This window comes from Musca autumnalis, unplaced genomic scaffold (assembly GCF_047663935.1).
Source record: "Musca autumnalis isolate F117 unplaced genomic scaffold, ASM4766393v1 scaffold_5, whole genome shotgun sequence".
Taxonomy (NCBI): Eukaryota; Metazoa; Arthropoda; class Insecta; order Diptera; family Muscidae; genus Musca; species Musca autumnalis.
In genome coordinates, this window is record NW_027412088.1 from 116,900,932 (window position 1) to 117,045,110 (window position 144,179).

Genomic DNA, 144,179 nt, shown 5'->3' on the forward strand with positions numbered 1-144,179 from the left:
TCGATCAGAGTTTTTGCGTTCCGGTTAAAATAATATTAAAAGGGATCATTCAATTTCAAAGAGAAATTTCTTGGCATTAACTTATAATGTGAAAATTATGTTTTTAATGTCTTCAAATTAGTTTATTTTGCGTTTTCAAATACATCCAAAAGTAAAAGAAAACTTATAATAATGACCCTATGAGTTGTTCAGTGTTGTTTATTGCTTACAAGGTACATGGTACTTTTTTCATCGATTGGATAATAAATGTGGTCTATAGAGTGATTTTGTGAAAATTCGCCTTTGGCCCTATAAAATGGGCACCAATTTTAATTTTAATTTGTATTGGAGAATTTTCACAAAATCACTTTACAGATCACATTTATTGTCCAATCGATGAAAACAGTTTACAAGTTGCTAAACAAGTACAGTATTTTTTGCTTACCTGCACAATCAAAAATTGCACGACTTCTTGTGCAGCTTACCTGTCCAAGAAGGCCGATATCTTCAATATTACTTACGTGCATATGATGTGCAGCTATAAGCAATGTTGAACGTTACAATTTTTTACAATTCATTATCTTTTCTTGTATTGTATTTGTTTTGCACACTACCTATCAATACAAAATCAGAGTGGTTGAATATTATACTTGTTTTGAGTTCGCAAAAAATTTAAAATTTTTTCTTGTGCAGATATATGTAAATTTTACAACCAAATTGAAGTAAAATCGCCAAAATTTTGATACAGCTATGCCGAAAATGCAGCTATGGAATGTGCACTAAAACATAATATCTTGAACGGTATCTAGAGAATAGTTGCCTATAAACAGATTTTTGGTCAAGTAACGCTAAAATGCAGCTATTAATGATGCAGGTAACCAGAAATTACTGTAATCCCACAAACATTTTTGAAAATCGGGTCAGGTTTTAATTTTGGCTATATAAAGGGTCCATGGAAACTTTGAGGTCCCAGTGGCACGTGTTAACATACTCCGATGGAGCTCAAACTCTGACAATCTTAATTTTTAACAAAACAGGCGAAACCGAATGAATCACGAAACTCTAGAAGACATATTAGGTGTGTCTTTGTACATACTAAATGTTGCTGAAACATTTTTCAGCAACTTTTCCTTTATACAACTGTCAAAATCTGCAACATTAGTAATAATTATTACAAATTATCACGTAAAAAGCCACAGCTATTATTAGTAAAGCTATATTCAGCCTTTATAAACGAAGCTATAAACAAATTGTCCCTTTTTGAAGACCAGAATCAAGAAGATTAGTCCAATTTTTTTTTTAATTAGCCATCGTTATGCATTTTTCTAATTTCCGTTAAACATTCTAAATGTTAAAATAAAAATATATTTATTTGTGTATCTAAGCACCAAGACAAATACATTTTTATAGTTGAGCAGCAGTTGAATATTCCCACCAATTTGCTGTTTGTTATATAACTGCCCAGCAAACACAATGTCTGACGTCCGACGCGTCTGCTCAAAGTCGGAAGTTTTTTCCGACGCGTCTGACCGACTTCGGTCCGAACTCTGTCCGACTATTCTGACGAACTTTTTTCCAGCCTCTCTCTCTCTCTGAATGGAATTTTTCTATTTTCCGTTGTGCTGTTTTGGCAAAATTAAGTGTAAATAAGCAGAGAGAAAAGAATTGTACATGTTTAATTTCTGTATCGGAGAACAAATTTGGTTTATTTTTGTTATGCGTGTTGATGCATGATAATGTTTAAATATTATTCATAGTGATCGGTTCCATACATATTTCTTTATTTTTATGAAGTTAATGAAAGTAAAGATTTTCTTCGTCAAACTTCAACATTATTCCGTGGAAAGTCATATGTTTTATATTTGTATATGGCCAAAGTTAAGTTTCTTAACACTTTTATGTGTATCAAAATTGTTTGCATGTGAAGACATGTGTTTTTTCATATATTAATAACAATTGTTTTACATATTTCACAGATCGTGCTGACGAATTTGTTGTTCTACACGTTTTGTTTTTCCACCATGTCGCGCATTTAACACAGCATAATATGATATTAAAACCTTTAATATGTTTATAGTAGATAAACTTTTATAGGATTTGGATATTTCATGAATTAACTGTGTATTTTCAACATCTTTTAATAACGAAACCAAATTCTAAATAAATCAGAAGTTCATACGATAGTTCATCTGGCAAACACTTTCGATTTTCATAAGATGTTACTTTCGAATTCGGACCGATATCTGTCCGAAAGTTGGTAAATAAATCAGAAATTTATACGATAGTTCATGAGAGTTCGGACCGAATTCGGTCCGAAAGTCGGCTAAAACATCCGATTTTCATCCGAATTTCGGTCAGAGAACCCGTCAACCACGCCATATGACTTTCGGTCCGAACTCTGATGTTTCTTCCGATTTTGGTTTGCTGGGTGGCTATTTGGTAAGTAGTCTATAAAATATCCATAGGTTAGAAAGATATGCTCTGTTCCAGAACCTAAAGTATCTACTATTTTTGGTTTTTTTGACAAATTTATAAAGAAAAAGTGTCAACATTTCAAAAATAGTAGACTGTTGCAGGTTCTGAACAGAGCAATAGTTGCGGTCAAAATAATAGTAGTGTGTTAAAAATATCGAAATGTGCAATTAGTCATGGTTTCACAGCTCAATAGCAAATTCTGTTATATTTCAAATACATATTTCTTTGCCATCAAACATTTTTCTGGGTTATGTTTGAAGCTATGCTGTTGATTTTGTTCATAGCACAGTACAGCAATAACTTTCGTTTTTGTTTTCTTGACTGCGGCTGTTTTCTATGCTGTTAAAATGTCTGCAGCACAGCATAGCGGTAGCATTTGTTTTTGATTTTGATGACTATGCTATACTATGTGCTTCGCAGATTTCAGAAGCACAGCATAGACCATGTGCTATGCTACTTTTATGTTCGCAGCATAGCACAGCAACAGTTATCGTTTTTATTTTAGGGGTCGATCATCGATAACAATTATCGTTGAGTGGCGTTGCCAGTTGTCAAAATTGATCCACGTATGGCAACTCTCAACTGAAGTTGCGAATCTCAGTTGACGAAGCGGCTGTTTTTCAGCAACCACCAATTTTCAGTTGCAGTGAACATTTTTGAAGAAACAAGAAGTAAAATAAAAGGAAAAATAAACATTTTGTTAACAATTATTGATTCTTTGCATCATTAATTAATTTTGTGTATCAATATGGTAAAAATAACGACAAAGCAACAGTTCGAAATATTAATTGATAAACTGAGTGAAAATCCAAACTTAGCCCAATGAGTTCGGGTTTTTGGTGAAACCAAAGCCACAGCGGATGAAGCGTGGAGGTCCATTTCGGACAGTTTAAACAGCCAAGGACCTCCAACACGAACACCTGAAGAGTGGCAGAGAGTCTGGATTCACTTTAAAGCAAAATTGAAAAAGAAAATGGCTCAAAATAAAAGAAACTTCAACGACACTGGTGGTGGTCCATCACAATAAGTGAATTTATCGCCTTTGGGGCGGACAGCAGCAAATCTTTTGCAAATGAATTTGGTGAAAAATACAGTAGGTTCAGTTTAAGTACAAATGACGAACATCCTCCTTTGGACCCATAATGTGCACATGTACTCCATCTATATAGCCAGCTACACCAGGGAATTTCGTTTTTGAATAAAAATGGTTTTAATTTTGCCTTTTTTCTTCCTCTGTCAACTTCGAAACACATAATTTGTCCTCTATCAAGTGGACAATTTCCTTCAATACTCTCGACAATGTAGATTGAGCCATGCAATTGTTGAAATCATTGCCATGGGACTTTTGGAAACTTCCGTCCTCAAAGAATCCCAACGCTGCGCACACTTTTAAAAGTGGGGGTATTGCTGTTGATCTGTAACTTACTTTGAAGTCATCCTTCAACGTTTCCACAACGTAAACTACGGCATCCTTTGGCAATCGAAAATAAGCCTTAAACCTGAAATTATTTACTGATTATACAGATCTTTCCGAAGATTCAATGGGCAGGTTATATTCCAATCTTGGGTTGTTTTCCAAATTTGCTCGAAAACTCAGCCAAAATATTAAAATATTGTCCAGAATACACAAAAGAGTTATCCAAAGCTCAATTCTTTTTAAAATGTTTTTTTTTTGTTTTTTGTCGAATAGAGGTCACAAGTTTGAAAAAACACTGATCGATAACATGTTTATCGACCACCCAGTTGAGTTGACATTAATGGTACAACAATTCGTCTCAGTCGCGCAGACAACTGACAACGCAACTCAAGTTTAGTGGCAATACAAGATAGACCCATTAGATGACTATGCTATGTGCTATGAAGATTTCAAAAGCACAGCATAGACCACAGACGTAGCCACGGCCCCCCGGGCCCCCCCCGAAATGAATTTCGTTCCAATAGGATATTAGCGTATGTTACACATTTTTTAATTTTTGAGTAAAATTTAAACTGTTTTAAATTTTTCAAGAAATGTGTAAAGTATTTGGAGGAACTATTACAGAGAATTTGAAAGTATAAAAATAATGAACACCTTTTTTAGAGCAATTTTCTGCATAGTTGTTGTTAAGTTTTAAGGCATTGTTTAAGCGTTTAATCGTAATTTTAGACTGACTGTAAGTGTTACTGAGTTCAGAACAAGGCTTTTGTTTGTATTTATTGGACGTTTGTAGCATATTACGTCCAATACTTTGGCTTATAAACAACATCTAGAAAAAACATTCTTGCGATCTTTTGTTTTTGAAAGTTTTGATAAGAGTAATACGTCTCTAACACGTTTTCGTAATGAACTATTTTGAACATCATAACAATTACAAATTCTTTATTATGTTTGAAATTTGCAACAAAAAAACTATATCAACCATTTTTTTATGATTAAGATTATTTGGAACTCGTCTCTTCCAATAAATTAGTAATTTTCGGGTTTTTAAAGAAAAAATATTGACTTGCCCATGAAAAACCTAATACCGCTCTAAACACAAAGAATACCGACCTTACTGCAGTAAACAAATATTTTGAAGGGAAGTGACGTTAGGATGTGTCAATTTTCGAGCTAAAACTAAGTTTGGAGAAAATATTGCTAAAACCAAACAAATATGTTGCTCCGTTCATGAAAAATCGCACATACCACTGTAGCTAAAATTCTTAAATGTTGGGGTGGGTTAATACCAGAAACAGTAGACCGAAAATCAGCATCTACGAACTTTATATAAGGCTCGCAGAAATATTGCTATAAACAATGTTTGAACCAATGCAGTATCCGGTTCAAAAGTTGTCGTGTGCACCAGCTACTAGGTGTTCCGTACAGCTTTCGGGACATTTTCTCTGGAAGTATGGGCATGTCCCTGAAAAAACTGGTATTGTAGTAATCGGGGCGCCGAGAACAATTGTTGCAAAAAAGCAAACCTTTTCCAGAGAGGTCTTTTTATTAGCATAAAGGAAGTGAAGCCATGATTACTGAGTTCTTAAGCTTACACAGGTATATTTACTATTTAAACTGTACTTCTCTGAAAATTTTTCAAATACTCTGTGGAAGGTTATCGAAAGGGTGGATCGAATCGGTTGATCTGTTCGAGAATTATCGTGTTCTCCAGGTAGCCGCCCAGACGGACGAACATAGCTTAGTCGACTCCAAATTTTCTGAAATAGATTTCTTCCAAACACACTTTGGCCCTAAAACCATTATTTCGATGAGGCACATTTTAACTAAAGGCTGAGTATAAAAAATTTATATTGGAAAAAATTGTGTTCATGGATTTTTGCTAAAATTCTGGGTGCCAGAATTTCATTTTAAAAGTATTCAAGACTGACAAGACAAGAGTTTTCTTGGTTCCTGATCAATTTATGAGAAAATCCACGATAGGAAACAAAAATTTCTATAAGAGAAATCCGACGATTTGACGCCAAAATCGTCTATTGACAGATGCACGATTGGGTGCTAGAATTTCATCATGGATAGACTCACTATTGCTCAGCATTAGTTCTCTATCAAGAAAACCACTAACGGCCTTCAGAAATTCTTTGTGATAAGATCTACGATTGAACACCAAAATATATTTAGGGATTATCTAGAATTTTTTATGTTCTAAAAAGTTGTTTATTGAAATCGTAGGTTCATTTTTGTAATTGACTGTATCCTTAATTTTTGGGCGATTCGGTATCTGTGGACCGGAATCGGAGAAAAAAGTGTAAAAATCGAATATTTTTAAAATTTTTTGGCTATTTTCACATTTAAGAACCGGTCACATTATTGTGATCCATTGTTTTCTTGAATTTTGAACAGTTTAGTATCTATTGAGCTGGTACCAAGAAAAAAGGATAAAAATCGCATTTAATTTGCTATTTTGACCATTAAGAACCGTTTCTACATAGTTCGTATGTTCTACAAAGTTGTTTACTAAGATCTAAGGTACATTTTTCTAGTTGGTTGTTTGCTTCAATTTTGATCGGTTTGATATCTGTAGACTAAAATCCGAGAAAAAATTAAAAGGGAAATTTAACCTTGACGATTTTGACCTTGAAGGTAAGGTTGAATTGATTTTATGTGTTCACAATTATTATTCTTTAAGATGAGAGCTACAACTTTTCTTCTACCAGTAAACCCAAATTCTTAGTGGTTTAGAAGATATGTGCCTGACAAAATGGTCCCTTTTGACATCAAGGCCTCAGGTCTTTAGGGGCCGCCGGGACACGTGTCTTCTTATTTTTGATCTTCTATCCCGCTGCGGTATCAGAATATGGTTAATAATTTTCGTGTTGCACAGTGTAATATAAGTATAAAATAAGGTTTACATCATTGCTAAATAAGAAATTTTCGCTAACATGAACTTTCAAAATTTTGGTCAGGTGGGCCCCCCCCGAAATGAAATCCTGGCTACGTCCCTGGCATAGACCATGTGCTGTGCTACTTTTATGTTCGCAGCATAGCACAGCAACAGTTTTCGATTTTGTTTTTGAAAACAGCACAGATTAGCAATAGAATATTTTTAGTGATTTCAGTGCTGTGCTGGTAGCAAATTCAAACACTGGGCCTTTCCATGTACTGTTGCAGTTTCGCCTGTGTCCGTCCGCAATTTTACTCCATTTAACGGTAATACCTTCCCTTTTACCAAATCCGGTCTAACAATGGACTTTGTCCAATGTCAAGGTGCGCAATACACCATTGATGAAGCCTTTAACCGTTAAGTTGTGATTCTTCTGCTGGACTATGGCTATAGAGATTGTGGGACCATCGTTTTCATCCTCTGCCAGCGGCGCCTCGTGATTGACGGAATTCACTTTATTTGATTCACCTGATGTCTCTCTTTCCAGATTCTTGGTCACCGGTTGGTCGTCGCTTTTTGAAGGCGGTGAGGCTGATCTGGGCCTTGCTTGTCGCAATCTGCATTCTCGGGCCATGTGTCCAATTTTCCGACAATTATAATAAGTCATTTTCGTTCTAGCAGCCCCTCGTTTCACACGCATTAGTGCATCTTTCAGCATGTCGACAGCGGTCTGGGAATTGTTGTCCTTAATTTCCAGCCTCCGCACGTTGTAAGCTTTAGGTTTCACCAGCATCTTCGCGGTTTCTTGGGCCAGCGCAAATGACACGGTTTCTGCAAATGTTCCCATCAGTGCCGCATACGTAGCAAATTTTATCTCTAGATCACGAATACCACTAGCAAATGTCTCAATCTTTATTCGGTCCACCAATGGATGTGTCTCTCCTGGATATGCCAACTGCGCCAACCGCTCTACTTCAGCCACAAAGTCTTGTAAGGTCTCGTTTGGCTTCTGGACTCTTCCCCTCAGTTCCATTCGGTAGATCTCTTGCTTGTGTTCACTACCGTACTTACGTTCAAGAGCAGCCATTATATCTCTATAGTTGTTCCTAGAAGCGGCGGGAATACTCTGTAATACGTCAGCAGCATACGTTACAATTCAAATTTTTAAATTAACGGAAATTGAACTAAATTAACTTATGCTAAGTTTACATTTACGAAATCCACTCGATTTCAACTGTCAAATCCATAGGTTAAACGTCAAATGAAATCCAGATGAGATGGATTTCGTAAATGTAAACCAAGCATTAAACTTATCAGTTACATTCGTAACAGTACTATACACAATTAATAAGATGTATAGATAATTTTACGATAATTTTCGAAATAAAGTTGTAAAGTTCTACATTGTCGTATATTTTGATGACTAATTCAATTTACAACAACTTGTTTTGAAAATTCATGTTCGACCAGCTGCGCATATGTATCTACCTTGATTATTGTGATATGTTTGAAATCAACAAAAAAAATAAGTGTAAACACCGGGATGTATTTCAGGATTTCGTGAAATCCAGTGGATTTTGGAGCGCAAGTGTAAACTTTTTTTTAAAACCAAATTTACAAAAAGGTAAAAATACAGCTGACTGTCACTTCCACCCATGGTGGAATAAGGTGTTACATCGATAACAATAATCGGGCCATTTACCACACCAAACGTCAAAATAACGCATTACTGTGAATTGCTTGTTTACCTTTTGTATGTAATTTTATTCACAATAATGCATTTAGACAACTAATGTGATAATCAGCTGTTATTGCCGATGTACCTGTATTATTGTGCCATGCATCAACTCATTCCAAACGTCAAATTTAGTCACAATAATGTATTCTTGTGAATTGTTTGCTTACATATTGTATGTGTTTTTATTCACAATAATGCATTTTGACAAATAGTGTGATAACCAGCTGTTTTTGCCGCTGTACCTGTATTATTGTGCCATGCAGCTCATGGTGGGTAGGAAAGGGTATTGAGGAGCTCTTTCCTCTCCGCTCTCTCCCAAAAAACTCAATTTACTTTCCCGAGAAATTTGTGTGTCTAAACACAGGCTAAGAAGGTGTTACATCAAATCATGCAAAACGTCAAATTTGCTCACAATAATGCATCACTGTGAATTGCTTGTTTACATTTTGTATTAGATTTTATTCACAATAATGCATTTTGACAACTAATGTGATAATTATTGTTGTGCCATCTTACGGCTATACCTAACTCTCAGCGCGACAAACATGCCGAGATAGAGTTGCTGAATGTATACATCCCGCCGAGAAATAGCTGTATCCCTGATTATAGGCCTGACATTAGCCCGCTCTTGCAAGGTCATAATCGTCTGGTCCTGGGGGATTTTTATGCGCATCATGAGATGTAGCATTCGGCCCTCGGAAACGACCAGAGAGGTACAGCGCTGGCTGACCAGATTGATAGCTCTACGTTTTGCACGGTCAATGAGGACGCCCCTACCAGAATTAGAGGAGAGTGTCACAGTTCGCCTGACATAACCATCGTGTCACCTGGCAACCCGTCATTTCCCTTGGATCAGACCATCTCCCCATAATTGTCTCCATTAACAGACCACCCGACTTCATCACCACTGAACGCCGCACGTTCGTCAATCATAAAAAAGCTGATTGGCCGAGTTTCAGAGAGTTCACCAATCACCGCTTCAGAGAATTGCCCAATCCTTCTGATGTTCGGGTAGCGGAAAGGACGTTCCGGGACATCATCACTGCTGCAGCCGCTCGCCATATCCCTGCTGGTCGAATACCCGAAGTAAGACCAAATTTCCCAGCAGAGGCGACGGGATTAGCAAATGAGCGTGATGATCTTCGTCGTATCAACCCCAATGACCCCAGAGTCAGGGAGCTGACACTGAAAGTTAACAGGCTGGTCGGCGAGCATAAGCGGAACAAATGGTTAAATCATCTGAAGAGCTGCAACATTGGAGCCGGTATAGGTGAATTGTGGGCAACGGTTAAGTCACTCTCGAACCCTGGAAGAAGGGAAGATAGGACCTCAGTCACGTTTGGCGACGTTACGACAGAGCATCCCGAGAGTGACAGGGCGAAGAGAAGAGTATTACGTCGCATCAGATCTCTTCCTGCCGAGGATGAACCACCACAATTTACAATGGATGATGTTGCCAATGCCATCAGGAACGCTAAATCGGCCAAAGCGTTGGGCCCTGATGGAATCCATGGTAATGTTGAAGCAGCTGGATGAGCCGGGAGTCGAGTATTGTAACGAAACCGCTGTCCTAAACTCCGTTCCGGCCTTGCTCAGGGAAAATGGGAGGGTTTTTTGGACTGCCGGTTACATAATTTATTTTAAAGAAGACGGTGAATTTAGATAGAGGAAGGCAAAGAAAGTAGGAGCGTAAGGACGTCGAGATATTAAGTGATCATGTTTACCCTGATTACCTTATATTTCATCAATAATAATGCGGTATTTATTTAAAATTCATCATTAATATTAACATATTTGTTATTTTAAAAAAAAAATAATTCTATGAGTATGCACAAAACAATAAAAATGACAAAATGGATATGATTATGAATATTTCGATGCCACAGATGGTGGTCTTTTGAATTAATGTATTTTTAAGATTAAGGATATATGGAAATGTTTGTTATTTTAGTGTATAATATAAAAATAGTTGTATTTAAGTATGTTATTAGATATGAGATTAACTTACGTATTTTCTTCTGCCATGAAGCGATCGCTGCATCGTAGATATCAGAGTAAAATATTGATTAATATAGTAACATAAGTGATTTTGTGTGATAAGGACTTCGTGTTTTCTTGAAACTAGGATTTGCTGAGTTCTAATTCTAACAACGAATTGGCGTTGTACAATATGTTTCTTCAATAAGTTCATATAAAAATTTAATTTCCATGCTAAAGTGATGTTTGTGATTAAAGTCTCCGGAATATTTCGGCTCAATGACGTAATGATTGCATATGCTTAATTAAATACCCATTAGCTCAAAAATCGAATATTGTATCAAATTGCTAGCTTCAGAGATTTACAAATTTGAGAGATATTGATCCATTGGCATTCGTACATTGGATAGGCTTACAGCGGAATATGCACAGACAATCTCCTTTGAATAAAACAATCTTCACCAAACGCCAATAAAGGAATATGCACGGGACAAAACTTCTTTTAAATAATTCGCCAGATTATTGATGATGAAGGACAACGGAAATTTAAGTAGAAGCTTATTCGGTCAAATGGAAAATTTATATTAATTTTCACAAAAAAAAAAAAAAACTTTTTAAAATTGCCGACCTTCCGTTTCAATAATATTTTCAGAATTGAATTTTCAATTTTTTCCATGTGAAAACTTTTGAAAACTCAATTTTATATTTTCAAACGAACTATGGTTTTTTCACATTTTCGGAACTTGTTACCTTTTACAAAGTGTAAGGAGGTACAGTGCCACAAATTTCAATTTTTCCCATGTGAAAACTTTTGAAAACTCAATTTTTATATTTTCAAACGAACTATGGTTTTTTCACATTTTCGGAACTTGTTACCTTTTACAAAGTGTAAGGAGGTACAGTGCCACAAATTACATCAACCATTACAAAAAATAAAAAGAAAAAAAGATTATTATGTGTACCTCACCAAATATCTTTGGCATGAAATACACTTATATTTTTGGTTTCACAGTCTTCTAATTTGTAGTTACAGTTTCCAATTTTATCTAAAACGCGTGCTTTTATTCCAACTGGTGCTAATTTCGCATTAAAATGATTTATCATACTACTCTGTGGAAAATTTCTTCTTGTAACTATCTGTCCTAACTGAAATGTTCTATTCTTACTGCGCAAGTTATACGATTTTGCATTTCTATCATATGCTACTTTCATTTTTTCCAGTACCATATCTCTAAGATAAGAAAATCTGTCCGATCTATTCAATTCCGGAGGCCCGTCTGACAAATTGTCCAATTTCCGCATTAATTTGTAGTCATCTCCGTGATTGACCATGTTTTGACCAAATACCACGTAGTAAGGGGAAATACCTATAGACTGATGAATGCTATTTCTGAGTGAGCAGTTAATACTGCTAAGGTATTCATCCCACTCGCGTTGGTCTTTCCGAATATAGGATCTGAGTGCCTCATTAATGCATCTATTTACTCTCTCGCTAGCATTAGCCTGAGGAGCATGGACGGCCGTAAATACATGACTAACGCCATGGCTTGTTGTAAAGTTATGGAATTCTTTACATTTGAATTGACTGCCATTGTCCGAAACTATAGTTTCTGGCACGCCAAAACAGTGAAAAATGTCCTCCTTTATAAATTTTATTATGTCCTTAGTGCTGAATTTTCTCAGCGGTTTCAAGAAGGTAAACTTCGAGAAATGGTCCAATACTATGCATATGCCGATATTGCCCTTTTTGCTGCGGGGAAATGGACCGATTAAATCGACATAAAAATTATGTAACGAAACCGCTGTCCTAAACTCCGATCCGGACTTGCTCAGGGAAAATGGGAGGGTTTTTCGGACTGCCAGTTACATAACTTATTTTAAAGAAGATAGATAATTTAGATAGAGGAAGTCAAAGAAAGTAGGAGCGTAAGGACGTCGAGATATTAAGTGATCATGTTTACCCAGATTACCCTATATTTCATCAATAATAATGCGGTATTTATTTAAAATTCATCATTAACATTAACATATTTGTTATTATCAAAAAAATTAATTCTATGAGTATGTACAAAACAATAAAAATGACAAAATGGATATGATTATGAATATTTCGATGCCACAGATGGTGGTCTTTAGAATTAATATATTTTTAAGATTAAGGATATATGGAAATGTTTGTTATTTTAGTGTATAATATAAAAATAGTTGTATTTAAGTATGTTATTAGATATAAGATTAACTTACGTATTTTCTTCTGCCATGAAGCGATCGCTGCATCAGAGTAAAATATTGATTAATGTAGTAACATAAGTGATTTTGTGTGATAAGGACTTCGTGTTTTCTTGAAACTAGGATTTGCTGAGTTCTAATTCTAACAACGAATTGGCGCTGTACAAAATGTTTCTTCAATAAGTTCATATAAAAATTTAATTCCCATGCTAAAGTGATGTTTGTGGTTAAAGTCTCCGGAATATTTCGGCTCAATGACGTAATGATTGCATATGCTTAACTAAATACCCATTAGCTCAAAAATCGAATATTGTATCAAATTGCTAGCTTCAGAGATTTACAAATTTGAGAGATATTGATCCATTGGCATGCGTAAATTGGATAGGCTTACAGCGGAATATGCACAGACAATCTCCTTTGAATAAAACAATCTTCACCAAACGCCAATAAAGGAATATGCACGGGGCAAAACTTCTTTTAAATAATTCGCCAGATTATTGATGATGAAGGACAACGGAAATTTAAGTAGAAGCTTATTCGGTCAAATGGAAAATTTTATATTAATTTTCACAAAAAAACTTTTTTAAATCTTATTTTAAAATTGTCGACCTTCCGTTTCAATAATATTTTCAGAATAGAATTTTTCAATTTTCATGTGAAAACTTTTGAAAACTCAATTTTTATATTTTCAAACGAACTATGGTTTTTTTACATTTTCGGAACTTGTTACCTTTTACAAAGTGTAAGGAGGTACAGTGCCACAAATTACATCAAGGAAAATGGGCAGGGTGGTCCCACTACGGAAGCCAGGCAAGGACGCCAGCAAAAGTGAATCGTACAGACCGATTTCGCTTTTGTCGCCCGTAGCAAAGACACTTGAGGCCTTGCTTCTCCCCAGTATCAGAAATAGCTATCAAGTTGTCGATCATCAGCATGGATTCCGTAAGCAGCACGACAACAGCGCTGCACGCCATTACCACATATATCTGTAAAGGACTCAACCAGAGACGGCCGTGCGATAGAACAGTGATGGTGGCGCTTGACTTATCGAAAGCCTTTGATACAGGCAGGCACTCCACGCTGTTTGAGGACATTGAGCAGACAACCCTCCGGCCAAGCTTGAAACGTTGGATAGTCAACTATATGTGTGGACGCCAGTCGTACGTGGAATTCAGGAATAAGAAGTCCAAACCCCGTAGAGTGAAACAGGGAGTTCCCCAAGGTGGGGTGATATCTCCGGAACTGTTTAACCTCTACCTCTCCTGTATTCCACCCCCTCCAGACGGCATTGAGATCGTGACGTATGCGGATGATTGCACGAAGTTGACAAGTAGGAACAAGGTCCTCAAGTCCCTTGCCGGCATCACTTGGGGTGCAGATAAAGAAACCTTGTTGGTCACGTATAACGCGATAGGTCGGTCTGTGGTAAGCTATGCGGCTCCAGTCTGGTCCCCGAGATTGTGTGATACGAACTGGAAAAAGATTCAAACTTGCCAGAATGCCGCCCTGAGAACAGCGACAGGGTGCCTCCTCAAATCTTCAGTGGACCATCTACATGAGGAGGCAAAATTTCTTCCTGTAAAGCAACACAATGAGATGCTTTCGTTGCAGTACCTGCTTGGATGTTATCGTGTGAGCCATCCCAATCACCATCTTGTGGGTAGGCCCATTCAGGGAGATCAGGAAGGATATCCATGCTCTAGAGGGAGAGGTCCAACGATACAGGAGAGAACCCCTAGATCAACAAGCATATCAAGCAGGATTGAATAGCATTCACACAGACGCAGTTGCCAAGGCCTTAAGCAATTATGGTGTGAATAAAGTAATCAGAGTACATCCTCCATCTATCGCAGCTGAGGAGGGCCAGCTGCTACGACAAACCAGAGTAGTTTTGGCTCAACTACGCTCGGGATATTGCTGTCGCCTAAATTCTTATTGGGCGGAAATCGATCGCACCGTGCAAGACATATGCCCAGTATGCGGCATGGGCCCGCACGACACACAACACCTTTTTAACTGCCCCGCCAAACCTACCCATCTAACTCCAGTGGATCTGTGGCTACATCCCATCGAAGCAGCCATTTTTCTGGAACTGGAGATAGACCCAGAGCCAGATTGAACAGAGGAACGAACATACATATAAACATAATAAAAACACTGTCACAACAACAACAACTCAGCGCGACGTACAAAAATTATTCACCAACTACCACAACAACGCTCTCTGAGCGTCCGTATTACCCAAATACGTTGAGTTTAAAATCACATTTGAAACACAAAATCCGCATGATTTCTCAAATGTTTTTATTCGTAAAACAAATAATTTTCAATTAATTCTCTTTCGAGTTGAGCTGTAAGGCCTTTAGAGATACATTGAAAATTAGGAGTCTACCGAAGTCCCACGCATCCAACCATTACACTACGTTTCACGGGTGGTAAAGCCGATCTTCAGGTGTATTAGGATGTTGTTGTTGTGGCAGACGAAGGCAAAGCTTGGAAACTAGTATATATATCGCACTTAATTAGATAAATGTATATGCGAAATTATGTCAGTTAATTGAAACTCCAAACTTTTCCTATAGTCCTGCTTGGTAAAAAAAAAATAATTTCAGCATGAGCCAGGCTGGGATTCGAACCTGGGTCTCCGACAACTGAGTGTCAAGGTTGCCGGCGTCTTAGCGTTCTAAGCCACCATCAACTTGTCAACACTTTAGTAGACAAACTGCTCAACAAAATTGAAAAAGTTGAATGTTTCAACCGTAACCTAAAAACCCATAACCTAAAAATCGTCATGAAGACTGCCATTGAAAAGTAAATGGCATATTTGGTAATGATATCACAGGTAAATGATTTCCCTTTAGCAGTCTTCATGACGATTTTTAGGTTATGGGCGAATCATGGGCGCTATGAACTTTATATTATATATTTGAATACAGGACTATATAGTAGACACCCTGAGCATATCCGGAATGCCATATGAAGTTCCTATGACTTCCCCCGATGACGTAATTACAGCTTAAAGTACTCAAAATATGCAATTTTTACAAAATTCATCGTATGTTTTCTATATTTTTTGATATATATTTGCCATAGTTATTTCAAAAAACGTTTTGTATCGAACGTATAACATCTTCTTAATATATTAGTGTCGAAAAACCGGCAAAAAATATTTGTTTGTATCCGAAAATAACGAAATTCTGAGTAAAACTAGTAAAAACCGATTTTGAGCTATATCTCAAGAACAAGAGCTGATGGAGAAAAACCGTGACCAGATTTGAAAATAGCTCGCCGATTTCATTTAGAAACAACAACAACTTCGGTTGAAACAAAAGTCGTGTTGACCAGTGTAATTGATGATCAAATCAAAAAAATAAAATCTTCTGATATAGAAGAGCAATTACTAATGATGTAGGAATAAAACTTACCATAGTATTTGTGAACATTGAAAAATGGGATTACCAAGCAGGACTATAGGAAAAGTTTCGAGTTTCAATTAACTGACATAATTTCGCATATACATTTATCTAATTAAGTGCGATATATATACTAGTTTCCAAGTTTTGCCTTCGTCTGCCACAACAACAACATCCTAATACACCTGAAGATCGGCTTTACCACGTAGTGTAATGGTTGGATGCGTGGGACTTCGGTAGACTCCTAATTTTTCAATGTATCTCTAAAGGCCTTACAGCTCAACTCGAAAGAGAATTAATTAAATATCACTATAAATGGCCTTCGCCTTAACAAGGCAAAAATAAAAAATAATTTTCCTTTGCAATGAATTGTATTTCATGTTTTGTTGGGCTTTTATTTTTAAATACAAAACACACACATACAAACAATAACGTTCTGTCAAAGTTACAAAAATTATACGCTCGACGTATTTCGGTAGTTCTCATAAGAATACATGTGTTCTACTTTTTTCACCACACACGCCCTGGCTATACGGACGTATATAGGTAAGGGCCTTAGGCCCAAGTTGAAAAAGTATAACTTTGACAGAAAGTTGTACCCCGTTTATATATAACCGGATTTAACAAACCGACTGGGTTTTAAATGTCAATTCCATTGCTTATATTTCAAACAAATCCTTATAAAGAAGATTAACCCTGCAAAAAAGCTCTAATATTAACAGCATATTATCGTTTGTATGTGTGTGTCTTTTGTATTTTACCCCCCGTTTACATATGCAAGTGGCAGTTCGAAAAATACCACAGTTCGAAAAAAATTGAAGTTTCGACTATAATATGTATACACAACTGTCTGCAAGTTACTTGCATGTGTAATCCTTTGGTAAAAAAACAAAAGCCCAACAAAACATGAAATACAATTCATTGCAAAGGAAAATTTGTTTTACGAATGAAAACATTTAAGTAAGTTTCGGTCGCGGATTTTGTGTTTTAAATGTGATTTGGGACTCAACCTATTTGGGTAATACGGACGATCAGAGAGCGTTGTTTTGGTAGGTTGGTGAAATATTTGTGTAGAACACATGTATTCTTATGAGAACTACCGAAATACGTCGAGCGTATACTTTTTAGCTGTGTTCCTTTACTTACCTGAGGTTACCATTTTTACCATTTGTTACCATTTTTAACCTGCAAAGCGTTCCTTAACCCCGAAAAGTGGCAAAACTGGAAGCAATTTTTAAGAGAGTGAGAGTGGAGAGAGTGAAATGGCTTTCTCTTCTACCACAGGCTACCAGCAAAAATTCTGCAGGTAAAAAATGGCAGAACTGATTTTTCGACTTTTGTTTGACGATTATTTCACAATGAAAAAGAAACTGGACGAAAAACAGAAGAAAAAGTCCAACGCTGACAAAACTAAATTAAAAACTGTGAAATAAAAGTAGAAAATTGATTTTTTATGTTTCATTTTGACACTGCTGCCAGATCAACCATTTTTCCGTTCCTTTACTTTTCTGGTAAAAATGTTCATGAGAGAGCAATTTTGACACTTTTTTCTTTTACCACCCTTACCACCACCCTTAAAGGAACAAAGCTTTTGTAAGTTGATAAAGTTTAACTTTGACAGAACGTTATTGTTTGTATGTTTGTGTGTTTTGTATTTTAAAAACAAAAGCCCAACAAAACATGAAACAAAATACATTGCAAAAGAAAATTATTTGTTTTACGAATGAAAACATTTAAGTAAGTTTCTGTCGCGGATTTTGTGTTTTAAATGTGATTTGGGACTCAACGTATTTGGGTAATACGGACGCTCAGAGAGCGTTGTTGTAGTAGGTTGGTGAATAATTTTTGTACGTCGCGCTAAGAGTTACCCTGCGTTTACAAATGACAGGACAGTTGACTTCATGTATTGATTGTCAAAATCCCAAAACTTGCCTACATATGTGACGTTGGCGTCCAGACAACTGCAAAAACAGTTGTAAAATTTTGAATGAAAATCATCGATTTGTTTTTGTTTTCCGTTCACATACTTTCTTTTTGTTCATGTTCTTTTGTTTTCAACACTTTTCAATTATCTCACATACTTTTACAAAAAATGTCAAAATTTGTTAACCCTGCTGTCTGTGAAAAACTGATGGACAGCTGGAAGACAGCCGACAAATGTACAGTGGTGTGAAATATAATAAGGACACTTCAATCCTAACCAAGATTACATTGAAAACTGACTAAAAAAGTGAAAATTACATTAGTTTATAAAATTTATTGTTTTCTTAAAATGCTAAGAAAAGTGTTATAAAAATATTTTGATTGCTTGTAACCATATTTTATTTATCTTTTATATTTTATGCGAATTGTCGTAATTTGGTGTGTGAAAAATAATAAGGACACTTCATGACATCTTTTAATAAGGACCAAACTTGAGAGAAATTAATTCAGGTTTTTACTAAATAATGATAGATAAAGTGTTTCAGTGTCATTAATACTTTGTAGACGATCCTTTGTTTTCTTAAACGGAAGCGCATCGTCTGGGCATCGAGTCGACTAAATTTTAGCACTTCTCTACTGGTATCGCGTCCTACGCAACCTGTATAAGTTGCCAAAGGTCGCCATAATTTGATGGACACTTTCCCCTGCTTGATTCTAACAACTTAACTTAATTATCCTGGAACACCTTTCTTCATTTTGCCGTCATTTTTTAGGTCATCAACCTTGCTGAAGTCTCATTTGAGAGGCACACCCCCTACAGCATACGAAAGAATTATATTTTTCAAAATGTCAATGTAATCTGGAGATTGCAAAAACACTTTGAATACTGTATAGAGACCCCACAGCATAGTAAGAAAATGAGCCCCACACCATGCTGTTACCTCTGCCATATTTAGCCGCCTTCAGAGTATATTTTGGGTTATATTATTGATTTTTAGGTCTTCAAACCTGATAAACTCCTCTATCGGAACAAAAAAATATATTTGGTTTCATCAGACCAAAGAATGGTACGCAATTTTTCTTAGACCAAGCGATGTGATTTCTAGCAACCTGTATTATTTGCTGAATATTTTTATACCCTACACCACTACGTGGGAAGTGTATAATTTTTCGATTAAAATTATACTTTTCTGACACTGTGAGCTCTAATGTGGCGACCACAGAGTGTTTTAGGAGTTGTTGATGCGTCAAAATTAAAATTTAAGTAGTATTTTATTTGTAAAGATGTGGTAAAAGGATCATTTTTAATCACCGAATAACGCATTTATTATTACAGGTGCAATTTTTGGATTTCTGCTACGACTTTTATCTTTGAAGTTCACTTAGCTGCATCCTCCACCATTGTTTTTAAAGATTCTAGCTTTTTCTGTAATTTTTCTGTATGAATTTCCTTCCTTATGTAAACATTTAATGATTTCTCGAGAAGCGTGATAACAATGCGTATTTTTACCCATATTTGAAAGGAAAAACTAAAAAATACCGGTAGATTTAACATTTAATGAATATAAATTAATTCATTTTAAACTTTTACTTACAGGAAAGGATCACAAAAAAATAATGTTAATTTATTTTTACTAAAACGAAAAACTGTCCTTGTTATTTTTCACAGCAGAAATCACGGATTTTACGAAAAATATTTGTTTTGTATAAAAACTAAACAGAAAGAAAACAACATCGTAACGGGATTTCTTATTGCAATACATGTACATTTTCAAAAACAAATTTCCATCGCAAAGTCTTCCATTTTACACATTTTAGTAGCGACCGAAAGTTGTGAATGTCACTGTCATTATTTTTCACACCACTGTATGAATTGCTCTGTTCCAGAACCTACAAGAAGCTACTATTTTTTACTACGATAACATTTTTTCCTTTATTTTATCGAAAAAAATAGTATAAATTAGTAGATTCTTGCAGTACTGAAACAGACCATATGTGTTAGTAAATCAGAGTTGTATTTGAAGACAAACTGTCTGGTGTAAACGTCTAATATCTAATATCTGATTTACTAACACATGCATAGATTTGTCGTTTGTCTCTCAGCTGTCCATCAGTTTTTCACAGACAGCCGGGTTGACCAATTTTTGACATTTTTGTGAAAAAGAAGTGAGATGATAATTCAAATGTGCTGAAAACAAAAGAATATGTACAAAACAAAATATGTGAACGGAAAACAAAAAGAAATCGGTGATTTTCATTCATAATTTTACAACTGTTTTCGCAGTTGTCTGGACGCCTACCTCACACAGGCAAGTTGTGGAATTTTGACAATCAATACATGAAGTCAACTGTCCTGTCATTTGTAAACGCAGGGTTAGGTATAGCTGTTAGGGCGATAATCAGCTATTTGTGGTGTATTATTGTGCCATGGTTCCAACCGTTCTCTTGTGGGAATAGTTCATTTGAACACAACTCTAACAACTAATTGATAATAAACATTTGCATTTTTGGACAAAGGCAAAAAAGAATTAAATCATTTTTATACTTACTTTCTGAGTATACTTTAAGGGCCAAGATATGCTTAAACCGAAGGCCCTAACACAGGTGCTTAGTCAGGCGTGTTCAGGGGGCGTCCAAAATACCTTGTAAGTACATTAATAATTAAAATGGGACACACTATGGACAAGTTGAATGCTTTCATTAGGTACTCAGAGACCATTCCATATCTCGGGAAGTATAGACTTCCTCAATAAATGTTATAAGGGTTATCATGAATGAAATTTCCCCGTGAGTTTCGTCTTTCCGCCGTTGCAACTTAAGGGAGAAAGTGAAAAAATTAACGGGGAATTGCCGTTCATGATAACCCCAATATATACAGAACCTCCATTATCCGTGATAAAAAAATGTTGGACTTTTTTCCATTTCTTCTATTTTTCGTTATAAACGTCATTACCCGGGAGTAAAAACACACTTTACAATTAATTTGATTAAGCAAACAAAGGGTAAACGAAAACTGGAAATTGTCCCGTATTATATTTATATCACAAAAACCATGGGACAAATCAAATTCAGATGAATCTGATGAGGGTATTATGTATCCTTCTGTATTATCCATAAAAATCGATTATCCGTAACGGCTCCAGTCCCTACCATCACGGATAATCGAGGTCCGACTGTATTTGTGATCAGGGTGACGAGAGACCTACCTTCGAAAATATGGTCCCGATCCGAGCTTAATGAAAACATTCAACTTATGCCCACACAATTCCTTCTTTGTTTACACATAAATTTCTTTGTTTATTTTTGTATATGAATATCGTCGGAACAAGACGAATTTAGGGCCCGGTCCCGGATCTTGATGATATATATCGTCACCATAAATGCCGGAAGACGTAACCCACAAAAATAAAACTTTACAGGAGAAGCAAAAAACGTTATAAAATTAAAACGGTGTTATAAAAAATCGAAAATTTTTAGTATCGTGTTTTAAGACAGAGAAGAAACATATTTGTGGAAAAAAATTAAATTTTTTTCCAGAATGTTAGAAGCTGTGTGGGTTACGTCTTTTGGCATTGCATTTTTCTCAAAATGCCAAAAGACGTAACCTACAATTTATTGAGTATACAACAAGTATAAATGAAAAATTATAATCAAATTAGAACTGACTTATTGGCCTACGCGGTAAAACGTACTTTAAACTAGCAATCTGAAGGTGTTGGGTTCAATTCCCAGTCTTAACGGTGATATTTCAATGGACCGCAATTAGGTGAACTGTCTATTCCAACCAGTACTATAATTAGTTATAATTTCAAGTGTATTTGACGATATTTAAAACAGCAGATCCAGAATATTATATTTATTATGGTATTTAAGTCAATTTATCGACAAAATATAGTTAATATAAATTAAGTGATGTGAAACAAATAAAATATAACTTTTAATTCACATAAGGAATGTAGCCATAAACGTAATGACAATCACTTGGAATTAAGTGTTTTAAAACTAGTAGGTGCTGAAATTTATTTTTTAAAACTTTTAGCCTCTGTGCATACATCTACTGCTCCAAAATCCGGAAATTGTGTCTGGTAGATATCTTTTATACCAGTTTTAAAATAGATTATACCGCTAAGATCAAACGCCAATGTTTGCAGTTTATTGAATCTCCTGTCTATTCGAATAAGTAGACAGCACAGAAAAGTTGCGTTTTTCTCTGGACCTATTTGAATATCATTAAAATCAGTTGAATTTATCCAATCTCAAGCCATTATGTATGTTATACCACGGGTAGATAAGAACATTTTCGGCAAACTTACACTATAATCGTAGTTGTCTTTAAAAAAAAAAACATCTTTGTGTTAGGCCGACGAGAATTTTGATGTACGTGACAAGTCTTATGGCCCGAAAACGTGTATATGTTTTCGGGCCAATGTCTCATAAGACTTGTCACGTACATCAGTTTTTGTTGCCCTTTGTATTGCATTGCCTTCAAAATAACCACATACTTTTGTCCGTTTACTTTATATTGTTTTAATGTTTTTTGCTGTTCTTGGGAGGTTTATTTAAATCAGGGCATAGGTCGGTCTTCAGACATCATCTTCATTTAGACACCTCAAACACTTTTTTTATTAAAACTTTCGACATTTTACCAAACCTGGGTTTTGGTTATGACATACGTATAAGCGGAAATATCAAAAATTCCCACAAATCAGAATTTTGGTGCAAAAAGTTATTCGGGTTACAAAAACCGCCTAAAGTTGTTGTAGATTTAAAAATTAGCAACAAGATTGGTCTGTACAATTGTTAAAACGGAATCACCATTCATGAGATACCGTCACCTGGGAGTCAAATTAAACATATGGAGAAATAAGCCGCATATAAGGCGAACCGGTTAAAATAATCACGCCGTGTGATAGGTATTTCTATAAGCTTCCAAACGACACCAACTTTATAGTAATAGATTCAGTAGAACCGGGTCTAACCCGGTTTTTGAATCTGGACTTTCGGGTCAAATAACCGGATCCGCCCCAAAGGAAATTATACATTTCCGTAATCAGCTCAATATACCCCCTCTGGCATTATAATTGCTGCAAAAATCAAGGACTAAATTGTTTGTACCGCTGTTTAATTTTCAAATAATGTGGGTTACGCCTTTTGTGTTTTATGAAAATTACAGCAAGCTGTTACGTCTTTTGGCAGTTCTTGAATAGGATCGCTATTTTTAAACGTAGAATTTTAAAATTTTACCAGAGCATGTATTTTAGCTTAATGTATCAGATTCCACCAAAAAACGAATTCCGATTTTCATGTCGGTTACGTCTTCCGGCATTTATGGTGACGATATATTACATATAGCCCTTATGGCCTGAGTATAATGATATACATTTTGTCTTGCACAATGCAAGTGAAAAAGGGTTCGAATCGTCGGCTTTCCTTTTTCACTTGCAGTATTGATTGATCATCAAACTCGATTCCAACAAGAAATTAATTAAAAATTAATACTAAAAATGGTCTTCGCCTAAAAAAAGCAACATTTTTAAATTCGGTTTGAACCATCAAATTTGTGGTCAATAACTGCAGTATTTGTATGTAGTATGTTTGTGGATAGTTTAAGATCCAATATCTACATGAACCGCTGCAAAAGGCGTAATGGTCTTCTGGATATTGACAAAAATTTATAACAACACTATTTTGCCTCAAAAAAGTATTTTGCCTTTTACATATTTTTTGAGAAAGTTACATTCTTGTTACACACTAAAGTTTTTTATTCTACAACCGTTTTGGCACCAGTTCCACGGTCTTGCGACATGTTTTCGCGGTTATTTTCTCCAATTTTCTACATTAATTTCTTCGACAATATGTTACATTAATTTTGGTAATTATCGACATTAATCTCTAAGAAAACCAGCGAAAAGGGATTCGCCGCTACCTTCAAATCATAACAAATGCGTAAAAAAAATAAAAAGCTAAGATGCATCGCAGATAGTGAAAGAAATTACAGTTTGGAACTATGAAAATCAAGAAAATAGGCAAATAATAATTTAAAAGATCGCGAAGATCCTTCCTTGCCGCTTCCAAAAATAAATCGGGTCTTCAATATTAATCTCGGCACCAATGTCTTGGATGAAGTGCCCACACGGATTTATTGATTTTTTTTTTTCAAATTGCTTAATTGACTCACTGTATATGTATGCATATTAGGGTTTTGTTTTTATTTTTTTTTTTCATTTCATCTAAAACCTTTTGCCACAAGATATGAGAATTGTGGGACAAACATAAGTCTGCCACGGGCTGAACCATTCCTTATACATTCCTCTAAAGATTTTATAATGGAAATGTAAGTAAATACAAATGAATTAAATGTATATATTAATCGCAGTAATACGAATCTGAGTGTTCCAAATTATTCTATTCCTGTGGAAGAATATTCTGAAATGGATATTGATGATTATTATAAGAGTGTATTAATTTCAATTTAAAATATTTTTTACGCAGACCTTTTTCGCATGACGAAAGTGTAGTAATTGAAACAAAAACTTTCGCAGAGCATAATACACTGACAGAGTAAGTTGTATACTAATATATATTATCGCACAACACATATTTAATGCATATTAAAAGAAAATATATTGCAAAACCAACCCACCCACACTTTTTAATGCGTAAACAAACATCTACCCCAGTAAAAATTGAAAATCATACAGCCCTATTCTGAACATTCCCATGGGAGCGAAATTTCCCATTCCCACGTTTTCCATATTCTAAACGACGTGGGAAGAGCAAACCATGGGAGCTGAAATTTCGAAATTAGTTACACCAAATTATTATAGCATACTTTTGGGAGCTGTAATTTTGTTTTGTAATACAAAATGCCTATTTGCATTGAATTCGCGGTTTTTGAATTAGATTAGCAAAAGCACAACTCACTTAATTCAACAACCGTTTTTAAATCCATTGATTTATGGATTTTTAAGTGAATGGAGTCAGCGATGTGTGATGTTGTTCTAATAAGCACATTTTCTTCAGAATGTGCGAATTGATGTAAGCATTTTTTTAATTAGTAGGCAAAAATAATTTTTGTGTATAAAGTAATCGGAACTTTTTAAGTTTGTAACGAATTAAATACGGAGTAATTTTAGTTAGGGGTTTAACGAGTATATCGCTAGTTTTACTTATTCCTAATGATCGCTAGAACTCGTATTTTGCATATTTAAAAAAAATTCAAAATGATAAATTCGGATATTTTTCTCAATTATTACATATTTTTGCGTGTTATTACATATCGTCACCATAAATTTCCGAAGAGGTATATCAAAAAAAAAATAATAATAATAATAAATAAATAAAATACGTTTTTGATTGAATCTAAACCTTGAAAAATTTCAAGCTTCTACTTTCAAAAATAACGATCTTATTCAAGAAAAGGCATTTCGGAAAATGGAATAGCATTGCAATAATTTGGCATATATGTATGTACGTTTGTGTGATCGTTGTCGTGTCGTTGAGGAGACTAACACGTATTCAATAGAACGTTAGTCGTCTGATTTAAAAAACCCGAAGGTTATATTACGAAAACGAATAAAAGTTGTAAAGATTGTATATATTATGGTTATTTTCCAATATATTTTAATAATTATTGCCAAAAACTCTTTTGAAATTGATTTGTGCTGCGTTAACAGAATCAACCATGACTCTTTTTCTCGTATTTCAATACATATGGTCTGTTCCAGAACTGCAAAAATCTACTAATTTTTACTACTTTTTTTTGTTTTGTTCGATAACATAAAGGAAAATTTTTTTATCGGTGTAAAACAGTTAGATTCTTGCAGGTTTTTGTATCATATAAGAATATGCAAAATCCGAAGTGTTTTTTTTTTTTTTATTTTAGTTGATTTACTTACATACATACATGATAAACATATATAAGTCAATCACTCCGATTGGAGCTTCTAGCAACATCACTACAAAAACAATTTATTTACAAATTTTCGACAAAACTTCTGAAACTTCTCCTGTCTTGTGCTAGGTGTCTGAGCTGTTGCCATGTGAGTCCTTTACTTCTAAATTCTTCTTCAACTGATCTCCGCCAGGTAGTTTTTGGTCGTCCCCTGTTTCTATTTCCCTGTGGGTTCCATTGAAAGCTGACTTTGGCGATGTTCGTGTCATCTTGTCTGAGAATATGGCCTATCCATTTCCATTTCTTTCGTCTTATTTCAATATCTATGGGAAGCATGTTGCACCTTTGTATGAAGTCTTGGTTGCTGATGCGCATTGGCCAGAAGATTTTGTTGACTTTTCTCAGGCATTTATTTACAAAGACCTGCAGTTTATTGGTGATTGTGCGAGTTACTTTCCAAGTTTCGCATCCGTATAGCAGAACGGATTTGACACTCGTATTGAATACACGGATTTTGGTTTGTGTAGATATTTGTGACGATTGCCAGACTCTTCCGAGAGACGCAAATGCATGACGGGCCTTATTTATTCTGCTTGTCACATCAGCGTCTGCTCCACCATCTGTGCTTATGACACTGCCCAGATAGGTAAACTCTGTGACTTCTGCTAATGGATGGTTGTTAACAATTATTGGAGTGTAGTTGTTAGTACATATTCTCATCACTTTAGTTTTGAGGAAGTTGATTTTTAAACCAACGCTTAGGCCATTCTCGTATAATCTGTTGATTTTTTCTTGCGCTCCAGCTAGCGTATGCGACATTAGGCATAAGTCGTCCGCGTAATCAAGGTCATGCAATCGTTCGTACAATTTCCATTGTATACCTGCAGGTGCTTCGGCGTTTGTTTTTGACATCACCATATCTAACACCAACAGGAAGAGAGTGGGTGACAGTACACATCCTTGTCTAACTCCGTTGTTTATGTAGAACTCTTCACTGTCAATGCCTTTGAATCTAGCTCTACATGGTGCATCGTGATAAAGCAGTTGAATAATATTAATAAGTTTTTGGGGTATTCCAGTATTGTGCAAACACTTCCATATTGAATCTCTGAGTATATTATCGAAGGCGCGTTCAAAATCCACAAATATTAGGAACAAAGGGGAGTTCCATTCTACAGATTGCTCAACTATTATTCTCAACGTGTTTATGTGGTCCACGCAAGATCGGTTACGTCTAAAACCGGCTTGTTCCTTCCTTACGCATGTTTCGATAATTGGCGATATGCGGTCGAGGATGATGAAAGACATATTTTTTTGTATCGAGTTGAGGAGTGTTATTCCCCTCCAGTTTTTACATTCACTAAGGTCACCTTTCTTCGGTATTGTGACGATCACCCCTTCCTTCCAGGATAGGGGTATGTTCTCTGAAATCCAAGCTTCACGGATTATAGGCCATATAAATCGGTCCAGAGCTGGGGTATATTTAAATATTTCTGATGGGATGTTGTCTATTCCAGAAGCTTTGTTGTTCTTCAGTTTCGTGATTGCATCTCTGACTTCATTGAGAGTAGGAGGTGAAGTTGTTATGTCCCTTCTTGGATATCTTCTTTCCAAAGTCTCATCATGGGTATTGTTTGTTTCTGTTGATGGAGATTCAAAGAACTGTTTCCATCTTTGAAGCTGCTCCTTGATTCCATTTAAAGTGATACCATTATTGTCTTTTATATTGGGGATGGACCGTAGTTTCTCCCCGCTGAGCTGTCTGATTGCCTTGTAAACAGCCCGTGTGTTCCCTCGTCTCGCAGCGTCTTCAGCCTCGGCTGCGATGTCATTCAACCATTGCCGTCTGTCTCTTCGGACTAAATTTTTCACCATTTTTTCGGCATTGTTATAATTAGTTTTAGCAGAGTTGAATTCTGCGGGCGTCTGAGCCGAATGTAAAATATTATTTAATCTCCTCCTTTCTTCAATTGCCGCCCACGAGGCGTCACTAATCCACGGTTTAATATGGTGTTGACTGCAACCTAGGATATTTTTTGCACTTTTTCGACAAGATTCCACGATATTTTCCCAATTATTTGGTGAGTTTTGATTTAGCTGTCTGCATATGTCCTCAGAAAATGTGTTAGCTGTTTCAGGATCTTGGAGGCGGTGTATATTGTATCTTTCTTCAGTAACTTTCTTATGATACGAAGCTTTTGGTCGAAGCTTTAAGTCACCGATCAGGTGCTTGTGGTCTGTGTAAATGTCAGCTCCCCGGAAGGTTCTCACATCCATTAGGCAGCCTAGAAAACGCCTGCTAATCATAAAGTGGTCTATTTGGTTACGGGTAACATTGTCAGGCGATTGCCATGTGTATTTGTGTATGTCGCGATGTGGGAATTTTGTGCCTCCGATGAAAAGTTGCTGAGTAGCACATAAATCAATAAGTCGTTCGCCATTGTTGTTGCGGACAGATCCAAGTCCTTGGTTGCCCATGACGAATCTCAAGTTGGTGTTATCATTACCAACTTTGGCGTTCATGTCACCTAAAACAATTTTTATATCACTCTTTCTTGATTTTGATATTTCTGAATTTAATTGCTCGTAAAATATCTGCTTTGCTTCTTCGTCTTCGTTTTCAGTGGGGGCATAACATTGAAAGATGACGATGTTACGGTATTTCGTTTTAAATCTTGCTACAATCAGCATGTCAGATATATATTTATGTTCTAGCAAAGACTTTTTGATAGTTGGTGACATAAGAATTCCAACCCCCCGTGTATGACTTTCATCGTTGCCACAAAAAAGAAATTTGTATCCCGTATCTGTGACAAATTCTCCATGACCTTTCCATCTCACTTCAGCGAGACCTAAAATGTCCAGACGGTGAGTTTCCATTACCCGGCATATTTGTGGTAGTCGAGAAGTTTCTGCCAGAGTTCTTACATTCCATGTTCCGATTCTTGTCCTTATTCGATAGCGTATTGGTTGTGCCGTATGATTCGTTTCTCTTGTTATTTGTGTAGTTGTTTCGTTAATCATTTGCTTTAAGATTTGTGGCTGATTAGGCCACAGAATCCGATCCTAGTGATGGTAGTGCCAACAGCATCTAGGCATGCATATAGAATGTCAATTGAGTTTCAGCTGCGAGCCTACTTACCTGAGACGCTCCATTTAAAGCCATCAGGTTACTCAAAGGACCGCCTTCTCACATTAGCTGCCTCCAAACAGTTGTTTGAGCGACATTTCCAGGGGGTACGTGACTACAAAAGCCGGACGTAGTGAGCTGCTTGGATTGTCCGATAAAGGAATCACTTCTTACTATTCCAAGATGGATAGCATGTAGAGAGCTTTCCGCACCTAGGTGCACCTTTATGAACAACCCCACCCCCCAAAATCCGAAGTGTACTAATGACATATTTTACAGTACATTTTGTATGCTTTTATTAAGCAAACACAGGGCGATTGTAAATATTTGCAATAATTTTGTCGTGTAGATGTCTTAAAATATGAAATTTCATAAAAATATGAAATTTCTTGAAATTTTTTTTCAAACTCCCACACTGTTTGCTGGGGAGATTTTTCCCACAAAAAGACACAAAATTCTCCCACATTTCAAGATAGAGAATGTATACTTTTTTCCCATGGGAACAAATTCTCAATTCGAACTTCATTCAGAATGAGGGGAGATGGGAAATGGGAAAAAAACTCCCACAAAATTTTGTTCAGAATACGAAAATGTGGGAATGGGAAAAAATTCCCAACTCCCATGCGTTCAGAATAGGGCTGATAGTCTTTATACATGGCGTATTTGTAATTTTATCCACTATAATTTTATCTACTATGAAATTAATAATAGTAGCCAAAAAAGTGAAACGAATCATGACTAATCTTTTTAGTCCTGGTCCATACTAGCGTGAATTTCATTAAAAAATTTCAGGAAATTAGGCGTTCTTAGATCGAATTCCCCAATTTCATGATTTTACTCTACTATGGATCTCGATCTAGAAACGCATATTTTCATGAAATCAATATGGAACATACATTACAAATACCTTAGTGAAAATAACATATAAGCATATATGGTCCAAGTATAGGAAAAAGTTAAAAATGGTCTCGATTTAAGAACCCCTAGTTACATGCACGAATTACAAAGCAACTGACAATACGGAAGTCGGCCTTTTATTAATTTTCAGTGGTATATGAAATTACCCCCGGAGTCGGAATCGCGAAAAAAAACTGGCCAGGAGTTGGAGTCGAAGGAAAAATGGCTCGACTCCGCAGCCCTGCTAAAGACACCACATGTAGAGAAGTTTTACATGGCTGAAATACTCAGGAAATGTCGCCAACATTACTGAGGAGTATTTTGCACAATTGAAGATTGTTGATGTTGCTTGGCCGGGGAATCGAGCCCACGACCTTCAGCGTGCAAGGCGGGTGTGCATACCATTGCACCACGGTGGCATCGAATGAAGTAGTGCGAAAATAAGAAAATTATTTATGTTTACAAAACCTTTTTGACATTGTTGTAACAGATTGCTTATACATCTACCTTAATAGTTCTCTCTCAAAATAAATGAAAGAGAATTTGGTGGGTTTTTTGCTTAGCCTCTCTGAGAGAATCTTTCCTTTGGTAAACAAGGGCGGATGTATTCTATTAAATGTCGTTCACTTATAAAAAAGGCTATTAATAGGTCTGTCTGGTTACCCTAAATTTTGTAACAACTTGTACCAATTGTTGCTGGAAGTCGTCTGTTAACACAAAAACCAGCAAAAGAGAGCGATTCGAGAGAGACATTTTGACAGTTCTTTCACTGAGAGTTTGCAAATTCTTGCTGGACAAATTTCTTCTAGCAAGCACTAGCAATTCTCCTTCCTGAAAACAGTCAATCATCTGTTTTTAGTTTTTTGTTGATTTATGTTTGTGAAAATTAAAAACTATTTTATTGTATTGTTTTATGGAGAACAAATTTGTAAAGTGCAAAAATATTTTATTGTTTCATTTTCTTTTTATTTTTAATAAAATACAACGTGTTTGCTTCCTTTGTTGGCGGACAAATTGTTCTGTTTTGGCAAGTCAGCTGATTGCTTGCTGGTTTTTGCTGGGAAGTTGTCTGTTTACTTTTTACAATTTTCTAGCAAAAGATAATAAAAACCCCTTAGTTCTTGCTGGGAAAGTAAACAGACAGACTTAATATTAAATTTGTTTGCGGAAATGCTTACTTGTTTTAAATCATTTTTAAAGACTGCAAACAGTAAATTTTGGCTAATAATGCCCGTAATTTCTACGCGTAGTTATCTATGAGTTCATAGATATCCCCCGTGTAAGCAAAATTTCATAATTTCAACCCATAGGTAACGTTACCGGGTCGAAAACGGCCGTGTTACTTACACCAAGGATTTTGCCTGGTTGATCGTTGCCAATGTGTTAAAAAATGTAATGGAGGCAGCGAATGCAAGTTGCTTAAGCAAAAATCAAATTGATTCGAGAGTAGGTCTTAAAGTGAAATTGTCCGACATTTAGTGTAGGAGGTACCCGAAGGAGTGGACAAATGTAGTCCATATTCGAACCTGATCTATATCTGTTGCAACAAAACATATATTTATTATTAAAACATTTTTTTCATGTTAGTTTAATATAACATTTTAGAAATATTATTAAAACAAGTAAAAAAGTGTCAGTCGGCTTTGCCGATAGATATATACCCTCAGCCAATGTGAATTGAAACTTTCACCTACGGACAGATCGAATGTATTTAAGGTCTCTTCAGAATTTTGTGGCCCTTTTGAGACATTTGAACTTGCCGACAAAAATGTGGATTAGGAAGTAACTGCACTAAGAAACAAATGTTGAACTTTTTTGCGGGAGGTACCATTAGGGAGGACCGATATGGGCCATTTTAGAAGATAAACTAAATTTTAGCATTTTAGTGACATTTTTAAATATTGGGGAGAAGTCGAGAGTTATCGTGCTCTCCGACCGCCACATATGGTGACATATGGGTTATTTTACAACTTTCGGGCTGTTTTCCCAAGAAATATGGACTTGCCCCTGAAAAAACTTTTACCATCGTAGTGGAGGTAGCGAATGCAAATCGCTTCAACAAAAATCAAAGTGATTCCAGAGCATGTCTTAAAGTGAACTTATCCGAAATTTTGTGTGGGAGGTTTGGTTTGGTTTTAGGACGCGCAGCTACCGTTGTTGGCAGCTACTTCACTCGGAGACCTTGAGGTCCATTGTGATCATCCTTAAAGAAACTGTGTGTTGTGGTTGGGTTATATGTGATGATGATAGATGCTGGACTATTGCGGATTTGTCGTGAAGTTGAGTGTGTAGGTGATGCTGTGATGATGGATGTGAGTTTATAGGTTGTTGCTGAGGTTGTGATGGTGGATGTAAGTTTATAATCAATTTGTTGTGTGTGGTGACTGGTTTATAGTGCAGTGATGTGCGGTGGTTGGTCTATTATAGAGATTTTCGTGTTTTGTTGTTGAGGTTGCGATGATGATAGACGCCAGGTGACGGTTAATATTAAAGATGAAATGGTGATTGGTAAGCATCAGATTTGTTGATGTAGAGTGGTTTTGATGGGTTGGATGTGATGATGATGGATGCTGATGTATATGATGGGTGTTGAAAGTGGTGACTGGTGTGGGAGGTACCCGAAGGAGTGGACAAATATAATCCATATTCGAACCTGATCTATATATGGTGGATATATTAGGATGTGCTAAGTATGGATTACATCGGTCACTCGTCCGCACAATTTTTCCCAAAATTTTTTAACTTTTGTGGGGGAGGTACATGACGGAGTGGACCGATATGGCTTATCTTCGAATTTAAACTATGTTTGGACAAAATATTACGAAGTCCAAATTTTGGACAGAATCGGCAGATCCGTTCGAGAGTTATCTTGCGCTCCAACCACTACACACGGTGTCATAGGGGCTTTTTGCATCTTTAAGACTATTTTCTCAGGAAGTATGGACTTGCCGCCGATGAAACTTGTACCGGCGAATGGGGGGCAGTGAATACAAGTTGCTGCAACAAAAATCAAAGCGATTTGAGAGCAGGTCCTAATCTGTACTTATCCGAAATTTTGTGTGGGAGGTACCCGAAGGAGTGGACCGATTGAGTCCATATTGGAACCTCATCTAAGTCTGATAGAAATATCACGATGTGCAAAGTATGGATCAAATCGGTTACTTCCTTTAAGAGTTATCGTGCGAACAAATTTTCCGAACATTTTCGAACTTTTGTGGGGGAGGTACAGGAAGGAGTGGACCAATATAGCACATCTTCGAACTTAAACTAAGTTTGGACAAAATATTACGAAAGCCAAATTTTGGACCGAATCGGTTGATCCATTCGAGAGTTATCGTGTGCACCAGCCAGCCAGACAGACGGACGGACATGGCTAAATCAACTCCAAATTGTCTGAAACGGATTTCGTCCAAACATACTTGGGGTCTAAAACCATTATTTCGATGAGGTACATTTTGCCCGTATGAAAGTGTATATACCCTCGTTAGCATAAATGCTGAGGGTATAATTAATGCAATGTTTAAAAAATAATCCAAAAAATAACGGAATTCACTGCCAACAACATGTTTTGTACAAAGAAGGATCACTAATCCAAGTCTGAAATGATAATGACATACAGTTGAACCTCGATTATCCGGGAACCTCCATTATCCGTGATAGAAAAGAAATTTTGGACTTTTTTCCATTTCTTCTATTTTTCGTTATAAACTTCATTGTCCGGGAGTAAAAACACATTTCCAATTAATCTGATTAAGCAAACAACAGGTAAACAAACGAAAACTGGATATTCTCCCGTATTACACAATTTGTGTATTTATGGTATCACAAAAACCATGGGAAAAAGTCAATTCAGATGAATCTGATGATGATCATATTATGTATGCTTCTAAAATTTGGTGGATTACCGTAACAAATTTAATAAAAATTGCAGATTTTCATATTATTGTACAATATTATATCATTTTTACTTAAAAATATGTTCAAAAACTACATAAAAGCATTGCCTCCATTATCCGGGAAAATCGATTATCCGTAATGCCTCCGGTCCCGACCATCACGGATAATCGAGGTCCGACTATATATATATATATATATATATATATATATAATTTCTATAGCAAAAGAAGAGCAAGTAATGGACTTACACATTTAACCTGCTATTTTCGGTAGTTTTTTCAAGCCTTAATGCGGTTACTACCCAGCAAAAAAAGTAATCCCAAAATCATGGGTTTTGTAAGGGATTTTTGGCAGCCGTAACTACTCGCAAACCCCCTTTCTTCCCCATTATTTTTACAAGGGCATGTCGCACTCAGTTTGTAGTTATTTTATGACCACTAGAATAACTAGTTATTCTGTGGCCACTAGAAGTTGAAAAAAATTATATTTTTAGAACAGTTGATGTAGAGATTTTTTTTAATTTCATCACACTTCTTTGCTTTTATTTTATTTTATTTCGCTTGCTGTGCGAGTTGAACACGCGAACCCTCTGATTTCTAGCCAAAGACACTACATACTATGCCACGCACACGAACATTAAGGGTTGCTTAAGAACTTAAATGTGCAGTACACATGTGCACCACGAACTGTTATTTTTTAATAAAAAAAAACTCGCGTGCCGACAGTGAGCGTTGAACACACAACCCTAGGATTTATAGTCAGACACACACTCCCTGTGCCACCGTCCTCATTACTTAGTGAGGAGCAAAGTAAGTAGGTTTGCCTTGTAATTTTTTTAAGAAGTATCCCATTACTTTTCAGATTACTTGTAATGGGAAAAGAAGCTTGTTTACATTACTTTGTAATGGGTTACGTAATGACTACTGGATCCGAATTTTTGCTGGGTAGCTTATATAGTATGTAATTGATACCTTTGGAGACCTGATCAACTCAAGTGAATGTGCTAGAACAACTTTCATGGTTTCGAAGATTCAGCTTACGAATAATGTAGCCAGCCATGTATTCAAGAGCATCTTCTTGGAAGTTATCAATGTTCCTTAAATCATCACATTCAATATCGGAAAATTATTCATATTCCATTTCATAAAAGTTCAGAGGATCTATTTACTCTTCATCATTAAATCCATTAGCGAAACCATCATCAAACATTTGTTCCGGCTGAACCATTTCAACGGCGATACTCTTTCCACTCCCATGATTCGAATTAATCTATTCTGTTTGATCCACATTTTCATTTCCAGTGTTATTTAATAGTTCTGTGTTCCGAACTGCACATATGAGACCAATGAGGATACATTAGAAAGCAAAAATTACAGAATAGGGGATATTTATATAATCTTGATATGTATATGACCTTTAACATATAAAAAAGTGGATCAACTGATACCACTATTGGAAATTCGAATAACCTGAAAACACAAAGGGTTATTAGGCGACATAATATATTACATAAGACAACATCTGCGAAGTATCAAAAGTGATGTACGAGTATGATTCCTGATTTTACTGATTCTCCCTTTTCTTGTTAATTATATACGCATCCACGTACCCAATATATACTTCCTAATTCGGTATACAAATTGCTTAGGTGTTGAGTAATCATTAAGGCCGCCTTTAGCAAGTTTTCAACAATATCATGGTTAAGACGGCTTGTTATTACATATTCCATTTGGTATTTTGAGGTTATGTAATCGTATAACATACTTAGGGCATTGTTTGACATCATTACACTTCTTTGAAAATATTCTAGTGATTTTTTGTTCAGGATAATTGGACGAGACATATGCTTGGTGTACATTTACGAAATCCACTTAATTTCAACTGCCAATTCCTTTGTGTATACGTCAAATAAAATCTTATGGATAAAGTCCGGTGTTAGAGATGGGTTATATAATTCAACCCCCAATGATGAAGCCCGTCTAATTGCGTTCGCTTTGTATAGGAGAATAGCTGCGCCGCACAGTGGGAAAAATGCAGATCTAGCGTGCAGAAAATAAAAGTTGGTGTTTTATTGTATGTTTGTCTATAATTATTATTAATTTTGATCATTTTAGCCGCATTATCCAACCGAAATGGCCGAAATTTGGCATTTGGTCTTCGTTGGGCATAAAATTTTCCAACAGAGAATTGTAGGTACAGGTCCATTTTTTGATATGCCCCCATAGAACGGTACCGCCCGATTTTCGGTATTTTTAAAATTTCACCCACATCATCCAACCGAAGTGGCTCAAATCTGATTTGAATATACATAATTTATGGTGGGGGTGTAATATTAGTTCAAAATCACCCCATTTTGCACTTTTTGGTAATTAAAACTTGTATTTAACACTTTGTGTCGCGACGCATCACTTCATTAATTTTCCCACTTCCACCCGTATCGTTGGAATCGTAGGACGGACTTTTTCATTTTGTAAGTTCTTATTTGCTATGCCGTGAACAATTCCAAGTGATATCTGATCTTATTTATCAAAATATTTCCCATAATCGTAATTTTATTTGAACTACACTTAAAAACAGCTTAGTTTTCGCATTGGCATATTTCCTAAAAATGTATATAAAACCAAAAGTCGCAGGTAAAAATTTAAGACATTATTCTAGACAAGATACATAAAAAATTAAAAAAAACGAAAACTAATCTCGGCTAATTTCCATACTAAACCCCTATTTTAATTGAAGAATTTAGAAAAAACATGTTTCTTACATTTATTTACCCCTAAACCTCTAAATTGGAAAAGATTCCGCAATAATATATTCACAGAATTCACGCGTCTATCGCAATTTTACACCTAAAAATTGTCATCGTTAACATTGTAAAAAAAATAAATTTTAAATCAATGCCGTTCGTTGGTATTGTTGAGGTTACGAAGTTTTTCGGCAAATCACACACACACGACCCGAACGCAAAGAAAGAGCTTGCGTGAGAGAGCAAATGTTTTGATTTGTTTTTGTTTTGTAGCTAGAGTGCATACAAACTAACTAACACACTGTCATAAAATTCCAATGTTTTTAATACATACATTCGCATTTTTGTCTTCGCGTTATTCCGTTCTGACTAAAAGAGAGCGATTCGAGAGAGACATTTTGACAGTTCTTTAACTGAGAGTTTGCAAATTCTTGCTGGACAAATTTCTTCTAGCAAGCACTGGCAATTCTTCTTCTTCCTGAAAGATGTCAATCATCTGTTTTTAGTTTTTTGTTGATTTATGTTTGTGAAAATTAAAAACAATTTTAATGTGGAAATAACATAGCCTAATTGTATAGTTTTACGGAGACCAAATTTGTAAAGTGGAAAAATACTTTTTGTTTCATTTTCTTTTTTTTAATAAAATACGTGTTTGGTTCCTTCATTGGCGGACAAATTGTTCTGCTTTGGCAAGTCAGCTGATTGCTGGGAAGGTGTCTGTTTACTTTTTACAATTTTCTAGCAAAAGAGAATAAAAACCCCTTACTCTCTGAGAAAGTTCTTGCTGGACAATTCTTGTTGGGAAAGTAACCAGACAGACTTTATTCCTAATTATTAAATATGCCGTTGAGTACAGTCAACACTCTAGTTCAATACTGTACTAGCGTTTCATAGTTTCCTTCAAGTCCATTTTTTGATTTTCTGCGCGCTAGATCGGTATTTTTTCCCATTGTGCGCCGCCAACTTCCTATTGCCTTCCTAAATTGCATGCCTAAGTAACTTGAAATCTGTTGTTGAATGTTCTGAGCTTAATTTATGGGTTATTGACATGTCACTATTTGATGTATATTGCATCATTTCATGTAATGTACGCGTGATAATAAGTTGACCTTTGTATATTAGTTCTGAATCCAAAAAATAATTACGAATTAGTTTTAATACGTGGGGGCGCATCAGCAAAAACAAAAACTTTCCCCATTTCCTTATATGGATTTTGAAACCATGGATGGTCTGAAGAAAAGTAATTTACGCTCACTTTTTTCATCATAAAAACAATATGACTAGCAATAGTCCAAATGAATAACAATTTGGTTTGTGTTTTAACTTACCGAAAGTGACGATGAGCTCTTTCCATAAAGTGCGGTTTGTTCCGCCCATGTCGGAAACTATGGCAACAACTATGTATCCGACTTTCGACAAACGTTCAATTATGGGCATTTATGTTGACGATATAAAATTCATCAATGAAGATGGTAAAAAGATGACATGCCAGATCACTTGCACCCATGATTAAATGGCATCTAACATACTTTCTAATGACAGTTTGAATTTTCCTGATTTTAATGTATGTGGACTTGATCGAGTTATTCTAAGCATTGACATCTACGCTCATGGCGTTTTTGTAGTCCGTTTACTAAATTTACAGGTATTTTCTTTAATTATGAAGTTTTCAAGAATCGGATGTGGTATTCCATTTCCAACCATTAATGATTACCATTATATTGTATACCAATACGTCTAATAGTCTGTGCAATTTACCGTTTTACATATATTTTGACAGCTTGAGGAATTTTTTTGATGTTGTACTCTTTAGTTAACCTCTTAAATAGGCTTTGCTCACACGCGTGATGCAATAAATAGGGTGAATCAGTAACTACAGCAACAAGACTATTTTGATTGAAAATCATTCAGCTGTCAAAATTGTTGCTTACGATTACTACAATGATTGCAATAACATTGCATTTCACAGCTTGGGTGAAATCAGCTGGCCTTATCGCTCCACCTTATGTATAGTCTCGATTATACGGACAACACGTTTCTGCGAATTATCGAGATTTTTCTATTCGATAATCCGGACATCACTATTATTTACACTTAGAGCATTTTTTACTTCTATATATTATCTAAGTCGGTTTTAGGAAGTACAATTAAAGCAGTATTATTTTACGCTTAATACGAGTTACTGTTACTTATTCGTAGATAATGATTTATTATTAGTACTATTCGGTAATCCGGACAATACGATAATTCAGACACCGCCGAAACATGTGCCGGGATTATCGAGATTATACTGTATCATATGGTCTGCTTCAGAACTGCAAGAATCTACTATTTTTTACTATTTTCTTCGATAACATAAAGGAAAAATTGTTATTGTAGTAAAAAATAGTAGCTTCCTGCAGGTTCTGGAACAGGCATATACAGTACCCAAAAACATAGGATAACTTATTAACATAAACCATTCATATTTGTTTATTAAAAAAGGCTACTAAGTCAAGAAGGAGCATTACTTGCCTATTCTGGTTATGGCGATAAAGACAAGGATGCTAGAGTGACAGCCGCAATTGCAAGCAATATCTGGGCTGCATACGAAAAACATGGACGCAACGCATTTCGAGAGGATCGCCTACAATTTGTACTACTTGATTGTGAATGTGGACACGTTGCAATCACAAAGGTAAGTTGCTTCCTTGTTTTTATCTGTTAGATATGGAAATTTTTATAGGTACAATTACCATATATGTAAATAAAGAAAAATATGAAAAAATATATTGTATATATTGTATTTTTCAGGTTGCTAGCATCTTGTTATGCTTGTATGCAAAAGAACACGTAGGCCTGGGTTTACTAAAACAAAAAGCAATGGCGCTGGCCTCATATCTAGAGGGCCCCTTGAAGCAAATAGCAGCCGCGTCATAAGGCAATATTTTCCATTTAGACATAAAAAATAATATAATGTTTGTTCCATTATATGTAATATGAACCAAATAATGTTTTTTATTAAATTTGTATTTCTATGTTTAATTAATATGAAACTAAAATGTAAATCTTATAGTGAGTTTTTTTTTTGAAAAATAATATATGTTTAGAATACATATCGCTACTGTTCAACAAAAGGATGTAAAAAAATTGAAATGTTCACTTTTTGTTAAAAAACGATAAATAATGATCAACGCCATCAACTGTGGTTTAATTTGTCTGCTCTTTTGTCAAAAATATCGTTGTCACTCTTCATGTCCTTAGTGTCACTACTTGTGTATCAGCAGTGTTTTATCTCTACTGAAAAATACAACATTTTGAGTTACTACCATCTTGTTGAACAGGTGCGATATTTATTTCAAATTGGAGATGAAATTTATTACTTAATATAAAAAACTTTATTGAAATCCAAATCTATTCTATGGCATACAATTTTAACGTACGATCCATACTCGTCGATGCAATATACTGAGCATGTTTTCCAAAACGAACTCCAGTAGCGAGGGCTGTGTGATCGTTAAATATTTTTAAGTCCTGCCATTGTTTACACAAATATATTCTAGAAGAAAAAAAATATATATATATTAAAAACAGTGTATTTTAGTAAAACTTAAAACGATTACTACACATGTTAAAATGTAATTCAAAATTTGTTTATATATATATATATCAGGAATATTGTCAATTATTTCATATTCCATTTCAGAAAAAAAGGATAATTTTTTTTCGCGCTACATCAACGATTTTTGATATGTAGGTTAAGAAAAAAATTCCGAGTACGAATCTGGTCGCGAGCCAATTTTTGGTTGTTGCGGACAAAAGTTATGGCGCTTTTATTTCGCTTTTTAAGAAAGAAAATATTATAAAAACGCTAATTATTTTAATGAGCACAATTGTTACAAAAAAGTTCTCTCGAAGTTACTTCAGCGAGTAGATTACATAATACCTGCAAAATGTTGCACAGTAGGGATACGTAGAATCGATTTCGGTTAATCGATTAATCGATTATTAGCCGTAAAATTGCTAAAATCGTAGTCGACTATTGACTGTGCGAAAACCGTATAATCGATTATTCTTAATCGACTTTCAGAAGACGGAGTGAACTATTATTCGTAGTCAACCATCAGTCGTAGTCTTTCATTATTCGTAGTCGACTATTAGTCGTGATCGACTATTAGTCGCAGTTGACTATTGGGTGTGCTAAAACCGCGAAATCAACGGTACTTTTTTGTATACATATAACCATCACTGATCACATCAACGAAAATGGTCGATTATATTCGATTATAATCGGTTTTCGGCGGTTAACGATTAATCGAAAGTCGACTTTTAGGATACTCTCAAATAATCGACTAACCGAAAATCGAGTTTTAAGTTTTTCACGAAAACCGAATAATCGAAAAACCGATTATTGCATTTCACTGCGTATCCCTATTGCACAGAATTCGCGGAATGTACAAAAAATTGATAAATTATTGAATATAAGTCTACTTTTTTCAAAATTAAGGCCCATTTAGTGGTCATAAAATTACAAAAAAAAATGTTGTGGATCCAAACTTCACGGCAAATCAAATGAGACTACAATCATACAGATTGGTGTTATAGTTTGGATGTTACAGCCAAAATAAGCATATATTTCGGTCAAAAAAATAATTTTTTGTTTAAAAAAATATTTTTCACATGCATTATGTAGTAGAAAATATTGTAAAAATTTATAGGAATACTTCCTTCATTTTGCTTAAATCTCCCAACAAAATAGACGGATTTTGTTTTATTGACATTCATATTAAAGCTTTCCCATTAGGGAAGCTAATTGGGTTGATGGGGATATATGTCAAAGCTTCTGAAATGGAAATAGAGGTCAAATAACCCATTTTTATTTATATGCATTTTTAAATACGTGTAAATCGCGTAAATTTCAAAATCAGTTTGTCCGCATATGATTTTCATGTACAGTAATACCGTATCTTTTAATTTGAATATAGTTTTCGAAATTTAATTTGGAGGCTAAGATGTAGCATCGGCTGCATCTTAGTGCCTAAAAACGTATATAACGTCGCTAACATGCGCGGAGTGCGTATGCTTTTTGTCCGCATCCGATTTCAGTGTCCACCATAAAAATCTACATCGATATACAGTCAGAGTCAAAAGAAAGTTTACACCTCACAAAAAGTTGTCAATAGCATAATTACACCGGTATAGGGATATAATAAATATAAAATATAAATGCAGTTTTTTTTAAGTGTTTAGCGGTGAATTAAAATCCACAAAATATTAGGCCTTGCATAAGCTTAATTATGAAATAAATGAAGATTGATAAAATAACCCAAAACTTTAAGAGTCAAAAGAAAGTTTACACTCTTGCCAAAAGTAAGACATTTTTTAATCCTTTAGCTTGACATGCCTTTATTTAAGCTTTTTAACTTATTTTGATCCTATTCGAGTGTATAAATAGTAAATCCACCAGTATTTTAGGGAAAATCCGGTGGTAATACCCCATTGGACTCGTAGTACGCTTTTCGGGCAATTTTGACACAAAATAGGGCTTTATTTACCTTTCTTTCGATTTTTTTCGGTAAGTACTCAGTAGATTTGAGGTCTAGAGACTACAATGAGTGATCCCAGATGCATGGGAGTAAAATATAGCAATTTGTTATTCATGAATATGGGCTAAGCCTTCAAAGCCCTGCCCAAATGTCAGATCCCCCTTGGATATAGGCCCCATTTCAGTTCACTAGGATCAGTAATCTCGTGTCAATACGAGTATCTGATATTGTTCTTGTATCCTTGAACCCATACAAACTATTTCTTTGAACACCGCTTCTGTCAGGTACCCGATGAAGATATATAAGACACTCTGTCAAGTTTGATTCTGTATACCACATTTTCACCGTTATAAGCTTCGTTCGAAATTTTTTCACCAAATATAGTTAAATTTAATTTTAAATTTATTTTTCTATTTTCATAACCATTTTCACATATTTTGTCGCAAAATATGCCACAACTGTCGAAAAACATGAACGAAGCTTTTAACGGTGAAAATGTGGTATACAGAATCAAACTTGATAGAGTGTCTTATATATCTTCATCGGGTACCTGACAGAAGCGGGGTTCAAAGAAATAGTTTGTATGGGTTCAAGGATACAAGAACAATATCAGATACTCGTATTGACACGAGATTACTGATCCTAGTGAACTGAAATGGGGCCTATATCAAAGAGGGATCTGACATTTGGGCAGGGCTTTGAAGGCTTAGCCCATATTCATGAATAACAAATTGCTATATTTTACTCCCATGTATCTAGGATCACTCATTGTAGTCTCTAGACCTCAAATCCACTGAGTACTTACCGAAAAAATTCGAAAGAAAGGTAAATAAAGCCCTATTTTGTGTCAAAATTGCCCAAAAAGCGTACTACGGGTCCAATGGGGTATTACCACCGGATTTCCCTAAAATACGGGTGGATTTACTATTTATACACTCGAATAGGATCAAAATAAGTTAAAAAGCCTAAATAAAGGCATGTCAAGCTAAAGGATTAAAAAATGTCTTACTTTTGGCAAGAGTGTAAACTTTCTTTTGACTCTTAAAATTTTGGGTTCTTTTTATCAATCTTCATTTATTTCATAATTAAGCTTATGCAAGGCCTAATATTTTGTGGATTTTAATTCACCACTAAACACTTAAAAAAACTGCATTTATATTTCATATTTATTATATCCCTATACCGGTGTAATTATGCTATTAACAACTTTTTGTGAGGTGTAAACTTTCTTTTGACTCTGACTGTATATCTATTTCAAGGCGGTCAACGAAGAACCGTGGATGTAGCATCACACACTATTTTTTGGGATAAAATGAATGTAGCTCCCTTATCAGTGAAGTTTTCAAATCTCTGTTTCCGCTAAAACAAAGATGCTGTATTAGTTGTTTCATTGCAGTGGAAACGAACCGCAGAAAACGCGATAAAATACGCGATATTTCCAAAAACAATTTTAGGTGATTTTTCTACTTTGGATTTTCTTGTAACTCGCGTTTTAGTGGATGGATTTTCACGGAGAATGATTTATTAGATCCGGAACGTAAAAAACTAAAATGTGCAATCAAGTACGAGGAAATCGAATGACAATTGTAAAAATTAGGCCCGAATAATATGATTTTTAGAAAAATATTCACACAAAATTTCGTCATTTCGATACATATTTCTGTGAAGCTGTGGAGGCTACATTCACGATATACGTATCAAAAAGCTCAGAATCGCAAGTACTATAATCCTATTAAAGCCTTTTTGAAAAATCTGTTTGCGGAACGCGACTAGAAGAAAATGTCAAAAAATACTGTAAATTTGGCTTCAAAATGTCAGCGTCATTTATTGGTAGACGCTGATGAAATTTTGAAAAGTTATACATTAGTGAAATTATCCTTATTTAGTTGGCTTCTACTTTTACTTTGACAGGAAAATCGTGAGAAGTGTGGTTTATTCACAAATCGAGAGAAAACAAAAAAAGACACGTTGGCTTCAACCCATTTTTACCCATTTTCTAACATAAATATAGCCACAGCTTCCACGCAAATTAACTTTTGAGGCCAATATTTTTTGCCACGTCCAAAAACATTTCATTTTATCCATAAACATTTAATTTGTATAATATACAATCACAAGTCGCGTGTTCTAAAAGGGTAAACCTTGGCTTCAGCTATGTTAAATTTTCAAAAATATTGGTGATATACATTTTGAACAAAAACGTGGCGAAGGCGCCCCATGTTACCATATATATATATATATATATATATATATATATATATGGTAACATGGGGCGCCTTCGCCACGTTTTTGTTCAGAATGTTCTCATATCGACATCATTAAAGTTTTTCCAAATATTATTTTTGGTAAAAATATTAGCATATCTTGACTATAAGTTTTGATATATAAATGATTATATGCGTTTTTAAAATATTCAGGTATGTGATGAATTTCGAATCGATTTGGTATGAAAACGATTTGTCCAAAACGAGTGAATTATATTTAGATGTGATGGGAACCGCATCGAATTTCAATTCCACGTTGTTTCAATTTCATTAAATTCCCCCATACAAAAAACGGACTAGTGATCCCGAATCTCCAGCTGAAAGGTACATAAAATACTTTTTGGCAAAAGCCGAAATAAAATTTAATGGAAAATAAAATAAATGTGTGTTCTTATTTAAATTGGCCTAGTGAGGAAATTTTTGTGCTATTACATGATGAGAACTACAAACAGCGCATAACAACATATTAAGCGCGTATCTTCACCAATTTGCAATTTGGAGATGTTACAAGTAGATTTTTTGTTCTGTGCTTTTTTATCAAAATATCAAATATTTTGTTAACAAAATATTCCAAAAATAAGGTAAATAAATGTTAATTTATCTTTTTATTCCCGTTCTTACATTTCAAACTCTTTCTCATAAAAAATCTAACCAAATTTATTACATCGTTTTTCAATCGACCACAAAAATATGACCGTTTTCAAAACGAGAAAAATAAACGATTATCGGATTGCATCACACGTCTTTTTGATCAATTTTTCCATAGAACAAAATGGAATATGAAACCGATATCGAAAACAATTCGATGTCGGAAAATGTACATGCATCACACCTACAGTCGTTTTCGACTCGTTTTGAGATCGAAATCGATTTTCATCACATACCTGATTATTTTTGAGAATTTACAAAATGTCTAAAACGTGGCGAAGCCTCCCCACCCATGGGGTAGCTTCGCCATCGACATAGGACATATATCAACGGACTCTAAAACTGACATTTACCATACTTCCTCCTCAAATATCAACTTTATGCATAAAAGGAACAAGTTTTCTATTTAATAATCTAAAATGATTCTAAAATTTACAAAAATAAACATATTCTAGCCGTTAATTGAAGTAGGTACATTGAATTTAGGCATAAAAAGAAATTTTTGCCAAATTAGATATTTGATTTCAACTTCACATTCAATAGCACAAACAATTTAAGTTAAACCTGACATATTTCTCACATTAACCCACAACACCCCTATCATGGCGTAGCCGCCCCACCCCCTACATAGTTCATAATATGAATATATTGACACTTATAATTACTTTTATCATGCAAATTATTTGGATTTATATTCTTCAGTAGTTGTCTATTAACGGTATAAAATATAATTTTGATATCTCAAAAGGTATACAAGATATCACAAAATATACCTACCATGAATATTTTTCGCAATACCCCAAAACTATGAAACCGCGTTCATCAGCAATCATATATTTGATAGAAATTCCAATTTTTTGGAGATGAAAGATCTTAGTTAAACTCACAATTTTCCCTTTAACGGCATTTCTGTAGCAGTTATAATTATCAAGAAAATCGGCGCTGGCGAAGGCGCCCCAATGGCGAAGCCGCCCCAATTTATACTACAGACTGGTCATTCGTACGGTAAAATGAAGTTATTACCGCATTCTACTACCGTTTCCCGTAATATTGCCATTTTGTACCAAACCCAACATGTTATATTAAAGGAGGAATTGGTATCAATAAAAGATAATGGATTTGCTATAACATGTGATTTGTGGAAGAACGAATTTTTAAAGAGAACAAATATTGGCGCCACCGCTCAGGATGAATCGCTGTCACATAAAGTTTTGGCTATGAGAGGAATGGATAATCTTAAAAATACTGGTAAATATTTTATTTAACGTTTTTCTTTGTTTTTGTTGATATTTTTTAATTATGTCTTATTACTTATAATTAATTATATCAATTTAGGACATAACATCAGAATTAAAATGGAGAACATTTTAATACTTTGGATGCGAGCTGAACCATTTGGTGCGCGTCGTAACCGACAGAGGCTCAAACATGAAGACGGTTTTTTCAAATGAGCAGCACATTTTTTTGCATAAACCACCTTCTTAAAAACGTCATTGAAAAAGCAATTGCTGATGTGGAGGAGGTCAAAACAATGTCAAGTGAATGCGCAAAAGTGGTCAAATACTTTAAGAAAGTAGGTATAAACAGCAGCCTTCATTCAACTCTAAAAAGCTACACTCCAACACGATGGAATACCATTTACTATCTGCTGGAATCAATTAAACAGAATTGGACAGATATAACACGAATGCTTGAGGAGAAGGACGAATACAGAAGAATATCTCACCTCAACTTGGGAACCATCAACGACATCGTTGAGATTCTTAAACATTTTGAGGAGTTCCACGACTATTGGAAGCTGAGAATTATCCCACATTGCAACATGTCATTCCTCAAATTCACAAATTGAAAAGTATACATATGCAGACAAACAAGCTACTCGGAAATCACGCGGAAATTTAAAGAAAGGCTACTGCATTATCTAGAAACCTTGGTTGCCTCAAATATATTTGATGTGCATAGGGTGACACTCTTCTTGTTTCCACCAGCGAATAAACTTCATCATTTTGAGCAGAAGGATGTGGAACAAATTCACGATGAATGTATTAAAATGGCAAAGCATTATGAAAATTCTTCAAGTGATAGTTCATCAAATGATGTAGAAGATACAAATATTGAAGAAGATGCATTTTTCTTTTTTGTTCAAAGTTCAGCATTGCTAGGACAACGTGAGGGGTTGAGTAACGAAATAACCAGATACATTGCAAAAACCGTTTTGTATTATAAAGATTTCAATTTACTGCATTGGTGGGAGTTATATAAAAGTGAGTTCCCACTTCTTTATAAATTGAGTGTTTTTATAATTGCCACATCTGCAAGTTCTGCAGCGTCAGAAAGAATTTTCTCTAGACCACGTCATTTATTATCCGATAGAAGGTCAGTACTTGGTAAAAACACATCAAACGTTAACAATATTATGTTTTTAAATAGCAATTTAAATGTAAAAAGTATCATTTCAAATACTCTAAATATTGATTACTAATTTTACTTTTAACATATTTCTTTATTTTATTATATATGTGGGATGAGAAAATTTGGTATGCTCATACATCATACTTGAAGTTAGTTCTTACAACGACGCAGAAGAGTAAAGACGTGCTTCGGCAAACTCGCATTTTATTCATTTCATTTATTCATCTTTGATTTTCATTATCCATTTCATTTTATTAAAATGAGTTCGCTTTGTTAATAAACTTTAAATATGAATTTAACTAAATATAATTCCTTTAATTACTTTGTTTAAACATGAACTTACGACTTTTAATTGAGAAAGGAAGGAATTAGTGAACAAATTGTAAGACTCTCTCGGGATAGATATATTAAATCCCATAAATTTGGGATTTTACCGGGATAAAACTATTTAAAAACTATATATATTTATTTTATTTATTATTTATCTTATTTAATTTTTTCTTTTTAATTTTGATAACTTAGTTATTCTTAGTTGTTTTAAATTTTTATGATTTTAATTACTTGAATAGTTTTTTGTTGGTCTCATTTTAATACAAACAAATATTTCAAATTTAATAATCTACCATTTTTTCTCTAGGTTTCAGGGTTTTCAGGAAGGTTTTCTGCCTTTTATACAATAAAAAATAATTCAAAAACCTAACCGTGTTTTATTTATATAATAATCAAATATTCTGGAATGCGGGATTATTTGTATTAAAAATTACAGACATTTTTGTGAATATGTCAATGGATGTATGAGCTTACCACTAAGAGCAGAGATACTTACAGTAAGCCACACATCACATTACACGTGGGAAGTAGGTAACATCATTTCATTCATTTATTGCAGTATTTGCAGTGTTTATTTCGAACGCCTAATCATTTTGTTATGGCACAATAGTTTTAACGTTTACTTGATTATCGAGTTTCTTTTAAATCATTGACATTTTATGGTGTAATGTTATGAGAGGACATTCCTAAGGTAATAAACCACCTGAAAGTAAAAATCCTAATTTTCCAAAAAAAGTCGTTTATTGTATCATAATGTCATAAAATTTATGGGAATTTCTTTAAGGTTTTTCTTATTCATGTAACCTAATTCACACAGGACATTTCATCACTCCAACAGGTAGAACATTTCGAATTGTTCAAACATTTGCCGTTTACACATGTTTTATGACGCACCACTCAGCTGTTGTGTTGAGCGACTTTATCGTGGTGGTTGGTTTGGCTTGGATGGTCTTGAAAATTTCGTTGTGTAGCTTGGATGGTCTTGAAAATTTCGTTGTGTGGCTTGATTGACTCGAACATTTTGTTGTGTGAGTTGATTGACTCGAACATTTGGTTGTGTGGCTTGATTGACTAGAACATTTCGTTGAGTCGGCATAGCTTGATTGGTCTTGAAAATTTCGTTGAGTTGATTTACTTGACTCGTTTTTAGCGTTGACATACAACGACTTATCTTGTTTTTTGTTCCAAGGCTTGAATGGAGAAACAAGTGGCTTGTGCAGATGTTTAATATGTATATATGTTATGTTTGAAGGGAAATATATTCTTTTCTCAGTTAGATGTCCTCAAAAGCTCGAAATAAAACCAAAAATACATAACAGAGCATATTAACAGAGGATTGTTTAACCGTAATAATAGGGATCTGACTTTGCCGTTAGAGACTAAACCCTATACATGGCAACAAAACTTTGAAGAATTAACATGTTTTCGTTGAAATCCTAGAAAATATAACTCTATTTCATTTAGAAGATAAGTTGGCACTAGTTTGGACCTTCCAAAAGGATATGCACAGTAACAATCTGGAGAAAAGACAAAGAACTTGTGGTATAGAAGTTCTGTGGCCGTTCTCTAGGGTTGTACGTTTTTCCTAGACTATAACAAATAAAAAAAATGTGAACTAAGGTCAATAAGGCAACTACAGCATCAAACCCAACGACCAGAAAATCATATTGGGAGGTCCTTGAAGAAAAATCCTGCAACCAATACCAGAATCCGCTTGGTTCGATACCAAGCATATATCCAGGCGGTACTAACGCCATCAGCTGAAGAATAAATTACTAGACACTAGCTGCTATTGATATACTTTTATTCGCGAGTGTTAAAGTGTAGATACGGGGGCAGTTCGGAAACTTATTAGCCTAGCACAAAAAGCGCGGTATAAACAGAAAAAAGTTAAGTGTTTTGGAAACTTCCATCTCTGTTATGAACACATGTTAAATTTTGTTTCGATCTGGCAACTCCTTCATATAGAAACAGGTGTTCAAAAAAGACGCATCCGCAATTTTTTTACAATGGAAAAATTAGAAATGCATGCTGTCATTAAATATTTACATAAAAAAGGTTTATCGGGACAAGAAATTCATAGTGATATGGTGAATGTGTTAGGTGAAAGTGCTCCTTCATATGCAACAGTAAAAAATTGGGTTGCTGAATTTAAACGTGGTCGTACAAGCATTGAAGATGAACCACGTAGTGGACGTCGAAAAACAGCAACAACAACAGAAATTGTAGCCAAAATATGGTATTAAATGATCGACGAATAAAAGTGCGTGAAATTGCTAATATCATGGGCATCTCAAATGATCGAGTCCATTTAATTTGTCTGAAGAACTACAGATGAAAAAGCTTTCTGCAAGATGGGTGCCGCATTTGTTAACAGTCGATCAAAAACGCATAAGAATGAACATTTCTCAAGCTTGTTTGGATCGTTTTAAGCGAAATAAAATGGATTTTAAGCGTCGTTTCATAATTGTTGATGAGACATGGATCCACCACTATACACCAGAGACAAAAGAACAATCCAAACAATGGACTGAAGCTGGAGGAAGTGCCCCAAAGAAGGCAAAAACAATTCAATCGGCTGGTAAGGTTATGGCAACGGTTTTTTGGGACTTCAAAGATATTTTATTGATTGACTATCTGCAAAAGGGTAAAACAATAAATTCAGAGTACTATTGCAACATTTTGGATCAATTAAATGTACAAAACGTCCTGGCTTACAACACAAACAAATTATTTTTCATCAAGACAACGCACCAGCGCACATGAGTGTTTTAACAATGGCTAAAATCAACGAATTAAAGTACGAGTTGCTTGAGCACCCACCTTATTCTCCTGATTTAGCTCCCAGTGACTTTTACTTGTTCCCAAATCTAAAAATATTCCTTGCAATTACAGTTGTAAACCACTATTTTGAAGACCTTGAGGAAAACTATTTTAATCAAGGGATAGAATTGCTAGAAAAGCGTTGGACTAAGTGTATTGAAGTTTCAGGAGATTATATTGAAAAATAAAAATATTTTTGAAAAACTAACTATTCTCTTTCATTGCTATTATTTTTTTCGCCGAATTTTTGGAGTTTTTGTGAAAATTGGTTTTAAATTTTCGAATTAAACTAAAGTTTTGAAAATTTTAATCAATTGGAGTCTTCTTTTGATACGACTGCACGATTAAATAGCTAGAATATGAGCTCATTTTCTGATCATAAATGACTCCTTTGTCGGGAGGAAAACTTAACCTCAGGCGACTCTTCTAAAAGTTATGGTCGTAGGGTCCACGCTTTGGTACAGCCCCCATATAGCGGTACCCCCCGATTTCAGCTATTTTGAAGCTTTTAACTAAATTTTAACACCGAATTAGCTATAATTTGACATTTAGGGTTTCCAATGACCAATGGGCATATGTCCACGTTTTCTTGTAGCCCCCATATGACGGTATCGTCCGATTTCCGGTATTTTAAAGTTTTTAGCTACATGTTCTGGGCGAATTGTCTATAATTTGGCATTTAGGGTTTCTAGTGGTCAAGTGACTTCTTCAGCTAAAATTGTGCGCATAGGTACTTCCGCAACAGAAAAAAAATTCCATATTAGATCAGAGTATTTCATGGTGGAGGGTAAAAAAAGTTCTGCACGTCGAACATGACGCTTTTTAACTTGTTTTTTTTTTCTTACGAACGCCCCCACGCTTCACTTTTCACCATGATCCGCATCATGGTCTGGGCTGCCAGATTATTTTAATGAAAAATCGTCAAAATGACGATACATAAAATTAAAATCGTGGAATCTTCTTTATAAAATCAAAAATATGTGGTGATCGGTCCAGCCGTTTTCGAGGTAGAGAGGAAACCATAAAACGCTTTTTAAAAAGAAGAGTTTTGAAGTCGGTCATTTGTCACAAAACTTTATATTTTTCAACAAAAAATTACCGATAGTAGATCAAGATGAGCCTTTTCCGAAAATAATGTATTTTAAAAAACGCTGGTAGCTTGCTTGTAAAAAATAAAAAAATGTGTTTTTGGGGATCACTGGGGTTAAGTAAGCCCTTAAACAAACATGAATTGGGAAACCCATGTTGTTGCTAAACAAGTGTCTGTTGTTTGTTTATATTTTGTAGCCAGGACAACCATTTTATATTTTTCTACTACGAAGCAAGATAATTTCTAGAAGCATATTAAATTGTGATAAATGTTGGCGTTTAAACGTAAAAACAAAATAAAATCAAAATATGAAGGTATGTTGACATACACATGCAATTTTTAATAAATATCTCATTTCACAAAATTGTTCCAGAGAGTTTTAACAATGGCTAAAATCAACGAATTAAAGTACGAGTTGCTTGACCACCCACCTTATTCTCCTGATTTAGCTCCCAGTGACTTTTACTTGTTCCCAAATCTAAAAAAAATCCTTGCTGGCAAGCGTTTTACCTCACTATTTTGAAGACCTTGAGGAAAACTATTTTAATCAAGGGATATAATTGCTAGAAAAGCGTTGGACTAAGTGTATTGAAGTTTCAGGAGATTATATTGAAAAATAAAAATATTTTTGAAAAACTAACTATTCTCTTTCATTGCTATTATTTTTTCGCCGAATTTTTGGAGTTTTTGTGAAAATTGGTTTTAAATTTTCGAATTAAACTAAAGTTTTGAAAATTTTAATCAATTGGAGTCTTCTTTTGATACGACTGCACGATTAAATAGCTAGAAGATGAGTTCATTTTCTGATCATAAATGACTCCTTTGTCGGGAGGAAAACGTAACCTCAGGCAACTCTTCTAAAAATTATGGTCGTAGGTCCACGCTTTGGTACAGCCCCCATATAGCGGTACCACCCGATTTCAGCTATTTTGACGCTTTTAACTACATTTTCAGACCGAATTAGCTATAATTTGACATTTAGGATTTCCAATGACCAATGGGCATATGTCCACGTTTTCTTGTAGCCCCCATATGACGGTATCGTCCGATTTCCGGTAATTTAAAGTTTTTAGCTACATGTTCTGGCCGAATTGTCTATAATTTGGCATTTAGGGTTTCTAGTGGTCAAGTGACTTCTTCAGCTAAAATTGTGCGCATAGGTACTTCCGCAACAGAAATAAAATTCCATATTAGATCAGAGTATTTCATGGTGGAGGGTAAAAAAAGTTCTGCACGTCGAACATGACGCTTTTTAACGCTTGTTTTTTTTTTCTTACGAACGCCCCCGCGCTTCACTTTTCACCATAATCCGCATCATGGTCTGGGCTGCCAGATTATTTTAATGAAAAATCGTCAAAATGACGATACATAAAATTAAAATCGGGGAATCTTCTTTATAAAATCAAAAATATGTGGTGATCGGTCCAGCCGTTTTCGAGGTAGAGAGGAAACCATAAAACGCTTTTTAAAAAGAAGAGGTTTGAAGTCGGTCATTTGTCACAAAACTTAATATTTTTCAACAAAAAATTACCGACAGTAGATCAAGATGAGCCTTTTCCGAAAAGAATGTATTTTAAAAAACACTGGTAGCTTGCTTGGAAAAAATAAAAAAATGTGTTTTTGGGGGGTCACTGGGGTTAAGTAAGCCCTTAAACAAACATGAATGGGGAAACCATGTTGTTGCTAAACAAGTGTCTGTTGTTTGTTTATATTTTGTAGCCAGGACAACCATTTTATATTTTTCTACTACGAAGCAAGATAATTTCTAGAAGCATATTAAATTGTGATAAATGTTGGCGTTTAAACGTAAAAACAAAATAAAATCAAAATATGAAGGTATGTTGACATACACATGCAATTTTTAATAAATATCTCATTTCACAAAATTGTTCCAGACTTTTGAAAAATTAAAAATTTTGTATTTGTATTTCCACAGATTTTTTTAAATCCTCTGATTTGAAAGATCCGGATGAACCTCAAAGGATAAACCTAACTATTGAAGACTTTGATTCGGTATGTTTATACAGTTTTATCTTATATATAAAAGACAATGTGTGTATGTTAGTATGTTCCGTATAGACTCAAAAACGGCTGTACCGATTTTCTTGAAAATTTCAGAGCATGTACAGGAACCCGTGGTAAAAATAGGTTATATATTTTGTCGAATTTCGGAGGGGGTGGGGTACCTCCCCTATGGGTTAGAATGACCGAACTGGTGTTGTTGCATTTTAGGCATTTGTTGTCGTTGTTTTTGTCGATTAGATGAAGTTGTGTAGCAAGTGTGTGCCCCATGCGCAGACGAGAAAATATGCGGATTTGTTTTTTCCCCAAGATTCGAGGATACAAAGGTACTATGTTGTCAGGGTTTATGATAGTATAGTGATGGCGTTGAAAGTTTTTGTATTTCGCTGAGAAGTGTTGATGGATTTCAGATTTTTTTTGTTTTCAAGTCAGTTTTTTCAATAAAAGCGTCGGTCAGTAGTGGCGCTGAGAAGGTAAATTTAGCTGCCGAATCGGCATATAAATTTCCATTAAGGCAAATATGTCCAGGAACCCAGAAAAGGACATAGAGACCCATTTCTCATTAGTGAAGATTGGGACAGCTTTTACAACAAACAAACTGTCTGTAAAAATTATTTTTTTTATTTATTTATATGTGTATTGCGCTGAAAGAGCTTGCAAGCCTATATGTGTCGCAACGCTCAAACTACTACAAAATCATACCTCATAGCATTACAAAACAGTCTTAAACTTATTAATATTTAGATAATATTTCTAAACAGAACTATGATGAAAAATGGCAAGAAGGCTCCCCAGCCAAATGTATAAGTTATTCTGTTAGTAACCTATTGTTGATAAAACAGATCAATAATTTAAATCAATTCAAGACAGACTATTTAAATCTACGTCAGCTACTACTGATTGCAAAATTTTCAAACTTCTCACGAAATACTTTACACGAAAAAGAAAATTGGCGCAGCACAGTAGGAAGATGATTCCATAAACGCGCAGATCGAACAATAAAGGATCTTTCGTATAACGATGTAGAAAAACGCGGAAAAATTAACTGTGGGTTCCTTGTAGATCTGGAAAAAGATAGTCGTTCTCGTACAAAGCCAGGCAGGTCTAAAAGGATAGATTTATAGAGTAATGAAATAACACGCTGTTTTACAAATATCTTAAAAGGCACTCCAAAAAAAATTGGTAGCATGAACAGAAATATGTTGAGACCTATGCAGATTATAAACGAATCGGACAATCATATTAAAAAGTCTTTCTAATTTCATAAAATTCTCGTCAGTTGTTCCTGATATGACTTCTATACCATAAGAAATTAGTGATAATAGCAAAGAATGGTAAACATATTTTATGCTTTATTTATCACTTTAGGATATAAAGCATCAATATGTAAAAAAAAAATCTAGTCTAGAACCAATAATAACTCCTAAACACTTTATTTGATCTGTAAAATCAATTGCCAAACCAACAATATGTATGTTCAAACTACAATCAACACGACAAATGGGTCCAAACAGCATAGCTTTGGTCTTGGAAACATTAACTTCCAAATTATTTTTTTGCAACCAACGCGAAACAGCACGTAAGGTATTATTCACATTTAACTCTAATTGAGAAACAGTTTTACCATTGAAAATTAATTGAATATCATCCGTATATAACTTGAAAAATCCATTTTAGAGTTATGTACGTGTACCCAACGAGAATCGTCAAACACACATATTTGGTACGCAACCAGCATCGTAATGTAACAACCGCGTCTCCAACCGAAATGGTTGTGTACATAATCGCGTACATTAAAAAACCACGTAGTGTACACTTTAAGTACCTTTAGAAAAAGTGGTGGTAGTGTACACTCACATTTGTTTGGTTAGGGGTAGTTTACACTATATGTAAATGTCATATGACATGACATTTTCCATCGTTATATATTCGCTAATACGTGCAATATTGGAGATTTTCCTTACGCCATTTACTCTGTGGGCCCACACCAGCAAAAATGTAAAAAAACTACGTCTCCATATTGCCTCCGTGGGTAGATATGGAAGATTTTTTTTGTGTCATATGACATTGATAGATAGTGTAAACTACCTCTTAATAATGTATGAGAAATATTAAGTTTAATTTTTTTTTGCGGAATAAATCTTCAATTAATTAAACTATTAATGCCATTATTCAAATGTCATACATACATATGCAAGAAGTGAGTAATGCCTAAACAAAACGCTCCTATCTAATATCTAAAATCTTGACAATTTGCAAAAGGGTTGCTATTGGGCCGTAGGTGATGGAGCTTTATTTTTTGAAGATTTGAACTTTAAGGGTACGAAGAGTTTTAAAAATTGTGAAAACAAGTGGGTCAATATTTATTTTAGCAAAGTCAAGAAAGCTTTCAAGAAAGCATCGAAGAACAGTTGAAAGTAATTGTTTTGAGTATCAACATCATCTTACACAAATATAATTAAATATCTTGAAGATGATTTCAGAATAAAAATAAATGCTAACCACAATAAGAATTACTTTCTGATATTTTTTGGGTTTTTCTAAATTATGAATTACCGTTGAGGTACTCAAGGACTTACCTAGCGGTGAATGCAACATCCGTTCTTTCGGTCTGCTATAGTTTTAGAGTTTATTATACATGTAGAATTATCGGAATTTTTGGTTTTGAAAGGTCAGAAAGTTAGAACTAGGTGGAAATACATTTTTGTATATGTAACAATTCCTCGCATACTTATGGCCTGTTTCTCTAAAACGATTCGAACTCAAATTCGTTCGAATTACTTCCAAACTCCTGTTATTGTAGACAATTTTTGTTTGATTGAAAACACAAATAGAGTAAATATTTTTCAAAAACATACGTTTGGTTCGAACGAATTTTAGTTCGAAACGTCTTAGGGAAACAGGCCATTAAACCATAAAGTACCTGTCCATTTTTTTCTGACATCATACAACTTATGAGTTAAAAAAATTGACAAAACAATGACATACACAAGGGGTTTCTCGGAAAGAATAAAAGCATCCAATATATATGACGATTCCAGATATGAACTGGCATTTAAATCCCATAACACCCTCCATAATGTTTTCAGTAAATTAAAAGATAAAATTAAGAACGAGGATAAATCCAATATAGTATACCAAATTAACTGTAAAGGGGACAAGTCCAACGTATGCCAGAAAGTATATGTTGGCACCACCAAAAGTAAGCTTAAGACCCGAGTATCGGGACACAGATCAGACCAAAAATCCACTAACAAACCCCTGGAACAAAAAACTGCATTAGCAGCCCACTGTGCCGTAACAGATCACACACCTGATTTTAACAATATTAAAATATTAGCTCAGGAGACAAATTATAACAAACGTTACACTCTAGAGATGTTGCACATCATAAACACTCCAAATGATATTAGAATGAACTACAAAGCAGACACATACAATTGTGCTCAAATGTATAGACACACGGTAAACAAATACAGACGAGACAAACTTCAGTTGAAGAAAGCTCTTGGAAGCAATTAAACCAAACTCTCTTTCAAGTAATTTAACAGCCAATAATTTTGTAATTACATCCATTAACATAATTATTATTTGTAGTTCCCTGAAGATGATTGGAGATTCCAATCGAAATATTGGATAATTAAAACAAAATTGAAATAAACAACTAGTTATACCCTCCACCATATGGAGGGTATAATTAAATTTGTCATTCCGTTTGTAACACATCGAAATATTCGTCGGAGACCCTATAAAGTATATATATTATTGATCAGCATAAAATTCTATGTCGATTTGACCATGTCCGTCTGTCCGTCCGTCCGTCCGTCTGTCTGTCTGTTGAAATCAAGATACAGCTCGCATTTTTAAAGATAGAAAGTCCAAATTTGGCACAGAAGTTTTTATTACTTGCAGGATGGTTGGTATTGAAAATGGGATATATCGGTCCACGTTTTGATATAGCCCCCATAGAACGGTACCTCCCGATTTTCGGTATTTTTAAGGTTTTAGCTTCATTGTCCCACCAAAATGGCTGAAATTTGGTACGTAGTCTTCTTTAGGGGTATAAAACTTTTCCCTCGAATTTCGTCGTTATCGGTCCACACCTTCATATAGCCCCCATAGAACGGTACCTCCCGATTTTCGGTATTTTTAAGGTTTTAGCTTCATTATCCTACCAAAATGGCTGAAATTTGGTACGTAGTCTTCTTTGGGGGTATAAAACTTTTCCCTCGAATTTCGTCGTTATCGGTCCACACCTTCATATAGCCCCCATAGAACGGTACCTCCCGATTTTTGGTATTTTGAAGGTTTTAGCTTCATTATCCTACCAAAATGGCTGAAATTTGGTACGTAGTCTTCTTTGGGGGTATAAAACTTTCCCCCAGAATTTTGTCGGTATCGGTCCACACCTTCATATAGCCCCCATAGAACGGTACCTCCCGATTTTCGGTATTTTGAAGGTTTTAGCTTCATTATCACACCGAAATGGCTGAAATTTGGTACTTAGTCAACGTTGGTGGTATAAAACTTTCTCCCAGAACTTTGTCGGTATCGGTCCATGCCTTCATATAGCCCCCATAGAACGGTACCTCCCGATTTTCGGTATTTTGAACGTTGTGGCCTCAATATTCCACCGAAATGGCTGAAATTTGGTATTTAGACTTCGTTGGGGGTACTCAAGCTTCCCCTTTAAATTTGTCGGTATAGGTCCACGCCTTCATATAGCCCCCATGGAAAGGTACCTCCCAATTTTTCGTATTTTGAAGGTTGTGTCTTCAATATTCCACCAAAATGGCTGAAATTTGGTATTTAGTCTTCAATGTGATATAAAACTGTTCGCCAGAACTATGTCTGTACAGGTCCACGCTTCCACATTGCCCCATTTCTGACTAAAATTCGTCGGTATAGGTCCACGTTTCGATATAGCCCCCATAGAACGGTACCTCCCGATTTTCGTAATACTGAAGATTGTGACGTCAATATCCAACCGAAATGGCTGAAATTCGTTATTTCGTCTTCCAAGAGTTATAAAATATTCCAGAAGAGTATTATCAGTATAGGTCCACGTCTTCCTATATCCGCATAGAAGCTAACTTCTTGATTTTCGGTATTTTTTAAGTTTTAGCCACATTCTCTTACCGTAATATAGGAAATTTGGTACTTAGTCTTCTTTGAGCCTAAAAACTTTCCGTCAGAAATTTGTCGGTATTGATCGACGTTTTGAAATAGCCCCCATAGAATGGTGCCTCACATTGTTTTACCGAAATTGCTGAAATTTAGTATTAAGTCTTCTTCATACACGAAAGAAAACTAATTATTCCATTTTATTTCAATACAACTTGTGGTGGAGGGTATAACAAGTTCGGCCCGGCCGAACTTAACGCCGTTCTTACTTGTTTTATTTAAAAAAGCCTGTAGCCGAACGATACCTAAAACACAAAATTGAAAACAACAATATTGGTTTTTACCTTACTTGTGTATTGTAATAAATTATGAATAACCATGCAGTTACTACATGCATGATCTACATGTAATTCGAAGAATTTCACTTGTAATTTGATTATTTCATTTGAAATTCGAAACATTTCAATTGTAATTTGAGAATTCCAATTGAAATTCGAATTATTTCATTTGTAATTTGAGAATTCCATTTGAAATTCGAATTATTTCATTTGTAATTTGAATTTTTTCATTTGTAATTCGAATTATTTCATTTGTAATTCATTTGGAATTTCAAATGAAAAAATTCAAATTACAAATGGAAAAATTCGAATTACAAATGAAATAATTCTCATGTTTTCAATTGTATGAAGTTCTTTAACTTTAACCTAGGGACAACTCTTGCTACTTTCCACGCACTGGGGAAGACGGAAGACGTAATATATCTTGATATATATGGGAAAATGAGTTTTAGCAATTTTACAGGTATACCATCCACACACACTGAGATTTAACAAGCTGTAAAGCATCAATAACATCATTTTCAAAAACGCAGTTAAATGAGAATGTATGTACTTGCCCATCAACTCCTTGCCAATGTTAAGTGCGTGTAAAACTCCAGCTGCATCAGCTGTAAAGATTTAAGATGAATTATTATTAGTATTTTAATTCCTAGGGTTTGTCCAGTTGTATTGACAACTGCATATGTAGTAGACCACATATTCTTAGACGCATCCGTATAGAGGAAATCCAAATAAGAGTGTTTTGATAAGAAGTCGTAAAAAAGCTGCTCGTATATTTCGTTTGGTGTATCTTTTTGATGTATTTAGTGAGACGTTGATCACAATTTACTTCGGTATACATCCAAAAAGGATATTTCGCCTTGTAATGTGGTAATTTCTCTTTAAAATCCACAATATTGTTGTGAATGCAATTATGTATAACTGATGGTAGTTTAGGCTTCCGCTTGCATAGATAACACTGCTCAACAAAATTGAAAAAGTTGAATGTTTCAGACGAAGTTGCAGTTTTTTCTAGATAAAATCGGCGAGTTATTTTCAAATCCGGTTCCGGGTTTTCTCCATCAGCTCTTGTTTTTGATATATAGCTCAAAATCGGTTTTTACGAGTTTAACCCAGACTTTCGTTATTTTCGGATACAAACAAATATTTTTTGTGGGTTTTTCGACATTAATATATTAAGGAGATGTTGTACGCTCGATACAAATCGTTTTTGAAATAGTTATGGTGAGTATATATCAAAAAAATATAGAAAATATACGACGGACCTTGTAAAAATTGCTTATGTTGAGTACTTTAAGCTATAATTACGTCATCGGGGGAAGTCATAGGATCTTCATATGGCAATGCGGATATGCTTAGGGTGTCTACTATATAGTCCACTATTCAAATATATAATATAAAGTTCATACCGCCCATGATTCGACCATAACCTAAAAATCATCATGAAGACTGCCATTGAAAAGTAAATGGCTTATGTGGTAATGATATCACTGGTAAATTATTTCCCTTTAGCCGTCTTCATGGCGATTTTTAGGTTATGGCCGAATCATGGGGGCTATGAACTTTATATTATACATTTGAATACAGGATTATATAGTAGACACCCTAAGTATATCCGGAGTACCATATGAAGATCCTATGACTTCTCCCGATGACGTAATTACAGCTTAAAGTACACAAAATATGCAATTTTTACAAGATACGTCGTATATTTTCTATATTTTTTTGATATATACTCACCATAACTATTTCAAAAACGATTTGTATCGAGCGTACAACATCTCCTTAATATATTAATGTCGAAAAAACCACAAAAAATATTTGTTTGTATCCGAAAATAACGAAAGTCTGGGTTAAACTAGTAAAAACCGATTTTGAGCTATATCTCAAAAACAAGAGCTGACGGAGAAAAACCGGGACCGGATTTGAAAATAACTCGCCGATTTCATCTAGAAACAACTGCAATTTCGGTTGAAACAAAACTCCTGTTGACCAGTGTAATTTTTGAAACAATTTATGACAGATTAGTTAATTGATAAAATTTTTGGTACCAACATATTTAAGACTCGGTGAAACGATTTTCTAATGAAGGTAATCATGATTCTATGTAAAGAATACTTATAGGTGTTGTTCTAAAAGCATATATTTGGTCCAGGCCGTTATTTCGTTTAAAACATCAGTAAAAACCTCGATAGTAGAATCATTGTCTTTGTTGTATAGATGCATGTTTGTTACCAGGGGGGGTTACTCTGTATCGCGATGCGTAAGAAAAATTGTACCGAATCCAGTAATTGGTACTCTCTAATGCGTTTTCGCATCTCCTTTCGCATCTAATTTTCGCAAATCTGGTATCACCGCACTCAGTAATACGAAAGCGTATGTCAAACTCGTGCGATAAGCGCAAATATCTTGCGTTAACAAAATATCAAACGCAAAGGAAACGAATCATGTAAGTTAGCATAATTAAATGATTGTATTTATATCAGAATTGTTTATTCTTTTAGGGAAATGTTGCTAAAATGTTGACGTATAATAATTTAATAAATTATTATTAAAAAATCAAATTACAATTAGTAATTATTTGCGGCATTGGAAAGTACTCTTCGTCGAGTCTCATATTTCATAAGTTTTAGTAATAATGGTGATACAAGTAAAAATGTTAAGACCCATATCTCGGGAAGTATAGACTAAGCTCTGGAAAATTAAATATCGTTATAATCAGGGTACCAAGGGCTAGCTATGGTAAAAATTTCAGACCCATCCGAGAGTTGCTTCTAAACGACACTTGTTCCAAATTCTTTATTTGTCACCCAAAGTAGTAGTCAATGCTTATTTTTCACTGTACTTTTTATAAATCGTAAAAACACTTTGTATAGTTAAATGGAATATTGTTTTGAGGACCAATAGCAAGAGATTTGCACAAGAAATCGTAAAGCTTTTACATAATTTGTTGCTACAAACGAACAATTTGCAATACATTAGTTGTCTAAATGTACATAACCGCATCTTTATTGAGACGAAAAATTTTTTTCTCCGTTCCGCCACCGAATCCATAAATATTTGTTTGTTATAAACGAATAGCAAGTTTTAAAAACGCACGTACCGAACAAAATTTTTTTTTTTTTTTTTTTTAGTTAAGTTAAGAGAACTTCTCCTTGGCCCACTTCCTTTGGTGTTGATAGAAGTTTAGAGCCACCACCAATTACGTAGACTTAGTCTACATTTGTTTTCCAAAAAACGATATTTCAGAAGTTTCGCGGTTACTGCGTTTAGTAAATTAAGAAAAACTTTATTTAAAACGTCGGCTTTATAGCACTTGGGAACTACGAAGTCTTCTTCTGCGAAGAAATCGTATATTTAGGAATGAATCCTTGATAATTAAAACACGTGGGATGCCAAGCGAAAACTTAACACCGCCATTTTGTCAATTTTTTAAAGCCCGTAGGCGTGAATTCAATTGAAATTTATGTCTGTGCTGTGAGCCGTCCGAAGACAAACTGAAAAATTTTTTTAAAAGGTTTTTATTTACAATTTTTTGACATTTCTTTTCCTCATTCTTCGTTATTGTTTACATTGTGCAGCCAGCGTTGCCATATTTTCAGTTTATTTTGCGAAAGCGTTTGCGTTTGTGATACAGAGTACCAAATTGTACTCTTAACGCATTTAACTTTCGCATCGCATTTGCTTTCTCATCGCAATACAGAGTAACCCCCCAGGTGAGTTTGTATAGTTATTTGGCAGAGCGGTTGTTGCATAACAGAAATACAAGTGAAAGTTATTGTTATATGATCCACTTGACCCGCGATTACGAAAATAATTCGCAATATCTACTGGGTTTGTTAATGCGCCACTATTTGTTTCGATTACTTTAAAGATATGCATAGAACATTTACTGGAAATCTTATTTCTTTTGCCCCAGACAATAGAAAGAGGTGTTTCCTTATAGTTTTTGTAAATTTTTCAATCGTTGGGTTCAAAATGTTCCTTTGGGTAAATATATAGCGAGTTTACTGTAAATTTAGTGTTTAATTTTATCTCGATAGCTATGTTTAATACTCTTTTATGTTTTGGTGTAACTGGGTTTGTTTGGATGATTGTGATCTTTTATCAGCAGTTGCAGATCAATGTAATTATTAATTAATCCCTTTATATTCCACAGGGTAATTTTGAAATAAGTCATAGAAAAATAATAAGTAAAAAATAAAAAATATATGTATAAAAAAGAAGATTGACAGATATTATTAATCTGTCACATCCACGTCGTCATCAATTTCCGATATTCTGGATGAAATTTTTGCTGCATTTAATTTTTTTAATTTTTTTGCAGCTACATTTGATGTGTTTTGTGTCAGATACGTTATTGAGAGAGTGAATCTATTTTTCAGTTAAAGCTCTTTCTTTATTTATTGTAGATTTTTGAGTTTTGTTTTTGTGTGTGAACTTGGAGTGTTTCATCTTCATTTGCTTTTATTGAATTCGTTTGTGATGACGATGTGGATTTTGATGAAGGGTTGTTGTTGCTAGATTTTGTTTTGTCTATTGTATTTGTATTCGTTTTCGATGAGTTTCATGGCACAATTACCAGGTAGATGCATCAGCAAACAACTACAACAAAACCGAGTTCAGTACTGTGAAATGTCAAAAATGTTTTACAAAAATAAAGCGATTCACACATTTTTTTCAACAAAATTTTGTTAGGCAGTTATTAATAAACACATTATAACAAAAACCCGTCAAAAATGCACAGTTTTTCTTTTAAATTTTTGTTTTTTAATTTTGTGTTTTCAATTACAACAACTTTTTTGACAGCTCACAGTACATCAGCTGGGCTGATGCGGGTACCTGTATGATTGTGCCATGATGAGTTTTCTGCATTATCTGTGTTCTTGTTTTGGATAACGGTATTGCTGTTTGTAGTATTTGCTATCCTCTTTTTCGTGCTGCGATTGCTTCTTCTAGTGTTTCAACTGGAACGTCATACAGTCAACCAAAAAAGTCTACATACACCCTATAAATCTCGAGTTTTAAGGGTAAGAAAGCATTTTTATGAAAATACAAGTACATAGTTCTATTTTATATCCCTAATAAACAATATTGCATACAACAAAAATATATTCCATAATACGAATAACGGTATATTCTATAAAAATTAAAAAAAAATAATAGGGAAAAAGTGTACATACACCCAATGAAATATTAAGATTACCGTAAAATTTATGGAATAAGCAATACAAATTTTACATTTTATTGATTTATCGAATGTCTCTGGTTGTCTATGATATATTTTAGGCAAAATAGGAACATATTTGTGCTTTAATTGACGTTATTTAAGGTCAGACTTCGCGTATAGCTCGTTAAGCCGGACCCTTGCAGATTTCTTTGAGTTTTTCAGTCTGGTAGTTTAGGAAACCCCAGGAAATACAGTGGGAGTAATTATTTTGAGAACCTAGAGCGCTTTGAAGTTGTTCTTATGAATAATACATGCTTCTGAGCTTCGCTTAATATGCGAATTCCTGAGTTTTTCATACATTTTATAGTTTTCACAGAGTTCCAAGGGTCAAATTACACGCAAGAACCCTGGAATTACCTTTTAATAAATTTTTTGACCTTAACTCAATCAGAAATGTACAACATTGTTTTACAATCCGCTCCTAAAGTTTCCAAAGCATCAAAATAAAAGCACCACTAATAGTCCGGTCAAAATAGACATTGAAATAGCAAAAATTCCCACAAAGCTGAATTTTGGTGGAGAGCTAGGGTTTGCCGTTAGAAGCAACGTCCTAAAAGTCCCCATCGATCCCATGTGTGCAAAAAAAATTATTCGGGGTCAAAGGTCAAATTTTAAAGGTTTTTAGGTTTTCGGATTTATTTCTTGAAAACAGTTGATCTAATCAAAAAGAGACTAAAGTAAATATTGTAGACAGAAAAATTATCTACAAGTTTGACCTTTATAATTTTTTTCCTAGAAGGAACCATTCTTGAGATATAGCTGTTCTAAAAAACACATGATTTTTATGCACTTATAAGGGAAATATGCACATATTCAGACGAACCGGCTAAAATAAACGAAGTAATCGGGTCTGTCCCCAAAAAAAATGTATATTTTCTTGAAGAGCGAAATTATAGCTATCCTCTAAAAAAAATTTCAACAAAATCGGAGCGTGTTTAGTAGAGTTATTCAATGTTAGAGTTATTTTATGCAAAAATAGCCCATTTAACCCACATGTATTATCGAAAGCCCAACGGGAACGACCCCAACGAAAACTCTCCGATTTTTTTCAAGTTTTGTCCGAAGGTAGGGTTTGTTGCGCTGATTACGGAAATGTATAATTTTCAACTATTGCGGATCCGGTTCGCCGGTTATTCGACCCGAAAGGCCAAATTTAAAAACCGGGTTAGACCCGGTTCTACTGAACCGATTACTGCAAAGTTGATATCGTTTGAAAGCTTACGGAAGTATCTAACACATAGTGTCGTTACTTTAACCGGCTCGTCTCATAATGTACTTACGCGGCTAATTTTTTATTTGACCTTTAGATCGCGATATCTCGAAAATGGTAAGTCCTTTTTAAGAATTATAAAGACCATAGAAAATTATTAAATCTACAACTTTTACTTTAGCCGGCTTTTGCTAAGTCTTACCGTTTTTGAGAAAAATTAAAAAAAAAACTGAATAATGCCTCCAAAAATGACGTTTGACCCCGAATAACTTGTTTTGCACACATGGGATCGATGGGGACTTTTAGGACGTTGCTTCTAATGGCTAACCCTAGCTCTCCACCAAAATTCAGCTTTGTGGGAATTTTTGCTATTTCCCCCTTATATGCATGTCTATTTTGACCGGACTATAAAGAATGCATGAAATTTGTATGAAATTTATATTGTTAACTAGTATGCTCTCGTATTATGATCGTTAGGGTCACTTAAAGCGCTATAAATGTCGGATACTTTTAAATTGCTGATTCAATGCATGCTCGAGGATTGTACCAGACCTTATTACAAGGTAATTCGAAGGCTTCTGCACGTAATTTGCCCCTTGGAGTGTTGAGACAACTATAAAATTTAAGAGAAAACTCAGGAATTCGTATATTTAGCGAAGCTCAGGAGCATATATTATCCACAAGAAAAACTTCATAGCGCTCTTGGATCCCAAAATTATTAGTCCCACAGTATTTTCTGGAGTTTCATAAACTACCAGACTGAAAAACTCAAAAAAATCTGCAAGGGTCCGCCTTAAGGAGCTATACGCGAAGTCTGACCTTAAATAACGTCAATTAAAGCACAAATATGTTCCTATTTTGACTAAAATATATCATAGACAACCAAAGACATTCGATAAATCAATAAAATGTAAAATTTTTATTGCTTATTCCATAAATTTTACGGTCATCTTAATATTTCATTGGGTGTATGTACACTTTTTCCCTATTAATTATTTAATTTTTATAGAATTTACCGTTATTCGTACTATGGAATATATTTCTGTTGTATGTAATATTGTTTATTAGGGATATGAGATAGAACTATGTACTTGGATTTTCATAAAAATGCTTTCTTACCCTTAAAACCCGAGATTTATAGGGTGTATGTGGACTTTTTTGGTTGACTGTATGTGTCTGCTATGCAGTCGTTTGGGTTTTTAATACATCTTTCCATGTTGAAATACTGGACATTTTTTGTTGTTTGCCCTGTGAGAGTGATTACAATTTGTGCAGTTGAGCTTCAAAAAGGGATTGTTTGTACAATATTTTTTTGGTATGACCCAATTTAAAGCAATTTTTACATTGCATAGGATCAGGGAAAAGTGTTGGGCACACACACGAGATTATGTATCCCTCTCTAGATAAACATCGTGTGCGTTAATTCATTGCTAAAACAAAGAAGATGATCGGTGGTGAGAGTAACGTTCAAACTCACCACAATTGAGATTGTGTGTGTTCACACAGAAACGGCTCGCGAGCCCAGTGGTGATTAACACTGATTTCAATGCATTTTACATTGAAGTTTTCGCTCACTTGCTCTCGCCTATCCCTGATTTAAAGATCAAGAAAAAGTTGTAGTTTTTGATTGGTTTGTCTGGGTTTGTGGTTTTAAGAGTAATATATTTTGGGCAGGCTTTTTTAGTTCTGGTTGGAACGAGTTCAGGATAATCTATTAAATTCCCCAAACTATATGTTCTATTGTTTTTAGGCCGTTTCCTTTTGGGGGATGTCCCCCCGGAATCCAAGATCCCATAATAGTTTCCTCCGGAAGAGGAAGACATAATTGTTTTTCTTATCAAAAATATATGAAAGTAAACAAAAATGAGTTTGTAAGAAAAGTCTATTGGCGTGCAGTCAATGCTGATGGTAGATACGCGCGTAACACTAATCGACCTTCACGATGAATGCTAAAGGTAGACTCACCCCCTATTTTTTAAAAACGCTATTTTAGCAAAACTGTAGCGGGCGATTAAATTAATTTCTCCGAACTGGACCTCCAAAACAACCCCCTCCGAACCACTTTATTGAGATACTCCACTCCCGGCTCATCCAGCTGCTTCAGCATTAGCATGGAGATTCCATCAGGGTCCAACCCTTTGGATGATTGATCGTTCCTGATGGCATTCGCAACATCATCCATTGTAAATTGTGGTTGTTCATCCTCGGCAGGAAAAGATCTGATGCGACGTAGTACTCTTCTGTTCGCCCTGTCACTTCCGTGGTGCTCGACAAACTGTCGATTAAAATACCTTGCGCACCTCTTAGGGTCAGCCAACGTAACGTTGCAACTCTTGACATGATTTAACCATTTGTTCCACTTATGCTCGCCTGTTGGCTTTCAGTGTCAGCTTCCTGACTCTGGGGTCATTTGGGTTGGCTCGACGAAGCTCATCGCTCTAATTTGCTAATCCCGTCGCGTCTGCCGGGAAGGTTGGTTTTACTTCGGGTAGTGGTGATGTCTCATAACGTCCTTTCCGCAGTGGGCAGTTCTCTGAAGCGGTGATTGGTGAACTCTCTGAAACCCGGCCAATCAGCTTTCTAATAATTGATGAATGTGCGGCGTTCAGAGGTAATGAAATCGGGTGGTCTGCTAATGGAGACAATTATTGGGAGATGGTCTAATCCAAGGGAAATGACGGGTTGCCAGGTAACGTCATTTGTCAGACCAGGTGACACGATGGTTATGTCTGTCGAACTGAGACACTCTACTCTAATTCTGGTAGGGGCGTCCTCATTGACCCAGCAAAATGTAGAGCTATCAATCTTCTCAGCCAGCGCTGTACCCCTCTGGTCGTTTCCGAGGGCCGAATGCCACATCTTATGATGCGCAATAAAGTCTCCCAAGACCAGACGATTATGACCTTCCAAAAGCTTGATAATGTTAGGCTTGTGATCAGAGATACAGCTATTTCTCGGGGGAATGTATACGTTCAGCAACTCGTATCTCGGCATGTACGGGTCATTGGAGTCAGGCTCAAGCGAGATAGGTCTGTATTTAACAGACTGGTGCAGAAGGAAATCTAATCCCCCACCTCCAATTCTGGTGCGATTTTTACTTAATACGTTGTAACAATCACAACGCTGTAACCTGCAGTTTCTTCGATCTTATCTCGGAGTCTATTGCAATTAAATTGCAAGAAGGATGAATTTTCTGGGATTGGAACATCAACGCCTGGTGTTAAATGCTGCGTGTGCGGGGGACTGCGGGGGAGTTTCATAATCTGACGACGAGGGAGTTTTGTAATCCGATGACGACTCTGGCGACTGCATTCAAGCAGCATGCAGCAACACAGTCCCTGTCGTAGTCTCTCGCGTGGACAAGTCCAGAGCAACCCCTAAGATGTCCCACTCCTGACATCTATTGCATCTCACCGAAGATTGTATATGGGTGAAGATGCGGATATGACCGAGCACAAATATACTGGTCCTGGTTTTCCTCTGTACCGGCTCGGAACAAAAGAATCCGGAGCAGGCATTCCGGGATATGCTGCTCCCCACACAGAAAAACGAAAAAAATACAAACACATGTACACTGAGTTGGCAGCCGCTAGCCGGTAGAGTTGTGCCAAAGGAACTATATGGAACTATCTGCACTTCGCAGTTCCAATGGCCCACATTTTTTCTTTGAACCAACTGCGTATACTTAACAGCACACGTTACATTTTATGATGTTGATCATACGTTTTGGAACTAGTACAAGGAACTAGAACTAGATTACCCAACTCTACTAGCCGGAACGCTGATGTTGGTTGATTCCGGGCCAATCCGGCACGAGAGAACCCGCTGCTGTGGGATTATATTGTATTGTATCAACTATATACATATGTAAACGAGTCTTGGAATCAAATTTTTATTTCCGATATATGTACCAAGAACATATAATTTGCAAACTATGTCCATGCCGACTAGAGGGTGAAATTATTTTAGAAAACAAATACATATGTATTTTTATTTTGAAGACCAAGTATACTCTATTTGTAAAATATTCTCTTTTCATCTTACAGAAAGGACAAGTGGCAAATCCGCGAGCGCCTTGCGTTGTAACAACGATAGATCCCGATTATACAAAGTATGCGGCTTTACAGAGATCGACTAAAAAATTTCGAATGAAAACGTAAGAAATCGCTCAAGAAAAGCATATTATTATGTATTGTATTGAAAAAAAAAATGAATATGATTTACTGGTTGACAGAATACTTAGCAAGAAAGATCTGTTACAAATTAATTAATTTCGAATTTATTTGAGCTTTTTAACGATTGATAAATAATATACTTTTTGAGCTTGAAGTCAAAAGTATTATTTTAATTTTATTATTACAATATTGCGCAATTATAAAATCGGATCTTCAAGAAGATTTAAAAAACAAACAATATGCCTACGAGATCTACAAATGTTTACTACGATAAGAATTGTTCCTTTATGATATGACAAAATAGTAAGGAGATCTGGAACAGACCAACTACTTTAAAGTTAGACACGAATAAAATTGACTAAAATATTTTTTTTTAGATTCACTTTGGCAGTTTTGTTGTGATGTGTGTTTACTTTTTATTTTTAAATTAAACCCTTGGACTAATCATTTCTCTTAGTTCTTTGCATTGAAGCAAAAAACTCTTCCCCAATTTTACGAAACTAGTATTCTCTGTCCTTCCCTAAAGTAAACCAATTTTAACTATAACAACTTTATAAACTTGTTGTTTTTTAAAATTTGAAAACAAAAAATCTGTGATTAGGCTGGGCTTTCTTTAAAAATAAAAAAAAAAATATTTTTACATAAATAGTAAGCGAACTTATGTGTATGTTTGCTCAGACAATTAGGAACACGAATTATCCCGTTCATACGACATGGTAATTTTCTAGATTTAATAATATTTATGTTTAAACCAAAGTCTAAAGTAAAATATAAGGTATTAAAATCATCACACATTTTACAGATGGGTTCTCCAGATGCATAATTTGTGCGATGGAAATTCATATGACAGAAACGATAGTATCTACAAGGTCTAGTAAGAATATTTATTCTAATAGATGAAATAAGAAAATCTGAAGGTATATCGCCATTCAAAATATTTTTGGACCATAATTGTATTGAAGATTATACGTCTACTTTTTAATGTTGGTAATCTAATAAGCTTAAGTCTGCTGGTATAAGATGTCAAGACGAAATCACTATTCCAATGAAAGCCTATTAAAGCAAAAAGCAAGTATCGTTTTTAAACAGATTCAATTTTATCGCATTATATCGTGTAACAAGGATCCCATACTACAGAATCATATTGTAGTATGAGTCTAACAAGTGACGCAAACAATTGCTTGGTGACATAAGAATCAGAAAATTCCTTTGCCCAACGTTAAATAAATCCTAGAACTCCATGAGCTTTATTAACTATTGATATTACATGATTATTAAAATTTAGTTTGGGATCACCAAACGAATCCAGAGATATTACAGTAGATTCATTGATATGAACTGGAAAAATAACACTGTGGTACAAAAGTTGACAAAAAAGGTTTGGGTCACTTCGTTTTCTGTTTTTATAATGGTAAATGTAGTGAAAACGGGGTTTCTTGGATAACTTTAAACGGACATAACTTATTTTTTCCACAACGGATTTCTGCAGCTTATTTTCTCCTCGAAAGGGGTACCTTGTGCGTAATTACGCACTACGGTGCCAACCTTTTATAAAGGAAAGTATACAAAAAACCAAAAAGTTAAAACACAAAAAACTGCACAACTTATCTATTTTTCAACCGATTTCATTGCTTTTTCGCATTTTGGAAAGCTAACTAAATTTCCTTCTTGCTAAAAATATTTATGTATATTCTTTTCATTCATGTCTACTATTTTTTCTCAATGTTTTGGTACTTTCCATACATTTTTCAAATTTTCTATTTTCAAAATTAACGAGAGAGACCTGCGAAAATAACTTTTTGGTACACAAACTTTCACGCAGGCATTTGATTTTACCCATGATACAATAAGAAGGTAGCATTATTAGCCCAGCTGAAGCCCAGCTGATGGTAACATAATGTGTCAATTGCATTGAATTTATGTCAAATTTTGACATCTTATGTTACCAAAAAAGGCAGTTGCTGCTACCTTCTTATTGTATCATGATTTTACCCGGTGATTACACATGCAAGTAATTTGCCGACAGTTTAATGAATGAGTAGACAAAATTTACTATGCTTTGAATGTATACTAATCGTCGAACCGTTAATTTTTCTGTGATGATGATTTTCAAATTTTTTATTTTGCCTGCCATAATTAATTTATTTCCATAAATACTCTCATTTGTTAGAAATGGGACATTTTTATTTTCTTTTGGAGAATAATTTAAGCCTAACAATGTAAAAAAATGGTTGTTCGCTCACAAAATTTGTATGAAAAATTAAGGGGTTGTTTACAATATCTATCAATGTCATATATGCTGAAATTTTCCATCGTTATACAGTCGATAATGTGTGCAATATTGGGGATTTTCCTTACGCCATTTACTTTATGCGTCCCCACATGGAAAAATGCAGTGAAATTACGTTAATTGTCTGCGCGAGTATCTACTCGAATGGAATGTTTTTTTTTCGGGTCATATTACATTGATAGCTAGTGTAAACTACCTCTAGGAGGCAGAGGTAGACCGAACTACCGTCGGTATGAACAAGAACATAAACGAACTTATGTATGTTTTCGTGTTTATCGTATCCGATTAGATTTATGCAAAAAATAATTTGTGTGTTCCAGAACCTACAAGAATCTAGAAATGTTTAATACGATAATAATTTTTCCTTTATATCGAAAAAATAGTAAAAATTAGGAGATACCGGAACGAGACGAATAAAATTTACTAAAATATTTTTACATAAATTGTAAGCAAACTTATATGTATGTTTTCGTGTTTATCTATCCGTTTAGCTTTATTGAAAAATTGTGTATTCGAGAACCTGCAAGAATCTACAAATTGTTACTATGATAACAATTTTTCTATTATAACTAAATAGTAACAATTAGTAGATTCTTGCAGTTCTGCAGTTCAGTTGTAAACTTAAAATGAGTTTTATGTAAAATGTAATTTTTGGGTTATGACACTCTTTGAGTAAAAGAGCGATATTATTCTTCTTTAAAATCTACTTTAAGGTATACTCAAAACTACACAAGTGTTGATATATATTGGACATAAACAGAGTTTAAGATTGGGAAGAGATCAACTCTTTCATCGTTTCTTTTTCACGATTTATAAAATTCCATAGCAATATTAAATTTGGACGCCAACCGTTTTATAGAAGTACTAGCAAATGCCCGCTACTTCGTATGCGGAAAGGGCATAAAATGTATATGAACAATATTTAATATGGAAGTGGTGAACACTGACGATTCTGTTGTACTAAAACCTATTTTTAATACCAACATTTAATCGATTTAATTCCTTTAATATCAGTGACCCTTATTCAAAATTCCTGCTCTATCCGTACACCCAAATCCAATTGTACCAAATTAAGTACCATTTAGTACTTTTCGTACACTTATAGTTCGAATTTCTACAAACCCTTTGGTACATATTTCTAGCTCTCCATCAGTTACCCTCATTCCAAATTTCAGAATTCTAGCTCTTACCGTTTGCCTAATACAAAGGGTACCATATTTAGTACCTTTTAGTACTTTTCGTACACTTCTAGGTCGAATTTCCAAAAATCCAGCCTTATCTCACCCCTAAACACCAACAGCAAAACACGCTAAAAATTTCAAGTTTCTAACTTCAGCCGTTTCGTCTGGGCGTTGATGAATCAGTCAGTCACTCACCTCACTACTCTTTTATATATATATAGATAGTGGTGTATGTAGTTTTTAACATAAAACCACTGTTTTAAATTAGTTACTCGCTGTTATTTTTATAGAAAGAAATAATAAACTATTTGCCATTTACAACATATTTTCATAGAGACATATTAAGACTACGAGAAATAACAAGACAAAAATTCGCTATCTACGCAACCCAGCAAAAATATTTAGAAAAGGAAAGAGAAAAGGTTCTACAGGAAAAGGCATATCAACGTATATCCAATTTTCAAGAGGTAAACTGTATAAAACAGAATAAGTAAATTACAACATATATAATACAGTTTATTAGTTTGCCCTCAATGCTCTTTGCAAGATGGAATCTAATGCGTTTAAAGATATGCAGCTGGCACAGAAACAATTGCAGGATTTACAAAAAATGAAGATTAATATAGAATTGAGAAATATAGGAGCAGATCATCAAAGAATCCTAATGGAAGTACAAGAAGTATATGCCAGATTTTTGTTTCTTTTAAAATTAATTGTAAGTGGTCAAATGGAGAAATACAATGTTGGTATTCGATTTTAATACGTCTTTTTTGCAGAGTTATTTCGATGACATTATTTCACCTGAAGACATTGACAATGACCAGGAGAAGGGTAAATTACCTCTGCCAGAAAATGTTGTAAAGCTACAAATCAATGAAAAAAGTCCGGTGGGTCAAAGCGAAGTACTTAACATCATCACTTATATGAATAATGTCGTAAGACCATATTTAGCTAAGAGAAACCATCTTAATGCCAATATATGGATAAAGGTATAAAACATAATTATGGTAAGATGTCCTATTAAAATATATTTCCTACTTTTCAGGGCTACGAACGAACAAGACATAAGATTTTCAATTACAACCGAAGATTCTCACAGGTGGCTTTATTAAACCATTTAGTATCTGTGATTCATGACAAATCGGTATATTTTAAGAATACATCCTTTTGCTTGCCAACAATACTCAAAATTAACAACTTATTTCATTTAGGAAAAAACATTCTCAAGACGTGTGGTACAGCCAGTCTTATTGGTAGATATCGAGTATCTCAGAACCCGTATCAATTCTTTAATGTATAATTCCTTGAAAATCTTTAGTGATTTTGAACGGAGGTTGAAGAAAGAGTATAAATTTGTCAAATGTTTTTTCTATACGTGGAGTAATTATAAATAAAATTATTTTTTTTTTCAGTAAACTTCAATTGAAACTAAATGCAATTGTTCCAGTAATTCTAAAACGTATTGAAAGCAAAATTTCAAAACACAATAATACCCAATCAAATGCGATAACAGTAAAAAGCCGAAAGGCATCGAGCGAGGAAAATAAAAAATCATCGAAGGGTAGTGTGTCATCTACAGAAAGGGATGTTTGTATACTGGAGAGAATTGAAAAGTTACATTGGTATTTACAGGTAAATTATGACTAGATATTAAAGAGATTAAAATTAAATAATTTACTTCCTGTGTGGCCCAATCAGGGTCCAAAAGGCTGAGTTTAAATTTATAAAAAAATGTAAACCGGTAGCTGATATCTAAGAATATTACAATTTGAAACTCCATATAAAATTGTATTTTGTTTATATTGCGATTTACGATTTTTTCAATTACAGAATATTCTGCAAGATTTGGAAACATATCCCCCCGACAAATGCAAGCAATTTGAAATTAATGTAAGAAAGCGTTTGGAAATGCAGAAAGATTTTTCTCGCCGAGCATTGGTACAACAAAATCGTCTTCATAATTGGATGGAACACTACAAAAAGCACGACATAATGAGACAAAACTCTTTTAAATAAACATGAAAATAGATAGGAATTACTGGGAAAATTATTAACGGATTAATGCACACGAATTCTATTTTACAGAGTTATGATCAATGAAATTGATGTCACATTTAATAGGCACATAAAAAAACATAAACCTAAACTAACCATGTATAAATATACACAAATACTCAAAATATAAGATAGGTCTTGTACTTTTTTCTTGAAAGTTCAATAGAACATTTATATTTATTTAAGGAAATTGAGTAAAGTAATCAGCAATTAACGTAAGTTTCATTGCAAATTAATTAAGTTCTGGTAATGTTTCAACTAAGTACTTCTATTGTACTTAGTTATACTCATAACACTGCAACACTGAAAATGCAGTTTGGATTTTATGGTCTCATCTAAACCAGATTAAAACGAGCCTTTTTTGCACTGATCGGGGCAATATCTCAGAAACTAAGAGGAATTTCGCTTTACAATCTTCAGCAATATTGTTTTTTTTTCGGTTTTTATCACATACCCGTATGTAGCGCAACAAAATCGATAATATATAGAACACTTTAAATCATTTCTGGATTCTGGCCAGAAGCAGCTCAACTATTGGTTTTTGAACCAACTAACCTTTATAAAAAAAAATCCCAAATAATTCTACTTACAGGTTCACATGACAAATAACACTGTGCAGCAGCATTTTTGAGGGGTGGAAAATTTCTTTTGGGGATGAAAGCCCTTGATGAGTATACTAAGAACCTAAAAGGATATGATACTAAGCAATTATTTGCTTCCCTTGTTAGGCCTGTATTAGAATATGGGTCGGTAATATGGGATCCTCACTATGCAATTTATGCCGATAAAATAGAATCCATTCAACAACAGATTTTACTCTTTGTATTGAGAAGTTTCCATTGGAATAGTGAATTTGTCCTTCCTTCATATACTAGCAGGCTAAAAGTAATTCGATAACCCACATTAAAAAGCAGACGCATAATGATGTACTGAAAATTTTAAATGGCGATATATCTTCAGACTTATTTTTGTTTCTTCTATTTGATTAAATGTTCCTATAAGATCTAGTAGAAACTATCAAATATTATATACTGATTTTCATCGTATAAATTACACTGTGACACAAAATGGAACTCAAAGTCTGGGGGGTGGAAAATTTCTTTTGGGGATGAAAGCCCTTGATGAGTATACTAAGAACCTAAAAGGAAATTTTCGCCAAAGGTCAAGTTTCTGAGATATCGCGCGATGAAGTTTTTGATTTTTTTCCTATAATACTTGGGAAAATAGCTCCATATCCCTGTTTGGCGTTGTTGTAGCTTCATTTTGAGGTGACATGTATGTATTCAGTGAAATCGATTGGCGAGTCTTTTTGTAGAACATTTCATTCCTCTAACTTAATGACTTTCATGTCCTTTTCGTCCTTTATTTCTTGTACCGTAGTGAAAGTACCACAAGATGAGATTTTTCAGCATCCAAATTTTCTACAAAAATGTTGCTCAGAAGATTTTAGGTACGGTTCTCTTTGGCAACTAATCAATTTTGTCCCGTTTTCATTGTCAGTTTTGACATTTATTCGGACTTGGTTCAGAATTAAGCTATGTTTTGTTTTTCTGTATATTCGTTATTTGTTATGTATAGGTATGTAGACATAACAATTGGTTATTGCTTATGTAGACATCTGGGGTGCTTCTGAAATATTTACGACAAATAGCTCTTGTAATGACGAACACGTTAATAACAAATTTTCTTGGAGGATAGATCCGGTTATCTCAATTTTTGAACCGGATATTCCGACATTAAAACCGATTTTGAACCGGTTTTAAGTAACCGATTAAACTTATATGTATACCATTAAAAAGCTTATAGAGATGTCAATTAAGTTAAACTAATTCGCTTATGAAAACTTTGTTAGTTGCAGTTCTAGAACAAAAAACCCGTTTCTTGAACCGTTTTTAAGGAAAAATATTAGTACGCGCAAATATGGAGATCAAAGGCTCGCCAATCGATTTCACTGAATACATGTCACCTCAAAATGAAGCTACAACAACGCCAAACAGGGATATGGAGCTATTTTCCCAAGTATTATAGGGAAAAAATCAAAAACTTCATCGCGCGATATCTCAGAAACTTGACCTATGGCGAAAATTTCCTTTTAGGTTCTTAGTATACTCATCAAGGGCTTTCATCCCCAAAAGAAATTTTCCACCCCCCAGACTTTGAGTTCCATTTTGTGTCACAGTGTAATTTATACGATGAAAATCAGTATATAATATTTGATAGTTTCTACTAGATCTTATAGGAACATTTAATCAAATAGAAGAAACAAAAATAAGTCTGAAGATATATCGCCATTTAAAATTTTCAGTACATCATTATGCGTCTGCTTTTTAATGTGGGTTATCGAATTAATTTTAGCCGCTAGTATATGAAGGAAGGACAAATTCACTATTCCAATGGAAACTTCTCAATACAAAGAGTAAAATCTGTTGTTGAATGGATTCTATTTTATCGGCATAAATTGCATAGTGAGGATCCCATATTACCGACCCATATTCTAATACAGGCCTAACAAGGGAAGCAAATAATTGCTTAGTATCATATGGGACTGAAAATTCCTTAGTCCAACGTCTTATAAAACCTAATACACCATTGGCTTTATTCACCATTGATATAATGTGATTATTAAAATTTAATTTTGGATCCATTAAAATACCCAGATCAATAAACGATACTACGGACACCAAAACTGTCCCATTAATGTTATAATACCCTGAAATGGGAGAATTTCTTATAAAGCACATAAGTTTACAGTTTTTTAGGTTTAAATCTATGTTGTTTAATTCACAACACAGAGCGAAACTATTTAGATCATTTTGAAGTATGTAGATCAAAACTTTCTTGAGACTTATGAGTATAGTAAATTTTGACATCATCTGCATACATAAGTAATTGTGAATTGTGTACTGATGAAGGTAATCGTTAACAAAAAGTAAAAAATAAAACTGGACCTAAGCGACTCCCTTGTGGAACACCAGATGGAACAGTAATCAACTTTGGTAATCTTCAAACAGAACTAACTGGGATCGGCCATGTAAGTAGGAAGAAATCCACGACAATAAGCTTTTACTAAAACCAATGCGATCTAGCTTATATAAAAGAAGTTTATGATTCACTCTATCAAATGCTTTACTAAAATCCGTATAAATTGTATTAGTATATTTACGTCCTTTAAACCCTTTAATAATATCAGATAACAATTGTATTAGATTTGTAATAGTTTGATAGTCCATTGCGAAATCCATGCTGACATGGACTCAGAATAGATTGAATTTTATGAGAAATAACTTCAGTGATTAATTTTTTAAATAACTTCGGTATAGCACTTAATTTTGATACACCTCTATAATTAGAGACATAATTTATACTGCCAGACTTATTTATGTAAGGGTACTAAATAAGATTTTTTCCAATAGTTAAATATAAATAGCAAATAGTTAAATAGCAAAGACAAAGGCTGGGTCAGGGTAGTATGGCAATGTTTGAGTACTACACTAGGCACACCATCAGGACCAGAACTTTTAATTGCTTTAAGTTTCCGTAAGTTTTTTGAGATATCGGTTTGAATATATGGCAATGAAATATGATCTAACTGTCTTTCTTTTTGAGGATATGTCGATGCAAAAAATCAGCAAAACAGTCAGCTATTTAATTTGCGCCAATTTGATGACTTCCTTATCATATTAACAAAATAATAAAAGGATTTTGGATCAGTTTTAACATTATTTTTAACTTTATCTAGATACAATTTATTCGATTTTTGGTACACATTTAGAGACAATATTGTTTAAGATAGAATTTATCAATAGCGCGTTCTAATTCATCTTCATTACTACACACTAACACTGTTGCCCAATCGACATTCGAAAGAAGAAAATTAGTTTTTTTTTAATTGAAAACAGTTTTTAAAGAACTATCTGTATTGTTACTAATTAATGATTGATTGTAAAGCATAGATACGCAAAGAGTGGGATGATATTCATCTTCAGGGTTTACTATTGGCTGTATTCTAGTAATTTCGAAATGTTGAGTAACATTTACGAACACTAAATCAAGTATTCTGTTATGCGTATTAGTAATATTATTTATCTGGGATAGGTTCATATCCAAGAATCGACTAACAATATCAAATGTAAGTTGATTAGTGTTGGCATTGGTTGTTAAAGGGCTCAAGGCTTCTGAATCTGGCAGCGAAAGCCATTTAACAGAAGGTAAGCTAAAATCTCCTAATATCAGAATGTGATCGATATCTCTCATCTGCGAAGTAACTGAATTTATTGCAGACAAATGACGAAAATATAGAAGTGGATCAGATGATGGCGGAATAAATTAGCATGTAACGAATAGTTTATAGTTGGATAATACTATACAAATGCCTATGAACACAATATCATCAAAGTTATTTATTTTTTTTATTTATTTATTTATTTCAATTCATATTTGCCTAGTCTTTCGACCTTAAGCTGTATACTACATTATAATGTTTATATAACAAAATTAATATAAAATAAAGTAATAAGTAAGGAATATTTAAACTACTCAAACAAAAATAATTACTATCTGCAAATGTAGGGGTAGTAATTATATAAAAAAAACGATATAAACTTATAACATTTCGACTAATAGAGATTTAAAGTACTCCAGGAAATGGATGGGATGTTCAACTACTCGTTTAACAAAAATATACAATGATATATTATAAACATAACTAATTGGTAAAAAAACTATAATTTTTGAAAATTTAAATTTAGCAAGAAAACAAAGATTATGAAGAAAGGGCATTTTGTGCAAGCACACGATTAATTTTTAACTACTAAAATGAAAACTGCATTAACATATGAATTTGAATCTAGCCACCCAAAACGTAATGTACTTAAACAAATCAAGTAAATAACGACCGAGTGGCAACATCCATATTTTATAATGAAAGTGAAATTTTTGGACATAAGTGAACATAGGCAGAATAAAACATGGAGAAAAATAAAAACACAAGATTGCTAAAAAGATGCAATTATGTATACATATATACAAGCATATACATGCATATGTTTACTCAGGCTATTGAAGGTGCCGCAAGAGATTTTCACGAAATGTACGTTGCGTTACATTAAAAAATCGTATAGAAAGTCTTAAAGAAAGTGACAAGGAATTATATATCCTGGCCACCCTAACGTGAAAAGAATGCTCTAAAATCGGAGTTAATCTTGGAATAATTAGTTGGGGGTTTCTCGGTGATTTAGAAAAATGAAAGAAACGAACTAGGAAACAAGGATACTGAAGCTTAACAACTTTATAAAAATGGATCATATTACGTAGGCTCACAAAATTACGAAAGCTGCAGCCGAGAAAATTATGTATGTACGGTGTTACATGCAGCCGGATGCATATGCCATATACATATCTAATGACTCTATTGAACGCCAGCTGAACCCTTTTCATGTCAGAACCACAAGCACCAGAATAAACTTCTAAACAATATATTATTAATGGCATTATAAGAGCATGGGCCAGTTTTTTCCTGATAAACTGCGGAAATTTTATTTCCACATTATATAATTTTCTAAGAATAAAATTAATTTTGGAAACAACAGAATTGACATGAACTTCGAATTTAAGATGTCTATCGTTTTAGAGGTGCTTATGTTTAGTTTATTTAAACACATCCAATTATATAAAATCGACATTGAAGAGTCAATAGAAGCTTGCAAAACATCATGGTAGCTCACATCACTTTTAAAAAGAAGCTGTATGTCATCAGCAAATGCAAATGGCAAGCAATTTGAAGTGGAAAGCAATGGAAAAAAGATCATTGATGAAGATTATAAAGAGTAGTGGGCCAAGTACCGATCCTTGTGGTACACCACTCAAAACCGGCAACAATTCAGAAGTACGACCATTACACGAAACATACTGATACCTATTAGTAAGGTAAGACAGGATAAGATTGCAAGCTGTTATTGAAAAATTGAAATGTGAATGTAATTTATTTACCAGTAAAGTATGATCTATCCTATCGAAGGCTTTCTCCATGTCAAGGGAAAGAAGAACACAACATCCTTGATTACTAATTATGCTTCTGATGTTGTCAGTAAGGCCAATTAGCATAGAAGTCGTACTCCGATTCCGTCTAAAACCTTGCTGGGAATCGTGAAGTAGACACAAGGATGTAATATGGTCAAGAATCTGAGATTTAACAATGTACTCAAACATTTTCGATAAAATGGGCATTATTGAGATGGGTCTATACGAGTCGGTGGATTCACTTTTACGAATGGGAATAATCTTTCCAATTTTCCACAATGCCGGAAACGTAGAGGTCATTAGCATTGTATTAACCAAATGTAATACATGCCTTTCAATATGAGGCCAAACAATGTGTAAAAATGTTAATGTTAAACCGTCTGAACCCACAGCTTTAGATTTTATTGAAGAAAAAGCAAGCCTAACTTCATCGATTTCAACAGAGCGAAACATAAATGAACCATCCAAATTACCAATGAAACTCGAATCACTGCGGTTTTGAAAAGAACGAAAAGAACTGTTGAGTTCATTGACATCAACATCAATTACGTCCTTTTCATTACCAACACCATATCTCTTCAACACACCCCACAATTCCGCGCTAGTTTTTCCATCAAACAATGACACATTCACTTGGGATTTAATACTTCTTATTACTCGCTTAGATTTGTTACGGCACCTACAATAAATTTTCCAATTTTCAGGACTAGGATTTGATTTATAATTTCTCCAAGCAAGGTTCCGAAGGGATGTGACATGCTTAATTTCTGGATTATCAAACTAATCATCCTTTCTGTAATGATTAATTTTACGTTTTCGTACTGGAAATGAAGAATTAATGTTCGCTAAATTAGAGTACAAGGCATTCAGCTGTAAATCTGAATTGGCAGTTATGTACATGCCTGAGAAATCACACCTAGATACAACTTCCTGAACGTCAACAGGAGATAAAGCCGAGTAATCAACATATTCATAGAACAAAGTCTTACATGCTTTTGAAATACTCAGAGAAATAAAAATAAATGAATGGTGCGAAATGCCTGGACACTGAAACTGACTAGAAAGACGAAGGGTTTCAATAGAAGAAAGTAAAAAGTAATCGATTAGGGATGTAGACCTATGTGCAATATCATAATGAGTGGGAAGTGAATTATGAACTACAGATAAATTAATGTTACTACACACATTTCTCACATGAATCGATTTTGGTAAATTAAATAAATTATTGTTGAAGTCGCCCATTAAAACAACGTCATCATACCTTACAATTAAATCAGATAAATTATCTTCAATATTGGCAAAGTCCCCATGCGGCAAATAAACAGTGCCAACCAAAACTTTTTTCTCCCAAAACATAGCTCTGCAATAATTAAATTAGAGGAAAAAGAAGAATCGACGACTATAAGAGAACACCAAAGCATTTTTTATTTAAACGGTCCTTTCTAAAAACTTGATAACGAGAACAAAGAATTTCGCTATTTAGGATAGATGACTTTAAACAAGTCTCCAGCAGGCCAAAATTCGCGTACTATTATTTGATCATAAACGTTTTGAGGTAGAACGATTTTAAATGATGATCTGCATTCGAATAGGATGAGCCTAACTTGATACTTTTTAGGAAAAAGTTATTAATTTTTAATTCAATATAATAATTTATATCGTCAGCAGCTGTGCCCGATACATATACTCACAGTACTTAAAGGGGGTAGCAGAGGTCGCGGCAACCCCACCAGTAGCAACTTGTATTGACTGTACTGAACCAGATACAGTGGCAGCGAAAGCTTTCCTTCCAACGATCACCGCAGTTGGATTAGCAGCAGTCGGTGGATTGAAAACCCCGCCTCACGAAACGCCAGGTTTATCAGAAGTCTTCGATTTGTCGAAATCTTCTTATTCTTTGACCTTTTGCAAATTCTTCCAAATTGGGATACTTCTTGGTGCAAATGTCAAAACAAGATTCGTATTGGTTTCAGAGATATAGCCCCGATTTGTTTTAAAATGTCAATATTTAAACAAGTTTAGACGCAATAAAATACAAAATCGATCTAAAAAAACGGAACTTCTTTCCTCTAGCTACCGCTCTCGGAAAATATTTTTTTTTTGTAAGTAGGGATTTAAGGCTTTCCCCTATAGACAGGTGCAATTTTGGAAACGGGATTGCACATTATTTCCAAGTAGCCGGCAAGGAATATTTTTCAAGTTTTTTTCCGAGAGCGATAGCTAAAGAAAGGATAAGCCAAAAAAGCAAATAGGGGTTTGTTTGTCTGGGTCTATACTTTCCCGGCACACTATTTCAGTAAAAATGATCGTTTCACCTTAAAGTTCAGTTCCATAAAAATTTTATTTCTTTGCCGATCACTATCACTATACCATTAGATGGCTGTGCAGCATCCTCAAACCTAAAATGCATACACTTTTTGATGCCGAAGAAGTATGACTAAATCACGGTTTACGTAAATTTTAAATCAAATATTCTAATATACAATTTAGTACTTCACTTTTATAATCAAACCACGAAAATTTATAATTTTTGAAAATAATTGTTCCAACTCACCTAACATCTGAGCCAGCAATAGCTAAATATGTGCCGCTTTGGTCAAAACATAAATCTTTAACAGTATACAAGTCATCAAGTTGGATTGTTTTGAAATTTTTCAATTTCCGTAAATCCCACAATTTGACACATGCGTCATCAGCGGCCGTTGCCAAGTAATAGCCGTTTTCTGAAAATGATATAGCCGAAATTGGACCTGTGTGACCAGGAAAATTCGCCACGTTACTCTGTTCTTTTAGATCCCAGATTTTTACTTGCGAATCGTCAGTGCCTGTTCCAAAAATTAAACCATCCGGATGGAATTGGGCCGTTGTTAATCCAACTTCAGCTGTATCAATAACCTAAAAAATTAAATTACACTAGATGAACAATATTTAAAAATGAGCGCTATTCAGACCTTAGTTAGCAGACGTCCTGTTCGAATGTCCGAAAAAGCCCAATGTTTGTCAGAAGATGTAGATAATACGTAATCTCCGGTAGGGTGGAGTGATAATCCCGTTACAGGGCCATCGTGACATCTTAGCAATAACTGAGTTTGCGATGAAGGTACATTCCATATGCGTATTGTCATATCAGGAGAACCAGTAATCACGGTATCCTCATCAGGATGATAAATTACTTTAGTAATTTTCTTTGTGTGTCCCTTTAAAATTGCAACAACTTGTTCAGTGTCCTTGTTGAAAACTGTTGCATTTTTGTCATTTCCTCCTGTTAATATTTTACTGTGATCAGCAGAATTAATATCAAGTGCTAAGATGCCAGGTATAGACGCTGAGTGTAAACCTGGATGAGATGCCGTAGTTAAAAAGGTTTTTATCTGCTCCTGAGTAACTAGTTCCTCAGGAACTGTGCGACCACGTTTCTTCCGCTCCTGTGTTAAAATTGTTGCCTTGTCTTGTAGCTTTTGTATAACGTCAGCGCTCATACCAGCCTGCTCAATAGGTTGTGTAGCAACACCGGCCGCTTCCGAGGCAATTGCGGGCTGTGGAATGGAAGTGGGTGCTGCTGAAGCTCCAATTCCAGCCTGCGGTTTTAGTGTAGCTAAAGCTTCTCGCGCAGCCGCTACCTCCTTGTTCAAGCGAGCAATGACACGACATGCTGCGTCGTGTTGATATAAAGCGTGTGAGAGTTCCTGACGCGTGGTTTGTAGTTGCTGCCGTTGAGTGAAGGAATGCAACATCAATGCATCCCATTCATCCTGCAACGTTTTCAAAGTAGCGGGTATACTTGTCGCACTAGGCGGCTTTGGTTTAACAATTGGTGGTGTCTTAATTTCTATTAGTTCTTCCGCCTTCATCTCTTGTCCAGTAATAGGATCGCAACCATTTTCCAAGAGATACTTCTCTATTATACGCTTTTCAAAAATGGCTCCAGAGTGAGGTGAAATTACGGGAGTATCTGGAACTTCATTAGTAACTAAAACGAATTGTGGCGTTTATTAGAATAGAAAAATGGAACGAGCTCAATATAGAAATGAAATCTTTTTTCCCTGCGTGGCCGTAACCGATACTTACTTGCACAAATTAATGACATGTTGCCGATTCTTCCTAAGACTTTTATCGACGATGTAAATTAATTTATTTTATATATTTAATACGTTTAATATGTGCTGTGTTCCTCGTTACCTCGCTAGAATTCATAAAACATGAAGCGGGGTATGATTTGATTACTCCAAGCATCGATAACAGCTATTAAATCGAATTATCGATATCGCAAAACTTTTTTGGTCTGTTCCCGTACTACACATTTTTACTCCGATAACCGATTTTTCCTTTATGTTATCGAAAAAATAGTAAAAATGTGTAGAAATGTGCAGTACTGGAACAGGCCAAAATGGCCTGTTCCATGGCACAATTACCCAGGTAGTGGTATCATCAAATTTTGAAAATGAAATGTCAAAATTTTCTTTATGTTGTTGAGAAAATTACAAGAAAAATAATTTTTTTTATAAAGGGATTTGACACTTCATATTCGAACAGCTGGTGTGATACCAGTACCTGGTAATTGTGCCATAGTCTGTTCCAAGTCTTAAGGCCGCGGCACATACGGCGCATTGAGCGTCGCGTTACAACAACCACATGAAAAATTCAAGAACAAACTTGGCATCACTTACCCTTTTTTCATGTGGTCGTTGTTTTCAACGCGCAAAGCATCGCACAACGGACCGTATGTATTTGGCCCTTTATGCCAGACTATGAAAATGAGTTTGTTGGTAAGAGTTATGAAAGGGGTGAAACTCTGTACACAAAGTTCTTTAATCTGAAATTATTCTTTATGTTTAAATTCGTAGCTCTCAAACCAATGCTAAGTCCCAATTTACATTAGGCGAGTTTACTTGCGGCAATTGTCAGTTTGATGGAGAGAGAGGTGAGGTATATGGTAACCCTTTGCCTCTCAACACCCTCTCTCACCCACAAACTGACAATTGCCGCAAGTAAACTCGCCTAATGTAAATTGGGACAAAGCAACGAAATTTTCAAAATTTTCATATGATTTCATATATAGCTTCGTTCCAGAACTTAAAAGTTTTTACACATTTAACACATTTTGCACATTTTTACCCGAAATGCGTTCCCGTACACCAAAAAAGTTCCAAAATGTTCACGTCTCTTTGAACAAAAATGGCGCTGAAAAGTTTTCTCTTTAGAAACTTTTTACACGATAAATTTGAGCGAGCAAAAATGTGCAACATGTTTGCCGCCTTCTGATTAGCTGATACGCCGACTTTGACATTTGTTCCAGATTTTTTGACGTTTCTGCCATTTTTAGCTCTGTTCCATTACGTTCAAGAATATTCACACTTTTTACTCGAAAAGCGTTTCTTTACTTCTGACACCATACAATACATATGAGAGCAGTTTACAACTTTTACTATTTTTGCCGGTTTTACCATTTTCAAAATAAAGGAACAGACCATTTCCGTTCCCGTACATTTTGGAACTCATTTTTGACAGTTTTCTCTTTTGCAAATTTTACCATTAAAAAAGTACTGGAACGAAGCTTATGTGTGAGGACGTCAATGAAAATTAACCCTGCTATTACGTTGGGGTCATTTGATGGCCCAAGTCGTATTTATCATCACCGTATGTCTTACTGGTGGGATATAACTAAAAGTCCTTATTACCTTATGCCATGTTCATACCAGCATTTGAATAACGTCGGTCGTTCTCATAATTACGTACACGAATTAACCCGTTCATACGACATGGTACATCATTCATAGCAACATGATACATATTTTCATAGTTTTTGTTAACTGATTTTAAAGAAAGTTTCAGCCAAAAGACGTGTAAAGTTAATTGATATGAACTGAAAAAATATTTGTCATTCTTTCAAATATCTATTTAATATTAAATTATATTAGTTTCATTCATGTTTTCTATTTTTTCTCACAATTTTGGTGTTTTCAGTATATTTTAAAATGTTTCTATTTTAAAAATTAACGAGAGAGATACCAGCAAAATAAATTTTTGGTATACAGACTTTACGGCAGGCATTTGATTTTTGTTTCTAAATTTGTACGCGACTTTCAAACGATGGACTAGAAATGTAAATGCAATGAAAGAGAAGACAAAATTTGCTATGATTTGAATGTATACTAGTCGTTAAACCGTTTACTTTTCATTCATATTTTGAAGTTTTTCTAAAAATGTTTGTGTTTTTAATAAATTTTTAAATTTTGTATTTTTCCTGTCATAATTAGTTTATTTCGATAAATTCTCTCATTTGTTAGAGATGGGACATATTGTATCGTCGTTCTGAGAGTAATCTAAAATGAACAATGTACACAAATCGTTGTTCGTTCTCAATATTTTGTATGGGAAATGAAGTAATTATATGGTAATTTGGGGTCGAACAATGAATAGAGAGCGAAACACCGTCAGTCTGAACAAGGCATTACCCCGTGCTTATATAAGCTTTGTTCCATCACTTTTTTAATGGTAAGAGTGGTAAAAGAAAAAAGTGTCAAAATTGCTCTCTCTTGAGCATTTTTACCAGAAAAGTAAAGGAACGGAAAAATGGTAGATCTGGCAGCAATGTCAATAAGAAACATAAAAAATCAATTTTCGTCTTTTATTTCACAGTTTTTAATTTAGTTTTGTCAGCGTTCGACTTTTTCTTCTGTTTTTCGACCATTTTCTTCTTCATTGTGAAATAATCGTCAAACAAAAGTCAAAAATCAATTCTGCCATTTTTTACCTGCAGAAATTTGAGCTGTGTTCCAGAACTAAAAAGTTTTTACAATTTTTACGACTTTTACACATTTTACACGAAAACCCGTTCCCGTACACAAAAAAGTTGTAAAATGTTCACTTCTCTTTAAACAAAAATGGCGCTGAATGACGCTCTCTTTAAAAACTTTTTACTCGACAAATTTGAGCGTGTAAAAAATAGTAACATGAATGCCGGCGTCTGATTGGCTGGTACGCCGACTTTGACATTTGTTCCAGCTTTTTTGACGTTGTTTTCCATTTTTGCGTTCCCGAACTTTTTGAAAAAACTTTTGTGTGACAACAATTTTGCTCTTTTTCTCTCTTTTACGAGTTTTACTATTAAAAAGTACGGGAACAAAGCTTTGTCTGGTAGCATGTGGTAGAAGAGAAAGCCATTTCCGCACTCTCTCATCTCTCACTCTCTTAAAAATTGCTTCCAGTTTTTCCACTTTTCGGGGTTAAGGAACGCTTTGCAGGTTAAAAATGGTAACAAATGGTAACCTCAGCTAAGTAATGGGTACTTTACACGATATGTTTTTTGCATATGAGTTGTCACTTCTCCCATACAAAATGTATATGCAAAGTGACAACTCATATGTAAAAAACATATCGTGTAAAGTACCCATAAAGGAACACAGCTATATTGTGGCATGTCAAAATTTAATTTTATTTTTTTAGCGTAAAAAAATGACATTTATTCGGGTATGTGATGAAAACCGAATCGACTGGATTTGCAAAATCGAAATGGTATATAATCGCGAGTGCCGTTGATGATATATATAGTTTTGCTTCGCAAACGCCCCTTATTTGAATAATATTTTTAAAATCCTTTTTCAATTTCATTAAAATATTCACCAAAATTGGAGATATACGATTTCGATTTATGGCAAAACGAGTCGAATCGTTTTCCATCACATACACAGTCTTACATAAGTATACGTACGCCCCATAAATCTCGGGTTTTAGAAAAAGTAATGATATTTATGAAATTCCAAGTACACAGGTTTATTTCGTCTCACTAATAAACAATATTTAATACAACAAAAGTATATTCCATAATATAAATAACGGTAAATTTTACAAAAACCAAAAAATTATATTTACAAAAGTATACATACGCCCCAAGGAAATATGAGTATTATCGTACAATTTATGGAATTAGCAGCAAAATTTATACATTTTATTGTTTTGGCGAATGTGTCTGGGTGTCCGAGATACATTTTAGAGAAAAAAAAAATTTTTTTGGGTGTTAAGTGCCGTTATTTAATGCCAAACTTCTTGTTTAGCTCGTTAAAGCGGACCCTTGCTGATTTCTTTCCGTTTTAAAAAAGCCACAATATTTGTGTCAGATTATAGATTTTGAGATCCTAGAAAGCTTTTTAGTTGACCTTGTGCATAACACACCTTCCTGGGTGTCGATAAATTCACATTTTTCCTAGGATATCTCAGGAAGTTAATAGTTTCCTCGGAATTCTTGGCTCAAATTACATACGGAAGACCTTGAATTGTGTTTTAATATGGTGTTATATAATCCTTGGACACCAATTGAATCATTTTTTGGTTTTTGTAAAATTTCCCGTTATTTATATTATGGAATATACTTTTGTTGTATTAAATATGGTTTATTAGTGTGACGAAATAAACCTGTGTACTTGGAATTTCATAAATATCATTACTTTTTCTAAAACCCGAGATTTATGCTATGTTTACATTTACGAAATCCACTCGATTTCATCTGTCAAATCCATAGGTTAAACGTCAAATGAAATCCAATGGATTTTAGATGAGATTTCATTTGACGTTTGAGCTATGGAATTGACAGATGAAATCGAGTGGATTTCGTAAATGTAAACTTAGCATTATGGGGCGTACGTATACTTATGTAAGACTGTGTACCTGTAGTGCGATTCTCTAACTCATTTTTTGAGTTACCGACAAAAATCGGTAAAATTAAAACGCAAAATTATGAATGAAAAGTTCAAATAAAAGTTGACAACACTCTTGATATCGGTAGAACTTTTCGACAACTTTTTATTCGTCGCTAGCTTACCGAAAAACATCGGTAATTACCGAAATTATAAGCAATTTAATTCTACCGACAATTGTCGGTAACTCAAAAAATGAGTTAGAGAATCGCACTACTGATTGTTGTAATTTTTACATTCAATAACAAAGAATCCTAATGCTTTCAGTTCAGTGACAGATGTAGCCAGAGATGCCAAGTTGGTGGTTTCCCGCTACTTGTGATTTTTGAAGTATGTACAAAAACCACTGTTTAAGAGATGTAGCGGTTTTTCATTTTAAATCGCTACAGTAGTGATTAGTGATAGTAGCGGTTGTAGCGATTTTTACACAACATTGTTAATTATCATCACTTTTAAAGCAAACGAAAAAGAATATATTTGGTATGTTCCTTTTGGTCTGTTCCTTTACTTTTGAAAATAGTAAAACCGGCAAAAGTAGCAAAAGTTGTAAAATGCTCACATATGAATTGTATGGTGTCAGAAGTAAAGGAACGCTTTTCGAGTAAAAAGTGGCAAAACTTGAAGATTCTTGCACGTAAAGGAACAGAGCTTTTATTTTTGAAAATTGTAAAACCGCCAAAAGTAGTAAACGTTGTAAACCACAGCCGACCAAGAAGAGGGCACACAAAATTCTCAATATTTGCAACTTTTGACAGTGTGTTAGTAACGTTGTATGCACGTATGCTGCAAAACAAAAACAAATCAAAACATTTTTGTGCTCTTTCGTTGCGTTCGGGTCGTGTGTGTGTGAATTGCCGAAAAACTTCGTAACTTTAACAATATCAAAGCACGACATTGTTGTAAACTGCTCCCACATGAATTGTGAGGGGTCTGAAGTAAAGGAACGCCGTTCAAATAAAAAGTGGTAAAACTTGAAGATTCTTGCACATAAATGAACATAGCTATTGTGAAGCGAGTGAAATATTAGGTTAGTTAACTTTGCAAGTAAAAAGTACTTGCAAGTTCTTGCAACCACCTATTCTTACGTTAAGATGGCAGATCGTGTTCAATAATATAGAAAAATATGGGAATCAGATATTTTATTGAAGAAATGGACAAAGATTTGTATTTGCGATTTTTTTTAATTTCTCTCTTTCTGTGAAACAATTAATAATTTTTGGCGTTTTCGTAGTGTATTTTGGTCTTTGTCAGTAGAGATTTGTGGTGGTTTTTAACACAATTTGTCTGTAGCGATTTTTGGCTCGGAGCAGTTGGCATCCTTGGTAGTAGCAGGTTTAAAAAAGAGAATAATAGTACGTTTATATATAACCAGATTAACCCTGCTACTACGTTAGAAAAAAATCACAAACGTTATGTTAGGGGCATTTGATGACCCGTTTATTGAAAAAAGTATGTATATAGTATACATTTGTAAAAGGTTTTTAAGGCGTGGGATAATAGCTTAAAGTGTTTATTAGAGAAATTTTTTGTCTGATCACTAATAAATTCAGTAAAGAACTAAAAATATACATAAATTCTATGTCAATATTGTCGGCAAAAAATCTGTTACTGAACTGAAAGCATTAGGATTCGTTGTTATTGAATGTACAAATTACAACAATAAATGTCAATTTTTTGTATTCTTTATTTATTTTTTGTTTTGTTGTCATCTAAAACAAGAAAAATATGTAAGGAAAATGCTAAAAAAATAAAATTAAATTTTGACATGCCACATTATATACGCACGGGGTCATAAAATGACCCTAACATGTTATGTGTATACACATGCAATATATAGACTTCTAAGCACAAAATATTGATGAAACTAATTGATTTCAGTATATCTCAAAAATTCATGCACTGAGTAGTAAGGACTTTTAATTATATCCCACCAGTAAAACATACGGTGATGATAAATACGATTTGGGTCATCAAATGACCCCAACGTAATAGCAGGGTTAAACAAACCCACAGGGTTTTAAATGTCAATTTCATTGTCCGCGTTTACACGTTCAAAGTGAATGGGAAAGAAAATTGAGTTTTTGGGTGGGAGCGGTGTAAGAAAGAGCAAGGAGGGGCTCTTTGCTCTCCCCTCTCTCCCAAAAAACTCAATTTTCTTTCCCATTAACTTTGAACGTGTAAACACGGACATTACATATTCGTCAAACAAATCCTCATAAAGAAGGTTAACCCTGCAAAAGGCTATAATATAAACATGGCCTAATGCCATGTTTATACTTGAGCTCTAAAATCCGCTGGATTTCACGAAATCCTGAAATACACCCCGGTGTTTACACTTATTGTTTTGTTGATTTCGAACATATCACAATAATCAAGGTAGATGCATATGCGCAGCTGATCGAACATGAATTTTCAAAACAAGTTTTTGTAAATTGAATTAGTCATCAAAAATATACGACAATATAGAACTTTACTTTATTTCGAAAATTATCGTAAAATTATCTATATATCGTATAAATTGTGTATAGTACTAACAAATAAAAAAATACAAAATGATTTTATCAGACATCATAATAAAAAATTTTGATAGATAAAATTTGTGTTCAGAACTTGGAAAATATTAATACCTGCAGCAGTTTTCCCGTTTAGTGCTAAAAATGCGTTCCCCTACTCCGAAATATAGCAAGATTTGCACTTCTCTTTAAACAAAAATAGCGTCGAATAACACCCTATTCTTCTGTTTTCTGCCATACACTTTTGGCATAGTAGACACTAGCAACATGTTCATTATCATCTAAATACGATAGTTGATACGTTGATTTTGACATTTCTGCTGCAGTTTTTGCAAGTTCCGTCACTTTTTTTGTTCCCGTATTTTTTTTTAAGAAATTTGTATGGGGAAGCAATTCTTGACAATTCGCTCTTTTTTCTAACATTACCATTAAAAAAGTACGAGAACACAATGAAAAATAGCATTGTAACAAAGTAATTTAAAATTTTTTTCATATTGTTTACAAATTTTGATACTAAATTTTTTTGTTGCAGCAATTGACCATCTACCTTGTTTATTGTGATACATGAAAAGTGTTGCAACTTTTGGTACTTTTTTAGGCAAAAACAGGGTTGTATATCATGTGTATTGTGATTTCGATGTTGATTTCGCTGAAATCACGAAATGAGATGATTTCATTTTTGTATGCGAAATCATGATAAATTTTGCATGATTCCGCGCGAAATCACGAAACGCCTTCGAAATCACGAATAGACGCCGAATGTAAACCAAACATAACAAAGAATTTTCTAATGAAAATTTTCTATGAGCGTTTTCAGACGATAGGGTTTGACTGCTCAAAATCGCGTTGGCTGTTTTGATTGTCATTCGTAATTTTCATATCCAGTGTTGCGTTTTTGAAGTCATTTTATATAAGCGTACTTTTTGTACAAAAAGAAGTACGGTTTTACATAAAGGTACCTAAAATTTTTATGTGCGTATTGTATTTGAACATTTTAGCTTTGTTCCTTTACTATTTTTATGGTAATGTTTGGTTTACATTCGGCGTCTTTTCGTGATTTCGAAGGCGTTTCGTGATTTCGCGCGGAATCAAGCAAAATTTATCATGATTTCGCATACAAAAATGAAATCATCTCATTTCGTGATTTCAGCGAAATCAACATCGAAATCGCAGTACACATGATATACAACCCTGTTATTGCCTGAAAAAGTACCAAAAGTTGCAACACTTTTCACGTATCACAATAAACAAGGTAGATGTTCAATTGATGCAACAAAAAATTTTAGTATCAAAATTTGTAAACAATGTGAAAAAAATATTAAATTACTTTGTCACAAGGCTATTTTTCAGTGTGTTATTGTACTTTTGTAATGGTAATGTTAGAAAAAAGAGCGAATTGTCGATTTCCCATACACATTTCTTAAAAAATAATGGAACGAAAAAATTACGGAAATTGCAAAAACTGCAGCAAATCAACGTATCAGCTATCGTATTCAGATGTTAATGAACATGTTGCTAGTTTCTTCTATGCCAAAATTGTATGGCAAAAAACAGGAGAAAAGGGTGTTATTCGGCGCTGTTTTTTTTTTAAAGAGAAGTGCAAGTCTTGCTAAACTTCGGAGTACGGGAACGCATTTTTAGCACTAATTTTCGAAATAAAGTTGTAAAGTTCTATATTGTCGTATATTTTTGATGACTAATTCAATTTACAACAACTTGTTTTGAAAATTCATGTTCGATCAGCTGCGCATATGCATCTACCTTGATCATTGTGATATGTTTGAAATCAACAAAAAAAATAAGTGTAAACACCGGTATGTATTTCAGGATTTCGTGAAATCCAGTGGATTTTAGAGCGCAAGTGTAAACTTGGCATAAGGGTGGTAAAAGAGAAAAGTGTCAAAATTGCTCTCTCATGAACATTTTTACCAGAAAAGTAAAGGAACGGAAAAATGGTATATCTGGCAGCAATGTCAAAAGGAAACATAAAAAATCAATTTTCGTCTTTTATTTCACAGTTTTTAATTTAGTTTTGTCAGCTTTCGACTTTTTCTTCTGTTTATCGTCTATTTGTGAAATAATCGTCAAACAAAAGTCGTAAAATCAGTTCTGCCATTTTTTACCTGCAGAAATTTTGCTGGTAGCCTGTGGTAGAAGAGAAAGCCATTTTCGCTCTCTCACCACTCTCATTCTCTTAAAAATTGCTTCCAGTTTTGCCACTTTTCGGGGTTAAGGAACGCTTTGCAGGTTAAAAATGGTAACAAATGGCAAAAATGGTAACCTTAGGTAAGTAAAGGAACACAGCTTTTAAAATAGAGTAATTCTTGTGAATCCCATAAAGCAGGTAAAACGAATAATTTTTAACACCTAAGGGTAAGATGATACCTGTGTTACCGGCGTAAGGGGTACTTTATGTTTTTTACATATGAGTTGTACTTCTGCCATACAAATGTATATGCAAAGTGACAACTCATATGTGAAAATCATATCGTGTAAAGTACACATAAAACAAGAAAGATATTTTTGAAGTAAGGAAATTCCTTCTCATTTTATACAAAGAACTCTGTCCATAACATTTTTTATTTCAAAACATTTAAAATAATTTCAATTGCGAAAAATATAAAATAAATAAATTTAAAAATGATAACATTTACATGAACAATTTTTTGCATAATACTACAAATACAAAAATATTTTTTGAACATATTTATCAAAATAGTACCTCTTGTACGTCTTCGCTCACTTACTTCCACATTTTGTTTCAACACTGACACAATTTATGAATGACAATTAAAACGGACAACGCGTTTTTGAGCAGTCAAACCCTACCCAGCAAAAAAGTTTGGAAGTAGTGCAATGCAGAGTTAGGGTTTCAATACATCTTTCGATGCAGTCCACACGGAGTTATGAAGAATGTACTCCGCTCGATATATTTTAGAAGCACTCGCTTAAAGATCCCTAGCCAAGGAAACCAATTTTTTGATCCCTACAGTCCCAGTCTTTTTTTTTCTGAACACAAGAAATAGTTTCTAAAATTATAAGAATTTGTTTAAAAAAATAAAGAAACACAAACTAAAGATGCGAACATTGCTGTAATTCACAAAACGCAAATTATTTTTGAAGTGGAGTTGGAGTTTTTTGGGCATCTGTAGTGGGATTCTGTAACTTTTTTTTCTACCGAACCGATATTGATAATTAACGAAAATTTTCGGTTGAATTACCGAAAGTGCTATTCTATATTTCAATGTTATCGATACAAAAATGTTACCGACGAATATCGGTAGAATGCCGGAATTTTAAAGAAGATGCAGGTCATTTCAAAATGGAATGAAAAAAAAAATCACACTTTAAACGACATAATGCTTATTCAAAATTAACATAATTCAAATTTCTAATGAAATTATATAAATCACAATTGTATATAAAATTATTATTTTTCAAATTACATGTAGAAAAATTCAAACTAAAAATTAAAAATCGTAGTAAAAACTATAAATGTACGTTTACATATAACTATATTTATTTTATTTTTTTATTTATTCCAGTGGATTTTTATTGTCAAATCCATTGGGTATACATATAAATTCTCATAACCCGACAAGTTCTAATGTAAACGTGGTGTAATATTCGACAAATTGGTTGAATTGTTTTTTGTTTTCAGAATTTTTATGATGTGGAGGGGTATTTTTAATAAGATCCAATATAGAGTGAAAAAGAAGATGTAGAATCCCAACATTTAATATGTATATATTGAACAGGAATATTTAAATGGTGTATATTGATCTGTTATTTCAGAATAACGTATTATCAGGGATATATTGAACAGGAATATTTAAATGGTGTATATTGATCTGTTATTTCAGAATTACGTATTATCAGGGAATATGACGACCATGGTGATATTCTTTCATTTATTGTTGATGCTAATCGAAGCCACCAATAAAGTTTTATATGGGTAGAAACTCTTACGGAATATATCCTTAAACATATTTTAGTTATTATTTTCTCAGAAATTTTTCGCGCAATTCTGGAGGTTACCAAATGACCCCCAATTTCATCCATTATTTTATAAAATGTATACATTTCCAATTCGTAAATTGCCATAAGCTTCCTATTAATTAGACTGAAAGGATCCACCATATGTCGCAGAATTTTCTTTTTTATGCCTAAAGAAAAATATATCTCAGCTTACCTTTTTATTTGGCATAATATATATTCCAAAATTATTTATTAAAATTTTGATTTTTATTGATTTTTTTGTTTAAAATGTGAAAATTCTTTTATGTCGGTAGACTTAACGACTCCTTTTTTTCGTCGGTAACTGACCGATGATTTTCGATAATTACCGACATAAAAATCGGTAGAATTTGTATACAGAATAGCACTTACCGACAAATATCGCTAACTATCGACATTTGTCGTTAATTCCATCGGTAGAGAGTTACAGAATCCCACTACTAAATTGGAGTTGGAGGAAAAATGAAAAACCATTTGGATGATGAAGCAATATCAGTTGCGTTGTCATAAAAAGCAGAGCAAAGGAAGTAAACTCAGTTACGAGAGTTTTCATAATTTGTGTTAATGTAATAAAGTTAATATTCGTTTTTTAAACGAATAAGCAATGTATGTATTTTTTATTTTGGGATATTTGCAATGGCTTGCATTTTATAGCATCTTTAGACTGCATTTAAATTCAATCCAAAACACTACATCAAAGGCTGTGATTTGGATCGAAAATCGAGTGCATCCTAGCTGTGTTCCGTGGAAGCAAAATGGAGTGCATCCTAGCTGCGCGCTCTCTTGTAAAATTCATAGAAAAAGATGTACTCCAGCGGCAATTGTTCTAGCGATTTAACTGCATCCGTGGATGCAAACTTTTTGCTGGGTATCGTCTGAAAACTCTCATAGTTTGGCGTTAGACCAATTAGAGCTGGCAAAAAAAATCGATGGCACTATCTATAATATTGATATTTATTTTAAAAATTCAATATCGATAAAGAGTTTTGACTATCGATTTTATCGGATGAAATATCGACCAATAACTACGAATAAATTGCTTATTTCCCCATTCTATGAGCTAACGACGATTTTTCTACGTTTTCACACGAACACATCTTTCGGTAAAATAAAATGTATTTTTTACATTTTTTATAAAATAAAAGCAATTGTTTATTCTCCTTTATATTTCTGTGAACTACTCTTGCATAATTTCAAGAAAATCATTGACATTTCCGCCATATTCATCTCCAAATTAATGGCGATGACAACTTAACGATAATATCGATAGCAATCGATATTTTAAAACATTATATCGGAAATATGTAATGTAGGCAATATCGATGGTTTGCCAGCTCTACTCCGAACGACGAATAAATTGGAGCGTTTTCAGACGATAGGGTTTGACTGCTCAAAAACGCGTTGTCCGTTTTGGTTCTCATTCGCAAACTGTGCCAGTGTTGAAACGAAAACGTACATAAAGTACTTTGTTGATAAATTCGTTCATGAAATATTTTTTATTTATTTTATATTATAGGTACAAACATTACTTCAAGAACATGTTATGATTTTTTAATTAATTTCTTTTATAGTTTTCGTAATTGAGATTATTTTAAATGTTTTGAAATAAAAAAATGTTCGAACAGAATTGTTTGTATAAAAGGGGGCGAAAAAATGCTGTAAGAAGTAAAATACACACATAAACCTTTTTGGTACATTTATGTAAAACCGTACTTCTTTTTGTTCAAAAAGTACGCTTGTATAAAATGACTTCAAAAACGCAACACTAGATGTGAAAATTACGAATGAGAGTCAAAACGGAAACCACGTTTTTGAGCAGTCAAACACTATCGTCTGAAAACGCTCTTGGTCTGTTCCAGTACTGCAAGAATCTACTAATTGGTCTGTTGTAGTACTGCCAGAATCTATGTTATCGTAGTAAAAAGTCGTAGCTTCTTGAAGGTTCTGGAACAGAGCATGGTACAATTACTTAGAGGTAGTTTACACTATCTATCATTGTTATATGACACGAAATAAATACATTCCATATCTACCCACGCAGGCAATGTGGAGACCTAATTTTATTACATGTTTGCTGGTGTGGACGCACAAAGTAAATGGCGTAAGGAAAATCCCCAATATTGCACATATTAGCGACAACATGATGGAACAAGAAGGTGTTACATCAAATCATGTCAAAGGTCACAATAATACATTACTGTGAATTTCTTGTTTACATTTTGTATGCGATTTTATTCACAATAACGCATTTTGGCAACTGGTATGAAGATCAGGTGTTTTTGGCGTTACACCTTAAGGGCTGTTTACACCATCTATCAATGTCATATGAGCTGTCATTTCTTTCACCCATTCGACATTCTCTATGTTTGTCAAAATTGACGTCATCCATACAACTTTCAATTTGTGCGTTCATACCTACAAGTGTTATTTTCGTACGACATAACCTATACATATAAAAACAGCTGTTTTTGTCATTGATTACATTTATTGTTGAGTTGCAAATTTGCGCAAATTTTAATTTTGGTTAAGGGTTGTTTACACCATCTATCAATGTCGTATGAGATGCCAAATTTTCTACCTGCGAATGTTGTACACATATGGTCTGTTCCAGTACTGCAAGAATCTACTAATTTTGACTATTTTTTCCGATAACATAAAGGAAAAAATGTTATCGTAGTAAAAAATAGTAGCTTCTTGCAGGTTTTGGAACACAGCAATAGTGTAACCACTATGAAAATTTTCAACTATCAAAATGATTTGGCAACTCATATGTAATTTTTTCATTTAGGGAGCGCTCTATTTGATACGTCATTCTCGTATGTAAACATAAATTTATCAGTTGTTTTCTGACATTCTCAAACAAAAAATGAAAAACAAAATCTTTTAAAAAAGAAAATGGAAAGTTATTTATATTTAAATATTCAGTAAAGTAAAAAATGGAGTTTACAATGTTATTTTTAGATAGATTGGTCGAAAGAAGCAGTCTTTGAAATGATTGTTTGGTGGCAAAAACATGAATGCCTCTATAACTCCCAACGCCAATTCTACCAATTCAGTTTCCTTCAACCAAAATTAAAATTTGCGCAAAATTGCAACTCAACAATAAATGTAAATAATGACAAAAACAGCTGTTTTTATATTTTTAGGTTATGTCATACGAAAATAACACTTGCAGGTATGAACGCACAAATTGAAAATTGTATGGATGACGTCAATTTTGACAAACATAGAGAATGTCGAATGGGTGAAAGAAATGGCAGCTCATATGACATTGATAGATGGTGTAAACAGCCCTTTAAAGGAAAATGAATATCTAGCATGTTTGTTGTGGTAGAATAGGTTTTTGGGGTTATAGAGGCATTTATGTTTTTGCCACAAAGCAATCATTTCCAAGACTTCTTTCGACCAATCGATCTGAAAATTACATTACAAACACTCTTTGTTTACTTTTATAAATATTTAAATATACATAACTTTCCATTTTCTTTTTTAAAAGATTTTTTTTTGAGAATGCCAGAAAACAGCTGATAAATTTATGTTTACATACAAGAATGCCGTATCAAATAGAGCGCTCCCTAAATGAAAAATTTACATATGAGTTGCCAAATCATTTTGATAGATGAAAATTTTCATAGTGGTCACACTATGTGTACAACATTCGCAGGTAGAAAATTTGACATCTCACACGACATTGATAGATGGTGTAAACAACCCTTTATTATTCCACCATGGCGACTATATAATGATGGAAAATGTCATGTCATATGACATTTACATATAGTGCATCGTACAATTACAAAGGTAGATGCCTCAGCACAGCTGATCGAATCTAAAACGTAAAAAAACTAGGAATGCGCCATGAAAAATCAAAACAAAAAACAACAAGAGACCATTTGGCGAAAATTTTGACAGTTTACATTACAAAAAAGTCGCTTTGTTGTAGCAATTCGCCGATGCATCTACCTTTGTAATTGTACCATGAACATAGCACAATAATACAGGTACAGCGGCAAAGATCTTCATACCAGTTGTCAAAATGCATTATTGTGAATAAAATCACATACAAAATGTAAACAAGCAATTCACAGTAACGCATTATTGTGAGCAAACTTGATGTAACACATTCTTATTCCACGCCCAGCAAAATTTGACGGAATGGGTTCTTTGCGATGACGTGATTTCATGTCATCTTTTGCATTGGTTCAAAGGAAGTCGTGAAAGATCCGATCTTTTCATTAGGATTTGAACCAATGCAAGGGAAGTCGTGAAAGATCCGATCTTTTCATCAGCATTTGTACCCATTCCATCGCTCCAATAGAGATGATGTTTGTGTTTTTATTACACACCTGTTTATTTTCATTTTGGTATGTTCCAGTACTGCAAAAATCTACTAATTTTTACTATTTTTTCCGATAACATAAAGGAAAAATTGTTATCGTAGTAAAAATAAGTAGATTCTTGCAGTTTCTGGAACAGACCAAAGTGTTAGAACTGTCGTCGTGATTTCGTCTTACGTTTCCTGCATATCAAACAACTAAAACTTCTAAACAATTAGTATTATATGAAGTCCCAACCATCGAGCTAAAAATAGAATCGGACTGCACACATTGCTATTTTAAAAGTTCCCTTGTCTGTTCTAAATCTGACATAGAATGAAATCAATCAAATCTCGCTTCTTGGTATTTGAAACGAAACGAAAAGGAACAAGAATCTGAAAATAAAGAAGAAACTACTTTTGGAAAGAAACAACTAAAAATAAATGAATTAAGCATAAATGGTATTTTCCATAAAAAGTCTCTCCTCCCCGTTCGTTACATTTTGTTCTTAGAGATCCCTAAAGCAAGCCGGGTTGTAGATCCCTACATATTTCCGTCACTAAACAAAAGAGTATAAATTATCAAAATGTTGTTATAAAATAACCAAATTATAAAATAAAAGTATTTACGAAAAAAAAATACTTAAAGGAGTGCATTTGGAGTCCATGTTGAAATCTGAACTGGTGGTGGGAAGATAATTGAAAAAACCTTTTGTAAGATGAAAGAATATCAGTTGCGGAGAACGGAGGAAGTAATCTTTTGCGTTGCAGCGGTGGTGATTACATTGCAATTTTGGATGTAAACTTTTGAAAAAATAAACTGATAAATTCATTGTAGTTATTTCATGAATTCGTTTGAATTAATAAAGAGTTTTGTTTTTCATGAAAACCATATTTCAATACAGCATTTCCATTTTCCAAACAAGACATGAAAATTTCATGCCAAGGGGTTGGTGAAAATGACATGCCAAAGCATTGGTTAAAATGACATGTCAAAGCATGGGTGAAAATGACGTGTCAAAGCATTGGTGAAAATGACATGTCAAATCATTGGTGGAAATGACATGCCAAAGCATTGGTGGAAATGACATGTCAACGCATTGGTTAAAATGACATGCTTAGGATCCAGAAAATAACGTCATCTTTTGGGGTCCACGCTCATATAAAATTCATCGATGAAGATGCTAAAAAGATGACATGCTAGATCACTTGCACCCATGATTGAATGTCATCTTTGGCATCGAACATTTTGCTGGTACCATGATGTCAAACGTCAAATTTGCTCACAATAATGCATTGCTGTGAATTGCTTGTTTACATTTTGTATGTGATTTTATTCACAATAACGCATTTTGACAACTGTAGTGGGATTCTGTAACTTTTTTTTCTACCGAACCGATATTGATAATTAACGAAAATTTTCGGTTGAATTACCGAAAGTGCTATTCTGTATTTCAATGTTATCGATACAAAAATGTTACCGACGAATATCGGTAGAATGACGGAATTTTAAAGAAGATGCAGGTCATTTCAAAATGGAATGAAAAAAAAATCACACTTTAAACGACATAATGCTTATTCAAAATTAACATAATTCAAATTTCTAATGAAATTATATAAATCACAATTGTATATAAAATTATTATTTTTCAAATTACATGTAGAAAAATTCAAACTAAAAATTAAAAATCGTAGGAAAAACTATAAATGTACGTTTACATATAACTATATTTATTTTATTTTTTTATTTATTCCAGTGGATTTTTATTGTCAAATCCATTGGGTATACGTACATATAAATTCTCATAACCCGACAAGTTCTAATGTAAACGTGGTGTAATATTTGACAAATTGGTTGAATTGTTTTTTGTTTTCAGAATTTTTATGATGTTGAGGGGTATTTTTAGTAAGATCGAATATAGAGTGAAAAAGAAGATGTATAATTCTAACATTTAATATGTGTATTTTGAACAGGATTTTTCAAAATTTTTTATTGATCTGTTATTTCAGAATTACGTATTATCAGGGAATATGACGAACATGGTGATATTCTTTCTTTTATTGTTGATGCTAATCGAAGCCACCAATAAATTTTTATCTGGATAGAAACTGTTACGGAATATATCCTTAAACATATTTTGTTCGTACTGAAAATAGTTATTTTCTCAGAAATTTTTCGCGCAATTCTGGAGGTTACCAAATGACCCACAATTTCATCCATTATTTTATAAAATGTATCCATTTCCAATTCGTAAAGTGTCATAAGCTTCCTATTAATTAGACTGAATCGATCCACCATATGTCGCAGAATTATTTTCTTTTTTATGCGTAAAGAAAAATATATCTCAGATTACATTTTTTATTTGGCATAATATATATTCCAAAATCATTTCTTAAAATTTTGATTTTTATTGATTTTTTTGTTTAAAATACGAAAATTCTTTTATGTCGGTAGACTTAACGACTCCTTTTTTTTCGTCGGTAACTGACCGATGATTTTCGATAATTACCGACATAAAAATCGGTAGAATTTGTATACAGAATAGCACTTACCGACAAATATCGCTAACTATCGACATTTGTCGTTAATTCCATCGGTAGAGAGTTACAGAATCCCACTACTGGTATGAAGATCATCTGTTTTTGGCGTTACACCTTATTATTTCACCATGGTTACACCTTAGTCGATGGTCAGACTAGCAAGGTTTCATGAGACCAATTTCGTTAAAGTTTCTTTTCAAATTTCGTTAATGTCCACACACGTTAACGTGAAATTTAAGATCTTTGCGTGTCCTCTTTATTTTACCATTCGCGTTTGTTGTGTTTCTCATACCAATAAAAACAAAAAAAGACATAAATAAACCAAAAAACAACACAAAATAACTAACATTAATAATTAAATTTATATTAATAGTTAAATTTTCACTATTTCATTAATTAAATGTTTTTATTAAATATATTTATGTTTGTTTTGTTGTTAACGTTTGCTTGAGAAAATAAAAATGAAAGAAAATTGAAGAAAAAATCTTGCAACGAAGAACAAGAAGAGGCAACACAACAAACACAGAAAACCATGTACATGGGTTTCACTACTTCATACCCCTCGCCTATAAACTTGACGTCGCCATGTTGAAATCGTGCTAGTCTGACCATCGACTTAATATTCCACCATGGTGAATTCCTAGTTTTTTGACGTTTTAGATTCGAACAGCTGGGCTGAGGCATCTACCATGGTACAATTACAAAGGTAGATGCATCGGCGAGTTGCTACAACAAAGCAAGCATGTAATTGTACCATGGCATCTACCTAATGCTAAGTTTACATTTACAAAATCCACTCGATTTCAACTGTCAATTCCATAGCTCAAACGTCAAATGAAATCTCATCTGGATTTCATTTGACGTTTAACCTATGGATTTGACAGTTGAAATCGAGTGGATTTCGTAAATGTAAACCAAGCATAAGTAATTGTATCATGTACCTGTATAATTGTGCCATGAGACGGAATAAACAGCATGGTACAAATACACAGGTAGCCGCATCGACAATTGTTGGTAACATAAGATGTCAAAATTTGACATCAATTCAATGCAATTGACACATTATGTTACCATCAGCTGGCTTGATAATGCTACCTGTATTATTGTACCATGGATAAACAGTAAACCATGGTACAATAAGAAAGGTAGGTGCATCGGCGAATTGCTACAACAAAGCAACTTTTTTAGTAATGTAAACTGTCAAAATTTTCGCCAAATGGTCTCTTGTTGTACATGGTACAATTAGAAAGGTAGATGCCTCAGCCCAGCTGATCGAATCTAAAACGTCAAAAAACTAGGATTCGCCATGAAAAATCAAAACAAAAAACCATATGATTCTGTAAGAAAGAGATGGCATGTCTACACTTGTATAGACAAACACAAGCGATAAAAAGAGACAACAAGAGACCATTTGGCGAAAATTTTGACAGTTTACATTACAAAAAAAGTTGCTTTGTTGTAGCAATTCGCCGATGCATCTACCTTTCTTATTGTACCATGTTATTGTACCATGCAGTAAACATATGTTCTGTGTTATTTAAGAATTAAACACAGACACCACACAGACCGCGGAAAGTTAAGAAAGACATTCCTAGATATTGCAAAAGAAAATGTTAAAATTTGTATCCCGCTTTTGTCGAAAGAGTTCTTTAATACGACCAAATGTTAATAATTCCGTTTGTAGCTTTCGAAGCTTTTCATCTAACGAAGAAAATGTGACAAATAATTGTCCCCCGGTAACAAAGGAAAATATCAATCCTTTTGCTCAAAATAAACCCATGACGGGTGACAACAATAGAGTTTTGACTGCAAGCACAGAAGGAGGTATAGGAAGTATGGACGAAAAGGAGCGACGTTTAAAAGTTCTTCAGTTGGAGGTCGATATTGCCAATCAAGAGGGGAGAAGAGTGCCTACATTAGATTTCTTCACTGGTGAACACTGGGAACATGTGCTAACGCTGCCATCAAAATCTGCAAGAATGAAATATTATGGATTTTTGTGGCAGGTTGAGATGAAAAAACAAGCCAAACAACGCAAAAAGGAAGAAAAGGCTATTGCAACTCAAGAGCGTCTGGACAAATTGCGCGAGGAACGTGAAAATAACGACCATATTATATATGGACTTGGTCATGTTTCAATGTTTTTGCGAATTTATGACTCTACAATAAATAATTGGATGAATCACAGGTAATGTAAATTGTCTGGAATAACATCTAAATAATATATTATATCAAAATCTTCCACATAACAGACTCATAAGGGCAATGCAATTTTCCCCGAAGCTCGTTTTAGATTGTTCATATGATGAATATATGACAAAGAGAGAAGCGGAAAATGCTGCAAAACAGCTAATGCTTTGTTTCGCTGACAACCGTTCGCATGACGATCCATTTGATCTACACTATTGTAATGTAAACTTGAAAACTCCTTGCATGAACAAGCTTCAACGCTACATACCTACCATGCTGAATATAGATTTTCCTATGAACGTACATCAGAGATGTTTTACTGAAATTTTTCCCAAAGAAAATATAGTTTATTTGACACCACATTGTCGCACGGACTTGGTGGAATACAATCATGATGATGTGTACGTGGTAGGGGCAATGGTAGACACGGTTAGTATATTCCTAACTTCAATATACATACATATGTAACGAATTAATATTTATGTATATTTTTTATTATATTAAAGGTGAACAATGAACCATTGTCATTGGCAAAAGCTAAGCGACTAGGTTTACGTATGGCTCGTTTGCCTTTGGATAGATACTTGCAATGGGGAGCTGGTTCAGGCAAATCTCTCACCCTTAATCAAATGATAAAAATATTATTAGATTTAAAGCAAACTGGTGACTGGATGACAGCTTTGCGCCATGTTCCACGAAGAAAGTTGTTAGATACACAAATAGAATCGGATCGAACTAGGAGAGATTTAAATAAGCAAGCAAATCAGTTTTCTGTACACATTGATAATATCATGAACGACGAGGATACAGAAACAAAGCCAAATCTGCGTTCACGTAAAAACAATTTGGAATTCAATTTATCAACATGGGGTTCGAAAAGGAAGGAAAAACAACGTTCGTAGTTATAGTTTATGTTAAAATAAATTTGTTATTGTTAAAAACGCAATTTTATTGTTTTTTTTTCGTCCGTAAAATTGCCTTGTTCTTTCGCTTCTTGGTCGCGGCATTTCCACAACAGTTTGTTTGAAGGCGTGTATACCTATTTGTTTCTAACCGGTTTTTAGGTTACAATTCAGCTTTAGGTTATTATTTTAAAGCCCGTGGGCGTAGTATCTACTTTGGCTTCGGAGTATTTTTTCTAAGCTATCTGAAGACTGAAATTTAATGGGCCGATTCCGTACAGCGAGGCGAGTCGTGTCGCGTTGCTAGTTGCAATTTTTCCATTACGTATGGCAAAAGTCGCACGACGACGTCAAATTTTGTCGCCGTAATGTTCATTTTCCGGCGACAACAAATTAGCTGTCGCCGTTCATTTTTACTAACGAATAAAAACAAAATAAAAATAACTTGTTATCGAAGATTATTTTCTATCGCTGTACGTAGTGCATTTTTTAAATTTTGTCACAGAGACGATAGACGACGCGACATGACTCGCCTCGCTGTACGGAATCGGCCCATAAAATTTTAAGAGTGACTCAATTTTTCTCCTCTTCATTGGAGCCTGATTGGCAAATTTTTAATTCAGAGACGTCTTTAAATAGACAAGTAATGCCAAGTTTATACTTGCGCTCCAAAATCCAATGGATTTCACGAAATCCTGAAATACACCCCGGTGTTTACACTTATTTTTTGTTGATTTCAAACATATCACAATAATCAAGGTAGATGCATATGCGCAGCTGATCGAACATGAATGTTCAAAACAAGTTGTTGTAAATTGAATTAATCATCAAATATATACGACAATATAGAACTTTAAAACTTTTGTTCTGTTCCAGTACTGCAAGAATCTACTAATTTTTACTATTTTTTTCGATAACATAAAGGAAAAAATTTTATCGTAGTAAAAAATAGTAGCTCCTTGCAGGTTCTGGAACAGAGCATTTATTTGGAAAATTATCGTAAAATTCTCTATATATTGTATTAATTGTGTATAGTACTAACAAATGAAAAAATAAAAAAAATGATTTTATCTTTGAGACATCGTTATAATAAATTTTAGATCTGTTCCACAATTTTTTACAATTTTTATCACTTTTACACATTTTTCGTTCCCTTACACAAAATTTATATGAAAATCGTTTACGACTTTTACAACTTTTGGGACTTTTACCCCTTTATAAAGTACGGGAACAGGCCATTTGATAGATAAAAGTTGTGCTCAGAACCTGCACAATATTAGTACTTGCAGTAGTTTTCCTCTTTAGTGCTAAAAATGCGTTCCCATACTCCGAAATCTGGCAAGACTTGCACTTCTCTTTAAACAAAAATAGCGCCGAATAACACCCTCTTCTCCTGTTTTCTGCCAACCAGCAGCAAGCATGTTCATTGGCATCTGATATGATAGCCGATACGTTGATTTTGATATTTATGCTGGAGTTTTTGCAACTTCCGTCATTTTTCCGTTCCCGTATTTTTTAAGAAATTTGTATGGGGAAGCAAGTTTTGACATTCGCTCTTTTTTCTAACATTACCATTAAAAAGTACGGGAACACAATCATTGTAACAAAGTAATTTAATATTTTTTTTACATTGTTTACAAATTTTGATACTAAAATTTTTTGTTGCAGCAATTGACCATCTACCTTGTTTATTCTGATACGTGAAAAGTGTTGCAACTTTTGGTACTTTTTTAGGCAAAAGCAGGGTTGTTATCATGTGTACTGTGATTTCGATGTTGATTTCGCTGAAATCACGAAATGAGAGGATTCAATTTTTGTATGCGAAATCATGATAAATTTTGCTTGATTCCGCGCGAAATCACGAAATGCCTTCGAAATCACGAAACGACGCCAAATGTAAACTAAGCATAAGAAAGGCGATAAGTTCGGCCAGGCCGAACTTGTTATAAAGTAAGTAAAATGAAGAAGGGTAAAACAGTGTGGTTAACCTTCAAAATATCGCCGATTTATACCTACAAATTTCTGGCGGAAAGTTTTTAGACTGAAAGAATTTCCGATATTTCAGTAAAACCTTCAAAATCAAGAGGTGGGATATAAGAACCCGAGGACCTATACTGATAATTATCTTCTGGAATATTTTATAACCACATGGAAGACTAAATAACAAATGTCAGTCTTTCGGTGGGATATTGTCGTCACAACCTTCAGAATTACGGAAATCGGGAGGTACCGTTCTGTGGGACTATATCGAAATGTGGGCTCATACCGACAAATTTCAAATGAAGACCAAATTTCAATTTTCAGTCATTTCGCTAAAACAGTGAGGCCAAAACATTCAAAAAACCGGAAATAGGGAGGCTTCGACCTGTACCGACAAGTTTCTGGGGAAAGTTTAGTACCCTCAACGAAGACTAAATACCGAATTTCAGACATTTCTAAGGAATATTGAGGCCACAACCTTCAAAGCACCGAAAATCGGGAGGTACCGTTCTATGGGGGCTATATGAAGATTTGAACGTATACAGACAAATTTCAGGTGGAAAGTTGTGTGCCCCCAACAAAGATTAAGGGGTCGATTATGGATAAGCAAGCCAACTCCAGTTGCGTTGCCGACAACAAATTTAATAATAGAAATTTCCATTTACGCATTGAAATTTATACTTTTGTCCCAATTTACATTAGGCGAGTTTACTTGCGGCAATTGTCAGTTTGTGGGTGAGAGAGGGTGCTGAGAGGCAAAGGGTTACCATATGCCTCACCTCTCTCACCTACAAAATGACAATTGCCGCAAGTAAACTCGCCCAATGTAAATTGGGACTTTTTACCAAGGCCTACAGAAGGTCGGCCATTCAGAGTTCTGTTAAAAAATTTTGACAACAAACCATGGTGTAATTATATAAGTTCTTTGCATGAATTACAACAACTAACAATTTTACAATAACAACATATGGTCTGTTCCATCACCATCTATCAATGTCATATGAGCTGTCATTTCTTTCACCCATTCGACATTCTCTATGTTTGTCAAAATTGACGTCAACCATACAACTTTCAATTTGTGCGTTCATACCTACAAGTGTTATTTTCGTATGACATAACCTATAAATATAAAAACAGCTGTTTTTGTCATTGTTTACGTTTATTGTTGAGTTGCAAATTTGCGCAAATTTTAATTTTGGTTAAAGGAAAATGAATATCTAGCATGTTTATTGTGGTAGAATAGGTTTTTGGGGTTATAGAGGCATTTATGTTTTTGCCACAAAGCAATAATTTCCAAGACTGCTTCTTTCGACCAATCGATCTGAAAATTACATTATAAACACTCTTTGTTTACTATTCTAAATATTTAAATATACATAACTTTCCATTTTCTTTTTTAAAAGATTTTGTTTTTCTTTTTTTTGAGAATGCCAGAAAACAGCTGATAAATTTATGTTTACATACAAGAATGCCGTATCAAATAGAGCGCTCCCTAAATGAAAAATTTACATATGTGTTGCCAAATCATTTTGATAGATGAAAATTTTCATAGTGGTCACACTATGTGTACAACATTCGCAGGTAGAAAATTTGACATCTCACACGACATTGATAGATGGTGTAAACAACCCTTTACTTTTAAAAATGGTAACAGTGGCAAAAAATGGTAAAAGTGGTGAACTGGTCTCATATAAATTGTATGCTTTTTAAAGTAAAGGAACACTTTGCAGGTTAAAAATGGTAAGAAATGGTAACCTCAGGCACGTAAAGGAACAGAGCTATAATTTTATGGGAACTAAATGTCAATGGCAACGTTTGAATACTAGGGTCTTTCCTAAATAGTTCAGAAAAATTTACAAGAAATAAATAAAAAGATTTAAAATTTAATTCTAATTGGCATCGAAATTACTCTATAGTATATTACTCTATACTCTATATTACTCTATAGTACAATTACTTAGGTAGAAACATCGGCGAATTGCTACAGCAAAGCAACTTTTTTTGTAATGTAAACTGTCAAAATTTTCGCCAAATGGTTTCTTGTTGTCTCTTTTTATCGCTTGTGTTTGTACAGTGAAGTGAACACATGCTATCTCTTACTTACCGAATCATATGGTTTTTTGTTTTGATTTTTCATAGCGAATTCCTAGTTTTTTGACGTTTTAGATTCGATCAGCTGGGCTGAGGCATCTACCTAAGTAATTGTACCATGCCATGGCTCATGGTACAATTAGAAAGGTAGATGCCTCAGCCCAGCTGATCGAATCTAAAACGTCAAAAAACTATGAATTCGCCATGAAAAATCATAACAAAAAACCATATGATTCGGTAAGTAAGAGATAGCATGTCTACACTTTATAGACAAACACAAGCGATACCTTTCTTATTGTACCATGCCATGGCCCAATTACAGGTCCTACATCAAGCGAATTCAAAGAAAAACAAAGATTTTAAATGTCAAAATTCATAAACAGAGGCGAAAAAAATTTTTGAGGCGAATTTCTTTTCTGTCAATTCAGGTAGATACATACAAAACATTTTCCGAGAAAAAGTTGTTACCATAGTTATTTTTGTTTGACGAAACAGAAAATATCAGCTGATCGAACTTGAACTGCTAAAATAAATTATTGTAAATGAAATTTTCATACAAACACAACAAATGTTGACATTTTACGTGTACTGTAGTGTTATTTCTTAATTTATTATCGGAGGTATTATTTATTAATCGAATGAATATAATTTATGCTGAACTGTCATATTAACATAAATAACAATATATCATTCCGTGTGAACTACCCTAATGACCATCACCTGTACGTTAAGTAGATCAGCTGACTATCAGCTGTAGTTTTAAGGATTGTTTTTGTTATGTTTAAAGATAGATTAAGGAAAACAAAAATGTTAGAATTAAGTACCGTTATATTTTGTATATAAGGACGATGAAATGGAAAATAAAATCAGAAGTCTTACAGAGCCTAAACTGGCTTTACAACTTCTAGAAAAGTTAAACTCAGCTCTTTTAATTCGAGCTTAGGCAACTAGTTGTGCCTACATAAACAACACCCTAGATTGCCAAGTGGCGTTATTAAGCGCCGGCATAAACCAGTCAGGCAGGTCAATATTAAGGTAGTCTCAACCAATGCCAAACCCTACCGCCAAACCTTACATGGCGATCCTGCCAAACACGGCAAAAGAAGATTCCGGCAACAACTCAAATAAGGAAGCTTTACCACAGGGTCCGAAAAGGCTGACAATTGAAGAATATTTAAGTCGTCAACAGAGGAGGAAAGAGGAAGAGTTAGTTCGTATCCCCCCTACTCAAAAACCGAAACATCGCAGAGGAGGCAAAATTGTACGCCTGCGCCGGCGTTTAGCGGCCCTTAGGGAGATTGTCAATGCAGATCCCCCACCATCGTGGCAGCGTTCATCTGAAATCTGGCAACAAATTGATGCCCTGGAGGCGGAATTAAGATGTATTAAGTTAAAAAACCAGAATAATAAAGCATAAGAAAGTTAAATGAAAATAAAAATACACACATAAAACAATTTTTATACATTTTATTGAAAAGAAGAAGAAGAAGAAGAGTGTGAACAAAAAATTAAAATAATTGCATTTGCTTAAAAAATTGCGCAATGTGTTCATAAATTGTCACTAAAATTCTGCTATTGCCACATAATTTTTTAACGTTCATCGACGTAATTTATTTTGTTTTAAAATAATTTATATATTTTAAAAACTTTTGAAATAATAAGAATTAACACACGAATTTATGAAATGTCTACCGAAACTAAGATGATAAACAAAAAAGTAAACAGCTGATGTATGAATACTTAATGAACGAGTACATTGTAACCGGTTTCTTTTAAGTAACCTATTCATGCAACCCTGTTTTTGTAGTTAGGGTTATAGCATGACCGTTAATTTTTAAATTTATATTAAGGGTCCTTTATACTTGTTGAATCAAACACATTGATTATTAGAATCAAATAATTTCAAAGAATTAAATGGAGATAGAGATTTGTATAGATGAATTAGAAAAATTAAAAGCAAATCTAAAAAAGAGTAAAAACAAAACATACACGAAAAAATATATTGATGAAAAGTTTGAAAGATTAGAAGAGCTGAAGAATACGGTGGATGATTTTAAGTGTGTGAATGAGGATGAATATCTTAAAAAAGCAAAATTTAATGATTTGAGAATAGAAATTTCGGTATTGTTGAAAGAATTAAAGGTGAAAGAGGAAAAGATAGATGTTAATTTGGTAAAGATGGCACAGTTCGATATGTCAGTGGTTAGCAAAAATTTGCATGTATTCAAAGGTGAATTCACATTTTTGGAAGATTTTCTATCACAGACGGAGTTGCTGCATGAGTTAACACGGGCAGAAGATAGAGAATTGTTTGTAAGGTACGTCTATAATTTCAAACTGACGGCCCAAGTGCGGAGTGTTTTAGGTCGTGCTAATAAACCAAATACTTTTGCTGAGCTGCGAAAAGCGCTACAGGATGCTTATCCGAATCCAAGAACACTGCAGCAGTTACTGACTGAATTGGGAACTACCAGTCAAGGTGATTCTACAATGACATCGTTTAGAGAGAAGATTTCAGAACTTTGTGATGAGCTTAATCAGTTTGAGGTAGCGAATTTAAAGAATCCTTCTAATGAAACTAAGGAAGCAATTTATAAGGTTACTGAGGGTATGGCTCTGAATGTCTTTATGAAGGGGGTAAACCCAGAATACCAACCAATTCTTTTAGCTAATATGCCGACGTCTTTGAATGAGGCGGCACAGAGATGTGTCACAGCTGAAAAGAGTTTAGGGCTAGATACAAAGAACGTGTTTGCAATGAAGAAGGTATACCCGAATGATGAAAGGAATCACGATAGAAGGGGTAGATACAATAATAGTGGTAACAGATACTCGAATAGATACAATGATAATACTCGATACGGTAACAATAACAATACTAGATACGATTACGGTACTCGAAACAACAAAGATAGTAGAAAACCTGGTTATGGAGGCAATTACGGTAACAATCGTTATAACAATTCTGGTCCAAGGAATTACGTTGATCGAAAAGGTGATGATCGAAATTATAACCAGGCAGATCGAAGAAACGGTGATAAGAATTATAGAGCTTTCATATGTAACACTTGTCAGCAGGGAAACTCAGACGGCCGGATGACGGAAGACTTCATCCAGGAGGCCCAAGATTAAGGATATTTAATATAACTTTGATGACAAACGCCTTTATATCGCTAAATTACGGCGATAAACGATTAACGTTTTTGATCGACACTGGAGCTGATGTTTCTGTTTGCAAGCATAAATTTCCTAACATTAACACCAACAATACTGCAAGTTTGACAGGAATAACAAGAGAAGCGATTCAATGTATTGGCACGTCAAATTTAGAGCTGGGAATCGACAACGAGGTGTTATTTCATGATTTTTATATAGTTAAAGAAGATTTTCCCATTCCTACGGATGGAATAATCGGGCGAGATATCTTATCTAAATATTTTTGTAAGATTGATTTCGAAACACTTACAATAACATTTAATGTTGATGACAGAGATGTAGTGGTGCCTATGAATTCTAGGCCTGCTCGGAAGAAACAAATGATGATACCAGCAAGATCTGAGGCAATTTTACCGCTTAATATGAGAGTAGAAGAGGATGGAGTGGTTCTTAACAAGGAGATAACGAAAGGAGTTTTTCTCGCCAATTGTTTGATACCGGCAAATGGTAAGGTGCATGTGAAGATATTGAATACCACAGATAAAGACGTGAGAATGGAAGAGTTAAATTGCGAGGTCCATGCATTGAAAGATTACTATGTATTAAATGCCAGAGCTACGAAGGAGACTGATGATAAAAGGCTATCGGAGTTGCTTGGCAGTTTAGACATCGGTACACATGACACGAATGCCGTCCAATCAATCCGCACTATCCTTGAAGAATTTCAGGACATTTTTCATTTGCCTGGGGAGCAGTTAAGCGTAAATAATTTTTATACTCAGCGCATACAAACAACGGATGCTTCGCCAGTGTACATAAAGAATTATAGGCTCCCACAGACACAGGTCGAAGAGATGAATAAGCAGGTTGAACAGCTGCTCCAGGAAGACGTTATAGAGAATTCAGTAAGCCCGTATAATTCTCCACTGTTGGTGGTGCCCAAAAAGTCAGTAGATGATAAGAAGAAGTGGAGGTTGGTAGTGGATTTTAGGAAATTGAATGATAAGATTGTCAATGATAAATTTCCGTTAACGAGGATTGAAGATGTGCTAGATCGTCTTGGCAGAGCCAAATATTTTTCGACATTGGACATGACGAGTTCATTCCATCAAATCAACCTGCACAAGGATTCACGTCCGCTTACGGCATTTTCAACAACAAATGGTCATTTTCAATTCAAACGTTTGCCATTTGGGTTAAAGATTTCGTCCAATAGTTTCCAAAGGATGCTAACAATTGCGCTTAGCGGTTTGGACGCCTCCGCATTCCTGTATGTCGACGACATAATTGTTTTTGGAGCCGGGCTAAGAGACCATAATGAGAATTTGCGCAACGTGTTTGGAAGATTAAGGAAATTCAATTTGAGGTTAAATGCAGCAAAATGCAGTTTTTTAAAGCCAGAGGTTGTTTATTTGGGGCATCTTATAACTGACAAGGGTGTGAAGACTGACCCAGCCAAGGATAGAGCCATTAAAGATTACCCGGTGCCTACAAATTCAGATGAGGTGAGAAGATATGTGGCGTTTTGCAATTATTATCGACGCTTTATTCCAAATTTTGCGGAGAAGGCGAAATCTTTAAATGCGCTTCTGAAAAAGAACAAAAAATTTGAATGGAGTCCAGAGTGTCAAAGAGCTTTTGAGACTTTGAGGAATTGTCTATTAAAACCTCCGGTACTTCAATACCCGGATTTTTCCAAGCCCTTCGTCTTAACGACGGATGCGTCCAATTGTGCTTTGGGAGCGGTATTGTCTCAGGGAGAGATAGGAAAGGATTTACCAATTTCCTACGCCAGTGCTACTCTTTCCAAACATGATATGAATAAGCCCGTAATAGAAAAAGAGCTGCTTGCTATACACTGGGGAATCAATTTTTTTAGACCGTATTTATATGGCAGAAAGTTCATTGTAGTCACTGACCACAGACCATTGGTATCCCTTTTTTCGCACCGCAATCCTTCTTCGAAGATGACAAGGATTCGCATGGACTTGAGTGACTACGATTTTGAAATTGTTTACAAGAAGGGTAGAATGAATACCAATGCTGATGCCTTATCCAGGATAAGCCTAAATAGCGAAACGTTGAAAGCGATGATTCCTACAACACCCGAACGGGACCGCAAAATTTTGGCCATTACCAGAAGCAAGCAGAAGCTTTTGAATAAACAAGACACTGATAGTAACAATAATCGTGATGACACCCCTCGTTGGAAGCCTGATCGTCCTTCGATTTGGGAATGTACATCACTCACTGATGTGAAGAATGTAATGAAGATAAGGTTTGTACTGCGGAGAGATAAGATAAACCCAGTACTTGAGATAAAGGATGATGTTATTACTGCAAGTTACAGTGAAAATCCATTGAGCACTGAGTTGACATTGGAGAAGCTGATAGCAACAGCGCGTGAGAAAGGAATAAAGGAGCTAGCATTGAGCATGGGTGATGAGATATTTAAATCCAGACCCATTGAAGAATTTAGGACACTATTTGGCAAATTGCTCAGGGAGCACGAAACAGATTTACAAATATTATTATATAAAGATCCTCAAAGAATTGATTGCAGAGAAACACAATACAAGTTGATAACCGAATTTCACGATTCAACACATGGAGGGCACATGGGTGTGAGAAAAACTATATTGAAGCTGAAACAACGCTATATTTGGAAGAATATGTCCAAAATGATTAAAAATTATGTTCTTAACTGCCCAAGGTGCAAAATAAATAAACAAACCAGGCATACTAAAGAGACAATGACGTTAACGCATACGCCTACAACTAGTTTCGAGGTAGTGTCGGTTGATACAGTAGGACCATTGAGGGTATCAAATGGTTACAGGTATATATTAACTGTACAGTGTGATCTTACTAAATTTGTAGTGGCTTGCCCTATGGAGGCTAAGGATGCGAGGACGGTAGCAAAGTCGTTAGTAGAGAACTTCATTTTGGTTTACGGGCATTTTAAAACTCTAAAATCAGATAACGGTACGGAGTTCTCAAATCAGTTACTAGCTGAAGTATGTCGTTTGTTACAAATTAAGCAAGTGTTTAGTACTCCTTATCATCACGAGACATTGGGTTCCGTGGAGCGAAATCATAGAGTTCTTAATGAGTTCCTGCTAAATTTTTCCAAGGATGATGAATGGGACGCTTGGATACCATATTTTACGTTTGCATATAATACCACACCACATGTCGACACGAACTACTCACCTTATGAGTTAGTTTTCGGTAAATTGCCATGTTTACTAAATGACGAAATAACAACAGAAACAAAATTTTATAATATAGAAGACTATTATAATGAGATGAAACAAAGGCTCAGATTCTCCCTTTGTAAAGCAAGAGAGTATTTGGAGAAGTCAAAAATGAAAAGAATTTCCAAAACCGAAAATTCTAATCCATTGAAATTGATTAAAGGCGATTTAGTCCTATTGAAATTAATGAATAGAAAGAAAAATCAATCACCGTACTTAGGTCCATATAGAGTTATCAGTACAGATGGAGTTAATACTATAATAGATATAAATGGAAAGATGAAGAAATACCACAATAATATATTGAAGAAATGGAATCAGAATTAAACTAATGAATTGTTGCATGTTTTTCCTACAACTAAGCGATGTAAAATAATTTTTCATAGAGTAAAAATTATTTTTTTTATAGGGTGAGGGTGTAGTGTTATTTCTTAATTTATTATCGGAGGTATTATTTATTAATCGAATGAATATAATTTATGCTGAACTGTCATATTAACATAAATAACAATATATCATTCCGTGTGAACTACCCTAATGACCATCACCTGTACGTTAAGTAGATCAGCTGACTATCAGCTGTAGTTTTAAGGATTGTTTTTGTTATGTTTAAAGATAGATTAAGGAAAACAAAAATGTTAGAATTAAGTACCGTTATATTTTGTATATAAGGACGATGAAATGGAAAATAAAATCAGAAGTCTTACAGAGCCTAAACTGGCTTTACAACTTCTAGAAAAGTTAAACTCAGCTCTTTTAATTCGAGCTTAGGCAACTAGTTGTGCCTACATAAACAACACCCTAGATTGCCAAGTGGCGTTATTAAGCGCCGGCATAAACCAGTCAGGCAGGTCAATATTAAGGTAGTCTCAACCAATGCCAAACCCTACCGCCAAACCTTACAGTACAACATTAAGTTTATTTGTTTTCTTTTTTCGAGATACATCTACCTGTTTCTATACAGTTCGACATTTCAATACCTCACAGCGAATTCAAATGACAAATATGAATTTTGACAGCTAAAATCGAAATCATCTGATTTTGCTGGAGGACCTCTAATTGGGCCATGTTTCTACCTTTTTAATTGTACCATGGGTAGATCCCATGGCACAATTACCAAGGTAGTGGTGTCACACCAGCTGTTCGAATATGAAGTGTCAAATCCCTTTATAAAAAATATTTTTGTTGTAATTTCCCCAACAACATAAAGAAAATTTTGAAGTAACATATTACAAATATGTCGATGCCACTACCTGGTCGATATGCCTTGGTAGATCCTAATATATTCTGACAATTCAGTTTGTAGGGAAAAACACCACTTTGACGTTTGGTATGATTTGATCATGGTGGAACATGGTAGAACAAATATAAGGTAAAGTTAATACTTCAACAAATACAACTCAAACAACAACCACAAATGAATTTGTTTTTGTTTGTAACGTTACTGCCAGTTGTATTTGTAAACAAAACAAGGAAATGTCTATAAATTATTGGAATTTAAAAAACTAATAATTTTTCACATTTGGTTGAATATTTTGGAAAACATGAATGAAAATTCGAATTAATATTTATGTATATTTTTTATTATATTAAAGGTGAACAATGAACCATTGTCATTGGCAAAAGCTAAGCGACTAGGTTTACGTATGGCTCGTTTGCCTTTGGATAGATACTTGCAATGGGGAGCTGGTTCAGGCAAATCTCTCACCCTTAATCAAATGATAAAAATATTATTAGATTTAAAGCAAACTGGTGACTGGATGACAGCTTTGCGCCATGTTCCACGAAGAAAGTTGTTAGATACACAAATAGAATCGGATCGAACTAGGAGAGATTTAAATAAGCAAGCAAATCAGTTTTCTGTACACATTGATAATATCATGAACGACGAGGATACAGAAACAAAGCCAAATCTGCGTTCACGTAAAAACAATTTGGAATTCAATTTATCAACATGGGGTTCGAAAAGGAAGGAAAAACAACGTTCGTAGTTATAGTTTATGTTAAAATAAATTTGTTATTGTTAAAAACGCAATTTTATTGTTTTTTTTTCGTCCGTAAAATTGCCTTGTTCTTTCGCTTCTTGGTCGCGGCATTTCCACAACAGTTTGTTTGAAGGCGTGTATACCTATTTGTTTCTAACCGGTTTTTAGGTTACAATTCAGCTTTAGGTTATTATTTTAAAGCCCGTGGGCGTAGTATCTACTTTGGCTTCGGAGTATTTTTTCTAAGCTATCTGAAGACTGAAATTTAATGGGCCGATTCCGTACAGCGAGGCGAGTCGTGTCGCGTTGCTAGTTGCAATTTTTCCATTACGTATGGCAAAAGTCGCACGACGACGTCAAATTTTGTCGCCGTAATGTTCATTTTCCGGCGACAACAAATTAGCTGTCGCCGTTCATTTTTACTAACGAATAAAAACAAAATAAAAATAACTTGTTATCGAAGATTATTTTCTATCGCTGTACGTAGTGCATTTTTTAAATTTTGTCACAGAGACGATAGACGACGCGACATGACTCGCCTCGCTGTACGGAATCGGCCCATAAAATTTTAAGAGTGACTCAATTTTTCTCCTCTTCATTGGAGCCTGATTGGCAAATTTTTAATTCAGAGACGTCTTTAAATAGACAAGTAATGCCAAGTTTATACTTGCGCTCCAAAATCCAATGGATTTCACGAAATCCTGAAATACACCCCGGTGTTTACACTTATTTTTTGTTGATTTCAAACATATCACAATAATCAAGGTAGATGCATATGCGCAGCTGATCGAACATGAATGTTCAAAACAAGTTGTTGTAAATTGAATTAATCATCAAATATATACGACAATATAGAACTTTAAAACTTTTGTTCTGTTCCAGTACTGCAAGAATCTACTAATTTTTACTATTTTTTTCGATAACATAAAGGAAAAAATTTTATCGTAGTAAAAAATAGTAGCTCCTTGCAGGTTCTGGAACAGAGCATTTATTTGGAAAATTATCGTAAAATTCTCTATATATTGTATTAATTGTGTATAGTACTAACAAATGAAAAAATAAAAAAAATGATTTTATCTTTGAGACATCGTTATAATAAATTTTAGATCTGTTCCACAATTTTTTACAATTTTTATCACTTTTACACATTTTTCGTTCCCTTACACAAAATTTATATGAAAATCGTTTACGACTTTTACAACTTTTGGGACTTTTACCCCTTTATAAAGTACGGGAACAGGCCATTTGATAGATAAAAGTTGTGCTCAGAACCTGCACAATATTAGTACTTGCAGTAGTTTTCCTCTTTAGTGCTAAAAATGCGTTCCCATACTCCGAAATCTGGCAAGACTTGCACTTCTCTTTAAACAAAAATAGCGCCGAATAACACCCTCTTCTCCTGTTTTCTGCCAACCAGCAGCAAGCATGTTCATTGGCATCTGATATGATAGCCGATACGTTGATTTTGATATTTATGCTGGAGTTTTTGCAACTTCCGTCATTTTTCCGTTCCCGTATTTTTTAAGAAATTTGTATGGGGAAGCAAGTTTTGACATTCGCTCTTTTTTCTAACATTACCATTAAAAAGTACGGGAACACAATCATTGTAACAAAGTAATTTAATATTTTTTTTACATTGTTTACAAATTTTGATACTAAAATTTTTTGTTGCAGCAATTGACCATCTACCTTGTTTATTCTGATACGTGAAAAGTGTTGCAACTTTTGGTACTTTTTTAGGCAAAAGCAGGGTTGTTATCATGTGTACTGTGATTTCGATGTTGATTTCGCTGAAATCACGAAATGAGAGGATTCAATTTTTGTATGCGAAATCATGATAAATTTTGCTTGATTCCGCGCGAAATCACGAAATGCCTTCGAAATCACGAAACGACGCCAAATGTAAACTAAGCATAAGAAAGGCGATAAGTTCGGCCAGGCCGAACTTGTTATAAAGTAAGTAAAATGAAGAAGGGTAAAACAGTGTGGTTAACCTTCAAAATATCGCCGATTTATACCTACAAATTTCTGGCGGAAAGTTTTTAGACTGAAAGAATTTCCGATATTTCAGTAAAACCTTCAAAATCAAGAGGTGGGATATAAGAACCCGAGGACCTATACTGATAATTATCTTCTGGAATATTTTATAACCACATGGAAGACTAAATAACAAATGTCAGTCTTTCGGTGGGATATTGTCGTCACAACCTTCAGAATTACGGAAATCGGGAGGTACCGTTCTGTGGGACTATATCGAAATGTGGGCTCATACCGACAAATTTCAAATGAAGACCAAATTTCAATTTTCAGTCATTTCGCTAAAACAGTGAGGCCAAAACATTCAAAAAACCGGAAATAGGGAGGCTTCGACCTGTACCGACAAGTTTCTGGGGAAAGTTTAGTACCCTCAACGAAGACTAAATACCGAATTTCAGACATTTCTAAGGAATATTGAGGCCACAACCTTCAAAGCACCGAAAATCGGGAGGTACCGTTCTATGGGGGCTATATGAAGATTTGAACGTATACAGACAAATTTCAGGTGGAAAGTTGTGTGCCCCCAACAAAGATTAAGGGGTCGATTATGGATAAGCAAGCCAACTCCAGTTGCGTTGCCGACAACAAATTTAATAATAGAAATTTCCATTTACGCATTGAAATTTATACTTTTGTCCCAATTTACATTAGGCGAGTTTACTTGCGGCAATTGTCAGTTTGTGGGTGAGAGAGGGTGCTGAGAGGCAAAGGGTTACCATATGCCTCACCTCTCTCACCTACAAAATGACAATTGCCGCAAGTAAACTCGCCCAATGTAAATTGGGACTTTTTACCAAGGCCTACAGAAGGTCGGCCATTCAGAGTTCTGTTAAAAAATTTTGACAACAAACCATGGTGTAATTATATAAGTTCTTTGCATGAATTACAACAACTAACAATTTTACAATAACAACATATGGTCTGTTCCATCACCATCTATCAATGTCATATGAGCTGTCATTTCTTTCACCCATTCGACATTCTCTATGTTTGTCAAAATTGACGTCAACCATACAACTTTCAATTTGTGCGTTCATACCTACAAGTGTTATTTTCGTATGACATAACCTATAAATATAAAAACAGCTGTTTTTGTCATTGTTTACATTTATTGTTGAGTTGCAAATTTGCGCAAATTTTAATTTTGGTTAAAGGAAAATGAATATCTAGCATGTTTATTGTGGTAGAATAGGTTTTTGGGGTTATAGAGGCATTTATGTTTTTGCCACAAAGCAATAATTTCCAAGACTGCTTCTTTCGACCAATCGATCTGAAAATTACATTATAAACACTCTTTGTTTACTATTCTAAATATTTAAATATACATAACTTTCCATTTTCTTTTTTAAAAGATTTTGTTTTTCTTTTTTTTGAGAATGCCAGAAAACAGCTGATAAATTTATGTTTACATACAAGAATGCCGTATCAAATAGAGCGCTCCCTAAATGAAAAATTTACATATGTGTTGCCAAATCATTTTGATAGATGAAAATTTTCATAGTGGTCACACTATGTGTACAACATTCGCAGGTAGAAAATTTGACATCTCACACGACATTGATAGATGGTGTAAACAACCCTTTACTTTTAAAAATGGTAACAGTGGCAAAAAATGGTAAAAGTGGTGAACTGGTCTCATATAAATTGTATGCTTTTTAAAGTAAAGGAACACTTTGCAGGTTAAAAATGGTAAGAAATGGTAACCTCAGGCACGTAAAGGAACAGAGCTATAAGTTTATGGGAACTAAATGTCAATGGCAACGTTTGAATACTAGGGTCTTTCCTAAATAGTTCAGAAAAATTTACAAGAAATAAATAAAAAGATTTAAAATTTAATTCTAATTGGCATCGAAATTACTCTATAGTATATTACTCTATACTCTATATTACTCTATAGTACAATTACTTAGGTAGAAACATCGGCGAATTGCTACAGCAAAGCAACTTTTTTTGTAATGTAAACTGTCAAAATTTTCGCCAAATGGTTTCTTGTTGTCTCTTTTTATCGCTTGTGTTTGTACAGTGAAGTGAACACATGCTATCTCTTACTTACCGAATCATATGGTTTTTTGTTTTGATTTTTCATAGCGAATTCCTAGTTTTTTGACGTTTTAGATTCGATCAGCTGGGCTGAGGCATCTACCTAAGTAATTGTACCATGCCATGGCTCATGGTACAATTAGAAAGGTAGATGCCTCAGCCCAGCTGATCGAATCTAAAACGTCAAAAAACTATGAATTCGCCATGAAAAATCATAACAAAAAACCATATGATTCGGTAAGTAAGAGATAGCATGTCTACACTTTATAGACAAACACAAGCGATACCTTTCTTATTGTACCATGCCATGGCCCAATTACAGGTCCTACATCAAGCGAATTCAAAGAAAAACAAAGATTTTAAATGTCAAAATTCATAAACAGAGGCGAAAAAAATTTTTGAGGCGAATTTCTTTTCTGTCAATTCAGGTAGATACATACAAAACATTTTCCGAGAAAAAGTTGTTACCATAGTTATTTTTGTTTGACGAAACAGAAAATATCAGCTGATCGAACTTGAACTGCTAAAATAAATTATTGTAAATTAAATTTTCATACAAACACAACAAATGTTGACATTTTACGTGTACAACATTAAGTTTATTTGTTTTCTTTTTTCGAGATACATCTACCTGTTTCTATACAGTTCGACATTTCAATACCTCACAGCGAATTCAAATGACAAATATGAATTTTGACAGCTAAAATCGAAATCATCTGATTTTGCTGGAGGACCTCTAATTGGGCCATGTTTCTACCTTTTTAATTGTACCATGGGTAGATCCCATGGCACAATTACCAAGGTAGTGGTGTCACACCAGCTGTTCGAATATGAAGTGTCAAATCCCTTTATAAAAAATATTTTTGTTGTAATTTCCCCAACAACATAAAGAAAATTTTGAAGTAACATATTACAAATATGTCGATGCCACTACCTGGTCGATATGCCTTGGTAGATCCTAATATATTCTGACAATTCAGTTTGTAGGGAAAAACACCACTTTGACGTTTGGTATGATTTGATCATGGTGGAACATGGTAGAACAAATATAAGGTAAAGTTAATACTTCAACAAATACAACTCAAACAACAACCACAAATGAATTTGTTTTTGTTTGTAACGTTACTGCCAGTTGTATTTGTAAACAAAACAAGGAAATGTCTATAAATTATTGGAATTTAAAAAACTAATAATTTTTCACATTTGGTTGAATATTTTGGAAAACATGAATGAAAATTCGTTACATTTTCAATTTTTATGTTTCCACATCATTCCACTAAATGCATAAATTCTCGCAGAAAGTAGAATTCTTGCAGAAAAGTTTGGGGTCGCTGGAAATTCATGTTTTGTTTTAGAAATCAAAGAAGCACATGTTTATTAGGGCTTTATTTTTTTAAATTTTAACGAAATACCTCACATATTAACAAACGTTGTATCGCCTCTACAAGCGGGGATTTACTGCGCAGCTCGTCGTTCGAACTTGGAGGAGGTTACATATCATTGATATGAAGAAGTCTTTGTGGGAAATGGTTTTTTCGGAATGATATTTTTTTCTCAAAAAATATATGTCCTTAATGTACATCGAAATAGAAATACCCCCATTATTATAAGTATTCTTTTGTTATAGTTTGGAATTACCGAACAGATTTATAGCGTTCCGGTTAACTTAAAGTTAAAAGTGATGATTGAATTTCAAGAAGGAGCTTCTTGGAATTAACTGTCAATGTAAAAATTATATTTTTAATTCCTCCAAATTGGTTTATTTTGCGTTTTCAAATCCATCAGATAGTAAAAGAACAAATGTAATAATGGCTCATAAATGTATAAAATGTCATATGAAATTTGACACTAGCGTTACAACCCAGTTCAGTCAGCTGTGTATTGCTGCTACCTTTTCTTATTCTACCATGATGGTGGAATAAGAAGGTGTTATACTATGTTTACATTTACGAAATCCACTCGATTTCAACTGTCAATTCCTTTGCGTATACGTCAAATGAAAACGTACTACCTAATTCTTCGCCTTTAATCTTTTACATGAAAGTGAGCGTGAAAAAAGTGGCGTATTTCATTCCGTTCACACCTTAAGGGCCATTATTACATGTGTTCTTTTGCTATCTGATGGATTTGTAAATGCAAAATAAACTAATTTGGAGGCCATGGTAGAACAAATACAAGGTAAAGTTAATACTACAACAAATACAACTCGAACAACAACCACAAAGGAATTTGTTTTTGTTTGGAACGTTAGTGTCAAATATAAATGTAAACAAAATAAGGAAATGTCTATAAATTATTGGAATTTAAAAAACTAATAATTTTTCACATTTGATTGAATATTTTGAAAAACATGAATGAAAACTGGTTAGATTTTCAGTTTGAATGTTTCCGTATCATTCCACTAAATACACAATATCACGCAGGAAGTAGAATTCTTGCCAAAATGTTTGGGGTCGCTCGTAATGTTTTGAAAACAAAAAGCACATGTTTATTAGGGATTTATTATTTTCAAGTTTAATAAAATACCACACATATTAACAAATATTGTACCGCCTCTATAAGTGGTGTTTTAGTGTGCGACATGTCGTTCGGACCTGGAGGAGGTTACATGTCATTGATATGAAGGAGTCTTTATGGTAAATTGTTTTTATTTCAGATGAATAATTTTTATCTTCAAAAATATATATCCCTATTATACATAGAACATAGAAATAAATATATAAAATGTCGTATGGAATTTGACACTAACACTACAGCCCAGTTCAGTCAGCTGGGTATTGCTGCTACCTTTTCTTGTTCTACCATGTTTGGAGGCATTAAAAATATAATTTGCACATTGAAAGTTAATGACTTGAAGCTCCTCCTTGAAATTCAATCATCACTTTTAACTTTAAGTTAACCGGAACGCTATAAATATGTTCGGTAAATCCAAACTTTAACAAAAGGAGACTTATAATAATGGGGGTATAACTTATAAACGATGAAAAAGAAAACCCAAGGAAACGTCGCACGTATGGGGATATACAGTCAACCAAAAAAGTCTACATACTGTTGCGGGGTCTCAATGAAGCAAAGTCCCAACCACCAATGAATAAATGAAAAACCAGCCGCCACATGTAAAAAGAAGGGAAAACCACTCTCATCCCATGGTGAAGGCCTTAATAACCACAAAGATGTTGTCCATTCCATGGAGAAGAGTTTGGGTGTTTCCTGCATTTCATCATGTGGGGCCGCACCTGGAAAAAAACGCTGAAAAGAAAAAAAAATACTTAATATTAATAATAAAAAAGGAAACCAAAAAGAAAATTAGAACGATACCGTGAGCTTGTTGTGCTTGTTTTTGTTTTATGTTAGTTTGACATTTCGATCATATGGAGAATCTATAGTCTCCAAAAATTGGGATGTGTTCAGACCATGATACAATGAATAGGTAGCAGCAACTGCCGTTTTTGGTAACATAAGATGTCAAAATTTGACATAAATTCAATGCAATTGACACATTATGTTACCATCAGCTGGGCTTCAGCTGGGCTGATAATGCTACCTATTCATTGTATCATGGTTCAGAAGAGCAACTGATTCCGCGTTGCCAACCAAAAGGTACGATATTATCATTAACAGGAGGGCTCTCTAGGTTGCAGGTTTTTCTTAAAAAAAGTTAGAATGTTAAGGTTCAAATGTTGCAAAGGTTTCTTGCAAATAAATCGAGAGGGGGATGACTGATGGTATCAAAAAAAGGACAAATCTAGGGTAATTGCAAAATGTCGTGACATGGAAAGCTGCCATTTTCTCACGAACCTATAAAAGAGAGTAAAAATGGAAAATAGGTTAGTTTTTTTTTTTCAGTGGTGTTGAGCTAGCAAGCGTTTTTATTCCTTAATAAAGTCAACAGTTGTGAACAGCTTAGCAGTGTATAAAATATTATATATATATAAATAAAATATTATATATATATATATATATATATATATATATATATATATATATCCGGAATATTGCCAATTATTTCATATTCCATTTCTGAAAAAAAGGATAAATTTTTTTCGCGCTACATCAACGATTTTTGATTTTAAGAAAAAGATTCCCAGTACGAATCTGGTCGCGAGCCAATTTTTGGTTGTTGCGGACAAAAGTTATGGCGCTTTAATTTCGCTTTTTAAGAAAGAAAATATTATAAAAACGCTAATTATTTTAATGAGCACAATTGTTACAAAAAAGTTCTCTCGAAGTTACTTCAGCGAGTAGATTGCATAATACCTGCAAAATATTACACAGAATTCGCGGAATGTACATAAAATTGATAAATTATTGAATATAAGTAAATTTTTTTCAAAATTAAGGCCCATTTAGTGGTCATAAAATTACATAAAAATTTGTTCTAGATCGAAACTTCACGGCGAATCAAATGAGACTACAATCATACAGACTGGTGTTATAGTTTCGACGTTACAGCCAAAATAAGCACATATTTTGGTCAAAAAAATTATTTTTTGTTTGAAAAAATATTTTTTCACATGCATTATGTAGTAGAAAATATTGTAAACATCTATAGGAATACTTCCATCATTTTGCTTAAATCTCCCAATAAAATAGACGGATTTTGCTTTATTGACATTCATATTAAAGCTTTTCCATTAGGGAAGGTAATTGGGTTGATGAGGATGTATCTCAAAGCTTCTGAAATGGAAATAGAGGTCAAATAACCCATTTTAATTTATATGCATTTTAATATACGTGTAAATCGCGTAATTATCAAAATCATTTTGTCCGCATGTGATTTTCGTGTACAGCAAGACCATATCTATTAAGTTGTATATATTTTTCGAAATATAATTTGGACTCTAAGATGTAGCATCGGCTGCATCTTAGCATTAAAAAACCTATAAAATATCGCTAATTTGCGCAAAGTGCATACAATTTTTGTCCGCATCCGATTTCAATGTCAACCATGAAAATCTACATCGATATATATTTATTTGAAGGCGATCAATCAAGAACCGCGGATGTAGCATCACACACTATTTTTTGGGATAAAATGAATGTAGCTTCCTTATCAGTAAAGTTTTCAAATCTCTGTTTCCGCTAAAACGAAGATGTTGCACTAGTTTTTTCATTGCAGTGGAAACGATGCGCAGAAAACGCGATAAAATACGCGATATTTTCAAAAACAATTTTAGGTGATTTTTCTACTTTGGAATTTCTCGTAACTCGCGTTTTAGTAGATAGATTCTCACGAGGAATGATTTATTGGATCCGAAACGTAAAAAACTAAAATGTGCAATGGAGTACGAAGTATTCTAGAGACAATTGCAAATATTAGACCCGAAAAATATGATTTTTAGAAAAACGTTCACACAAAATTTCCGCATTTGGATGCAGATTTCTATGAAGCTGTGCAGACTACATTCACAATATACGTATGAAATAACTCAGAATCGCAAGTATTACAATTCTATATATGATTTTTTGAAAAACCTGTTTGCGGAATGATATTAGAAGAAAATTTCAAAAAGCACTGTAAATCTGGCTTCAAAATGTCAGCATCTTTTAATGGTAGAAGCAGACGAAATTTTGAAAAGTAATACATTAGTGAGATGATCCTTATTTAGTTTGCTTCTGCTTTTACTTTGACAGGAAACTCGAGAGAAGTGTGGTTTACTCACAAATCGAGATATAACAAAAAAAGACATGGTGGCTTCAACCCATTTTCACCAATTTTTAAATTTTTTTAAATGTAGCCACAGCTTCCACGCAAATTATCTTTTAAGGCTAATATTTTTTGCCACGACCAAAAACATTTCATTTTATCCAAAAGTATTTAATTTGTATAATATACAATCACGAGTCGCGTTTTCTGAAAGGGTAAACCTTGGCTTCAGCTATGTTAAATTTTCAAAAATATTGGTGATATATATATATATATATATATATATATATAAAGACTTTTTTATTGAGAATAAAGGTAAAGATTTCAAATAAAAGAATACAAAATGTGAGTGTTTTACATTAGGTTACGAGTGAGGGTTAAATACTTCTAGAGTGGTGAAAGTCTAGGCGAGCCAGTTTATTAAATATACTCCAACAAACTCAGAAGGTATAAACAATTATGGCATTAAAAAGTATTTGGAAGTACATATATTTAATTAAACCTATTTGGGATTGACAGGTTGGGGCCAGGTTCGTGGACAGACAGCGAGATCTTGTGGGCAGTAATGCCATTAACACCACTCAAAAATAATCCGTGGAAAATAAGGTAAGAGACTGCATTACCAATATTTGCCAGTAACATCTATGGGCAAAATCCAGAACGAAGAATTGAGTCAACACTCGTCGCATCCAAGCTCAGCTCCCAAAAATAATTTATTGGAGACTACAAATTCCATCTTATACAGAAAAGTCTCCACATCGTTTATTACCACACAGTGTTCTGGAATTACTTCAAACAGATAAGAAAATTTATGTAAACATATACCAATCCGAAATTGTTCCTATTGATGATGAAAATTGATGGATTGAGAAGGAGACTATTTTGATTTACAAAAAGCCTGGTGACAGACATATCCGGCCGGATAGCTAGGGTTTTTGTCCATCCTAAGAAAAAGCTATTAGACAAAATTTTTTTAACAACTATCACCCATTTTTTTTGACTTTATAAGTAATTTTATTTTGCATGCTTATTATAATTTTTTTATTCTATATTTTTATCTATCTATTTATAGGCATATTTATAATTATTTATGATTTGTTTAATTTTTTTCAAACTAATTATTAGGTATATCAATTTAATGTTTTGTTAGTACCCTTTTGGGCGTTATTTGTTAACTTTCCTCAGGACAAGTTTTCGTTGATCTGATTGTTAGACCCCCTTATAGTCCCTTGATAGAAAAGAGCTTTTTTGCGACATTAGGGTGGGCTGCTTATTCAGAAACACAGTGTTTGTGTGCTGAGTCATTTTTAAGTAATCCTTCTTGGATGTTTATTTTGTGTTTTGTCCAAAGAACGACTGAAAACATTAAAGTGATCTATAGCTGGTCAACAGACCTATCGTTTAAATCGTTTATCTTTTGTAGCTAAAAGGTTAAGAGAAAATAAGAATTTATTGATTTTATAATTACTTTTACTTTTATTATTGTTTCCTTATTTGCTATATTTAATGTTTATTTGATTTAAGACATGGTGTTATAATTATTAGTTTTCATAAGGATATTAATTTTAGACATTATTAAAATAAGATATGACTTGATGTTATGAAAATATGAGGTGTTAAAGCATTATTAAGGAGGTGGTGAAGGAAAGGTAATTGGTGAGGTGAAATGCGGAATAGGGGTCATCAGGAAAAGGGATTGGAGCTGATGATCATGGTAGGGTGGGCGGCTAATAGACCTCTAGATTTGGGGTGTTGTGATGGAGAAGTTTAATGTTAGAAGCGTTTTGTTGTATTTATCCTTGTTGTTTTATTGTTTACGTTCCTGGGCCCGAGATCCGGGATGGGACCTGCCCTCAGAGAGTCGGCAGAGTTAGTCGGCGCTTGTCGTGACATCTCCTAGCCGAGACAAAAAGGGACACGTAACAATATGGCGCCCAAACCAAAGAAGCCCTCGCGGTGTGAGATGTTAGGAAGTGTACGTCATCCAAACACTTAGAAAATATACCACTAGAAAACAAGAAATAGACTAACATTACTATTTTGGAATATGGAGTAACGTAATCAGCGATGTTTGTAACCCTTGTGGACATGTGCCAGGAAGTGATGTACAAGGATCTCTGATGGTGGATGCTCTAAAGGAAGAATTAGTAATGACCAATACTCACTGGTGTAAGATGTGACATACCTGTTTTGTTGTAAACAGGGCCCAACCTGACAAAGATCATTAAAGTTAAAAATGTTGTTTAACGTTCGATAAAGCTATTTTGAAGTGTTTGCTAGTTTATTTTATATGAACTATTGACTCAAAATATATGACTGATTTCAATAGAGAGAAGAGAGTTCATATTTGATATTCAAATTTGGTATATTAATAGATGTATTAATTTATTTATTTAATATAGTGTTTTATTAAAGTATTGTTATTACTAGGACAAAAAAAAAACAAAGAAAACTTATATTGTCTATATGAATTAAAAACTATATTTTATATATATTGAAGTTGCACAAGTTGCTTTAATTGTTTATTATTATTTTACGCATTCAGTCAGTCTTCTGTTTTTAGAAAAGAATATATTCAGGATATCATCAACATTCACGTCAGCTTTATGTACAGACATAAGTGCTAATGACGAGCAACGTTGACTATGCATTTGATTTCGTAAATATGTTTTTATTCGGCGCAATGTTGAAAAACTCCTTTCAGCAGAGGCTGTAGTTACTGGTATCGTAATTAGGATTTTAAGGAGTATATTTATATTTGGGAAAAGGTTTTCTTCACAATGGACAATGGCGTCAATGGCGTTCGATGGTCGGGACTCTTTCCCTTTCCACATCGTGATCCACAAATCTGAAGGCCTGCGTACATAAGCTGCCTTGCCTGATTGCCTTGATTTCTGCTTCATTTCTGACATAATAAAATAAAAGAATAAAGAAGGCCGAGCAAATTTCGAACTGGGTTGCCCTTTTCTTTTTATTCTTTTATCAGAAGCAAGCAAGGTAAGCAGGCAAGGCAGCTTATGTACTCACCCCTTAATTCTGTTAAAACTTCACGCTTGCAATTTTGAAAATCGTTTTCATAAAAATTAACTAAATTGTCAAAATCGCTACTGCAACAGTTTACAACTTTGGTGGGAACAATATTGGATAACGTCTTAACGACGCTTTCATTTTCCAAAAATCTGATTGTCATATTTGAAATCAATTCGTCTAAATATGGAACAAAAAGTGCAATTCTGTAATATGATTCGGAGTCAGAACAAGGTATGTTGGATCTGTATTTTTGGCTGCCAACCCTTCTTGGAACAGATGCCTCTATGCCGAATTTTTCGGCAATAATTGTTGATGGGTGACGTAGGGGATGAATGATACCAAGCAACGGTCTTGACCGGCTTTAACATGGCAAAGCCCAGGATTTATCTTGGTCCCTCTTTCATCTCAAGTGGACACTGACCTCCCCGTGGTGTCACCTGGGGAACTGCCTTTAACACCCGTTAAAGGTAGTGAGCTAACATGTGCCGCGCGTTCACCCATAAGAACGTTAAAAACTTGGGTTTGGACGTCGGGTTAGTAACCCTCCCCTAGAAAAACATCCTACTATGAAAAAACGAAAGAAAAGAAAAACAAACCCCTCTAAAGTTGACGAACCCCGCAAACGTTTTAAGGACCATGATCTGCGAATCTGCACCTGGAATGTTCGCACTCTTTATAGAGAAGGTGCAGTCTTCGCATTGGCAGACGTACTTAAAAATTACAAGGCCAATATTACTGCCATACAGGAAATACGATGGATTGGGAAAGGCGTCACAACAACACCTAAAAGTGACGCACTGTATTATAACTGCCATGACGTAAAGCATGAGTTTGGTTGCGGATTCGTAGTTAGTCGGAGACTAAAACATCTGGTATCCAGCTTCACCCCAGGCGATTTTAATGCCAAAATTGGAAAGGAGAATATCTTTGGCCCAACAGTCGGGAAATTCAGTCTCCACAGTGAAACATCTGACAATGGTATGAGGCTGATAGACTTTGCAGCTGCAAAAAACATAGTAGTTAGCAGTACCAGATTTAATCATATCGATATTCATAAGGGCACCTGGCTGTCTCCAGATCAAAGAACAAGTAATCAAATTGATCATGTTGTAATAGATGGAAGACATTCATCCAGCGTGTTGGATGTACGATCGTTCCGAGGCGCAAACATTGATTCGGACCACTACCTTGTTGCAGCAAAGGTACGTACCCGTCTAAACGTTGCAAATAAAGCACGAACAGACACAACGCGAAAGTTGGACATCGATAGGCTGCAAACACAACAGATAGCCACAGCATATTCCACTCAACTAGCCCAATTGCTTAACGCGAGCACTCCTTGTCCCGATAACATAACAACACAATGGCAACATATTGCCCACTCCATGCAAACAGCCGCAAAATCCATTCTTGGATTCCAGAGACCTCCACAAAGGAATTCATGGTATGACCAGGAGTGTCGTGATGCTACCGAAGAGAAAAATGCGGCATATAGAGCTACTTTACAATCAGTAGCAACGCGTAGCGCACGAGAGAGATATCGGGAGAAAAGGAGAGAAGAGAAACGTCTTTTCCGCAAGAAAAAGAGAGAAATGGAAAAGCGGGAGTGTGAAAAAATCGAGATGTACAGGAGCCAGAATGAAGTCCGAAAATTCTACCAAAGAGTGAAACATCAAACAGATGGCTTTGGTACAGGCACATCCTCCTGTAGAGACCAGCAAGGTAATCTGGTAACAGATACAGATAGCGTGCTCAGGGTATGGAAGGAACATTTCTGCAATCTGCTGGTATCCAATAGTAGCGAAGACGATGATACCACAGATCCAATCCCAGAAGATGGTATAGAATGTATACCGCCCGGCCAAGATGAGGTAAAAACAGCAATTAACCGGCTGAAGAATAATAAAGCAGCAGGAGCCGATGGCTTACCAGCCGAGCTGTTAAAACCGGAGGCGACGCGTTGATAAGGTGTATGCATCAGCTAGTTAGCACCATCTGGCATGAAGAACGCGTACCCGACGATTGGAACCTGAGCATCCTATGTCCCATTCACAAGAAAGGAGATAAGACTGTATGCTCCAACTATAGGGGCATAAGTCTTCTCCCTATTGCCTATAAGATAGTGTCAGGGATATTGTGCGAACGACTAAAGCCAATGGTCAACGAAATAATTGGACCGTACCAATGTGGCTTTAGACCTGGCAAGTCCACCATTGACTAAATATTTACCCTGCGACAAATCCTAGAGAAGACCCAAGAGATGCAGATCGACACATTTCACCTTTTTGTCGATTATAAAGCAGCATTCGACAGTCCCCTCCGATTAAAGGTATTCCACGCAATGTCTGAATTTGGTATCCCCGCAAAGCTCATCCGGCTTTGTAAGATGACTTTAACTGATACTAGGTCCTCAGTTAAAATTGGAAAGAACCTCTCCGAAGAATTTTGTACCAAAAGAGGTTTCAGACAAGGAGACAGCCTTTCGTGTGACCTATTCAACATTTTTCTGGAAAAGGTAATACGAGATGCAAATGTCAAAAGAAATGACACAATTTACACCAATAGCCACATGTTACTTGCCTATGCTGATGTCATAGACATCATGGGACGATCAGTAAAGGAAGTAACTGATACCTTTAGGAAGGTCGAAGCAGAATCTGCGAAAGTGGGTCTGGCGGTAAACGGCGAAAAGACCAAATTGATGGTGTCGACGCGCAAAGCGTCCATAGAGCTCGGACCAACTGTGGAAGTTGGTACCTACAATTTTGAGGTAGTTAAAGACTTCGTCTACCTCGGCACTGCCATAAACACAACAAACAACATCAGTTGTGAAATAAGAAGAAGAATTGTATTGGCCAACAGATGCTACTATGGTCTAAGTAAGCAATTTAAAAACAAACCCACATCTCGTCAAACAAAACTAGCACTATACAAAACGCTGGTAGTACCCGTGCTAATGTATGGCTCCGAAGCATGGGTACTTGCGCAAGCAGATAAGGTGCTTGGTGTGTTTGAGAGGAAAATTCTTCGAAAGATCTACGGGCCGATTTGCGTTGACGGTGAATATCGACGTCGGATGAACCACGAGCTATATAAGCTATACAAAGACATGCATATAGTTAAACGTACCGAGATGCAACGATTGCGTTGGCTAGGCCATATCATGAGAATGAGCGATGATGAACCCGCTAAAAAGGCGTATGAATACATGCCACATGGCGGTGCACGCGGAATCGGCAGGCCTAAGCTTCGATGGAGCATACAAGTGGATGAAGAAATGAAAAGGCGCGGTATTCCAAAAAGTCAAGCGAAAAACAGAGAGGAATGGAGATCTTTTCTTAGTTCGGTCTATGGAACAAATGTTCTGTAATGGACCAACTAAGTAAGTAAGTAATTGTTGTTTCCACGTATATTTTGTGGAACTCCTCGTCAGCATTTTCCCTAATTGTTTTCATCTTTCCAACCACCAAACGTATGTAGTCATACGCTTGAACTATATCCAGATTTACACTTTGAAGAAATTGGGACAAGTGAAGGGTGAGCTCTAGTAACCGAGAAGTTACAGCCACGCCTAATAATCCTAATCACTTATTAAACACGAATCCAATTTTATTCTTACCATTTTCTCCTATTTCTTCCAACGATAGTATAATTTCTTCGAGCGACTCGTTGAAAATTTGAACACAATCATGGCGTTCAACCCACCGTGTTTCACAAAAGGTTGGTAGCCGTTTTCCAGACTTGTGCTCACCCTCAGAAATTTTGCATAAAATAGCTGACCTTTTGGGTGATCTGCGAAAAAAGCTGCAAATTTCGGAAATTACTGCAAAAATATTCCGAATTTCCGGAATTCTCGAGGCTGCATTTAAGCTTAAATTTAATATATGGGAGGAGCAGTGAACTTATATTGCCGAAGGATACTTCGATTTTATTATGGCCTGAAATCCATTGTAATTTCCTGCCATGTTCGATGCGCCATCATATCCTTGGCCTCTCAAAAATGTGGGATCTAAGCCCAAACTCATAATTTTGTTTATAATTACGGCAGATAGTTCTTTTCCGGTTAAACCTTCTACTTCCACATAGCAGAGGAAACACTCTTTTACTCTATTGGTTTCTTTATCATAAAAGCGTATGCAAATTGATAACTGTTCTTTTCCGGAAATATCCGTGGTCTCATCTGCTAAAATTGAAAAGAAAACACCACGCTTTATTTCTGCCACAATAGAGTTCTGTATGTATGATCCGATGATATCAATCAATTCATTTTGAATACGAGGACTTATATATATTGAGTTTTTGGGGGTATTTTCCAAACTTTTTTTAACATTTCATTCCCAGATGCTCTGTGTCGCAACAACGCACAGTGCGAAATTTGGGAAGTTTAGTGGAACTTTAAGGGATTTTCAAAGTACATGAAATTAATTAATAATTGAATTCGTTAGCTTAGTACTCCACTACAAATGGTCCATATTCAGTTTGCCGATTTACTCCACGAAACGACTTAAAAATGCACTTAAAGTTGCACTTTTGTTTAACATTTTTTTTTTTTGTAAGAAATGTATTTTTGATTCATTAAAAAAAATGGAGTGGCGCGGACAAATGATAAGTCAGTATGCCATGATTTATTTTTCTTAATATTTTACGAAACAATTTTGATATTTTACACTTTAAAAAAATGCAAAAAATCCTTATTGTTTTCGTGCAATTTTAGTCGGAAAGATGTGATTTTTTTAAGTTTTCAAAATTATAATTTTTTATTTTCCGTGGACATTTAAAAAGTGAGTTCCGTACATTCACGTGTTAAGATATATATAATCCGAAAGACTGGATTCTCCTCTGTTCGCAAAGTTATAAAACAGCTGCGGTATCGCGCGGTCTTTGGAGATATTCAAGATTTCCTAAAAAGACTTCGGGAATTTCATTCAGTTGCATTTTCCAAAAGTGGAAGGTAAACGCGACAATGAACGCCATTGTTGACTGTGTTTTGAAGAAATGGCCTCACTAATTCTAACAATGATAATTTCTGTAAAATTAAGAGACCTATCGCAATTTTTGATAGCTTTGACCTCTAAATATTGGTGATTTACATATAGTGCAACATTTTTAGATGCTGCGGTGCAGACCTGAACTTGTTCTGAAGGACATTATTAACATAATAAACGGTGCAGACCTGCTGAATGGACCAATAAACATTATAGATACAATGAAAACAAAAAATATTGACATTTTACTCCTTAATAGATGTGTAGGGTTATGGGGCTTCACCCAGAAGAGGACCTATGTTGACAGCTTTTGTGTGAGGAGGTTTTTTATTCGTTAACATTATAAAATTTACATTTGCATCGAAATCGGCTGCAATTTTGGTCTTTAACCTTTAAAACACCCAATATGAGGGAACGCGGCATGTGGGGGCTATTCGAAAACGCGAACCTATATTGAAAATATTTTGTGCATAAGTTTTCTATCCGCTGAAAACTCAGTATACCAATTTGCATCAAAATCGATTGAAAAATGAATGTAAAACGTAAAAACGGCAGCCACCGTTACATGAGCGCTACAGGAAACCGCGGGTCTATGTGGGCCAATTTGAGCCCCACACTGTCCACTAATATAAGAAACATTTGTGCAGAATTTTAGGAATCTACACCTTTTCCTTTAAAAGTTATTAGTAAAGTTCCGCTAAAGTGCTCATATTTTGCACTGTGCAACGCCCTCAAATTTCCTTCATTTGGATAAAAGCATTTTAGGAATTTGGTGGCTTCCTTTTCCGCACCCTTCTTTGTTTAAAAAAGGGCACACACTTTACAGAAAGCCCCTTTTGAAAAATTTGAGTATGCCAACAAGAAAATCTGTCAATCCATTTAATTTGGAATGTTCTCTTCTTTCCATTTTTAATTTGTGGTTCAAACTGGAAGTTGGAGTGTGGGGTCCATGTATTCTCATAAAGATTTTGCTTTAATGTGTTGTCAATGGGTTTTTGAAAGTACTGACCAATGTCAAAAATGTGAATATGACTCTGTGAACTAGTTGCAGACTTATTTTCATCACAAATATCCATTTGACCTGGAGAAGAAATGGTGTTTGAACATTTTTTTGATTTGTTTAAGTCTCAACTGGTAACTGCTCAACTGTCTGTAAACAACATATAATAAATATTGATTATAAATATAAATGTTTTTATAATGATAAATGAATCAGTTCAAATTCTATAATTTTCATTCATATTTTTTACTTGTAACTATAAATGAGGCACTCAGCGCCAAAACGGCCTAACCCATATGCTCTGTTAAGAGTCCTTATACAAAAATTCATGGAATGATTTATCTAACTTTATATTCAAAACCTGGGGCTCAATTCTGTTTCTATGAAAATGTGAAATGAAAACTTTTATATAGGAAAAAACTGTCAAATGAAAAAAATTATAAAGGAAATATTTTTCATTTCAAATTTTCATAGAACAAGAATCCAGGCCCTGATTTCAAACTAATTGTTTCACAATTATAAAATATATTTATGTAAATTTTGTATAAGAAATAAAATCGTGGTACCAAAAAATAACACTAGGCCTACGTCTGCAAAAACATCTACGCCAAATGATTATTTTAATTGTAAAACATGTTGGTTTCATCTTTCTTCTTTCTTAAAAGTTTAGTATTGATTTTTAAACAATTCTAGCAATTATTGTAGCAAAACTCGTTTTTAAGAATTTATGGCGTAAAAATACGCCAAATTCCCATTTTGTTGTATTTAACGTCAACCGTAATAAGGGTGAATATTTATTTAAAAAAGTTATGTGGGCTAGGCCGTTTTGGCGCTGAGCGCCCCAAATATACTGTAAATGATTGATTTTACTTTTAAGAATTTTTTATTTATCTTAATAGTTATTTTTTTATTTTATTAATATAAATGTTATTGTTTACCTTATATATAAAACTTATTCAAAATATTCTATTTCATATTTTTATTTTAGGAACATGTTTAGTGAAATTTAGATATATTGTATCAATATATTAATACTCCGATTTGCATTAACAAAAAATAATAGATGTTTCGTATAGCGTTACTAATTCGATTTGAGTTATAAAAACTAATTCAAACGATGAATTAGTGTACACATGTGAGAATTGAACTGAACTGAATACTTTTAAATACTATTTATTTATAACAGAATAACTGTGATTTATTTAAAATTATGTAACAGTTTTGGTTTTGCAATAATTTTGTTGTCTAACTGTATATGCGGACTTGTCTGATCGTAAATCACAAACGTAATTAACAACCCATTGTGAAGTTTACAAGCATTTCTTTGTTAAAATATAATGCTTCATTTCCCATAGGTATACCCCTAAAATTGTAAGTTGACAACCCTGTTATCATTTTAAGAGAATTTTATCTGATAAAGATAAAAATCATCTTCAGCGATCTAGCACTGATGAGCAAGGATGCCAACTGTATATAGCTAAAAATCGCTACGGACAGGTTGTGTTAAAAACCACCACAAATCTTTACTAACTAATGCTTGGTTTACATTTACGAAATCCACTCCATTGATTAAACGTCAAACGAAATTCAATGGATTTCAGATGAGTTTTCATTTTACGTATACGCAAATCGCGCGCTCTAAAAAAATAGTGCATAAAGTAAAGTTATAACAAAAAAAAAAATATTTTTAAATAATAATTTAAAAAAAATACGCATTGTTATTACTAACAGGTATAGTTATAAAACAAAAATAACATTTTGAAAAAATGTGGCATTGTTCCTTTACAATATTTTTTTCTTTTTTGAAGTTGCTTATAAGTAACTTTGGGCCACAGTGATAGGAAACAAATATACAAGCCATTCTGGAGTTCGACTGAAACAAGTCTTCTGATGAACAGTGCGAAGATGAAGAAGAAGAGTTTATGTAGAATGGTTTGAACGAAATTTTGGAGAGAGGTAAAGAAATAGAGATCAATTTGCTAGAAGATAGCACCATTGAACTACGTGTTGTAAAGTATCCAGAGAGAGTCGAGCGTCATGTTCCAATTCCAAGCGCCGTAAAGTTACTTACGACCTGCCAAATTCGTCATTGGGTGGTATGGGAGAAAAAGGTCGACGTCGTTTTAGCAAGACAGGAACACCTGTGTCAATGTGTGGTGTTCGTCTATGTTCAAATACAAGTAAAAATTGTTTTCTTGCCTATCATACTAAGGTGTATTATTGATATAATATATAATATTATATCAAAAATGATTCTTAAAGAATAAATAACAAGCAATTTGTATGTTCTTATAAACTTGTCTTAATTTATTAATGCCATGAGATACTACCCCAACGGCCCGAAGTTGCTTATAAGCAACTTCCAATATCTGGTTCCCCAATAACTCCCGAAGTTTCAAATCTTCAAACATCCTTAATTTGGAGCTAACAAGCTTTGCTATCACAAAAAAATAATTTTTAGACATTCCCTTCTGGAGCGGGGCCGAAAGGGTTAGAGATGCCATCTCTTTTGCAATATATGAATACATTTTCATATTAACCCCACGAAATCGGAAAATTAAGGTCTCAAAAAATACATAAACATATTTACTATTTTCGATACGTAATGAGAACAACAAAAAATGCGTTAAGACCTGTATTCACCCTGAATAGGACTATAAATAGTGTAGAAGAGAAAAGAAAAAAAAATACGGGTGTTCAGGAAAATATGGCCGAAGAGAATCGAGGGGGTGATAATCCGATATTGGATTTCTCTGAAACTATTAATGTAGGAACCCCGGTATCAAATTCCTTGGGTCCGCTTCACTTACAGAATAATCTGCAGCAGATAAGGGTTTTGGAATCGTCAGTTTATAATGTTCAGTCCGAAATGAGGGACATTAAAAAGACACTTGGAGATTTGAGCTCAGCTATGGAGAAGCTCCTGCGATCTGCCACAAACCAGGCTCCAAATACCGCCAGTAACCCAGTCGAATGTAGTGCCGAATAGGGAAGTACCCGAGACGTTGACGACTTCTAGGGGTTTGGATGTTTCGCAAGGTAAACCGGTGATAGTGGAACCGAGGAAAGAGTATAGTATGGTACGAATTAATAAGTTAGGTCTAACCTTTGATGGGAGTTCAAATGGATTAGGGGTTGAAGAATTTATATACCGATTAGAGTATTACCAAAAGCAGTATAAATTCCCCTGGTCAGAAATCATCAGAGACTTTCCTCTCCTATTATCGGGAAGGGCAGAATCATGGTACTGGCTATTTCTGAAGACCCACGGAGTCCATGACTGGGAGCAACTGAAATTTAGTATCAGAGCCAATACCAGACTTCTAGGTTAAATGTTGAAATCGTTACCGACCTAGCCCAGAGAAAACAGCAGATGAATGAATCTATAGACAGTTTCTTCCATGCTATGTGTCAAATTCGAGCCAAGCTGTTACAACCGATCTGATTTTGACATGATCAAAATTTTGAAGAATAACATAAAAGACAGCATTCGTAGAATTGTTTACCCGATTCCGGTCTCGTCAGTTGAACAGCTACAGGTTAAATGTAATGAGGCCGATAGGAACTTTTTGAGACGTGAGAATCGACAGCCAATTCCAAATTCTCGTCCTATAAGGCATGTTAGTGAGATTGCAGAGGATATAAATCTTAGGTCCGATTATGAACAGTATGAGGGAGAAATGGAAATGGTCTCAGCCATTCAATATGATAGCCAATCAAAACCCCAACTAACCTGTTGGAATTGTGAGGAGGTCGTCAGGTCTTTATTCTGTTATCGATGTGGCAGCCCGGGAACTACAACACCCAAATGTAAGATTTGTCAGCAGGGAAATGGGAGCAAGGGCGGGGAACGAGAAGGGGGTCCTTGTCCGAACTAGAAACCCCTGGAAGTATATTAAAGAAACAAGAAAACGTTAACAACGATTCCAAACTCATGAAAGAAAGCAACGTAACCGCTAATGAGAACGACAATTTGCTAGAGTTTCCTTTATAATTTTTTTTCATTTGACAGTTTTCTCTTTTATAAAAGTTTTCATTTCACATTTTCATAGAAACAGAATTGAGCCCCAGGAACGGGTGGAAAACTACAATAGGGTGAGACTGAGAATATTTGGAACTGATGAGGTCCCACCGACGACCAAAAAAAAAAAAAAAATACCCAAAGTGCGGCTAAAATTCGCGGAAAAAAGAAAGACGTTTAAGGATGTTGTGGAAGCCATTACCAGAGCCCAGAGACGATACGATCCAAGACCCTTCGCAGAAATAGAGTTAGAAGGTCATAAGCTGAAAGGACTTCTTGACTCTGGGGCTTCGGTGAGCATTTTGGGGAAAGGTTGTAGGGAAATAAATGCAATTTTGGGGAAAGATATAAATCCAATATTTTCGAATGTAAAGACGGCCTCAGGAAATCAGTATAGAGTCATTGGGAAGGTCAGGTTAAAAACAAAGTATAAAGAGGATGAGAAAGAAATCGATTTATATTTGTGACCCGACCTCGAACAGGAGCTATATCTGGGGATTGACTTTTGGAAACTCTATAATATAGCCCCGAACATATTACCGGTTGAGACAATAAATATAGAGGAGATTCAAAACGATATGGCAGATGGAGAAAAGTACAAATTGAACCCCCATGACCTATCGAAAGAACAAAAGGAACAATTGGATATTGTCATTAAGAATTTTGATACATTTGAAGAAAAAGGGTCGGGAAAAACAACGTTAGGAAAGCGCTCCATTAAGCTCATCGATGGCGCGGTACCGGCCAAGGACCGCCATTACCAATATCCCCAGCAGTCCAGACAATCATCTATGAAGAGGTGGACAATATGCTAAGTTTAAATGTGATAGAAGAAAGTAATAGTCCATGGAGTAAAAGGACTACAATAGTGAGGAAACCAGACAAGAACCGATTCTGCTTGGATGCCCGAAAATGAAACAAATTAACAGTAAAGGACGCGTATCCGCTCCAAAACATTGACGGCATCCTAAGTAGAATCGATGAAACTTACTATATAAGCAGCGTCGATTTAAAATACGCCTTTTGGCAAATAGAACTGGATGACTAGAGTAAGTCCTACGTTCACGGTGCCCAGCCGCCCTTTATACCGATTTAGGGTAATGCATTTTGGGCTTTGCAATGTGGCCCAACGCTTGTGTAGGCTTATGGATAAAGTTATACCGTCACACTTAAAAGAAAATGTGGTCATTTACTTAGACGACCTGCTTGTAATATCTCGTGAGTTTCAAGATCACTTGCGACTCCTAAAAGAAGTAGCTGAATGCTTAAAGAGAGCAAATTTGACGATTGGTTTGAAGAAATCCCAGTTTTGTTTTAGGGAACTGAGCTATCTGTGTTTTATTATTGGTGACGGGAAGTTGAAGACCGCCCCCGATAAGATAAAGGCAATACGAAATATTAAAGTTCCGAGGAGTACCCGATAAGTACGATGCTTCTTAGGGACTGCGGGATGGTATAGGCGTTTTATTAAGGACTTTGCCACCATCTCCGCACCTCTGACCGATACTTTGAAGAAAAGCAAGAAGTTTGAGATTAGTGAAACCGCAATAAAAGCTTTCGAAACCCTTAAAAAAGCGTTAACATCTGCTCCAGTACTTCGTCATGCCAATTTTTCAAAACATTTTTACATACAATGCGACGCATCGGAATATGGCATAGGAGCAGTGTTATACCAACTAAATGATAAAGGTGAAGAACATCCCATAGCCTTTTATTCGGCAAAATTGAATGCCTGTCAACGCAACTATAGCGTGACAGAAAAGGAATGCTTGGCGGCTATGATGGCGACCATATGTGGAACTAATGCCATTCACCGTATTGACTGATCATGCTTCACTGAAATGGCTAATGTCCTTAAAGGACTTAACAGGAATATTAGCTAGGTGGTCATTACAATTACAAGCCTTCAACTTTAATATCGAACATCGAAAGGGGGCGGATAACATTGTTGCCGACATGTTATCAAGAGCTCCAACGATCGATGTGAATGAACTTACGAAGGATGAATTATTAGATTTTGAGACCACCGAATTCGAGAGTGAAGAGTATCTTGAGCTGATCAAAACTATTAATGACCATAAAGACAAATTGCCCGATCCAAAGATGGAAAATGGATATGTATGTAATAAAGTATAACCCGATCAAGAGGAAGATGAGGATTCCATCAAGCATGAGGTAATAAAAAAAGCCCATGACGCTAATACCTCAGCTCATGGTGGGATTCTAAAGACCCTCGTATGACCGTTCAAATTAGGGAGTATGATGCCAGACATTGGACAAAAGGTGATAACGGATAGGCCTTTCCAAAAATTATGTATCGACTTCCTTGGGAAGTATCCAAGATCGAAAAAAGGTAATACGCATATCTTTATCGTTGTGGATCACTTCACCAAATTCACATTTTTAAAAGCAATGAGAGAAGCATCCACCGGAAACGTAGTGAATTTT

At 34.6% G+C, this 144,179-nt stretch overlaps 5 protein-coding genes and 1 long non-coding RNA gene across 8 annotated transcripts; 4 read left to right on the forward strand and 2 right to left on the reverse strand.

The window, feature by feature from the left end:
* The first annotated feature begins 20,469 nt into the window (after positions 1 to 20,469).
* On the forward strand, positions 20,470 to 39,643 carry Lamtor2 (Late endosomal/lysosomal adaptor, MAPK and MTOR activator 2). Of its 3 annotated transcripts, XM_073956877.1 has the most exons (5): positions 20,478 to 20,680; positions 24,286 to 24,369; positions 24,528 to 24,596; positions 39,081 to 39,273; positions 39,390 to 39,643. In XM_073956877.1, the coding sequence occupies exons 1-5, from the start codon at positions 20,613 to 20,615 to the stop codon at positions 39,513 to 39,515; spliced, it is 540 nt and encodes a 179-aa protein (XP_073812978.1). In that variant the 5' UTR covers positions 20,478 to 20,612; the 3' UTR covers positions 39,516 to 39,643. The 3 variants fall into 3 exon arrangements, with proteins under 3 accessions (XP_073812980.1, XP_073812978.1, XP_073812979.1); XM_073956878.1 differs by lacking the exon at positions 24,528 to 24,596 and having other exon boundaries at positions 20,479 to 20,680; XM_073956879.1 differs by lacking the exons at positions 24,286 to 24,369; positions 24,528 to 24,596 and having other exon boundaries at positions 20,470 to 20,680.
* Positions 37,246 to 38,445, reverse strand: LOC141387329 (uncharacterized). The gene is made up of 2 exons (XR_012408545.1): positions 37,925 to 38,445; positions 37,246 to 37,826 (listed from the first exon to the last, which is right to left on the reverse strand). It is a non-coding gene; the product is annotated as an uncharacterized lncRNA (long non-coding RNA).
* Prp19 (pre-mRNA processing factor 19) lies at positions 39,555 to 85,600 on the reverse strand. Its single transcript, XM_073956875.1, has 4 exons — positions 85,400 to 85,600; positions 84,283 to 85,301; positions 83,886 to 84,226; positions 39,555 to 40,134 (listed from the first exon to the last, which is right to left on the reverse strand). Exons 1-4 carry the CDS (start codon positions 85,416 to 85,418, stop codon positions 39,990 to 39,992), a joined length of 1,524 nt encoding a protein of 507 aa, XP_073812976.1. The 5' UTR covers positions 85,419 to 85,600; the 3' UTR covers positions 39,555 to 39,989.
* On the forward strand, positions 45,576 to 47,362 carry LOC141406116 (uncharacterized). Its single transcript, XM_073991196.1, has 2 exons — positions 45,576 to 46,281; positions 46,369 to 47,362. The coding sequence occupies exons 1-2, from the start codon at positions 45,993 to 45,995 to the stop codon at positions 46,482 to 46,484; spliced, it is 405 nt and encodes a 134-aa protein (XP_073847297.1). The 5' UTR covers positions 45,576 to 45,992; the 3' UTR covers positions 46,485 to 47,362.
* Positions 53,440 to 75,438, forward strand: LOC141387326 (uncharacterized). Its single transcript, XM_073956876.1, has 10 exons — positions 53,440 to 53,524; positions 53,625 to 53,701; positions 69,659 to 69,768; positions 73,593 to 73,725; positions 73,782 to 73,973; positions 74,035 to 74,247; positions 74,304 to 74,402; positions 74,470 to 74,603; positions 74,671 to 74,890; positions 75,089 to 75,438. Exons 1-10 carry the CDS (start codon positions 53,479 to 53,481, stop codon positions 75,272 to 75,274), a joined length of 1,410 nt encoding a protein of 469 aa, XP_073812977.1. The 5' UTR covers positions 53,440 to 53,478; the 3' UTR covers positions 75,275 to 75,438.
* Positions 85,601 to 104,294: 18,694 nt separating the features above from the next.
* On the forward strand, positions 104,295 to 106,546 carry rswl (tRNA methyltransferase roswell). The gene is made up of 4 exons (XM_073956881.1): positions 104,295 to 104,388; positions 104,927 to 105,598; positions 105,663 to 106,029; positions 106,107 to 106,546. The coding sequence occupies exons 2-4, from the start codon at positions 105,021 to 105,023 to the stop codon at positions 106,500 to 106,502; spliced, it is 1,341 nt and encodes a 446-aa protein (XP_073812982.1). The 5' UTR covers positions 104,295 to 104,388; positions 104,927 to 105,020; the 3' UTR covers positions 106,503 to 106,546.
* Positions 106,547 to 144,179: the final 37,633 nt, after the last annotated feature.

Coding starts and splice junctions, on each gene's coding strand:
- Lamtor2 (XM_073956877.1), top strand. CDS start 20,613: ATGCTTAAACCGAAGGCCCTAACACAGGTGCTTAGTCAGGCGTGTTCA. Junction 24,370..24,527: donor AAAGATTTTATAATGGAAAT/GTAAGTAAATAC, acceptor TTTTTTACGCAG/ACCTTTTTCGCATGACGAAA. Junction 24,597..39,080: donor GAGCATAATACACTGACAGA/GTAAGTTGTATA, acceptor TTATTAAAAAAG/GCTACTAAGTCAAGAAGGAG.
- LOC141406116 (XM_073991196.1), top strand. CDS start 45,993: ATGGCGAAGCCGCCCCAATTTATACTACAGACTGGTCATTCGTACGGT. Junction 46,282..46,368: donor GGATAATCTTAAAAATACTG/GTAAATATTTTA, acceptor ATATCAATTTAG/GACATAACATCAGAATTAAA.
- LOC141387326 (XM_073956876.1), top strand. CDS start 53,479: ATGTTGGCGTTTAAACGTAAAAACAAAATAAAATCAAAATATGAAG. Junction 53,525..53,624: donor AATAAAATCAAAATATGAAG/GTATGTTGACAT, acceptor GTATTTCCACAG/ATTTTTTTAAATCCTCTGAT. Junction 74,604..74,670: donor GAACGGAGGTTGAAGAAAGA/GTATAAATTTGT, acceptor TTTTTTTTTCAG/TAAACTTCAATTGAAACTAA.
- Prp19 (XM_073956875.1), bottom strand. Junction 84,227..84,282: donor CAGGACGTCTGCTAACTAAG/GTCTGAATAGCG, acceptor TTAATTTTTTAG/GTTATTGATACAGCTGAAGT. Junction 40,135..83,885: donor ATTGCTGGCTCAGATGTTAG/GTGAGTTGGAAC, acceptor TTTTTCTTCTAG/AATATATTTGTGTAAACAAT.
- rswl (XM_073956881.1), top strand. CDS start 105,021: ATGTTAAAATTTGTATCCCGCTTTTGTCGAAAGAGTTCTTTAATACGA. Junction 105,599..105,662: donor AATAATTGGATGAATCACAG/GTAATGTAAATT, acceptor TCCACATAACAG/ACTCATAAGGGCAATGCAAT. Junction 106,030..106,106: donor TAGGGGCAATGGTAGACACG/GTTAGTATATTC, acceptor ATTATATTAAAG/GTGAACAATGAACCATTGTC.